Below are 144,179 nucleotides of genomic sequence, written 5' to 3'. Positions count from 1 at the left end.
CCATGACAGACAGGAGTGACAACCAGAGCAGATTTCTCCAGACAGTGCTGAGGCTTTTAGGGGCTCGTGACTGTAATTCCTCTCTCTTGTTGCCCCCCGAAGCACCAGACTAGACTCCCATGGGTGGTCTCCCCACTGTAAACTCACGGTTCGCCTCCAGCCTCTCCAGCCGCTGGCCCGGCAGGTGCTTTTTGTTCACAGTGAAACACACACAACATGTCTTTTTTTTTTTTTTTTTTTTTACTATGCTGCTTTATTTTACAAGCTGTTAAACAACCTGTTAACTTGATCCCCCCTATGCGCTCCTGTCAGGACAGCGGAAGTCGCAGTTAAAAAGGTAGGAAGTTTTAACGATGATAAACTTGTGCTGTCACTTCATCCTTGTCGGCGCTACATTTTCCTTATGAATTACCACTGAGCGTGCGCTTTATGTTTCTACTTCATGTTGCCTATCCCATCTGTGGTTTGTGCCTTTTTTTTGTGGTTTTAACTTGACAATAAATCTGTGATTACCTGAACCTGAAGAACTTTGATTTCCAGGTAAAAGTAATGTACATACAGGACTGTCTTGGTGTTGTTGTGGTGTTGAGACATACTTTGTTGCTTTCATACAAATTACCAGGAAAAGAAATTAACCTTTTTTTTTTTAGTTCTTTTCTCAGGGCAGTTTCATTAAACTGTGAAAACAAGTATCTTTTGTGCATATTAGTACATAAAAATACTCTTTTTTGGTGAGTATTTTGTGTTGGCTGCATGGTGACAACATTTATGCTGCAGGTGTACAAAGGTGGACAAAAAAACTCTTTGCATTTCCTTTCCTAGAGCACATTTTACAGAATCACCCAATCACTGTCTTACAAAACTGATCTATGAACATATAATACCTCATTAAATAAAACGTGAAATGGGTACTTTAACACATTTTCTGCCCCCTTATTAACAAAAAAAAAGAGACTAGGTTAACTTAATATAGTGTGAACTTCTGCACAAGGACATGGTGCAAGGACATCAAGCCCTCATACAACGCAAAGGGGACAGTATAGTCTACTGTGAACAGTAGACTATACAGTACATGTCACGCTTTGACCATTCAAGTGATAAAAACTCATCACGCAGAAGCTTTTTTTTTTGCGGTTTCAATGTAGCGGCCTTGCATTTGTCAAACATATTGTAAAATTTAAATAACTATTGCTTTAAGACCATCAACCTTTATTCCTAGTGGCCCAAATATAAATGTTGTTTTCATTCCAAAGTTATCAGAATTAGTAGATGAATTTAAGCATCAAGTATATCTGCAAACCACTGACCTAGTTTCATTCACTGTAGCAGTTAGCACACTGGTAGTACATCAAGCACTTCAGGCATTTAATTGGCATTCTTAGGCAGTAAAATATGCAACGAATGCAAAAATGATAAGATTAAATACCTTTGTTGCCACATTGAAAACAAACGAAGAGCTGAAAAGAGAGGGTGAAGTGATCAGTTTTACTTTGATACACAACCATAGAAAAGCAAATAGAGGCTAATGTGTTATTTTCCTGTCATCAACAATTGATTGTCGTCATTGTCTTCGTGATGCTTTTGCCATTTTGTCAAACTCAGGTATCACAGTGTTTTTCTTGCTGTTGTTACTTGTTCAACAGGTGACTACTGTTTGTATGCATGCGTTTGACCCGCTGACATCTAGTTTTTCTCTCTCTAGGACTTCGCCTTGCTGCCCGAGAAAGACAAGACGCTCCTTGTCGAAGGAGGAGTGACGCTCAGCGGCGGTCAAAGGGCACGCCTCGGCCTGGCCAGGTACTTCCTGTCACACCTGAGCGTCTTTCAACATGTCTTATTCACCATCTGTCAACACACACCACCTCTGCTGATTAATTCTAATTATAGTCTAATGTTGACAGTGTTTTTGTTTTTTTTTGCAGTGAACAAAAATAGAACGATTTAGAAAAAAGAGTAAAGATTTGAGTCTTATCTCCAATCGAGGAAGTGCTCTGAAGAACTAAATGTAGCTACTATGAGTTGTTTGGTGGTTTTTCAGAGATCAGCAATTTGTTTACTGGGATCTCTGGTATGTTACGGCTCAATGAGGAATGGGAATTGAATTCCTTTTGTAGTTTAAGAGGGAGTTCAAGGTTAAAAACATCAGCTTCTCTACAGTGGGTAGATCAAAGAGAGCTGAATAATACATCAAACAGAATTTTTTCTTCCATAAAAACCAACACATTCACTTCCGCAACCTTGATCAGGGTTAGAGGCCTGCAATCACAGCTGACAACAAATGCAATTGAAGAAATCTACTTCAGGGCCATAAACTAAGGATAGAGGCTCCATTCCCTGTTAGCCAATAAAAACGTCTACTAAACTTGATTTGGCAATGCTGAAAGTTACAGTACTGGTTCCTAACAATGTAAAAAACTGAGCTCTTACTGTACATAATGATAACCTACAAGAACTGATAACTATCACCTATCATAACTGATGTATTTTATGGTCTTGTTTTAATGACAAATGCTCTCTACAGCCTCAATACAGGTTTATTACTCCATTAAATCTCTGTTCAGATCACAACAGTCAGACACTCTCGTATTCCCATGCATTATTTATTCAGTTTAGTGTCCTGGCATCAATTTGCCTCCTCTCATTGGTGTTTGGCTTCAGCCATCATGGTTAATATTCACTGGAAGTGATATATGCCCTCAGGGACTTCCTCATTTATACCTCTGGCTATGTTCTGTTTTTCTCTTACCTTGTTGTTTTCTCAGTATACTGTATATAATGACTTCTCACACATTCTCTCTTGTGTGTTTTCTACCTCCAGGGCTGTGTATAAAGATGCAGACCTTTACCTGCTGGATGCACCTTTCACCCACTTGGACATAGTGACAGAGAAAGAGATCTTTGAGAAGTGAGTATTCCAACAGAGAGTCTTTCATGTGGAAGGGTGGGGGTGGTTCAGCTAAGGTTGAGTTTAAGGTCAAGGTTATCACTTGTTGTCTCAGACACACTCAGATTGACTGGGGTGAGTTACGGCTGCTTCATTACACTTTAACTTTCTCAGGAAATGTTTTTTTTTTTTTTTTTTTTGTAGTCGAGCGATAGGGAATTATCCTTTGATGACATGTGGACTTTGGAAGTCTTTCAGACTTGAGAAGCAGCCAAAATTACTCATTGTGATTATGTTGAATGACCCTTGTGGACACAGTAAACACATACAGTAGCTTGTTTTTTTTTAAATGAACAGCCATTGTTTGTGGGCTTGTTTTAAGAAAAACTAATGTGTTTAAGATAACTAGACTTCTAATATTTCTTTACAATCAAATTTTTTTGTGTCACTACTTAGATGTGTCTGTAAACTGATGGGCTCAAAGACTCGAATTGTGGTCACCAGCAAGTTGGATCATCTCAAACGAGCAGACAAAATCCTTCTGCTGCACAACGGAGACTGTTACTTCTACGGCACCTTCTCAGAGCTGCAGGCCCAGCGGCCCGACTTCAGCTCCCTCCTCCTCGGCATGGAAGCTTACGACAACATCAACGCAGAGCGGCGCAGCTCCATCCTCACGGAAACTCTCCGCAGAGTCTCCATTGATGAAACCGCCGGTTTCCGAGGTCCGGAGCCCATCCGCCAGTCTTTCCGCCAGCCGCCGCCTCCAATAATTGTCCCTGGATCCCAAGGTCATCCTGGAGGTGATGGCTACCCAGAAAAACGCAAGCAGTCACTCATACTCAGTCCCCTGGCAGCTGCCCGCAAGTTCTCCTTCATTGGGAACTCCCAACAGACTACAAATAATCCCCAGTCCACGACGATAGAGGACGGGGTTCGTGAACTTTCTGAGAGGAAATTCTCGGTGGTACCCGAGGACGATCAAGTAGAGGAGGTGCTCCCCAGAGGGAACCTGTACCACCATGGGTTGCAACATCTCAACGGGCAGCGGCGCCAATCCGTCCTGGCGTTCATCACCAACGCTCAGGGCCATGAGCGCAGAGAGCAGCAGATGCAGTCATCCTTCAGAAAAAAGCTGTCCATCACGCCACAGTGCGACCTGGCGTCCGAGCTGGACATTTACGCCCGTCGCCTGTCCAAGGACAGCGTTTATGACATTAGTGAGGAAATTGATGAAGAAGACATGGAGGTAGAGCTTTTCAGTGTAATGTTTTGTTAAATCCTTTTCACATTAGAGAACATGGATGGATACAAGTCTTACGTTTAGGCTTTTAGAAGAATCAGACCTCATTTTCAAGATCTTGTGAACACCTCAACATTTACTTGACTTTGTCTTAAATCAAACTTTAGCTAGACGTACTGTGGAATTGATTATAGGTGTAAAAGAGCAATTCTGTTTCTCCACAGCAATGCTTCGCAGATGAACGTGAGAACATCTTTGAAACTACCTCATGGAGCACTTACCTACGCTACATCACCACCAACAGGAGCTTAGTCTATGTCCTCATGTTCATCATCTTTGTCTTTGTCATTGAGGTAAAACCGCTACCGTTTATTTAAGTTTTGATTTATTTTTTATAGATTTAATTTATTTAATAAATATTTCTGTTCTTTTCCTTTCCACTAACAGGTTGCTGGTTCAGTCATCGGCATTTTCCTCATAACTGAGTAAGTGTCATGTTTCATTTTCCTTGAGATACTGTGATTAAAACAGCAGAAGACGTTAGTTGTGTTGATCCAGTTTGTCCTGAAATCAGTCACCAGAGCAGCATGAAAGACCCCGTATGCAGTCACTGCATTATCCCTGATTGAAACACTTAATATTGTCATGAAATAGATCATTAAGTATGTGGATAAAGTCGTTTTTAACATATTGAGGATGTTTAATAAGGATGATTTTTTAGAAGTAATTCTTATTACACAGTTCCAGAGTTATTTTTTCTCTTCTATAAGACTAAAGCTCTGTCTCAAATCACATACTTCTGTTAGTACACTTTCATGTAGTACACTATATATTACTGGCGTAGTGCACAAATTTTGACAGGGTAGTGTTGTCTCAAATCAAACACGGCCGTTGTGTACTTACCGGAAATGACGATCACAAATTAGCATTAGCTAGCGTTAGCATTCGCGTTATCGTTCGCACTACCAAATCATTACAGACTGCTAAATTAACCCAAAAAACATACTAGCTAAAAAAACACATGTATAACTTACATTTGTATAATGTGGCGATGTTCACCGTAGTTACAACATACTCGGCCGCCATTTCTAGTTTGAAAAGTGGTCCCTCCCCTTCCGCTACGTAGCCAAGATGGCGACCATTGAGGGCGAGAAGTGTCCATAGTTCCACACTCCGTTTTGAGTGCAACATCTGGGTACTCACAGTGCACTGCATTACCCATACTTCTCAGTGTGAACGCACTTATGCGCTCAAAATGTTAAGTGTATGTACAGAAGTATGCGATTTGAGACACAGCATAACTCCTGAACAATACAATATATTTTAGATGTACATATGTTATATAGTATGTTAAACATATGTTTAAATGGTTTCAAATGTCTAATTCTTTATTTTTCCTGAGGAATCAGTACTTTTAAACATTGGATTTATGCTTTTCTAAGTTTCAGATTATGTATTGGTGAGCAGTGTGATATATAAAACAGTCATACAGTCTGGGGAACTGTTATGTCAAAGATTCAAGAGTTTTAACGAGTGACATTTTGTGTCTGTTTTCACACTAAAATTGTCGTGTTTCATTCTAAATCCTCTCTCTGTTCTGTCAGTGAGATCTGGAGGGATGGCGCCAACCCCTCATCACCCAACTACATCGATGAGCAGCACCCCAACTCTTCGGCGCCCCCGGTCCACCTAGCCGTAATCGTCACACCGACCAGCGCTTACTACATCATCTACATCTATGTGGCCACATCAGAGAGCGTGCTGGCTTTAGGATTCTTCAGGGGTCTCCCACTAGTGCACACGTTACTCACGGTTTCCAAAAGACTGCACGAACAGATGTTGACTTCTGTACTTCGGGCCCCCATGGCTCTGCTCAACACTATGAAGACAGGTGCTTTGCTGTTTTTATTTTCTCAATATTTTTCAGGGCTTTCTGTTTGGCATGTTGTTGCACTTCTTCATCTCTTAAGCACATCATCTGTTAAGTCTCATTGAATGCCATATTAACTTAAGTCGTTCACAACAATGCTGCAGTTTTTCCTAATGTTTCTCTTGTTTGTTTTCTGTCAGGCCGGATCATGAACAGATTCACCAAGGATATGGCCACCATAGATGACATGCTGCCTCTGGTGCTGTTTGACCTCATACAGGTATTTAACCAACAAATGTGTCAATACAATATTGTGCTTATAACCCAAAATATTTCATTTTTGTTCACAATTTTTCCAGTATGTTTTAAAACAACAGTTGAGTGTCCCTATGAAGATTTAAAGAGGTTTTACGTGCTGTAATTATTCCACCTGTTTATAATGGCCATTAAAAGATCCCTTCCTAATATAAGTGATGGGGGACAAAATCCATAGTCATAATTTTGTGCACAAATGTATTCAAAAGTTTATCTGAAGCTAATATGAGGCTTCAGTCGTCCAAATTAGTCAAGTCAAGTGGATATCTTTCAGTATTAAAGTGCAAAATACCCTCTTGTGTTTCCCTGTTGAGCTGCAGTTGAAGGATAGTAACAAAAAGAGGGAAATTTGTCATAAAAAGGCTTTAACATTGGAAGATATCTACTTGATTTAACTAATTTGGACGACTGAAGCTTCATATTAGCTTCAGATAAACTTTGGAATATCTTTTTGCACAAAACAAGGACTGTGGATTTTGTCCCGCACCACTTACATTAGAGGGGCATTAGGAAGGGATCCCTTGAAGGCCAGTATGAACAGGAGTAATAGTTATAGCAAGCAAAACCTTTGTAAATGTTCATATGGGCACCTGACTATTGTTTTCAGACAGACGTGACACATTGTGAACCTTTAATAGTATAGCTGCCTTGTGCCTTACCTCTGAAAATACTGGTTTGGATGTTTAATGTCAACAATTTTTGACAAATGCCACCTATTTAGTGAGGATTGAATTTCAAAAGCAGGATACCAAGACACTTCATGGACAAGAGGTGTCGGCTATTTACACCCACACTCAGGATTATTTGCTGCTGTTTATCTCAGGTCTGATTTGTTTTTTTTCTTTCTTTCTTTTCCCTCAAACCAGTTGACATTGATTGTCACAGGTGCCATCTTCACTGTGTCCATCATACGGCCGTACATCTTCATCGCCGCCATCCCGTTGGCTGTCATCTTTGTTGTCCTCAGGAAGTACTTTCTACGAACTGGACAGCAACTCAAACTACTTGAGGCTGAAGGTGAGAGTGGAGGAGACACTGTGTATGTGTGCCAGTGTAGAGTTTTATGTATTTCTAGGGGGAATTGTGCAGTTAATATGGTCAGCATCCTAGACTTCTATGCAACCAGGAAGCTCCTGTGTTAAACTGTGTAAATATTCAACTGCACAGATTTATACTTTTGCTGAATGAACAGCTTCTATGTAGCCTAATGTCTCCTCTCTGTCCCTCTGAAGAGACGTAACCAAGTACCAGAAAGACCAAGCAAAGAAGAGGATGTGTTGCATCATAGCATTACATGGAAACTAGTGTATTGAGTAGGGAGACTGTCCTCATACAAAGGGAAAATATACATTTGCAGTCTGTAAATCCAAAGAAAATATATAAATATAAAAAAGAGCAATATATAATATTGCCTAAAAATGCATTATGTATACATTTTTATTATATGTGTTTACAATGTATTTAAAACAGCTTGAAATAGTATTTTAAATGTAATATATAGTAAAATCCATTTTATACAGATCAGATAAATTTTACATTCTTATTTCTCTTTAATTCGCAACATCATGAAGGATGAGAACAGACAGGGGCGAAAGCAGCAAGAGTACAATGACCAAACAGGTAAAGATTCAGGAGGAGTAAAAGTGAAAACATGAGAGGAAAACCAATAGAACGAACAGAGGAAGTGAAATTCGGGCGGCAGACGTGACAATCACCACAACTGCCCGTCTGCAGGCAGAGCTGGTGGATGGTCCGGGGCCAAGGGGTCAGCGCTCATGCTGAAGAACAAAAACATGACAGAGGAAGAGCTGAAGGGGAGGATGGATGGGCTGCCTCAAAGGGACGGGGACAGATGAAGGATGTGAGGCAGGGCGAATAAAATAACAGCTGTACACCAGTGCAAAAGCGTTTAGTATCTCTTTAGTATTTTTTTTAGACACTAGATTACTGTTTTTGCTTGTTTGAGCTCCTCTTGACATCGGTAAAGATTTGGGGCAGTATACTGTCAGTAAATATGTTATTAAGTGCTTTAGTAGAACCTGAACAGTGCAGTGATGTTCACAATCAGGAGAGAATAACATTTTATTAACTGCTGCATTATTGTGAGGGCTTTTAGTAGATATTTATTAGGCTGTGACTACATTTGCAGGACAGTTCTTTAACTACAGTATTAGACCTACTCCTCAAGTGAGAGTCTTGTAATAAGTGATGTTTTGCAGAAACCGTCTGCTGACATTGATGAGATGAAGGTGGTGCAGAAGCTGCTTTGACCAGTTGGTTCAAACCACCAAAATCAGTGCTAGTGTCTTTCATATGGCCACTAAAGTCTGTATCTCTACAATGTTTTTTAATGCTTGATTCCTTGCCTGGTCAGTTCACCTCAAAAAAGTGGAAAAAAAACATATTTTTAGTGGCATCTGGCAATGCAGATAGTTTGTTTTTATTTGCAAAGATGTTCATCTCTTAGATCCATGTACAGTGTATGCATGAATGGGATTTTGTTTGTGGTTGTAAATGTTGAAAAATTGCATCCAAAATGATTCAAAGGCAACATCTTTCCAGAAACATCTTTCCAGAAACGATGTCTTTGTTTCAATGGATAATCGACAGCTCACACTGTCAATAGTTTTCATAGGAACTATTTTTTCAGTAGAAAGTATTTCCAGTGAATACTGTTGACAGTGTGTGTGTATGCAGTCATCACCTTTGATGACATCTAGCTCTTGTTCCTGCAAAAAGTTCAATTAATTTAAGTTGCTTTGGACAAAAATATATACCAACTTTATGTGATATAATCAGGTAAATTGAAATTAAGATCTGTGGGACCTGATTATATACAAATATTTTGAGTCTGATGAAGAGCAGGTGTGCTTGAAACGTCGCCATGGTGCAGTAAATTCTAGTGCAGCGTGCGAGCTATCTGAAAATCATTCCTTTAATTTATATTTCAAAGCTATAATATGGTGGTCCACAGAGCAGTCAAAGGATGAGTAAACAGGTCACTGGACTGCTGACGAAGATGCTGCTCTGTGATTTTTGGACTTCCCTGCTCCGCTCTCAGTTGTACCACAGAATGTGTGTTTCAGTGAAGACAGGGAGGTCTTTCCGGAGCTGCCGAGAGCATGTCCGGGTCAGAGAGATGAGCTGAGCTGGGATTTCCTCCAGCCCCATCCTGGTGTTGCTCTCTCTCTCTCATGTCACAAGCAGCGTGTCAGACAAACTGCAGGGGAAATTAAGTACATTAGTCACTCAACAAATATTTTTAAGAATGCTTTTTGTTTGGTTTTTCCAGCTGAAGAGAATTATTATAAAGTGACTCTTTCTTGCCAAAAAGAACGTATTTAGAACAAAAAATACTTTCAAAAGAGTTAACCAAAGCGCTCAGATGACAAAATGATTTTTCAGTTTCATTCCTGTGTTGTTTGTGGGGTTTCCCTGCTGCCAGTTTCATCATGAACACACTGCAGACAACTGTCTCACCTGTTTGCTGCTGAGTCAAGTTTGACTTTATTGGTCATTTGTGCGGAATAACAAGTCATCTGTACAAGGAAATCCTTAAGATCCTCAAGGCTCAGGACGGTACATCTTAAGCATTTCATTGTGTTATTCTGCACAAATGACAAATAATGTTTCCTTCCTCACATTTAAATTCCTTCCTGGTCAGAGTTGCTTCAAATAGAAAGATGAATTTAAAAAAAACCCAACAATGACTCCATTTTTAAGCACTGATGCATGGGGGGGGGGAATGCAGTGGATGATTAATACAAGGAAGTGTTTATCAAAGGCAGATGTGTGTCACAAATTGTACTGTAACAGATGGGAGATAATTACCACTATAAACTAAATGCTCTTTAGTGTTTAATAAGTTGTCAGCTCGTATTATCAAGGACATTTTGAAGTCTAATGCACTAATGTCATTAGTTTAATTGCTGTATTCAAACCCTATTATCTTTTATGTGTCCCGTTTCCTCTCCTGCAGCTCGTAGTCCAATCTTCTCCCACCTCATCATCTCACTGAAGGGTTTGTGGACGATTCGGGCGTTCGGCCGTCAGACCTACTTCGAGACGCTCTTCCACAAGGCTCTAAACACTCACACGGCCACCTGGTTCCACTACCTGTCTGCTCTGCGATGGTTCCTGTTCCGCTGTGACATGATCTTCGTCTTGTTCTTCAGTGCCGCCGCCTTCATCGCTGTGGGAACCAACCGTGAGTGACGGGATGGTCGTGGGTTGACATATGAATGTTTGGATGTAGCGTAGATTACAGCGTTCTCAGGGTAAATGTAAGGATTTCAGGTGCTAAGAAAAGTACTTTTTAATAGCTTTTGCACCATGTAAGTAGTTTACTATGGAGGTGGTACAATTTCAACAACTGATGGTTTTTCACAACCCATAATGGATTGAGAATGGATTTAGTCACCTCACTAAAACTAAAAAAACTCTCTTACCTGTAGGGTGGTTTCTAGCCATGTTTGCCTCATATTAACATATTATCTTTCTTCCAAGTATCTGGGACACTGATTCTGGTAAAACAATACTTTTGAGTTTTTGTCAAATGTTATTTTTCAGTGCTTTTAGTGACACAAACTTATTTTTTTTCACCTTCATATTGAGATTTACGGAGAAGTTTCAGCAGTGGATATCTCAAAAGCTGAGCCCACGAAACCAAAACAATCTACAAATTAGCTTAAAGGTGCAGTGTGCAGAATTTAGTGGCATCTAGCGGAACGGACTTGGCAGAAATGGAATATAATATTCATCAGTATGTTTTGATTGGTGTATAATCCCATGAAAATAAGAATTGTGGTGTTTTTGTTACCTTAGAATGAGCCTTTTTTACAGAGCCTGCCATGTTCCTACAGTAGCCCAGAATGGACAAACAAAACTGGCTCTAGAGAGGACCTTTCACAGTTTTTATGAGTTTTTAGGCCACCATAGGTTCTCCTACACACTTGGAAGGTGAGGGGGAGGGGTATTCAGTTGGTTGCAATCTGCAGCCTCACTGCTAGATGCCACTAAATCTAACACACTGGTCCTTTAAGTTGAGAAAACTACATGAGCTGTGATTGTGGCGATCCTCAGTAAGCAAGAGCACTGTAAGGGAATGAGACCTACACATAAATCCCACCTCCTTCAGTAACACCGACAGACCAAAACTCCATCAGTAGTTTTAACCTTAACCATCAATAACTCAAAGTCATTCAGTTGGACGGATGCTTGGGAGGAAGTGCTTAAATACTCTGGAAACAAGAGGCTGTTGGGTTTAGAGAACATAACTTGTGATCAGATCCTTGCTGGTTACCACATTGGAGAAGACATATTTGATTAATATCTGGCTAAGCATAATTATAGCGATACAAACTTTTATCAGTGCCCTTTAGCAAGATAGGTAGCAATAAAATAAGACATGAAGATGTAATATAAGACTCATGCGTCGATCACGTGGGGATGGCCAATCAAAAAATAAATAAATAAATAAATAAACTGCATCTTTAAAAAAAAAAACTGCACCTTTTTTTTGCTTAGGTATTGCTATCAGTTGTACTATTACACACACGAGCGACATACTGTTATGTTGTGACCAGTGTGTATCTAAACGCTGCCCCCTCGAGGCCGTGTGCTGGTATGGTGTAGCCTGTTATCATTTGTAGCAGAGCAGTGTCGCATTTCGTTGCCGTTTGCGTCCACGTCCGACAGTCGACAGCAGCCTACATCACGGTCATTACTAAAGCAAACACAATAAAAGTGATTTTATGGTGGTATTCACTTCTTTTGGGCATCTATCAGTGCTAATACTAATTCTGCTTCATCATTTCTTTGCTTTGGCTCGAGGATGAAGTGTGTGTAGTAGCGCAGCTGAAGGACTGTTGAGGATTGTTGTTCCTAAACAGAGCAAAATGAGCAAAAAACAAAAAAAACAAGTGATCTAATCAGGTGGCAAAGTAATCGTGTGTCACCGGTATTGATCAAGAACCTTATCAACCCACTGCAGATAGACTGCTCATTTTGTCAGTAAACACTTTATTATTTCCGCTGGTCCTATCGAGTGAAGAAGCTTCAGTCTTATCTGTGTGTTACAGTGTGTAGAGTCAGATAACAAGATCATAACAGAACAGTTTGTCTGTGAAAACTGATCAACTGTTGGAATGCCACCGGATAAAATGTCATGTACAAAAGGAAGCGCGCGTGTGTGTTTTTAATTAAATGAATGGGAAACACACACACACACACACACACACACACACACAACACGTGTTGTTGCGTCATTGCCTGCGTGTTTATGATGAGAGCAGATTAAAGGGTCATTTCACAGCTCATTAGTTTCCAATGAAGCCAATGGCAGAGTTGCCGTACCTGAGTGCTGCTCTGACATCTGAGAGAGCATATTTGAATAGACAGTAATGATGATTGTGTGTGTGTGTGTGTGTGTGTGTGTGTGTGTGTGTGTGTGTGTGTATGTTTGTGTGTGTGTTCTGCAGAGGACAAACCAGGTGAGGTAGGCATCATCGTGGCCCTGGCCATGCTCATCCTGGGGACTTTCCAATGGGCTGTCATCACCAGCATCACAGTAGACGGACTGGTATGTGGTCCACACACACACACACACACACACACACGCACAGCTACCATCATACGCATCGCAGTAGTAAGATCTGACTTGCATTAAAATACCACATCGCCAGTGGCCGGTCAAGAGTGTCTCAAACACACGCACATTCGAGAAGGTTTTTTTGCGGAGCATGTATGTGTTTCTTTCTGATCTACACACCGAACCAAACCGGACACATCTCAGACCCTCCGCTGCTGGCCAGGGAGCCGCTCCTCTGCAACAGCTTTCTTGTAATTGCCAAATGCCTTGTAATTCAACCAGGAACTGCAACTAATTAATTTTTTATGAATTAATCCATCATTTTTTTTTTTTTGATTAATTTAGTCTGTAAAATGTTTGTGAAAAATGCAGATTACAAGTTCCCAGAGCTGAAAAATGATGCTCAGTTTACAACGATTAAAAAGAGCTCAGAGCTCAACACGCTGCAACTTCAGGAAAACACGTGCAAATAGACAAAACACGCAAAGCAAGTTAAGAAAAACATCTTCATCAATTGGACAACATATGTGCAGCATTTAGACAATGTGCTGCAAATTCAGACAACACAACTCATTACAGAAACACGCCGCAAACACAAACAACACAACTCGTTACAGACAACACAACGGAAGTGTTTCCAGAGGACACTCAGCAGCTACTGCTGCTCTGCTGACATCTTTGCTTTCACTACGCTGGCTGTGTAGATATCGGGTGAGATAATGTGAAACCTACGCTTTACTCAGTTCTTCCCCCTGTTGTGCCAAACACCCAATCAAACTAGATGTACCAGGAATCAGAACATTTGGGATTTAGACCTTTTTTGCAATGTAATATCTCATAACTCCCCCATATTTCATATGAGTTCAGAGTTTGCCCTCCATATATAGAGTTACAAAGTGTTTTGGTGACATTACTATGCTATTCTCTACTAGTTCACTACAGATCATCAGAAGACAACAGCTGATGTGAAACAACAGATGACAAGAAAATGCAGGGTCACAAACAGGTGTTACACCAGTGTAACACCTGTTGTTAGTCAGCTCTTGACGCCAAGTGCAGTAGTTGAAAATCAGTTTGATGGACCAGGGGGAGATCTGAACCGCTTTAGAGTCTTTAAATGGTATCTGACTATATTCCATGTGAGCACAATCAAAAGCTGACTCCCTCTGATTGTACAAGACAAGGAGTAAAATGGAGAACAGGGACGCAGCAGGTATGTTGCTGCAAGCTGTTATTTCTGTCGAAGACGTGTGTGAGGCTCTTATGAACCAGTGTTTGTCATGTCGGCGGCTGATTTCCGACACATTTTGGTTTGTTGAACTGACAGAGCTTATCACAGCGCAGGACATTTTGTTCAGTACGTTCACATACACACACACACACACACAAACACGTTCACCGCAGTGGTGCTGGTGTGTGTTTGGGGGAGTTGGCGCTGATCTTCACAGTGTGACTCATATTCTTATGAGCGAGAGAAAAGCTCATTAATGTGTTGTGACTCCCTGTGAATAATACTTACACTGGATGGGAAGTGTAGCTATTAAAATATTCTTCTCAAGTACAAGTACATTGCTTGAGCTTAACTAACACTATAGGTGTCTACATGTAGCTAGTTTGAAATGTTAACTTAGTGTTAACATAGGTTTCATGTTGTTTAGTACAACAATTCAGTCTGAAGATACTTACAAAAGAAATATAAATATACAAGTTTCAAGGTTCAGTTTTATTGTCATTATACAATACAGGATTGCACAATGAAATGCAGTTGTAGCCAGAAAATGTATTTATTTAGTATTAAAATACTAAAAATGTGAATAGAGTAACATAATAAAATTGGAAATAAAATGGAACAAAGTACATAAAAGCCACACTGAAGGAAGAAATAAAGGAAGGAAGACATAAAAAGGAAGAAATAAACAAGTAAAAACTATATTATATTTACAAGCAATACACAATTAGATACATAGCCGACTGCAGACTGTAAAAGATAATGGATGTAGCCACTGTGATGTCACTCATTGGTTTGTCAACTCCTGTTTTGACTGTTTTGAAGCCTCGAGTTTGCATTTTGACCGTCGCCATCTTGGATTTCTGGAGCCAGAAGTGACCATATATGGACGAGAGGGTGGAGCTGACCCTAATGCTAGCTGCTAGCTTTGTTAGCACAGTGCATTTACAATCTATGGTTAACTGTGATAATGCTAATGCTAATTTTTGCTAGCAAAAAACAAAATGTACTTACCAGAAAAACTGAACATCTGACTCCTCAGAGGGTCTTTTAGTAGAACCAAATGCTGAACAAGACTTTTTTAGGCAACCAAAATGTTACAATTAACTTTAATGAACTGAAAACACACTGAAACAGCAACAGCTATGGTTACGCCTACGCTGTGTGAGTCTGGGGTTATGCCATGATTACGTTATCTAACCAACGTCAATCACAATGTAGCCTCACCCTACAGCATCCCCTGCTTTATCGTCTGTTTTATTCTAAATGGGACCATAATTAACAAAATGAACATCATGATGTACTGGAGAAGACTTGAAACTAGCGATTGAGACCATAAATCTATTAGGAAACTGTTTACTGAGGTAATAAATCAAGTAGGAAGTAGGGTCGCGTCCGTACAATTGAACCCCCAGATGACCCACAACTCACCTCACCTTGTCTCTCTTCTTATTCCCGTCCCAGATGCGTTCAGTGGATCGAGTCTTCAAGTTCATCGACCTGCCATCTGAGGAGCTGCTGCCGGGGAAACACGGCGGTAAAGGAGGCCCTGACCTCGTCATCGACAACCCTCACGCCCGCGACTGCTGGCCGAACCGCGGCCAGATGGACGTCCAGGGTCTCACCGTCAAATACACCGAGGCCGGACGCGCCATCCTCAGCGACATCTCCTTCTCTGTGGACGGGGGACAGAGTGTGAGTCCTGGGTGATGGGTAAAGATTGTGTGAGATTATGAAACATGGCAAGGTGATGCTTGTTAGCACCGGCTAACTGGACCAAGAGGGGTGCTGCAGGAAAATGATCCTTGCAGTGTTATAGAGAGATTATAGCTGGGTGATGAACTCGTTAACAAGCGTGTGTGGTGACATGTTTACTATTGGCTCGTTATTATTTGTTTAAGTTGCTAATTAGAAGAATTTGGGTAGGGAATCAAGTATCAAGTATTTGTTATAGTTCATTACAGTTGAACAAAATGTTACTTCTCTCTGGGGCCAAGGTGCAAACGAAGGCAAAACACAGACAACACAGCAATATAGACAAAACAATCCACGACATTATACAATGAAAAAATAAAAGATAATATTAAAGTCAGAACAGTAAAATCAGTGACAACTGCTGAAAGACCTTTTTTTTTTTCAAACTCACACATACGCTCAGAGCTGTAATGTCTCCCTTTCATTTAAATGCCTCATGCTTTTAAATTAGGGCAGAGGAACTCAGTTAGTAGTGTCCAAATTGCTTTCAGTGAAAAGAGAGAACAAGTGTAATATTTGACCACTCTCTCTGTCTCTCTGTCTCTGCTTCTGGCAGTAATTGTACTTAGTATGAGCTCCTCGTAATGAATCGTGGAGGACAGCAGAGCTCAGTAAGTGTTAGTACTTTAGCCTCGTCCCATTAGCTGCTGTGTGGCCCGCTGATAACTGGGTTAATTGTTGCCACCAGCCTGCAGAAGAACTGACAGAGAGCTTTTAGACTCTTAAATACCTCAAGGCAGCAGTTCATTTCACAAAGTCATGAGTATACTCTACTTAACTAACTATACAGTATGTGCTGCATACTGTGCATTATGTGTATATACAGCATACACTGTATGTAATCATGATTATATAGATGCATATCTAGATACATACATGCAGAAAATGGTGAATGAATTAATTAAGCTTTCTTAAATGAACTGATAAGATAGAAATTAGTTCATATTTTTAGCTGAGTAAAATGTGTGTCTTCTGGTTGTGTGTGTGTGTGTGTGTGTGTGTGTGTGTGTGTGTGTGTGTAGATTGGTCTACTGGGCAGGACGGGTTCAGGGAAGAGCACCCTGTTGTCCGCTCTGCTGCGTCTCGCCTCCACTGATGGAGAAATCTCCATTGACGGTGTCTCATGGAGCTCCGTCTCCCTGCACACGTGGAGGAAGGCCTTCGGAGTGGTGCCGCAGGTACGTCTATGACTGCTGAGCTGCTTTATTTAGTAAAGCACTCTAAATAATGTCGGTTCAAATTTAATGACAGCTGTCAAAATATAGACAGGTGAAAGTATAGCTAGTCTAGTTAAATCCTACTCAGGTGATTCCCATATAATGGGATTTTCAAACATTGGAAATTGTGAAATTTAGATGGTTGTTTTAGCGCCATCAATACTACAATTTAGTCCTGCATCATTTTGGGTGTGACTGGACCGTTCTGCAGTTTGTATCATTTTCATTCATGAAAAGACTTTTGTCAAAAGAAAAAAGGATTTGAAAACGAATAAAACTGAAACAATGAATCCATAATCAAAATAGTTGCAGATAATTGTCTGTAAATCGACAAATCATTTAATCTCTTAACCACAAGAGGTCGCTTGTCAGGAAAACGGGGTCGTTAAAGTGCTTGAACAAACGACGAATGTTGTCACACTTTAGGTGAGAACAGTCTCCTCGTGGGGATTCGAAACAAGACTCTAACTGTAGATAATCTGATTGTGTTGCATCTAAAAGGAGCCTCAGTTACAACGAGCGGATACTTGGTTCGATCATGTGACTCCAGAACGACACATAATCAGGCGTCTCTATCAGCAGTAATCAGCAAGATGACATCATCTGTCTGTCACACATCACTGTTAAACAATAATGATGTTTAATGATGTGACTAGGGATGGGCATTTGAAGAAATTTCCTTAATCGATCATCGGGAAAATTAACGATCAATTATCATCAATCTTTTTTTTATTTGTATTAAAAATGCCTATGGCAGAAAATATTAAAGAAAGTGTGTTTTTCCTCAGTTAAATCTTTATTCCAAGAAGAAATTATAGACCAACACCAGTCCTCTTATACAAGGCAGTTAAGCTGTTAAACAGAAAACAAAACAAAAAGGAAAACAAAAAATTCTTAACGATCAATTATCGATCATCGATAAATCATGCCCATCCCTAGATGTGACAATGCTGTGGTAAAGATGATGGTTGGGTTAAAATGATCAAGTAAAACTAAAATAATTGTTATTTTAACAAAAAAAAGTTAAATTGTCTTTTACTTAATTCAAATTTGAAGATATTAATTTGTTTTGAATTTATTTACTTTAAACTTTACCTCTAAACTAGCCACAGATTGCTTGCAGTAGCTTGTTATTCTTTGAGACTGTGTCACTATTTGCAGATGACATCACCTCTTCTTTTATTATAAAGATCTTAAATTTATTAGATCCAAAACATATGAACATGAACATGTTCAACGACCAAACTGTGAGACTGACTGAGTTCAAAATATAAAAGCCTGAAAATATAAAAGCACCACTGCTGTAAACGATCCAAACGATTGTTATCATGTGGGCTAGACGTGTAATGTCAAGTTTATTGTGTCATTTAAATGTTTCCTCTGTTCCGTATTGAACAGAAAGTGTTTATTTTGACCGGCACTTTCCGGATGAACCTGGACCCACATGGACGTTACAGCGATGACGAGCTGTGGAGGGTAGCCGAGGAGGTGAGACTCAATTTCCCCTTTTTCCCTTCTGTGCTGCTGTAATTTTGGTCTTCATTGGTGAAGTACTCCATTCTACCAGACATGTTTCCCATGTTATTAGTTATATAGATGTAATGGCGTTCAATTTTGGGTGAATTAGCCAGTTTCCTGCCTTGGTTTGTCTCCTGGGATCAATACAGAGAGAAAACTGAGAAGTTTTTATCTTGTGTCATGTAGTTGAGGTAGAGACCACCCTGCTGCTATTTTAATGCATTTCAGTTGTTATGCGACCAAGGTGTCATTGAATTTGAACATTTAATATGCAGTTAAAAATAATACAAATAAACTTACAGAAAAAACAACATATAAAGATGTTTATTTCAGCACAGGAAGTGTATGAAAAATAAGATGTTTCTGAGTAACATGTCACTCTTGAGAACTAAAATGATATCAGCCATGTCCTGCTCATAGACTGTATAAAAATATGGACGTAGTTACCGTGACGTCACCCGTTGGTTTCTGAAGAGCGGTTCTGAAGCTCAAAGCGAGCCGCTCTGGCCGTCGCCATCTTGGCAGTACGTGACTCCGCCTAACTCCCAGCCAATCAAAAATGGGCAAAGAGGCGGGCCGAATGGCTGAAACTAGCCACCTAGCGGCTGGCGGACCTGTCACTCAAAGCAGCCAACTTTACGGCTTAATAAAATTTAAACTGGTGAGTTATAAAAAAATTCACCCCCGTACAGTTGTCATGAAAGAGGAAATTAGCTTTAGAGACCAAAACCTGTTTTTTGTACCAGGCTGTAAACATGTTTTGGCATTTTAACATGGAGGTCTATGGGGATTGACTTGCTTTTGGAGCCTCAAGTGGTCATTCAAGGAACTGCAGTTTTTGGCACTTCCGCATTGGCTTCATTTTACAGCCCCGGAGGTTGCCGCTTGGTCCTGCTGTGTCAGAATCAGCTTATAAGAAATAAGCAGCTGATAGATAAATTATCAATAGACTGAGGTTTGTTGAAGTCAAGCGGCGTCTCTTTAATTCAAACAGAACATATGTGACAGACACAGAGAGTCTGCAGAGTCTCCATGGAGAATTCTGCAGAAGAAAAGAAATTCACTGGTATATATCGATGGCCTTGATGCCCTTGGGAGGCACCTTTAGTTGTTTACAGATTCCTACCAGACCTAGACAAAGCTTTACAGAGCTCTCCCTTCCACATGATATCCATATGACTTTGTCCCACTTTTACCCTTGTGATCCTGCAATCTAATATATATATATATAACCATACATGGTACACAATGTACAGATTTTTCTATCAGCAGCATAGTCAGTAGAAGAGAAACTGTTCTCAGGTTTGATGCCCCTTTCATAGAAACTTATTTATGAATGACCTCTGAAATGATAATCCACAGCAAAAAATCAGCAGTCAGTGAGTAATATCCGTCCTTTGCGTCCTCAGGTGGGTCTGAAGTCGGTGATCGAGCAGTTCCCGGACAAGCTGGACTTCCAGCTGGAAGACGGAGGCAACGTGTTGAGCAACGGACACAAACAGCTGATGTGTCTCGCCCGCTCCATCCTCAGCAAGGCCCGCATCCTGCTGCTGGACGAACCCTCCGCCTACCTCGACCCCATGTCAGTAGGAACACTAACATATGTGTGTTATGAGTGTATGTGGCAACAAGAGGTTACTCTGTCTGACCTCTGTCCTAAAATATTATATAATTATGGTGCTTCAGAAATTAGTGTATTCCTAAATTGGGTTGAAAATGTACCTCTGCTGGTGACTTGTTTTGCTCACTGTATACATTCATTCAGGCTGTATAGACAGAGGAAGCCTCTGCGTAGCTAAATCCTGCTGACTGCTGTATGCATACGTCCTGTTTGAAGGGTCAGTTCACTCAAACTACAAAACAAATTTTCACTTACCTCTACCGTGGCATCTATGTAGATAGTTTTGGATTTATTTGTTCAGGTTATGAGATTTCTGCTAACAGGACAAGCTGGTAGTTTTCATATGGATAGGGGTTTTTCCAGTAGAAAGTAGTTCAAATTAAAACTTCAGAAATAAAAAAAAAAAGGTGCTTAAAATCTGATTCTTGAGAAAATAATCAAATATTTTTCAAATCTCATGTGTAGAGGTGGTTTGGCTTACAAGTATTGTGTGTGTGTGTATCCAAACCTCTGATATATCTTGTTCCTCTGTGCTGCAGAGCTCCGTCGTCGTCCAAAAACTATTAAAAACACGTCAGCGAGCCACACCGCTGCACCGGGTGACGTGTTCCTGCGCCACAAAGACTACAGTCACGGTAGTTTGTTTAGAAACCAATCCAAAGACTATTAACAGCGATTACATTCTGCAGTCTCCAGAGAGTAGTTCTGACTGAAAGGTTTTTAAGATGAGGTCTACGACACAGGAATAAGATATATCAGACACACACACAATACTTGCAAGTATCTTGTTTTCTCCTCACTTTTATGTGTATTTCCTTTGTGTGTGTGTGATGTCCTGCATTGTGAGGTCACAGCAGCAGCAGCAGCAGCAGCAGCAGCAGCAGCCACCCAAATCCAACATGTGCGGTGTTCCCGTCACTGCATATGGAGACAATCTAGAGTGCTTTCAGTAATTCTGACCTACTGTACGTGGGAGTGTGTTTGCATGTAAGCGTTTCTGCAGAAGGGGGGTCATGATGGTAAATGAAGCCTATAATGAGCAATCTAGTTTGACCCGAGGCCGAACGCCGCCCGCTCTTTCATGTCAGCCTCAACAACCTCCCTCGACAGGAATGGAACGCTAAGCTAATGTATTAGCAGTGGAGAGAGATGGCCTTTGATGATGATGATGATGATGATGATGATGATGATGGTATGTGTGTGTGTGTGTGCATTTGTTTGTTTGTGAACAGAACGTTGCAGGTCCTGAGGAAGACATTGAAGCAGGTTTTCTCCGGCTGCACCGTCATCCTATCAGAGCACAGAGTGGAGCCGCTGCTGGAGTGCCAATCATTCCTGGTGAGTTCTGGATGAAATTTACATTTTTTTACTGATTTTCATCCACATTTTAAAAGCTCAGGTGTTTTGGAGAAGCTCATGAAACTCAACTTGGCCTGAACATCATTCCCTTACGGTAGACTGTGTTGGGTGCACACGTGTGCTGGAGTGTGTGTTTGCATGTAGGTAATGGGGGTTTGTGTTGGAACAACAGATGGCGTGAGAGTAACATGAGGGAAGTGACCTCAGATTAGGAGCAGCTACTGTGACTTAAGACAGAAAGAAAGACAGAAAGACAGAAAGGGAAGCAACAGAAAGACTAAAAGAAAGGAAGAAAGATAGAAAAAAAGACTGAAAGACAGAAAGAACTGTCAGTTTATCAATTAAAACTGTCTGAAGTGACTGCAGTTATTCTTTACCAAAAGCCAACGTTTGTCTCCAACAGAAAATTTCAGATTTCATTTCATCTTACTGATGACAAATGCACACACACACACACACACACACACACACACATTCACACACACCAGCTGAGTGTTTGTTGTTGACTGTGGTTGGAGAGTGGATCTAATGTAGTTCAGTATTGACAAGAAAAGGTTTGCTTCTGTACAAAACAGGAGGTAACACACACACAGTGTTTACAAAACTGAAGCAAAAGTCTCCACACAGCTTTTTTTTTAAAATATATGAAACATCATAATTTGAAAGAAGCTCAGATAAACACATCAGACGTGATTTCTGCTCCCTCCTGCTTGTCCAGATGATCGAGGGCAGCTCCATGAAAAGCTACGACTCCATCCAGAAGCTTCTGAACGAGACGAGTCACCTGAAACAGGCCATGAGCCCCGCCGACAGGCTCCGCCTCTTCCCAACGCTTCACCGCCTCAACTCCAGCAAGAGGGCGGCGCCGCAGACCGCCAAGATCTCATCCCTGCCAGAAGAAGCTGAGGACGAAGTCCACGACACCCGACTCTAATAACCGGCCAGATACACACACACACACACACAGACACACACACACACACACACACACACACAACAACAGTTTGATTCAACACTGAAATCCCAACTTATTTTTGTAGGAAAACATTTTAAAAGCAAAGTGAACACATTTAAGTCAGGTTTTCCATCACTGGAACAATTTGGATCCATATAATCATCTAACACACACACACTTCTTCACATACACATACAGTATATTGTACTGTAAACATGCAATAAAGCACGACACACAATAAAAACACAGCAAAGAGCGTCTGGCTGCACACTCAGCTGAACATGTTACTGTCACAGAACGAGGCTGAGCTACGGAGCTAATTTACTGACAGAAATCCAGACTAATAAAGGTAATGACTCACTCATAACAGCAGCTCACTTATAACAGAAAGTATCTGTAATAATTTGGATTGTAACAGCCAACTGCGTATAAATCTTTAGTATTAAATTCTTCATGAATATAAATCAGGTATGTACAGTGCAAAATGTGAGGGCAATAAAACTTCAAATCATGTGTAAAACCTTCAACAGTACAGTACAAGATACTGTAGCTGTGGGTTTGGACGTTGCATAAAAAAAGCATTGGTATGTAGGTGAATTGAAATTTCATGGTAGCTGCACGAAAACTGTACAAATTGAAGCTGTGAGGTGAAAATCTGTCATTAAATTAGAAAAATATGAATATACCGATGCAGTATATATGTACGTGCAGCAGGAAGACCTCTGAAGCTCCATGAAGAAGGGACCACTTATAAAAAAAAAAACATGATGGCTATAAGTAAAACAACTCAAATGTTAGTGAAGCACATAACAGACTCCACCTGGCCTCAAACTGGACACTTATTGTTATTGAAAAGCATTTCGAGTGCCTTTTGGTGCTGGACAAACTGTATAAGGGCTTCTTCTTTTTTTCTCCTGAGGTCCAAAAAAAAATCTGTATTTGCTTTGAAAAAGCGTGAAATATATAAAACCTTTTTTTTGCATATTTTGTTGTTTTAAAATACAAGGGTTAACTTGCTGAGAAAACTGTTTTGTTGGAAGTGAAGTGGAAGCGTTCCCGTTCTTTAGATGGTTTGACTCAGACTGAGCTGCAGCCGCTGTAGAAATCTCATGTCTCATATTTGCTGCACAAACAGAAAGTGTAACTATGAGCATCAATTAGTAAACACAGATCAAATCTAATTAGTTAATGATAATGTTGCACAATAAAAACAGACAAGTAAGTTGATGACTTGCTCTATCTTTTGCTATCAGTTTTGGCCTTTTAATACTAATTAATACTAAGCCGATATTTCATGTAGATGAGGAAAACAAAGCGTATTTAATCCTTTACAAACATGTTCATGTTCTAAACCTTCACAGCATCGACTCATAATCAGTCTCTCTACTAAAACCTCTGAGCTACAAATCTATTTTTAGTTCATAAATACCTCACCTGTCATTAATAAACGGGCGATTAATCCTTCATTCAGATTTCAGAGAGCAGAGAGAGTTCAGGGTTTTACACAAAAAACATTCACAACCTGGACCAAGAATGTCTATCAGCTGGACAAAAATCTAAAAAAAAAAAGTCAAGTCAAAATAATTTAGCATATTCTAGGTCACTTTAGACAAAATCATAAAATTTCAGGCTTTCAGAATGATGTTCATGGTGTTTCTACTGCTGTCTAATGTAAAAATCAGTCAAATGTGACCTGAACAGGATGTAAAAATTAGGATTTGATTGTCTCAGTGCAGGAATCACTGTTTGTCTTTGAACAGGAAGAGAAGCATTAATGAGCTGCAGACAAACCATTATTATTATTATTATTAATCATTATTATATTCACCTCTCATTAACGACAGGAACAAAACATAATATTATCCACAAACTGATGCAACATGAGCCGCAGATCAAGCATCAAAACACCGCTAACATGCTGTAATATATAAAAAATCTGAAAAAAAAACGAAGTGGAAGTGGTGCTGGATACAAAAATCAATTAAATAGCAATACAAGGATCACCAGCACATCGAACCAAAGCTCCCTTTAATTTTATTAGTGACATTTCTACCAACTTACAGGTCTTCCTCAGGCAGAAATATCCTTCTTGTATTGCTGTTAGATTTATAATCCGTGTATAAATTACTCTTGAGAATTAAGGTAAAGTAGAGACTTCTACAGTGGCTTCACTTCTGTATCTGTGGTCTGACCCTGCAGTAACTTCAACACACACACACATAGAAACGGGAACGGTAACGTCATTGGCTGACGTCACTAACGAGCGATGACTCTGATACCCTTATTTTTCAATCTGTATGCACTTTAGAGACACCCTGAGGTACTCAAGAGCTTTCACAGCAAGGAAAACAGTCGAATGATTGAACGCTGTACAACAGTTTCTTCAATTCTTCCATAAAATTAAGTGTAGATGTAGAATTATGACCTCTGATAACAAATTACGCTTTTTACTTTTAATTTTTTTCAGCCTATAATACTTGACAAATTATAGGGAGAAGGCAGTAATTCATCAAAAAAAAAAGTACATTTTCTATTTGAAATGAATATATTTTCAGAGCTGCTGCTGTATAAAACGCAAAAACCAACCATTTTTTAACTCTTATCTGTACTTCCCTCTGAAACTGGAAACGATATTGACTCTCCTGATGTTTTTTCTTCTTTTGGTTTGAGGGAAGAGCACGTTGCTCCTTTCATACTGAATGATAGTTTTGTAAAGAAGCAATGCAGAAAAAATTAAGGTACCGTGGAGAAATGCCTTGATGTGTTAACTGTGACAACAGATTTTTTTTTTTACAGTGTAAATTAAGAAAAAGCTGTTTCTTACTCATAGGAAAAGGGACACAAATGTCCAAAAAATGTATAAATGTATTTGTTCAATCAACTATATTTCCAGTAAAACTTAAGATTTTGAGAATTTCTGCATGTTTGTGTCTTTTTTTTGTACACCTGTGTCTTGTTTGTGACTCAATCTCTTAGATACCGACTCTCACCCTTTTTCTTAATACCCTATGTGGCCAAAAATATGTGGACACCGGAACATTACACTCTTATGCAATTATTGGTCATCTCCTTCCAAAACCACAGGCATGAATCTGCAGCTGCAACAGCCTCCACTCTTCTGGTTTCAGGCTTTACGCCACATTTTTTTTTTTTTTTTTTGCACCTGGCTGCAGGGATTAGTGAGGTCAACACTGATGTTGGGTTTTAAGGTCTGGCTCATTCCAGTTCATCCCAAAGAAGAAGTTGGATGGGGTTGAGGTCAGGTCAGTCAGGTTCTTTCACACCAAACTGGGAGAACAATTTCTTTGTGGATGAAGGGCTTTGTCTGAAACATAATCATATACAGTTGCATTAATAGTTCCCTAAGGGGCCCTGCCAAAACCTTACCAGCAGTACACATAACTGAGCTGTCCAGAGACCTTCAGCCATGTACATCTTACTTTTCTGTATTCAACATATTTTTTGGTTGTAGAAAATGTTTCAGCCATCAGTCACAACACAGATCATCAGTTGTGTCCCAATTCCATACTACAAACTGTATTTACTATATGCTAATGTCAGAGTATGCAGAAATAATATAATACTTGCTGGTGTCTCTTTCTGTAGGTGTCTCACCACCATCTGTAATTTATTTAGATTTTTCCCGCTACAAGTAGATCCTTCATTTCATTGGTGAATTGCATTTTGGATCAATTGTGTGCAACAACAACAGTGTTTTTTTTTAAGTCAGTGCATCCTGACTGTTGAATCTACTTTATTTGGTCACTTTTCCAGTGTGAACAGGCTGTACTCAAACTGTCGCTGATGCTTTTTACTTTCTAATGTCACAGAAAACAGTATAAATATAAAAAAACTACTATAAAAAATCCACAATCCCTTCTCTGGGAGTCGATGCAAACAACTCTTTGGGAAATGTAGGAAATTCTAAACCAAATTAGACAAAATTAGATTAGATTTAGGGAAAGTGGAAATGCAGAAAAGACATTAAGTTGAACCACAAAAATAAACATCTGAGCATCAGCTTGATAATGTTTCAATGTAAGAAATCAAGAGGAATTTATCCTTCAACAGGGATCGATCCATATCTCGTGTGTGCAAGTTAAAGAAATGTCATTATTCAGGACTTGTGTTTCAGTAAAAAAAAAAAAAAAAAAGAAGAATCATTAATTAAAGAACAGAAAGGCTGATGGGGATTTTTAACAGTGCCATTTTTAATGTTTTGTGCTTGAAAGACAACCTCAAACAGCTATCATACAGATCAAAATCATAGGTTGACTAAAATCTCTCCTGTACATATGTATATATATATATTTATATATATATTTATGTATATATATAAACAATGTCCACTTTAAAATAAAACTTGTCCTTTTTTTTTTAAAAAATAAAAACATACGGAGAACACAGTGATTAATGGGAAGCATGAAAAAGAAAGACGTTTTGTAGTGAATTACACCATCGGGCTCAGCGGGGGGGGGGTTGAATTGAACCATGACTCGGGGGGGAAATGATGGGCATTTAAAATATTTATTATGGCTTACAGTTGACAGAGGACATCCTGTGTTTATACAGTTCTATTACTTATTGCCACATCCCCTTCACTTTGAAACAAGTGAAGGGTTCAGAACCAAACTTTTACAAACACTATGTACACATTTCCTTTTTTTTTTTTTTTTTTTTTTTCTCAGCAGTTTTAAGGTTTTTTCGTCACTGTACAAGCATCATTACCACATACACCAATCTATAGAGCATTTTAAACTTACTAATTCTTATTTACAAATATATTTGGTAAAACCCTGATTAATTTCAACAGTATTTAAACCAACCTTGCAACTATTTAAAGATAAACACTTGAATATCTCAAAATACTTAATAGCAAAAAACAACAAAAAAAAAAACAAAACAAAAAAAAAAGAAAATAAAAACCTGCTTGTTTCTTTCTTTGATCCAAAAACACTTTTCACTAAAAGGTAACACCTGTAAGAACTTTCAGTTACTCTTTAATGGCCTTATCCCAGCGGGAGAAGTACAGTATTTCACTTTAAGTACACAAAAATACTGTTTCCACCAGTCAAATATTTCAATAAAGTCTTGCGCTGCTTCTTGTCTCGCAGGTTAAAACACTGGAATAAGGCAACAGTAAAGTAACCTTTCTGTAAATTACCTTTCTGTAGTTTTTCCCCTCGTAAAGTCGTACCAAACCCTCGCTTTTTCTTTTTTTTTTTAAACCCCCAACGATCAAATACTTCAAATACTGTAATAGAATAAAACTATGGTCCCCAAGTACACAACTGTAGTACAGTGTAACAAGTACAGATAACAAGTACAAATACTAAAAGTCAAAGGTCATCAGGTACCTAGTCTTTACATCATGGAGGGAGGTTCACAGCGGAATTATGGGTAGGGAGGGGGGAGGAGGGGGAGAGGAAGAGGAGGAAGGGGGGAGGAAGATGTCTACTTGTTGTTGTTGTTTTCATGCAGGTCTCTGTGGAGGATCCAGATGTCCTCGTGTGATTGGTTGTTGATGTTGTTGCGGTAATAGTTGTTGTTGCTGCTGTTGGGTGGAGCCTGCTTTGATTTGCTGCTGCTGCTGCTGCTGTTGATGGTGCTTCTGCTGCGGCTGGAAGGCGTCTGGGTTCGGCTGGGGCTGCTGCTGCTGCTGTTATTGTTGCTGCTGCTGGCGGCGGCGGCGGCAGCAGCGGCAGCGATGGAAGCTCGTGTCTGCTGCCCCCTGCTGCTGGGGACCGGGAGCTGCGATTTGGCACGCGGCGGGCCTGAACGCCGGTCGCTGCTCTGGATGGCCGCCTGGTTGGAGCTGCGGCTGGACTGACGGATGACGGTCTGCGGGAGGAGACGGAGAGTTTGGTGAGTTTAACCTGCAGTTGGATGATTTTTTTGTCAACTTAAAAACAGCCCCACCTGCTGGATAAAGGTAGCAACAGCAGTTTTGGACCTACAGTTGCAGACATGTGCTACCCAGATTTATATTAGGTAGTTTATTTTAGGCTAATTTGGCATTATGGGATAGATTCAACTTCTAAACTTGTTTTAACTTTGTTGTGTTTTTCCTCAGTACGACAGAAAATACAAAATAAAATCTTTTTTAGCTCTGTAGGATGGTTAAAGTCTGTCTTTGGTACTAAATGTTTGTTTATTGTAGTATAATTGAAATAATCCACACATCTGTTCTTTATTGGTAGAATACTTTTTGTTCCTGCAGGCCACGTTCACCATTCTGATGGTGAAATGCCAGATTTTTTTTTTTTTTTTTATATCAAGGCCCAGTCATATTTGTTGCAAATGTAAAGTAATTGCAATGAAAACACCTTAAAACACGCTTAAAGACCTGCAGTAATAACAAACTGTACTAACTGCTAATAACACCACAGGTCAATTATGTGTGAGCTAACGCCAAACACACAAGAGACGCATGATTAAAAGTCATACAAACAATCACACACATGTTCATTTAAAGATTTGAGTCATCATACTGTGAGTGATAATAACAGGTCTAGTTGAGGGTGGTGTTTTCCACAGAGAACGTCATTTAAAGTCTCCCTCAGCTCAACATGTGTTTCGCTTCTTGTTCTTTCAGTTGAATGTTTGAGCTTCACTGTGCAGGATTTTTACATTCATCTGCTGAGTTTAACACACATGTACATACAAGCATCATTTGTGACATCACAACTAGTTTATATGTTGTATATTCATAGATTTGTGATTTTTTTTCAATGAGGGAGAAGGAGGAGATGTCATTTTGTGAATTTCTAACTTTGTAATTTAACTTTTTTTGTGTAAAAAAACATATCAAACACAATTTATTATTATATTCACTGAGGTGTCTAAAATACAACTTAAATTCTACTAATTAAATATTGATAGAAACGTTTAAGTTGTACATTTTTTGCACCTTGAAGCACCAATATTACAAAAATGTTTCACTTCTTTGTCTTTGATCCGTTGGTTTAGCATATTCTAATAACATTTTACTTTACCGGTAAATTGCTAAATACACTTCTAGCAAAACACCGCAGCTATGAGGAGGTGACAGTGCAACACAGGAGCAGAGACACTAATGTATGAGTGTTTGAGAGGAAAAAAACATAACATACAGATCAACGGCAGAGAAGTGGATTATACTGTGACTGTTGTTTGCCGCTGGAATCAATTCCAATCCCATATTTTACACTGAGATGATCGTATTCTTTCAATATATCCATATGTTTAAAAAGGCGTGCATGCATGCTTCAGTAGATAGATGCTTGTTTTTTCTCTGCTGTATTCTGCTACAACAATGTAAATGTCCCCTCATGGATCATCTAAATCTTATTTATCTAGTTTGATGCTGAGCTGCTTTGGATTCTTTCTTTCACCCTCACCGTCTGCGGTCGCTGCTGCACAGCGGTTTCCCGTTCTGCCTTCTGAGGTGGCGCGGCTCCGCTGGGAGAGCTGGAGAACAGGATCAAGTCGTCTTTGGCCTGAGATATCTGCGGGAGATGAATTAAGAGCGGGCTTTAAGCGGCGGGTGGTAAAACCTCGACTGTGGAGGTTGAGTAGCAACGCGGATCATAATCAACATCTGGCTGTACTGTGAGTATGGACAGGTGAACACTGTCATTACTTGGAATAAATTACTGGGTGGGATGTTGGTGATGAGGTGTCATCAGTGTCAGGGTCAAACTGGTTAAAGGTCTAAGATTAGAGGATTACTTCTTTTTTTTTTTAAACGTCAATTCTGATACCAGTAATTTAAACACAAGCTGCCAAGAGATAATATTTCTGAGATAGTCAGTAAAATATTTCTCTGAGGGATTTTTGCATTCCTCAAAAAATGCAGAGTCAGTGTCTTTCAACACAACATGGGTGGATGGACACACTGGACAGTTAGATTGGTGAAATGTTTTCAGATAAGGTTTCAGTGCAGATTTTAAAGACTCACGCCCATGAAGCTGTGAGTAACTGAACTAGAATCATCTTAAATCTCAACCAGATGAATAGCTCAAGCCCTCGTTAAGAGCAGATATAACGTATGAGGTGGTTTTTCAGGACACCGGGACTCCCTGCTGAGTCTCCTGGAGAAGTTCAACCAAATACCTGTTACAGTGTGTACAAATAAACCCTTAACGGCTTACCTGACCCTTATTTCCTCCGAAATCCAAGCCAAGTTTCTACATCATCATTTTAAAAACAGCACAGTTTAAAGCACTAGTTAAAAAGTTAATGTCATTCACATGCCAGTGAAATGCCCAAAAATCACATAACCCCCCGTCTATATATGGAAGGATGACAGCGATGAATTACTGAGTCAAAACATGTGACCTAAAAGCCGAGTGTTTGTGGAAATGTCAATGTGTAATTAAGAGCTGAGTGGCTTCAGCACAGCAGCACTGTTTTCTGAGGAGGTTTGGTTTGTATTTTCCTGGACGGAGGAGACACACAGTGGTAGTCAAACTTCATGTATTTCTCTTTCAGGATGAAGTTTATCCTCCAGTTACAGCAGCCATTCTCAACCAGGTGGGCCTCGAGCGCCATCTAGTGGGCTGCAGAGGCAATGGTGCTGCCAAATGGTTAGATTTTTTAAAAGTTTTGTTTTTTATGTGGGAGGAAGCCTGAGTATCTGGTGAGTTTAGGTTAACTAGTGACTTTTAATTGCCTGTAGGTGTCAATGTGAATGCTTGTCTTGTCTGTATACTATATGTTAGCCCTGTGATTGACTGACGAGGGTGTTCCCCGCCTCTCGCCCAGTGTCAATGGAGCTGAGATTGGCTCCCTCGCGACCCTCTAGAGGATAAGTGGTAAATGGACTGTACCTTTCTAGTCTTCCGACCACTCAAAGCGCTTTTTACACTACAAATCACATTCACACACATTCATACGCTGAGTGGGTACAGGGGCGACCATGCAAGGTCCCAACCCGCCCATCAGAGGAAGCTAACCATTCACATACATTCATACACTGATGGCACAGCCATCAGGAGCAATTCAGGGCTAAGTATCTTGCCCAAGGACACATCGGCATGTGGACTGGAGGAGCCTGGAATCGACCCGCCGATCTTCCGATTAGTGGACAACCCGCTCTACCTCCTGAGCCACAGCTGCAGAATTGGTAAATAAAATGGATGGATGGATGGACGTCGGATTAAAATGTATAATTTCAATGATCAGTTACGTTTGAATATCAGCGCCAATCACAACACATCATCAGGTGGAGACAAACGTGTGTTGCCACTGTTAGCTAGCTAACGTTCCCTCGGATGCAGTGACACAGAATAGATCCTTTTTTTTCTTTTAACAAAAAAGTGATGTGGGAGACAACCCCGCACCAGTAAAAGCTCCAAAGTGTGTGGTGAGGAAAATATGACCCTGAATACATTAAATTTAGATTCATAAAAGCAGGCGGTGATGCTGAGATGAAAGCACAGTGTGTTGAATGTGGTGAAATCCTGTCAAATGAGACACTAAATCCATCAAAGCTCCAGAGACACTTCAACACAAAGCATCCAGGATGTGTTGGGAAGCCAAAAATATTTCCTAAGGAAAAGGGATGGGCTTCAGGCACAACAGAAAGTCATCAAAACATTAATAACTCTGTCAAAAGCCACTTTGAAAGCTTCTGTAGCTCATAGCGAGAAACCCTTTACGACTGCAGAGGAGCTTATTTTGTCGTCCTGTAGCTGCTACGGTTCACTGCATCACGCTGTTGTTCTGCCATCACTGCAGACACACAGGTTCTAATTTGTTGGTGTCGTTTTAAAGCTGAAGAATGTAACATAACATCTACATCGCTGTAAATGAGATTTTACATTATCTTTTATTATCTTCTGATATGTTAGTCCTAAATAGTTTTAATAAGACTGCAGGTTGTTGCAGCAGCTCTCAGACGTGTGTGTGAGTGTGTGTGTGTGTGTGCTTGTGTATGTGTATGTGTATGTGTATGTGTGTGTGTGTGTGTGTGTGTCAGTACCTTGCTGATGTCTGGCTCTGACTTGCTGGAGCACATGGTCTGCAGCTCTCTGATCAAATCTGTCTCATCGTCAGAGAACACAGACAGACCAACAGGCTCCCTAAAAAAACAAAAAACATACACACTCTGAGAGGAAACGTTTTAGGGCTGCAAATAATTATTGATTCATCTGGCAATTATTTTCTTGATAAATTGATTAATCATTTGGTCAATATAATATCAGAAAATGGTGAAAAACATCCATCAGAGTCCAAAGCGATGTCTTATTTGTCCTTATTTTAAATCAACCAACAGTCCAAAACCATAAAATATTAAATTTACAGTAATTTAAGACCAAGAATAACAACAAATTCTCACATTTGAGAACTCTGAACCAGCAAATATTTGACGATTATTATTCGATTATCCAAACAGTTGCTGATTAATTTTCTGTCAATCAATCAATCAGCTGAATATTCTTATTATTGTGCTTATTGATGCTTATCAATAAATAATGTGCATCTGCTCTAATCCTGTTCACTTAACTGAACCAGAGACAATTCTGCTCTCCACCACTACATGACAGTAATAATCAACAGAAAAACACAAACCTCTGAATTTTTCCATTGGCAATGAAGCTGACATCAGTGCTGGACAGCGAGCCTGTAATCCCAAACATATATATGAACAGATGATGATGAATAAAACATTAAAGGGTCAGTTCATTTAAATAAAAAAAGAACATTTCTCACTGATCTTTTAAATATTTTTAGAGATAACTGCCTCTGAAACTGAAAAATACATTAAAAAAACCAACAACAACAACTCAGAGATGTGTCTTTGGAGATACAATGTCCCTGTTATTTGGGATAACGACAACCCCAGTCACTCAAAGCAGTTACCTGTTGTGTGTTATTGTTGTACTTCTATTTTGTGAGAACCAATTTAAGTTTTAGACCGAGACAGTTGGGAAATTATAACTGGCCCTCACTCATTATTTCAGGCTGTTTGGGAGTTAAAACCTGATTTTAAGGTAAAACTAAACTAAACTAAATTAGCAAACTTAATAAAATGAAACAGTTTTTCATGTAAACTACTTCCTACAAAAAAAGAATTGTGCAAAAAAAAGTGAGATAATCTTTCAAAAACCAGCACATTGTTAAAGTGACAGTTTACAACAAGTGCCGTCTGCTGAGCCTATTAAACAAAAGCCTCTTATAGATACAGCTGCCACAGAGATGCACTGTCCAGATCCAAGAGCTAAATCTTCCAAAGTCTACATTTCAAAGGATCCTTTAAATACAGCAGTTTGAGGAAAAACCTTCTGGTGATAAACTGAAATATTTTACTTCCTTTTACACCTGAACACACCGTTAGTTTTGCTCTCTGTGATTTGTCCGAACCCCTTGAATGGGAGCAGACATCTTACCATCTCTAAACGAACCACCGCAGCTCCAGTTGGTGGCGGGACTCCCCTTCTTCCGAGGGCTGGTGTTGGATCGTCTCAACTTGCCGCTGTCTCGACCTTTCCTGCCTCCTCCTCCGCCGCCACTGCTTCCTTTAAAGGAGCCGATGGCGGACAGAGGGAAGGTCCCGCCTCGAAACTCCAGCAGGTACCTGTCGATCTCTGAGGAGGATGGAGGGATAACTACACTTTAATATCTTTTCTTGTCGTACTAATTTATTTTAATGATGTGAAACACGTGAATGAACCCTCTTCGTCGTCTGTGTCGCCCACACGCACCGTGTCGAGGCAGAGGGCAGCCCAGGAGAACGGCCTTGTTGACCAGGATGCTGAGGGCGGCTTTCACCACAGCCTGCTGGCCGGCACTCAGCCCGCAGTTGCTAAGAGACGGTCGCTGTGACGACGGCGATGTGGAGGACGAGGTGGTGGTGGAGGACGAGGAGGAGGAGGAGGAGGAGGGAGAGCGCTTGGCTGTTACCCGGGAGATGATGGCTTCTTCCACACGGGGGACGACCACGGCGTTCCACAGCCGAGCCAGCCACCTGAACACACACACACACACACACACATATACGTCAGCCTCATAATCCTTCACTTTACTTGCTTTAGTTGTCAACATTCATTCATATTTCTGTTATACTAACATGCGGTTTAATAAAAACACACACCTGACGATGGCCTGTGTGTTGTGCGGAACCACCGGGCAGGACAGGAAGAGCTGCGGCCCCAGCAAAGCCTCATGGGTCCCCAGACGGGACAGACAGGCGTTGAGCTGCTGCCACACCTGGCTCACCCACAACACCGACCGCTCCATGACGCCGTCAGGTGACCAAACGCCAGTCCCCATCTAGAGGAGAGACGGAGGGAGGAAGAAGTTAATATTTCACTTTTTTGCTTTTATCCCGCTGATAAAAACACCACTGAGATCTGTACTGAGACAGAGAGGAAACTAAAAAAGGAGGAACATGATGGATTTGACCTGTTTAACAATATAAACTCCTGAACTCTTGTTATGGTATTCTAATGATATTACTGTCATATTGTTTATTGCATATTTCTGTCACAGCACAGTGTAAAAAAAACACAACATAGCAACAGTTTTGGAATTTAAAAACATCTATCCATCATCAAAACAGCCCTAAAAAAGAAAACCAACTTATAAATTCATATATTAAAGACCCTCTCCACTGAAAAATGTGTTTTACTTATTTTTACGTCATAGTAATGTTTGAGCTTCTCAGTGCAGAATGATGTCTGTGCAGAGTTTACGTTCATCTGCTGAAGGAGGAAAGTTTCTCTGAGCTCAACTTTAATCTAAGTCTACGTCGTGTACATATGAGCGTGATTTGTGATGTCATAACTAATTTGCAGCCAGTCATAGTCCAGTATGAAACTTACACAAGTGTGATGTGAAGCCTCCGGTGCACAAACACTGAGAATGATCTTGTGAAGTGAAGCGGTTAAACTTTTAAAATGTAAAATATTCTGATATTCATATTCATTTTAAGATCTTTTTAACAGGGTTTTTGTTGGAAAAACCCTGTTAAACACAAATTAATATTAAAAAGCTGAGTGTCGTTTTATGTCTGACGATATTAACCACTGAAACGAGTCCAGATGTGCTTTTGCAGATGAATGTTTGGTGTGAGGCAGCAGTGAACAGTCTCTTTTTGGCAGCGACTTCAAAAACCTCTGACCAACCTTGTGAAGCAGCTTCCTGCGGAGATGCCTTCCCAGCAGGCCGTGCAGCGGCTCCTGGTCCCAGCGAAGAGTCACCCAGCGGAAATGCTGCTGGAGGCGGAGCTCTGGGCCCTGGAGGCGGGGCTTTGACAATGTGGCAATCAGGAAGCTGCCCTCACGGAAATGGTGGGGTCCTGAGGGATGAATGAATCGGAAAGAAGGAAGGAAAGAGTTGATTCATTTGACAATATTTTACTAGTCAGCTGTTTATTTGGTGGGGGTTTTTTTTAAGATGATGCTCTTTTACCAGAATTTTTTACTCAAAGTCAGACTTCTTGCAAGAGGACCATCAATCTAACCACTAAGTTTCACGGCCATTTGCTCCTCAGCACAACAGCACTACATGCAATCAAGACATACCACCTAAATTGTATATTTATTGCCCTTACAGGACAGAGTGATTCTACCACAACATGAACGTGGTATTATTTAAAATTACACCCTGAGGCATCAATATCAGGTCCTGATCCTGGATAGAACCTCCCTCAACATGACAAACCATCTCTGAGAGGATCAGCAGCACATAATACTGAATTATATCTTCTGAAGAAGGTGGTGATGTAATCTAAATGATAATAAAGCAGGATATGAGATGTAATTGAATCTAGATTAAAACCTTGTGAGTAAGTTAAAGCTGCAATTGTAAACTTTAATGGCTTTATATTTGATGTGAAATCGGCAGTGGCTGCACTTTTCTTGTCCTCCATACATACAGTAGTTTTGTAATGTTGCTCATGAATTTAAAAAAAAAATGCTTTAACACACTATATTCAAAACAAAGACTCAAAACTCTATATTATACAATTTAAAGCCACTATATGTAGGATTTGAAAATGTCCTTCTCTGGCACCCTCTTGTGGTCGACACTGTAAATGAAAGGCAGAGAATAACACCTGCTCTGCAGCCAGATTGTCTAATTTTCAACAAATAAAATATATGGCATCAATTTAATTTAAAAGATGCTGTAAAAAAAAGAGAACTACTTCTACTTAGTGGCTTTCAGTGGTGTGTTCAGTTATGGTTCCAGTCTTTTAAGGCTCTGGATCTGGCTGCAGTCGTACCGGTGTTGAGGACCAGCGGGGCAGCAGAGCCTCTGTTGTCCAGGCTGTGGCAGAGGTCTCCCAGCAGGCCTGACAGGGACGAAGCCTTCTCCAGTCCGTCCAGCAGCACCACCACACGGCGACCGGTGTGACCAGCTGGCACCCCGACCCCCAACCTCACCGCCGGCACCAAGAAACCTGAGACAGGAAGAGGAGAGTGAGGGAGGGTGTTTTGAGATTCTAAAGTAAAACCTGAAACACAAACATATCTCATAAACATTACGTTACAGTCACTTTGTGGTTGTGATGTCAATGATGACAGAGAAGTGAACATGCAAGAGCTTCCTGATCCCCATTACTGTGATAAGAATCAATGTCCTAAAAAAGTTACCATGGCAACCAGAAGGTAGCCTGGCAATACAGTTGACTGACAGCTCACAACTACAAGATGTTTCTTCAGGTTTAAAACACAGATTAACCCCAGGAGTTACCTTGAGGAACCTTGATTTAATTCTGATTAATTAAGCCCATATTTAGTGTTTGCTGCAGCACCTTTTATAACTTAATTTACAACTTTAATCACATCATTTAAGTTAGCAGAAATTTCTTCCTTTGTATATAAAAAAAACCCTAATTAAACGGGTCTTTTTCAGAATCCTATCAACATGTAGGGATTCACTGAACAACTTTTATCGTTACTCAAAGGTTAGAATTGAGGAATAGCCAAGAGGGAAAGCTTAACGTGTAAACTGGCTCAGTTTTGATCGTTAACATGTGACGGACGTTGTTTAGAGCGTCTAAGTCAGGGAACATGTTCATCAAGAACTACTTTACTGTTATCTAGTCCCTAAAAATGATAAATAATAGATGATAAAAAGCAAAATGAAACAACAAAAACTCTTATTTACTGGCTATCCTGTAAGAATACAGAACTTTATATCAGCGATATATGAAATACAATGACATTATTGACATTTACTGTTAATTAAAGCTTCCTGTCGGATGCTAAAATACTTAATTCATCTCACACACAATGTTTACAGTATTTAGTATATTGTATATTTCACAGTGAATATTTCACCCCAACGGCTTGGCAGAAAAAGCAGTTATATCCCAAAACGGAAAAATCACACTGCTGCTGTGTAGACATGTGACGATTCATAGATCGACAGTAAATTAATCACCAACTGTTTTAATTAATGATTAATTGTTTCAGTCATTTTCTGCTTCCAGCTTCTGATGATGTGATGATTTGCTGTTTTTCTTTGTCATATATGACGGTGAGCTGTATATCATAAGGTTTTCCCTGTGGCCTCTGAGAAATTGTCAATGCAATTTTTTTCCACTATTTATTAAAATTTCATGAACTACCTGTATGTGAGTGTCAGTACATGTGTGTTGTGTGTTCACCACCTGTTGTGCGTCATTTATACATCAGTAAGGATCCCTCGGAGAGACAAAGACGAGGGTGTGCAAGTACCTGATTTAATGTATATATGTGTGTGTGTGTGTGTGTGTGTGTGTGATCTTACCACAGGTGATGAAAGTCTCCAGCAGCTGCTCTTTGGTCAGACTCTCCTCCACCTCCACGCGCACCACGTCACAGCCGAGCCCCCCCGCCTCCTGCTTGGACTGGAGGAGAGAGAGAGAGAGAGAGAGAGAGAGAGATCGAGGTGGTGGGGAATGAATGAAAGAGACAGACAGAGAGAGGTAAGGAGGGAGCGCGTTGTCATGGAAACAAAGAAAATCTACTACTACTATGCAAGAGTGAGGAGAAACGGAGCAAGAGGAGAATTTGAATGAGCGGGAAGGGGATTTTCCAGGCTCATCGCTGCGATCATTGAGAGCACAGCGTGGTCGAGATGCTGCCGAAGACATTTTCCTTTCTTACTTCCTGGATTCCTTCAGCTTACGTGCGATTGAACAAACACCATTTCACAAAACACTATCACGTGCGCTCCGATAGTTACAGGTGCGCTGGAAAAAAAAGATCAAAATGGAAGTTACATCACTCTGAGTGTGTATCCTGTCGTAGGAGTTTTCCTTCTTCCTCTTTCCCCCCAAATCCCTGACCTGATTCGTCATGTTGTAGCGAGACATTAGAGCAGTTTGCGTGTAACGTCTGTCTCGTTGCAACAGAGAGCCACGTGTTGCTTCTTCTTGTGCAGGTTTCCAAAAGGTTATAAACTCAGGAGCCTTGTCTTCTCTCATTCTGGTCTGGTCATGGATGAATTGGCTTTGAAAAGTACATGTCGCCCCCCCCTACCCTAAACCTGATGGATGACCTTGAGATGAATGCACCGCTCTCTGGACTGTTATTGCTCATTTCTCCACAAACTGGACACACAAGGCTGCCCTTTAGAGCACCGGTAGACGTACCTTGATGCAGCGAGCGATCAGATTGGCGATGTACTCCTGACAGCTGCCCTCCAGCCCGTGAAAGATGAGGTTCCCATATTGTTCCACCTGCACAGAGAGAGAGAAACATAAAAAAAACATGTCAGAAAAAAAGTGTTATGTTAAATGTTATAATGAAAAGTTTCATTTAAGCCTCATGTGTCGGATCAGTATCTGTGCTCAGGGTGTTTGTTGTGACTGTGATCTGTGGACGTTCGCAGCTGTGACACAACGTGATCTGCGAGTCAAAGAGTTATTTACTTGAAAATACAAGTGGCTGCACGCCAAGCGTATTTTTTTTACTTTAAAAGGAGAGTCAGTGAGTCAGACAGGCAGCTTTGATTTGCATCGTGTTTGATCCGCAAAAACTCCACATGTACGATTTAACCTCTTTAGAACTGGCTGCATGTAACGCAGGTGATATAGTTTTATATACTGCTGCGGTATTTGGAATATCTGCCTCTAGGCGGCTGGAATATATTTGTATTGTTGCATTTTTATCTGCCATGTTGCACATTACACAGCTTTCCACATTGGTTTATTGTACTATCTGGTAGTTGTTTTTTTATCTTTTGTATCAGAGAGGTTCAAGCTGGATTCAAACAGCCTCTCCAACATGATCAAAATATTAAAATCCAACATGAGTGGAGGCTCAGTGCCAGACAGCGTAGTCCTCTTGATGATAACGCTGTTTTCATGTTGTCATATGGCGCTGTCTGCTACTAGGACCCCGCACTGCATTTTATTTTGTTGTTGTTGGGGTTTTTTTTTTGCTATGGTGTATATGTAGCAATAAGGTTGTCTAATATTTTAATAGTGTGTTTTTGATCAAGGCGATGCTCTTTGAAACTACAGTAAATACCTCAAAGGCAAATGTTAAACAAGCAGCTGTGACTCTGAGTGAAAAGTGAACAAATAAACAAAAGAGCAGGTAAATTAGCCTTAATTAACTACACTAAACAGGACATTTAACAGGTTTCCTAACACACTCGCACATGATTTACCTCACACTTCTGATTAGATGATTAATTGATTAGTTGATCTGTAGAAATGATGATAAATGTTTTTATATTCTTGTGAATAAAATACTTCAGGTTTTGATCTCTGTGACCTTGAATCGAGGTGCATTTGTCAAAAAATTTGACATTTTAAAGATTAAATGATTAATTAAGATGAAAATAATAAATTGATTCATTAATATAACAACAGTTGCAGCCCAAACTTCCTTAACTCGTCACGTGTTGCAGCAGTGATCGAAGCTGTGAAACATGTTTCACTGTCAGGCTCTTATGTCGCTGTAGATTAAAGCATCAGTTTACTGGTGAAAATACGCGACATAAAACATTTAGAGCTGCAGCTGCTGGTGGAAATCTCTTAAGTGAACGTTTGTCATTGATTGGTTTTGATCAGCCTGCTCTGCCTTGTGTTTTATTGCTCTTTTAAAATGTAAATTCTCAATGTTAACTTGCAGGTCTTCAATACAGCCAGCAGGGGGCACTGTAGCTGTTAGAAAATAGTGAGCACTGATCCTCCCTCTCTCTCTCTCTCTCTCTCTCTCTCTCTCTCTCTCTCTCTCTCTCTCTCTCTCTCTCTCTCTCTCTCTCTCTCTCTCTCTGTTTCCTTTCATCTGTCCATCACTTCACTCCACATCTCTCTCTCTCTCTCTTTCCTCTGCCTTTCTTTGTCCTTCTCTCACTGCAGTCTTCCAGCTTCCTCCCTATTTTTCAACGTTTTACTCGTCTAATCCCTCAATCCCTCGCGGCCTTGCGTGTGTATGTGTGTGTGTGTGTGTGTGTGTGTGTGTGTGTGTGTTTTTTGCATGAATGTGTGTGTGTGTACCAGGCGGACGTAGTTGTGCAGCAGCGGCAGGGGGAAGAGAGAATCCAGAGCCAACTCATCGAGACACGACTCAGACAGACCTGTCAAGAAAAAACCACACACACACACACACACACAATTCACACACATAAATCCACAAATCTGCTCTGTCTACACGCTCGGTGTCAGCGACCATAAGACGCTTCGTCTCTTCGGTTACATCACACGGCTCTGAACCACAAGGTGACTGTCCTGACACTTCGACGCCGCAGGTTCGACATCCTTAATATTCAAAAGCCGTGTGTGTGTGTGTGTGTGTGTGTGTGTGTCCTCTGGTGCTCTTCAGCTGAACGCCTGTGATACACTATGTGGATATTGTCCATTAATGAGAGCAGAGTGAGCGGTCAGTGTAGTTTATTTACTCAGTAATAGCTCTTAATGCTTTAAATCAGTGAGTAGGAGGAATTACAGCTGCGAGAGGTTTTAATCTACTTCTCGAGGAAACCGACACTTACTCATCTTCCCCTCCAAGATGAATATTTAAACTACATTTTTCAGACTTCTCACAGAAACCATTTTTAACATTTATGATGAAAGCTTTTATCATTATGTTCCACACTCTGCTAAAACATCAGTTTGAGATGTCAATCAATCTACTGCTGCCTCTAATTTTTTATTTCAAATCGTTCATATGATCAAATGTCTTCAGATGCTTCGAGAAATGTTTGTTGCAAGAATATTGTTGTATCATTTTTTTCATACTAGAGGAGTATTTTTAGTAACTTTTATTCTATAGTCTTATTCCAGTTTGTCCTTTCATGTTTTTTTCTATTCCCTCTTTCCAGATAGTGAGAAATGTTTCCAAATGGTTTCTGAAAATGAGTAAAACACCCCATCAGTTTGACTTCTTAAGGGGAAAAAACACAGAGGATAATTGGGAACATTCACCAGTTGTGTCTGATGCATATTAAAAATACTCAAATCTGTTGTTTTCTATGTAAGCCCACACACCAGCAGCATCTTGACACGTCATTACAGCTCGCCTGTCCTATTTTACAGCGCTGACGCCTGACAACTCTCCACATAAGCAAGTATTTCAGGATCAAGTGACACATTTGGCCAAAAAGACTTTTTCCCCAAACCCAATCATTCCAAAAGGAACAGCTGTAAAACAGTGAAAACAAAGACTACAGGATGCAACCAACGTTTGTTTTCTTAAGATGGACACTGTTTACAGCACATTAGTATCTCTGGTTGCTACACTTTATTTTAAGGGGTCAGTAATTTCCTGGGAAATTTCCCTAAAAGAAGAATTTGGTATCAATTTATCAAGAAAAAAAAAAAAAAACATGGTCTGAAACAGTGTAGAGCTGTGATGATTAGTCAGAACAGAAAATGAATCTGCAACTATTTTGATAATCAAATAGTTTTAGTCATTTTTAGAGTAAAATATTCCAAACATTTGCTGGTTTTAGCTTCTAAATTAGCTTCACTTCATGTCAATCTAAAGTTAACATGAAGACGTCACCTTTGACTCTTAAACGGTCATTCGTCACTATTTTCTGACATTTTACACACAAAACAAACTGATTATTCAAGAAAATTATCTGTTAATTAACCAATAATGAAAATAATCATCAGTTGTAGCCCTGAAACAGCTATTTGAGTTTATTAGTTGGAGTTGTTGGTTTCTAGGAGTAATTTTCCTTGAAAGACTTGCTCCAATTAAACCCAATTAAATCTTCATGCATTATTCATTTTATTACTGGAGACCTTGTGCTCCGTATATGTTGAATTGTATGCTTACCTGTAAACAAATGTCCTATTTTTTGCGTGTTCAGCGACCTGTTATTAAAGACTCTCTACGTTACTCTGGCAATTAACTGGAGTTAATGAACTGGATGTGAACCAAATAAACACTCACTCAATTTTCTCTATAATTAGTGCCAATTACACAAACCTGCATATTTTACAGTTAGTTATCAGCTATATTCTAGTAAATTATAGGAAAATAAAGTGTTGCTTATTTGAACTGTGATGTATTATGGGGTTTTTTTTTCCTATTTTGTCAGGTTTTAGTTGTGTTGGAACTGCAGATTGTTGATGATGATTAATGTGCATCGTCACCAGTGAAACAAATATGGCAGCATCTGATATCTAACAACAAAAACACTAAGAAGAAGAAGATTCAAACTTCGAGGGTGCAGTATGTTTGGAATTTATGGCTGTGAGTAATAACCATCAACTATTATTTACACACTGTCTCTTAATCAAGTTCCTTCTGAGACAATAAACATGTGCCGGACGTTTCCTGGCTCGACGCCAACACAGTGACGGAGGGCAGACGGACGGGAAGGTCGATACGGACCACTGAGTCATTGCATCGTGTACACAAACACGCAGACTCAGACACACACACAAGGCTACAGACGCATCTCCCCTGCTCGCACCGTGAGACGTCTTCTTCAGGAGAAATAGAAAGACAACGAGAGAGACGGAGAGAGAGAACACAGGAGACGCAGGAAGGAGATAAAATGGATTGATGAAAGGAGGGGGGGTGGGTGGAGAGAGAGGAGGTGGAGCGAGATGGAGAGCCTGGCTGCTGCTCACCCTGATTTTCATGGTGCCAGACTATTGTTCAGGCTTTTCTTTTTTTTTTTTTTCCCTGACTCACTGAGACGAGAAATACTGTAGATAAAGCAATTCAGGGAACAGAGGCAGCAACAGAAGCAGCAGCAGACAGAGAGAGAAAGATTATTCTAATATCTGCAGGACTGTCTGCTGCTGTGACTCATCTATAATCATTAACAGCAGAGTCGGAGGAATCGGTTTTTTTTTGGTCTGATCCCACTTTTCAAAAATGATTATTTTCATCTTGGATATTTTTTTCCATCAAAAAAAAAAAAAAAAAAAAGGCACCTATTCAACATTTTGTGCCAATTTTACAATCTACAACATTACATCATCACACAGATAATACAGACATCTTCATAGTGGATCAGTATCATGTACAGAGGCTCGTGAGATACCAATGTTGTTTTCTTATGATAGATTCTGCCTTGTTGATGTGCAGCCAAAACTGGAAGGAAAATATCTGTATAAACACTAAAAGGTTGTATAAGCTCCTGTAAGGAGTCTGTGGATGGATTATTATTACGTTTATTTAGTTTTGAAAGTGCAAAGAGAAAGGAAGCATGGGTAGAGAGACAGGTATGACATGCAACAAAGGTCTAAAAATCAGTTATTTAGGTTATGCAGTAGGCCTCATTGCAGGTGTTATTTAATTTTTCTTCCACTTATGATTCTGTCCCTAAACAGACACGATTCTGTTCTTTCACATCAATCGTTGACAGGCAGCTACACGGACAATCCCGACGGCGTCGAGATCGACCGAGCTCACAGGACCGTCGCCAGACGTCGACCGAACGGCGGTCCAGGTTTCCCCGGTTCTAGGACAGAGAGCAGATTGCTACAGCGGCGCGTAGTAAAGCGGGGAGAGTGACATGGAACGGCCACCACATCATGGTCTTCCCAGATTACTCCAGACCGGTCGTTGAGACGCGCTGAGTTTGATTGATAGGCAGCTACACGTCTACCTGTAGCAATTTAAAACGTGAGGGTTCAGGTGCTGCTGCTGCGTTAGAACAACGCGAGGGGATGTGATGGTGACTGAGTGTTGTTTCGGGTATCGGTGAGACATAAAAATACAATCCAGGAAGGTCGGTTTCAGTAATAGATCCATGAGTTCGTAACACTCTGAGACAAGATCTGACAACATCTGGAAAGCTTTCATGGTGGATATTATTTCATCTTTTGTTAGCGATGGTGATGGTGACGATTATAAAACAGTAGTGAAAAACCCAGTCAATTCTCTCTCCAGTCCTACCTTGTGTCCTCGTGCACCCTGACAGCCCCACACATTAGTGAAACTGCAGAATATGTGCTGCAAGATGCATATTTCACTATTTTTTTTTTTTTTTGCAAGTACTAGAGAAGCAAACAACGTGCTATGTTATGTGATTCCTCTGGACTATAAATCTGTTCTGAGTGGGGTTTTGTGGGTCCAAGTGCATTTTGTTTATTTTTGTTTTAATGTTTTTAAATAAAAACAAATGTCTCTCCAGTCGGGCTACATGTGGATTTTGACTTAAGAAATATGGACCTCGAGGACAGATCTGCTCAAATGACCGGTGCTGCTGTAATTTAATCAGTGATCATTTATTATTTCTGATTTAGTTTAGATTCAGACTGGTTATTAATCAGTCAAAGTATCTATTCTGGAAAAACAATTTGGCTTGAATTTCCCTTCATGCAGTGCAGCTCAGCGGGTAGAGTCTGGTACAAAAATGCCCGCACTGCGAATGAATCCAAAAACATTTGTAAGGCACTTTCATCCACCAAATGCCATTTGCTATCACTGATGGCAGCTCTGATTCTGGGTTTTGGCTCGGTGCTGTTGAGTGAAGACAGATTCTGGTTGCCAGGTTTTGTACCTTTGAGGCGGATGGTGACGTACTGGCTCAGAGGCTTTCTGACCAGATCCCAGGGGGACAAAGGCAGCTCCTGACCGGGAAACCACTCAGTGTCTCCTGGAAGAAAACAGACACACAGAGACGCGTTAGGATAATAAAATCAAAATCACATAAACAGACTTGTACAAACAAAACACGCATGCTAACAGATACTATGAAATAGAAAAGGATGTAGAATAGTTTAATGCGCAGTATATTCATAAATTATATGCAGCTTAATGTATAATTTATCTGCAGGTCCTGTATACTGTAGCATAAAGAATAAATACATAACCAGTTTATTTAACTGTTTCAGTGACCAGCTGCTGCAGGAGCTTGAAACGAACGACTGTTTTGCTTCTTTTTTTTTTTGCAGTTTATGTTCATGTGACTAGAATAGAAGAGGACATAATAAAACTTATCTTTGGCTCATCCAGCAGGCAGTTCGGTAGCTTTATTTCTGTCGAGCTCACATCCATAAATAAATAAATAACAGAATGTACTTTTCTAAATGAAATGCTATAGAGATAAAACATTAATGCACCGAATATTCTCATTCTCCCCCCTCTCTCTGTAGAGCAGCGTGAAGCCATAACCTTCTCTATGGGACTGATTCTCTCACAGGATCTAATCAGAGCAAATACACATCAGATTAGGACAAGATGATGCATTATAAGTAGTGTTGTAGGAATTAAACATTTAAATATATTTTCTGGGGAGTGAAGAAGGTCTGATGCCGACACTCCTGTGAATACTGAACCAGTATCAACAAGGTTTGAGAAAAACCATGAGATGTTTGCAAGTTATTCACTTTAATAGTACAGCTGCACCTGAAATCAAATTAAGATTCTGTATTATCATATAACAACTAAACTCATTTTGTTAAACAATTCATGTAAATTGAAATTACATATAAGTTATTGAATAAGTTAATTAATAGTGATTTATTAAAGTTCAGCTAATAATTATTTGATTTAATTGATGTTGATGATATTTTGTAAAGGCAACATTATTTAAGCTTTCTGTTAAAACAGTGAAGTAGGTTACTGTCACTTTAAGAGATATAGGTCCCTTTTGTTTTACCAGGGTAAATAAGGACCGAACCACGCGGTTTTCTTACCGTACTACAGTTTTCTGATTAGGAGAACTTTGCTTTGAATACTCCTGTAAGAAGATACGACAAACTGTGGAATAAATACTTGTTTTATCATTTTTTAACATCGGAGTCCTGTGGAAGTTTTTCCTCCTCAAGCTAACTTACACGAGTTAGGCCGAGGCCCTCGTTGAGCTTCAACCAGCCGAACTCACCACGAGCACTTGAATGCACCATCTACAGCTTTCAAAGCGATCTCTGCTTTTAACCGCACTGCCAATGCAACATCAGCAGGGTTAAAATCTCTGTGAGTTGTGTTTAATATCACACTGATATCAATGGAAACAAGAGGCTGATGAAGGGAAATGCATTGATCACAGGTTGACACTTGTACAACTTTGTCGAATCCTTTGCAGCTTAGTTGAGTGACATCACTCCCAGCACAGGAAAAAACAACGGCTGAGCCAGTTCGCAGAAGTCTTACAACAGCACTGTATGTGATAAAGCTGTATGTTCGTCTTCTGATGATGTTATATGATCATGTTATGTGCTGCCTGCTGCTAGATCGACTATAGATAGAGAAGAAAGAATAAAACAACAACAGCAACAAAAAAACACATCACTTCCTTCCTTTATCTCTTATTTTGTAGTGACCTGCTCCCCAGTACAGCTCAGATCAGAACAGGCAGCTCTATCAGGGTCTAAACTTACAGCTATGAAGGACGTAGGGATGCAACCAATGATTATTTTCATTATCAATGAATCTGATGATCAGTAGTAGAAGTATCAGAAAACTGTGAAACATGCCCCGTTACAGTTTCCTACAGTCCAGATGTCTCGTTTTGCCAAACAAACGGTCTAAAACCCCAAATATCCAATTTACTATGATGTTCAGACAAGGAAAAACAGCAAATTCTCAAATCCGAGAAGCTAAAACCCTCAAATGTTTCATCATTTAAGTAAAAAAAACGCCAATCAATGATCCAAATAGTTCATTTTCTGTCGATTGTTTAGCAGCTCTAGAAGGATGTCACAGTCACAACACAAGTAAAATTTAAAATGTGATATTTTACAGTAAGAAAAAGTCACCATGTACTGTAGAACTTCAAGCTTTTCCAACATCGTTCCTCGTGTGGCGGCTTTGTGGAAATAAAAAGGTAATTTGACGGTTGAACTAAGGGGGCAGATGATTCAGCTGGAAGCTCTGTGACAGATGACTCCAACTATCGGGTTTATTGGGGGGCAGCTCTTCACTTCAGAGTACAGAACAACTTTCAGAAGTCGGGCTTTCATTCCCCTGTGCTGACATGAAGCTTTTATAGAAGTTCTCCATTATCTACTGCAAACTCACCAAACTGCTGCTGCGCTTTTGTTTTATCCCCGAGAGAAACTGTTAAGGAAAAAGTTTGAGGGTTTTTCTTACTGATGGGACATCTAACTTTATGAAAAAATGAACTTTTAACTTCACATTGAAGTTCAATATTTAGGCTTCTTACTGGTTTTAACAAACAAAAACATCACATCACCATGATTCTGGCTCCTCTCCGTTGGTTCCCTGTTGGTTTTAGAATTGATTTTAAGATTTTACTGATCACTTTTAAAACACGTCTGGGTCTGAAGCTCCAAGCTACATAACAGATATGCTGACCCCCATACGAGCCTTAGACCCTCAGGTGGGGCCCTTCTAGATGTTCCAAAGTTGAGGCTTAAATCTAAAGGTGCTTTTTCAATCAGGACCCCTCGACTTTAGAACAACCCGCCTGAGGAGATATGCAGAGCTGCAACTAACAAATATATTCATTATACATTTATCTGCCGATGATCTTCTCGATTAATCTACTAATCGTTTTGTCCTTTGGTGACGTCTTCAAATGTCTTGTTTTGTTTGATCAACAGTCAAAAATATTCAGTTCACTATCATGTTTGACACAGAACAGCCTCAAATCTCACATTTGAAAAGCTGCAACCAGCTAATATTTAGCATTTTTGCTTGAAAAATGACTAAAATAATTATTAGATTATCAAAATTGTTGTAGTTAATTTTCTGTCAATCTGTCCAATCATTTTAGCTCTATCTGCATGTACTGTATAATCAATATGCTGTTGCTATCTTGGCCGGGACACTCCTATAAATAATAATAATATAATCTCAGTGAGGCACTTTCTATCAAAATTAATTTCCTGCTGGTCGGCTAATCGATTAACTGACTCATGGTTGCAGAACTAGTTGAAACGTGTGTGTAGGAGTAGTGTTAGCAAGACACACACACACACACACACACACACACACACACACACACACACACACACAGCCTGAGAGAAATGAGAAATATATGCAGACACGCTGAGAGGCAAATGAGACCCGCATGCAGACACAAAGCCAGACACCAAAGAGTGTCTGAACGTCTGCTGTCGGATCCCCGGTTGACACACAAGACGGACATTTTCTCTTAAATTGGCATCTTCCTCCCCTCCCTCCATCCTCCTCCCCATCTCATCCATTATGCATCCCTCCCTCCTCTGCTGGTGCTTTCTTTCATCCCCCCCCCCCAACACTCATATACACACACACACACACACACACACACCTGCCTTATTCCTTGTGTGACAGTTAACGTGTGATACAGAGTCGTAGCGACAGACCAACAGGAGGCACCGAGGCAGAGAGAAGGAGGGAATTATAATTCTCGTTGTTTGAGGTAGAGGACATCGATTTCCTTTTCTATCAGTCTCACACACACACACACACACACACACACACACACACACACACACACACACACACACACGTAACTCTAACCCTAAACCAGCGTCCATCTGAAGAAAACACACACTGATGACATTTGATCAGCAGAAGAACAGAAACATAGAAGCAACATACACACACACCACATGTTCCAACTGATTAGTTATTTAACAGTTTAGAAGAGTATCATATGTGTGTCTGTGTGTGTGTGTGTGTGTGTGTGTGTGTGTGTGGCTCAGTCTGACCATCAGCCAAACAAATATCTTCTCATCTGACGCTGCGTCTCGTGCCAGTGAAATCACAAATACGTTACAACCGCTCTGTGATAATAACAGTAAAGACTCCGAGGTGCAGTTTGATGATCTGCATGTAGAGAAAAGTCTCAAAAACTGAGGAATTTAGTTCCCTCAGAGAAAAAAAAGGTCTTATATGGGATTTTAAAAAGTCTTAGACTTAATTTACAATGGTAAACCTGTAGCAAACACTGTTGTTGCTGCTCATTGCTTTAATTAACTCAAATTAATTCATTATTTTGTAGTTGTTTAATCCATTCCATCAATTTTCTGCCATTTATCTTTGTCTCTATTATCATCAGTATTACTGTTCTACTTCTCTGTCATTCTTTAACCAGTATGACTGTGAAAAAGTATTAAAAAGTCTTAAATTTAATTTTCTGGGCATTTGATGAAGGTTATAATGTTCAGTTGTTTTTTTGTTGAAACTGTATTAGAGACGCTTTGATTCAGCTTTATTGTCAATTCGGAGGCTGTAGTTTAGTTTATGGTGCTTTTGATTTGTACTGTGTTGTACTGAGAGGTTTTTCTAATGTTTTCCACAGTGCTTGAAGTGGAAAAAAATAAGCATCAGAGCTCCCTCTTATTCACATGTTGGCGCGTGTATCAGCCAGTATCAGCAAATCATTAAGTGTTACATTCTGAACTTCTACAGTGAAGAGAAGATACTCGGAGATATTACTGATGTCTTATTGTGCTTTTGCTTTTATTGTGTCAGATTAATTGATGTATTTTACATACTGCTTTTTGTATCTGTGCTTCTGCTTCTGCATGTTCTAGTTAGTGTCTTAACAACGCAGCTCAACGTGGTTTTATTCAATCTACTTTTCTATTAACATTCATATCTTCATGTATTTATTGTCTTGCATATCTTGTATCATGAGTCTCTGTGTTGCATGTTTTAAGGATGTCCTGAATCATGTTTTTTTATTAATATTATATATGTTCTTCTCATAAAAGACCTCAGTAACTTTGTCATTTCAATCTCATTTTCATATTCTGTTTTCAGGGTGACTCTGTAACATCTGTCCAGGGACTACAGATGAAAATTTACAGCAATGTTTATTAATGTGCACTGTCCCTGTCCTTGTTAAATAAACAAACAAACAAATACATGTTCACAACATACATTTATTTAACGAAGGGGACAACCATTTCAACTGACTTCCTAGTGAAATCAAACGAAGCACCTCTGCATCACCATGCTCTATGTCCAGTTGACCCTCAGGCTGTCTACACTAGCTTTAGTGTGTGGTGCAATGAAGGGGGGATGAAAACATTATTATAAAGGTTAATGTAACGTTACTTAGACTAGCCGCTGACAGAGAAAAGCAGGCAGGGCGAGAACAGGTGAGCGTCACGTAGTGCCCCCTGGGTAACGCGGTTTATTTAGGGCCATTATGAATCACCTAGAGAACCTGATATTGGAGAGGGCAGAAAAGAGTACCAGTAGCTTGTGAGAAGTGCCAGAAAAAGTCACCAAAAATGTAGAAATGTAGACTTCGAGCACTGATTGTCCACCCCATCGATATCAATGAGAGTAGAATAAATATTAGAAATATTTCTCAGTATAAAGCAAACTAACACCCTCTAAATTGAGGATAAAGTTAAAGTAACACCTGTCTAAAACAGTTTTTACATTAACATAATGTTATCTGATATTATATATCAACCAAATAAATCCTTTTCCCGTCAACATCAGCGCAGAAGTTAGCGTCATTCCTACATGACAGCCAAGATACACATTTATCACAACCAGCTGTGCACAAACACAGCTGGCCGAGAGCCGAGAACCTCCGATACGGCTACGACAGCAAAAAAAAAACAAAGCTTCTATAAACTGTAACTTCAGTCCATTAATTTTTCGGTTTACACTACAAGGACAGACGCTGTCAACGTAAAGCTGTAGTTAAACAGAAAGACAGATACAACGAGAGAGAGTGGACTCCTGCCAACGAGCTAAACCTCATCCTGCTCTTTATCACATTTAGGTGCGCTGGGGCCGCTGTAATTGAATAGGTACATGAAAAGGCTCAGAGTTAACTAGGAGCAGCAGCTTAAATATCAACTGATGGAAGACGTGGACTGTTAGAAAGCTACAGCTCTACTGCACAAGGAAGTAAGGCAGGAAGGAACGCATGAAGAAGAAAGCGGAGGCAAAAGTGAGAGAAATAATTATCAGGAAGGCAGGAAAGTGTGTGAGGAAGGGAGGAAAAAGATGTAAGGAAAAGGAGAAGGAGGAAAAAAGTCATCCGGAGGAAAGGAGTTTAGGATGAAGGAGATGTGCAAGAGAGGGAAACATGTGAGTGATTGAAAGAAAGGACAAATGGGAAAATAAAATAAGGAGGCAGAGGGATTAAATCTCCTCACCGATGAGGATGGAGGCGATGCTGGCGGGGCCGAGGCCTAGCGGAGGACGCTGCGTCTCCTCTCTGGCCGTCTGAGCGTCTCCGCAGAGGACCTGGAGGTGGGAGGTGAGGGCGCGGCCGAGAGCGGCGCTCAGCTGAGACCAACACATCGACCGGTCGACCGACACTCGGCCGAGAACCAACTGGCTGCTGGTGACCCCCTTCCCCTCCTCCTCCAGGGCCTCCACGGGACACATGGACCCCGCTCCTCCTCCTCCGGCTGGACACTGGAGACGAACCAGGACCCGGTACAAGTCTGGAGGAAAGAGCAGACAGAGAGGGGAGGGAGGAAGAACGATTAAAGGAGGGGGGAGATACAGGAAAAGATTAAATATAAAAAATTGTTGGTACAGTCATTTCTTGATGTTACATTTGGCAAATATTGTTATAGATTGGATCAAATTAATGCATTTTTTTCATTGATCAGTAAAGGTTAAGCATGTGAAAATCATTTATCGCCAGAATAAAGAGCACATCTTAAATGTAATCAGTATGTAACATATTATATTCTGTTAAAATACTCAAAAATCTTCAAAAACTAAGCTCTCATTTTAAATAGTTGCTCATAATCTAATATTATCACACATCAACTTCCAATGAAAAGTCATATCATGTTGTTTTACAGAATTGTTTCAATTGTTTTACAGAAAAAACTTCTAATTAAGGATTCCATGCAAATAAATGATATATGCATCCTATATATACACCTACTAAAAAGCCCCTCCATAATGTTTTACTCATGTTAAGTTCTTAAAATGCATTCATGTATGTATGAATACGTGCATGCATGCAGTATTTTTGCACTTGTTATATATTATTATATTCAGTTGTATGAGAGTGTGCATGTTATCTTGTACTGGGAGGAAGTGAGTGTTGTCGAATAACTTCAAAAAGGTCGTCTCCATGTCCAGTAACCACCCTTCTTGCTTATTTCTTACTACTTGTCAACTGCCTTTAATGAATGTGAATGAATATAAAGTTGTAGATTGGCTGGTTAATCACTATGACCACTGAAAATGTGTAAACCATCTCTATATTGTCTCAAAGTATCTCAAATCAATTTAGCCAAAATCAGATCAGACAATAACTGTAGGAAAAGTAGTAAATAGTAAATATCTAAACATCTTATAGTGGATGTGTTCAAAAGGCTTGTCCAGTGCTTCACTAAACATCTCCTAAAGTTCAGAGTAGAAATAAAACAGTATGGATGATTGACACTGTCGGCTGAGTTACAACCTCACAGTAAAATATTCCAGCTGATTTATGTCGGGACCCAAAATGTGATCTGAGTGAGTGGACATCAATCTTTACAACCTGTCTAATCGCCTCAGCGCTGAGTTCACATGATGTCATCTGGTTCTCAATCTTACCGCCGATGTGTAAAATTATAATCAGAACCAATCAGAATGATAGAAAGTATAGAGCGAGACCTAATTAGTTAAAAGAAAACACGTAATTCCTCTGTAAGGCACTCAGACAGACACACTCACACAGGAGGCCACTCACGGAGGTTTTCAAGTAGATCTTTGCAGTCATCGGTCGCCACGTCATGAATGGTGCGATTACACTTATCCCTCCTCTCGATGTCCTGTTCACTGTGGCTGCACAGCACCTCCAGACACTCCTACACACACACACACACACACACACACAGATCACAATCATAAAAACAAAATGAGGACAACACTAAAGAGATTATTTTGTTCATAAAGTCAGATTAGTCGCCCGGTATGACTGAGAAGCGTCTGTATATACTTAAAGGTTGTGCACTGCAACCGCAGACGACATTATTTCTGAAACAGAAGCTCTTGTGTGTTGTGAACGCACGCATCAATGAGTGATCTTCATTTATATTCAAGTCAGACACTCCAGTCTAGTCTAGTCTACTGTCTCCTGCTTTCGTTTACGCTGAGCTGCAACGATCCCAGCCAGCAAGGTCAGTCGTCCCATTAGCCGGCGACTGTGGAGAGCGATGGCGGGGCTGGACATTAGTGGGAGATGTAGTGGATAAAGTATGAGTGTGTGAGTGTAGGTAGAGACAGTCTGGTGTACAAAAACACACAGAATAGTCTAAACATTTAAACATTGTGGAATAAACTGCAGAATAGCAGCAGATGAAACAGAAGGTTGATTTAATGTGGAATTATTGAGATTAAAGCTGCTTAACTGTTGCTTGGTGACTAAAAACAAGCTGACAGACACTCAGCCTTGATAAATGATCAACTTATGAAGGTGTTATCAATAACATGTTAGCTAATAAATTACCTAATTATATATCCAGCAGCTAGAGAGTGACATTAGCATTCATTTGGAGTCGTGTTTGTGTCCATCTGATGAATAAAAGTCCAGTATTCACTCTCCTTTTAGTTCTGGTTATTAAAAAATACTGACTAATAGGATGGGAAGACATACGACTCCATACACACCTTGAGGCCGAGGGCAGCAGCCATGTGTGCAGCCGTCCAGCCGTCACTGTTGCCCTGGTTCAGCAGGGCAGCAGGCAGCGCCAGGGTGCCGGGAGGGTCAAGGGTCACAGTGAGGTCACCCTGAGTTGGGTGGCAAAGTAGGAGACGCAGCGTGTCCACGTGTCCTGAGCGCACCGCCGCGTGGAGAGCCGTGCAGCCGTCCTGCAGACAGATAAAAATGTGAGTGAACACAGCGTCACTAACGACACCAGTCTCTGATTCAAATGACAGAATCCATTAGTGGTGTTTTACATTCTAACGAAGGTGTTACCAGTTTAATTCTTGAATCTTTTGCATTCATCATGTTTGTGCAAAGTAGAATTAATGTGATTTTGCTTTGAGAATGTAATGTAATAACCAGGCTGCAACTAATCTATGTTTTCATTATCTCTTAGTCAGTTATTTTCTTGACTTATCATTTGTTCTTTTAAATGTCTATAATGGTGAAAAATATCCATCACAATTTACCAGAGCAAATACTGACATATTTAAACGTCTTGTTTTATTCAACCAACAGTCCAAAACCCCCAAAGATTCAATTTATAATCATAAAAGACAAAGAAAACCAGCAAATATTCACATTTTAGAAGCTAGAACCAGTGAACTTCTGCCTAATGTGTCACCAAAAGATTAATCAATTATTAAAGTAGTTGATTAATCTTCTGCTGATCGACTAATTGATGAATTGACTAACTGTTAAGTTAACATAGTAGTATATATAGTACATGTTTTCAGTTTCTACAGATTTTCACTGAAAATGACCCAAAATAATTAAATGGAGCAAACCATTTTAAATTGATTTTCCACCATATTTAATGTTAAAAAGAAAAACTGGAATGTAATTAATGTCATTTTTTAAAAAATGGGTTAATTTTCATCCAGATTTTTATATTTCTACCTAATTTTTTTTCAACAGTTTGCAACACAACAAAAAAACAACAACTCTGAAATGAATGCGTCCTGACTGTACTGCACTCTCTTAACCTGGTTTAAAAGTCCTTCTCCGTATTAAATCATTACATTTGACCCGACTCGCAGGCCAACATTTGCTAAAAATACGCCTGAGCTGAAGAGGTCGGATATGCTATAGAGACTCTGGCAGCTCTCTGGCTCAGCAGGGAAGCCAAGCTAAATGTAGAACAAAGCAGGTAACTAAATATAGGCTCTCATCGCATGCTGCCACGGCAACTAACAAACCCCTATGGTTTCCATGGAGACCCAGGAAGCCCATTCATCAATGAGCTTGCACCAATCAAGACGACCAGACCCCCTGAGAATAGTTAAATTCTTTCCATGCAGCGGGCTGAGTGTGAAACTATGAGACGTGTTAGTAATGAGTAACAAAACGTGTCACATGAGGAGGAACATCAGAGCGAACAAGACGACGATTCTGTTCGTTTTTATGGTTGTTGCTTAAAAAAGGAAGTAAATTCCAAAAAGAAAAATGTGTGTTTCAGAGTAAAAGAACCAAAAACAGAGAATTTTTAGAGCAAGTAGCGGTGATGTCATCTGAGGACAGATGACATCACAAGCTGCTGTGTCCCAAATTCAAAGAGTCAATCTGTGATTTACACTGAATGTATTACTGATTATTAATTGGTATAGTTTTTAATTAGTGTGTAAATTCAAAATCTACTGGAAGTGTATGTATCAGCAGTCTGTCCTGCCTTTGTGACCATCTGAAAATTATCTTAAATGTGAGCGAGCACAACGAAAATTCAAGTTCAAACTTCTGAAAGGCGAGTCCTGTTGTGTTATTTCTGGTGTTTAAAAAGCAGAACATGTACGGTACGGTGAATCAGACGTACCGTCGTGGTGCGGGAGCGATCAGCTCCGGTGCTCAGCAGGACCTGAACACAGTCCAGTCTTCCTGCTTCGCTGGCCAGAAAGAGGGAGGTCTGTCCCCCCGCCGCCGCCGCGTCCACGGCAGCTCCCGCAGCCAGCAACACCTCCACGCAGCTAAAGGAAGGAGGGCGACGGCGTTAGCGACACAGGGGTACAAATACACATATACAAACACATACACAAAATCATATACACATGAGACTGAAATTTGGATATATTTTTGAATATATATTTGTTTTTTAATTGTCATTACTCATTAGAATTTCCAGTGGAGCTTACTTTCTATATTTACAGTCACACACATTGGATAAAACATTTTAATGACCAAAAAATTGCAAAAAAATGCCAATTTTCTTATGTAAAAAACACAAATAAGAGCCGACATTTACATTATTCTCAAATATTGATATTGATTTTGGCCACATATATCCATTACAGCCACTTGATATGACACATAATATGTTTCATACATAACATACACCTGTGCCCAACATGCAGAGAAATAAGGTGCACACACGCACACACTGAAGTTGTGAGTGTGAACGCCACCTGTTCAGAGACAGAGGAAGACATCGATCAGCTCTCTGCTAGTAGTGAGAGAGCAGATCATCTGAGGAAATCTGATCCAGTCTGCTACCAAGACCACTGAAAAACCAGTTAACCCCATAGAATCAGCTCTCAGTGTGTGTGTGTGTGTGTGTGTGTTTATATATATATATATCAGCGTGCCTTTTGGATATCCCCATACTATTTATAACACTGTGATCAGATATTACAACACTGCACATTCCCCAGCTGGTCCAGGGCATCGTGTTATTGGCAGGCGCAGACACACACTGTAGATGACAGAGCCTCTCTGGCTGTAGGCTTCAGATTCATCCCGCCTATACATCAGGATCAATACGAGCGATCAGAACTGACAGCGCTCTATACGTAGAGTAGGGGCAGATGTTTCCCTTAATAATTAATACTCTGAGCTCTGGTGATGTTTCAGGAGGCGAAACAATCGATCAGCAGAAATGGAAGTCGAGCTGCAGACATGAACGGCAGCTGCCCAGTTTAAGTCCTGATCTGGGGTTTATTTTAACCGTGGGAAATCACCTCATACAGCTTCCCGAGTGATGCAGAGCGAGTCTCGACCTGACAGCCTACGCTGTACACCACAAAGCCACCACAGTTGAAACTGGTGTGGTGACGGTAGCGAGCAGACACGCTGGCAGCGCCGTTGGCATCTAAACCTGGAGCGGTTACTGGCATGGGTCTTGTGGTCGCATTTCACACGTGGGACATTCCAGCTGTGCTCGTCTCACAGCGGAATATGTGTGATGAGTCATCAATTTACAAAAAAACACACAAAATACTGCAGTGATTATGGACCACAATGACACACAAAAGAGGGTCAAGGCAAGTATTTGACTTTGACTCAGCAGGGTTTTTACGCAACATGTGGAATGAATTGAAGTCATCACTGTGGCCTTGAGAGGACTTAAAACCTCAGCGACAAAACAAAGTCCCCACAAGGTTAACCATTTGTTTCAGGGTTAAGACTTTGTTTTGGTCAAGGCTAGGGCTGCAAATAATGATTATTTTCATTATTAATTCATCATAATTCATAATTTTCTGGAGCTCAAAGTCATCAGATGTCTGGATTTTTGACTGTTGGTCAGTCAAAACAAAACAGAGTCAATTTATTATGATGTAAGACAAAGAGAAGCAGTAAAATCTCACATTTAAGAACCTGGAGCCATTAAATATTTGGCATTTTTTGCTTAAAAAATAACTTATTAACGATTTATAGATAGATAAGAATAGTTGCTGATCATTTTTTTGTCGTTCGACTAATCGTTGCAGCTCTAGTCAAGGCTGGAATTTGTTTCGAAATCAGTTGTTTCGATTAATCTCTGGAGTCAGTTACCGAAGAAAAACTCTTAGTTTCAGCCTCTCAAAATAGGAGGAAGCGCTGCGGAGTTACAGTACAGGAGGAGGATCCGTGCGAGCTCACCTGCAGTGGCCGCGGCCGGCAGCAAAGTGTAAAGGTGTGAATCCATTTTCATCCGAAACATCAACAGGCGAACCGGAAGACAGCAGCAGCTTCACACACTCTGATAGAGAGAATAACAGAGAACAAAAGAAAGAGACATTATAATGTATTCTATCGTTGTTCACTATGAAACATACAGTGTAAAACAGTAGATATAGGGGGACAGATTTAACAACACAGTAAGTATAGTCTACAACATCATAAAAACGACCAAAAAATCTAAAAGTAAATGACACTGGCAATGACACTGTTCTTGTTGCCATGGATACTGCAGTGTACAGCGTATACTGGTGTAGGAAGAAAAATCCTCCAGAATCTATGTTAGCAATTTTATGGAGGAGCTTTTTTATGAATGACTGCATATACTGCCAGTAACAAATCCTATTTTGAGTTGTTTCAGTGTTATAGAGCCTCCGTTCCACAAGCTGCAGCCAGACAATCTATTTTCTCATGTCTTTCATCACTTCTCCTGAAAATATTAAACATGGTACTGCCTTCTTCTGTCCATAATCTGAATATCTACTTCTGAACTGGATGGCATAAACTCAGCACATCAGCAAGGCAAAGGACAGTCACTTTGTTAGCTTTCAAAGGCTGCGTATCCCACGAGTCTGAGCCGGAGAGGCTTGATCAAAGCCCCATTAGAGCTGAAGTTATGAATCCTAACCAAGTGGCCTTTTATCTTTGTTAAAATGACAAGTCGTTGAGATTATAAACCCCGGTATAATTGTACAGTACGCATTTATTTAATAACATGGACAGACACCCAGGAAATGTTCCAGCTTTTTTTTTTTAGAAAAACCCTTTCTGAGAAAATGACAGCTAATTAAACCGAAACTGGAGGAGGACGTCAGCTCTCTATAGCGCATCAGAAGAAGCACTTGTACAAATATAGGCGACACGAGGTACTACAATATACGGGTTGACCAAAAAAACAAAACACTACAGTCAGTCTCAGTAATAATAGCCTGGCATTCTCTTTACTGAGGTAAATGTGTTAGTCTGTCATTATGGGAAGGTTTGTGGTATTTCATGTTTTCACATTGTAGACTCAACCATCTGTGTGTGTGTGTGGTTTAAACGTATAAACATACCGTATGTCTGTTGGCTTTAAAATGTTTCACTTGTATACAGAGAAAGTGAAGGAAGGGCTGTGAAACGAGGCAGGGAAAACTCTTGGGGAAAAGCAAAGCACAACAAATCTGTGTGTGTGTTTTTGTGCGCATGTGTGTCCTCTCTGTGTGTTGGCCCACCTATAAGGCGACAGTACAGCTGTCCTTCAGCTGCATTAGACGTGTTCACGGATCAATGCTCCTCGACTGACCGAGTGTTACTAAACATCTTAGCAGGGAGGCACAACTTGATAGACCTGCAGTGTATGTGTGTGTGTGTGAGAGAGAGACAGGGGTCTGCATGCATTAATTATTATGTGTGTGATTGTATGCACGGCACTGTCAGTGTGTGTAATTTTCCGTGCGTGTCGGTTAAATGAGCACGTAGACGACGTCCGTGCTGAGGTTAGAGCCCCGACATGACAGTCCATCTCCGTCTAATGGCAGCAAACATAATGGGATCAGCCGCAGCTCTCGCAATTACGAGCTTTACAGCGGCACATGTGTAAGTGTTTATCATCACTGGGTCTTTTGTCTTCTCGCTGCATCTTCATTTAGTGTCATGTCAGCCCGGGAACGCTATCGAATTGTTGACATCGCAACACAGATTAATACAATCTTCCAGCAGATTTTCTGACATCGCTGTAAACAAGTTAATCTTATGCTGCGTGTTGAACTCTTTTAGCTTTATTAAAAATACAAACTTAACTTACATTACTCTATTTCTGTCACCACAAAAATATAAATTATCAAAACAACACATAACATTTTCAGTCAAGTATGAAAGACAGCTGAGACTTTCCTGTCTGTGCCTATCAATGTCAATGTTTCTAAATGATCATGGCTACTTGTATGTGAAAAGGGGGTCGCTCTTAGTGATGAACCCACAGTTTCCTTCAATTTTTGGGAGCGTCATGGCGTCTATCAGCTTATTGTTTTGGTTTTCCCGCCTACAACTTTGTTCCGGTTCACTCTCAGCGCTCTCATCAGTGTCATTATCAGTCACATCAGGCAGCCGATTTCAGCTAAATAGATGTCTAATATAGTCTGTCTTTCATTGTGTATGACAGCACCACATGAGCACAGGTGTTGTTTAGGTGGCATAAATAAAAATCAAATGTATTCTACAATGATCCCTCATATAGAGTCGACTGTCCTTATCCAGCAGATGGAAGATAATTCAAGCTTTAATCAGTGTTGGTAGTTACTTTGTTCCTTTGCTTGTAACATCTCAGTCGTCAGTCAGTGCTGATATAATCTCCATCACTTGAAGCAGATGTGAGTTGTGTGTTTAATCTGTTTCCTTTTTTTTTTTCCTGTCAATCAAACCAGATAAACCAACCACTTCTCATGCATATGAGTTAGATGCTTAGAGGAAGTTGGCCTGATTTTGTTCTTAACTAAATCATATGCAGCGAGTTAAAGCTGCGTGATGGAGCAAATCTTTTATTCAACAAAATGACCACAAAATGAGCATTAGCGTTTCCTGTTTCTCTTCGCTGCAGGCCAACAAAAGCACACAATAAATATTTCATTTAGTTCAAGTGACAATCCCAGACCATGTCTCTGCAGAGATTATTAAAAAAAAAAGCAGGTGGCAGAAGAATTTGTGGTTAGAAACTGTCTTCAAACTGAAATATACATGCGTCTTCTGAAGATTTCTACTGCAAGGCATCAAACCCCGGATTGAGTTTCTATAGAAAAGGGCAGCAAATAAACGACTTAAACAGAAAAGTCTCCTTTGTAGTGATGTATAGCGTCGTCCAGTCCATTGAGTGCAGTCTTATCTGCATTCAAACCTGGATCAAAACATTCTTTCTGCTCTATATCTAATACAAAATCAACTGAGCAGGCTCTTCTTGACTATGCTCTGCTATATATTAATGCACTAGTCACACCTGAGAGAAAGACCGTCCTTTAGGGTCTTATTCAAAGACACACCGATGATGGTTGACAGAAGAAAAAAACATTAAAGCAGGTATGTCTGCAGCAGTTCATTCAAACTCTAGTTTGTTTTGTGCAAGTGAGAGAAATAAAACTGAATCTCATGTGGCACAAGACTTCTAAGACTGTAGGGTTGTGAGAATACAATCAACCAACCAGGAAAGACACCGGAAGGTTAAATGCATGAAGGAGACGGATGTTGATATAAGTTTTTAACTCTTGACTATTTAAGGAAACAGATCACGTGGAAGTTATTTGGATCAGCGATGCAGAAAAACAGAACTTGTTATTTGATAACTAAGAAGCTCAAGCTTGGCAAAAGCAAACAGGCGTAAACTACAGTTTATGTTCTGTCTCATTGAATGCAGATTAAACGTGTTTGCGTTTTCTATTTACATTATAAAAGGGAACATACTGGAAGTGTCCTTGGGAAAGACACTGGTGGGCGTTGGTGTGTTTATGTGTGTATGTATACATAGATCTTATTCATGTATTTATAGATTAACTCTATCATGGTGTCTCATGACCTCATAAGGAATGCGTCATAAATTTCATTCAGCCATACTCACAGAACAATCAATCCTCTTTGAAACCTTTGTTTGTATTTTAGTGTATCACCTTCGGTTTATTAATCAATGATAATCAATACAAGCCTCTGGGGGTTCCTTGAACAATACTCTTTTACATCAATCAACCAATCAACTACTGACTAATACCACAGATAGGATTCCCATTCCCATTCATCTATGAAATAAAATGAATGGATACACATGGTCATAAAATTACAGACGTTATTTAACCATTTTGAGAAATATGGTCACAAAGATATTAATATTAAATTATGCTTTTTAATTTCTGATTTTGCTGGCAGGTGACGGTTAAAATCTGAACCAGGACACCTCAAAGATTAGTTTAATCACTGCTCTATATCAGTGCACAAACGATCTTAAATTGTGAGTAACCATAGCCCAATATTGTCCCTTGATGCTGCATTACCAGATAAAAACTCTACTAAAAATAACCATAAACAAAATGTATGATGGTTTGAACACAACCTACCTAGTGGCCACTCTGTAGTGTCCTGATATAGAGAATAGGAAGTCGGTGAAGGACATGCCACTTGGCTTTGCATCGTGGCATTTTTTGTCCCCGCCTTGTCCGTTATTTTCATGTATCAGGACACCTACGAGTATATTATCACTGCTGAGTCTGTAGCCAGGAGTCATAAGGAGCTCATGAGTCCAGCAAGTACAACCAAGGCTGAGAGTGTCGGTATATTGTTTTAATTATCTGTTACCAACATGAACATCTAAAGCCACTACTGTATGTCGGATCTAAGTTTACTATGTTTTAATCTATTTTTTGCTGGCCTGAAGGAAGTCAAATTTATTTATACCGAGTCTAAAAAATACTGGAACCAAACTATGAATGTCAAGCCAAAAATCCCAGAGAAAACACGACATGACCTCTATGGTAGCGACCTTCTGTCCTTATTAAGGCAATGAGATGGCAGTAATGGCTTTTCCTTTATAACTTTATCATGACAAATACCAGCAGTAACTTTAATGTTACAACTTAGATTAACTTAAATGTTACCAGCCAGCCAGTATAGATAAAAAAAATGTCAATTACCTGAGTGTCCGTTCTGAGCAGCAGCAAACAAGGCAGAGGTTTGGTTGTGGTTGTGGTAGAGGTGGTGGTCTTGGTCAAGATGGTTGGGCTTGTTCTCCATGGCGGTGGTAGAGGTGATGTTGGTGGTAGAGGTGGTGTTGGTGGACATGGAGGTGGTGGTGGTGGTGGTAGTGGTGGTGATGGTGGTGGTGGTCGGGTCTGGTTGGTTAAGCAGCATTGACAATAAAGTGACATTTCCCTGGGAAGCAGCTTGGAGGAGCAGGGGGCGCCCGCCGTCCAGGGCAGCAGGCCCACCGCCGCTTAGAGAGGAGACTACGGAGGGACACCAGCCTGCAGGGGGGGAAGGAGGAGCAGGAGCGGCACAGGTTAAACTAGGAGGAGGAAGATCAGGAGGAAAGGAATGCTACTAGAAATGCTGAGCAAGGGAAAGCAAGGATGTGAGGAAGCAGGCCAGTTGGAAGGGAAGAAGAGTATACCTGAGTTCCACATATACAATAAATTAGCACAGTTTCTCGGTGTGAGCAGCAATCTGGAGTAAGGTAAGTAAACATTTCCAAGGTAGAAATAGTAGCACCACAGCTTGGAATAAACACTCATGTTGTGCAGCCAATCAATGTTCAAACCCACAAAACATTAATTGTAGTACAGATCCCAAAGTTTCTAAAGATGTCAGATATCAGGCACAATTTTGGGGGAATGTGTATAAAATGATGCACAAGACCTCATTGTAAAGAATACTGTGTAAACATCATATATATAATATACAAGTCAAAAGTTTGGACACAGCTACTCATTCAAGGGTTTTTCTTTGTTTTGACTATTTTCTACATTGTAGAACAATACTGTAGACATCACAACTATGAAATAACACATAACCAATGGAATCATGTAGTAAACAAAAAAGTGTTGAACATTAATAAAAAAAATAAGCGCCTGATTGACTTCAGTGTTGTTCTACAATGTAGAAAATAGTAAAAAAAAAAAAAAAAACTTGTGTCCAAACTTTTGACTGCTACTGTAGCTTTAATGAAAAGTTGGAACAAGATGATACAAGACAGTGTGGATTATCATTTTTAACAAGCTTAAAGCTGCTTGAGATGAAACAAAAGGGGGAAAACTTGGAACATTGTCTGGCTAATCTCACAAGCGAAAGTTAAACTAACTGTAAAGTCCGGATACCTGTCACCGAACCCACACTTTGATGTAAAATTGACACAGTTGCTTCTTATATATATGTATGAGTTAATATTATACGCCTTTAAACAGGAAACTCAGCGAACTGAACATCAAAGAAAGCGTGCCTGGAATCGCTAACTGCTCTGTAGGTGCATTTTTTTTCAGTTAGTCACCAAAGCACCAAAGAAATTAAATATTAAACCTCTAAAAAAAAAAAAGGAGCAACTCAGGTAGTTCTTATTGCTCTTCCCTGAAGCTATTCTTGGCTAAAGCCCATGTGGTGGTTAATTATTTATTTAAAAAAAATCAGTAGGCTTATAGGAGGCTTATGGGAAAAACAGGTAAACAGGTTAAGTGACATACCGAGGCTTTGTTTCAGGCTACGTTGGAACTCAGCCATGAAATCTGTGGTTTTAAGGCTTCACTCCTGTTTAACCTTCTTATTTAACCTCTTAAAACTCCTGATTGCCTCCTTAAGTGTCCTTTAAATTGTTTAGTTTCCTTCCATGTAGAAAAAATAACCTTTTCCCACTGTATCATAGTATCATATATATTCTGTATATGCTTTTTTTATTGTAGATAAATGCTTTGAACTAAAAATGCAAACCAATAATGCTTCGTTTTTATGGTTGACTATTAAACACAAATATTCCGGGTTTCTTGTTCATCATTTTGTACACATTTTCTTGAAATTTAGCCTGGCATGTTTGGTATCTTTGGGCTCACCACTTGAATTTTAAATAAATCTATGTTTGAGCAACGCTTCGCCGCAGGAACACAAGCTTGAAACACCACCCGGGGGGGTTTGAGTTTAAGAGGTTAATGGAAATTTTCTCACACAGAACTCACAGGAGGGTTCAGAAATTCAAGTGGCATCTATGAAATGTTCCACAGAAAATTAGCTTTCTATCACACTGGGAAGTTTGCTTTCAGTGAATCAGAACAAGGACTGAATTTAAAGAGAGAGAGCATCCCAAACATTAGCAAGATGCTCACTGTCTTACTGTGTTTCATATTAACAGTATTTTTGATATTTTAGATCAGAAATTGTAAATGTCCATCATTGACATAACAACATGCAGACTTTTTTTCCCTGCCCTGGAAAAATACACCTTAAATTCAAAGCTTTTCCAGGGTTTTCCCAGACTGCAGGAACGCTGTAATAAAATATACTGTAATTTAATCAACATGTGAGGCGTTCTGCAGCCTCGACAAGAGAGTCCGTCATCTAATCAGATTAATGGCTAGATGACAGATAGCGTTCATGTTTCAGCAGCATCGATCACCCGCAATATTCACACAAGAGTCTAACATAAACATTACAACATTACATACACACATTATTATTTTATATGCAATTAGAAAGCAAAATGTTGAATGAGCACAACAAACAAACAGATGAAGCAGGGAAAAAAAGACCTAAATACTAAAACCTGAACAAGCCTGAGTCATGCTAAACACTATAGATGCTACTTTTAAACATGTGGCTGTTTCTGGACTGAGCGAGTTAAAAAAAAAAAATTAGTTTGAAAAAAGGCAGAATGAAGGACTTCAGTGCAGAAACGTGTCTCGCAGACTGAGGAGAGATTTACAAAAGAGAGAACAAAAACAGTGCAGTGGAAAAATCTCAAGGACGTAGATAAGAGTAGCTGTTATGGCTGCACCTTCTGTCTGAGTGGGTGGAGGTAGAGAATAGGTAACAAAAAAATATATATATAAAAAGGCGACAAAAACATATCTGGCAGCTGACAGGTGAGTTTTTGTGGCTTGAAATTGTGATGAGGAGGAGCAGAATTTTCCCTAAACTACTGCGCAGCTTTATCAGATTCTTAAGGGGAGATGCTGCAATTAAATGCAATCTCTAAAAGGTTGGCAACATCGACAGACACCATTTTTTAACTTAAGATCAGTGTGTTGTGGAAAAGATATTATTTTAATCATACAGAGACTTGCGAGTGACCTTTAAAATGCCAAAATAACACTTGGAAAGCAGCATTCCTCGCAGATGTCTGTTTTTATTGATGGCCATATCAGCAGATGTGAGGCTTCTTCTTCTTTCTTTAAAAAAAACGTGGTATAACTGTCAAGTACTTTTTGTTTTGTTTTGTTTTTATGCCACATTCTTATCAACTTGTTTTCTCAGTCATTTTAAATCTAAAAAAAAAAACAAAGATGCAAACGTGTTTGGTCAGATTTCACAGCAAAGGTATAATAAAGGATAATTATGGCTTATTACAAATTGGGTTTTGCTTTTTTATAGCTTTGGTCATCATTTCTATCAGATAAGATAACTTGGAACATGCTAGTATTGCTAAAAATAAGTATGACGATCAAGTTTTGCCATATTATTTAATCTGCTTTATTTGACGGTACTGTAAATCTGAAATTGTCAGTAGTAATCCCTTATTGCACAGGAAAACTGAGGGATGTAAAGTCAAAACTGAACCTGAGAGTTGGCATTTAAACTGTGACAGATGTTTCCAACGGACAATTTAGGTGATCATGTCTTCATTTGCCTTCATTTTCTCATCCAAATAAGTTTGGCTGACCTGAAGGTTTGTTTAAAACCTGTCAGATTGTCTGACTGCCATTTTTTTGTCCCATTTAACTTCCTTTTAGCGATATCACTACATTCCAGGATCTCAGCACTTAACATGGTGAGTACAATGTAATTATCACCACCTATGAAAATAACACCCATATTGTAATAAAATAGAATTATTCTTTAATCATACCTCACAGTATAGCCAAACATAGCACCGCAAGCACATCAAACTGAAAAAGTAGCATTTATATCAAAAGCACATACAGAGTGCTGCTGATGATGAGGGAAGCAGGACAGACAGGTGGACAGTGGGAGGGGTTAATGAAAGCCGGCACACAAGAAGAATGCAGGAAGTGGAGAGTGGTCGTGGCATGCTACTGGAGGATGGAAAAGGGAAGGGGAGGAGAGAGCAGCCTCTGGCATCAGCTTCAGAGAGGATAGGGGTTACTAGTAGGAAGGCCTACAAACCAAACCGAAAACACGAGAGGGGGGGAAACGTCTGCTTTGCCTCAATTCACCCTGACATTGCTCCTTCATCTGTGGGATAGCTAAACTCTGGTCTCAGAGCAGGCACACGTTAGCGACATGTTGTCAATGTCCACTGTTGATACTGATACCGACAAAGCTAACCTGACAACATGGGAGACGAAAGGCGCCCAGAGGGAGGACATATTAAAAGGGCGGAGAAAGAGAGATGAGTAAGAGAGAGAGAGAGAGTGCAGTGAGCGACATTGGATCTTGCAAAGTAACTTAGATTCAGGGATAGAGTCAGACACATAAACTGGACTGACCCATGTGCTATTCTGTGTTGCATGTCTGTGGTTAGACTAGTTTCCCTGTGACCTGATGCTATGCTAGGCTAGGCTAACTCCATGGAAAGACAGTCAAAGAAAAGAGGCAGTGGGGAGAACCAGAGGGAGATGGAGCACTGAGGAGCCCCTTTACCTGATGCTGTTGCCAGGGGGCTGCCTGCTGAGGCGCGGGGGCTACGGGAGGATGGAGCACTAACGGAGGAGGAGGTGGAAGGGGGGTTTATGGAGGAGGGGCTACTGACAGTGGTGGCAGGGCTGATGACGGGGGGGCACTCTGCACATGCTGCTGCCGGCTGCCGCTGAGGGCCCCGGCTGGGCCCCGGGGAGCGAGAGGGCGAGCAGGCACCCACCTGAGAGGCCGTCAGGGCCGGGACCAGGTCCAGGGCAGGTTTGGGCGGCAGCTGGGGCGTGGCTGGTTTTAGCCCCGCCCCAGGAGAGCGGCTGCTGTCTCCCACCACTTTGATGGGTGGATGAGGAGGAGAGGGGGTCTGGGAAAGCCCAGGCTTTTTTGGAGGGATAGGAGGAGGGTTTCCCCGGTCGATCCTGGCCACCGTGGGCGACTTGAGGCCGATGGGGTGGCTCAGGCGACCGGGGAAAGGGCCTCCCTCTGAGGCGGAGTGGGACAGGCCAGGACGCAGGGGTCCAGCACCTGCTGCTGGAGGGCTGGTGAAGCGCGAAAGAACCTGCGTGACGGTGTGGCGTGCTTGCTGCTTGGCGGCAAAGTTGTCACGATTAGTAGGGGAGAGGTCACGGGCTGGAGGACTCTGGGAGGCCGTGCCGTTTTGGTCCTGTTCCTGGAACTTGTAGCGGGCTGCCTGGACACGGGGGCTGACCCCGCTGGGTAAGCCATGGGGGGCTTGGCCCTCTGAGCCATTCTCTGTCTGTGCCAGTCCTCCTGAGCTGCTGTGGACAATTCCCCGGGCAGACGTCTTTGGCAGACTCAGGCCCACATAGTTGGCAGGGGTTGGTTTAACGGGTATAGTGAGGGGAGTCTTCTTGGGACCCTCCACCTCAGTGTGGGGCAGGTCCGTTTGGCAAGATGCCGTTCGAGAGCTGATCGGCTCTGTGGCTACGGAAACAGAATTTAGAGCTTTAGGTTTGGGTGGTGGGCTGGTGGCAGCAGGTTCTGCTCCAGCAGCAGCAGCAGGCTGGGCGACAGTAGCGGCATCCTTCTCATCGCCCTGTTCAGTCCTGAGCTGCTCCACCTGCTGCCGCAGACTCTGGCTCTCGGCCTCCTCACGACCTAGCCTGGCACGCAGCTGTTCCCGCTCTGTGTCAAACTCTGACAGCTGCTTTTCCATCTTGGCCTCCATCTGTTGGCTACGTTGCCGCTCAGTGCTCAGTTCCCCTTGCAGCCGGCCAGAGGTGCGACTCTCCTCGTCCAGGCGAGCCTGGAGCTCGTCAAATCGTTGCGACTCCTCCACCACCCGCGTGGCGAGCTGCTTGCACTCCCGCACCAGCATCATGACGATGTGCTTGTTCTTCTCGCGCTCGTCCTTCAGCTGCGCTGTCAGCTTACGGTGCTCCTGTTCCAGACTCTGGAGCTGCAGTTTCTCCATCTCCAGCTGTGAGAAAAAATACAGAGTCAGTGGAAAAGAGAACACATCCATAAAGAGTGCAGAAATAGTGGACACAGATCACTATATGGTGTATAGATATCTGAGTTGGGCTATGCAGACACACAGCCTCATCTAGTACTGAAATGATTAGTGAATTAAATGATGTAGTGATTTACAGAAAGTTAATTCAACAATTTCAATTTCAATCAATTGATTATTTAAGTCATTTATTAGGTAAAAATGTTAAACATTAGCAGTTTCCAGCTTGTTAAATGTGAGGATTCTGTCATTTTTCAGTTTTAAATAATTGCAAATTTAATATAATTTATTTTCTGCATTTTCTGAAAATTATAGAATAAATAATTAATTGAAGAAAGACATACTATATGACCACGAAAACTTGCAGCCGCAGCCTCAGCACTACATGAGTGAGCAAATACGAGGACACATACATCAGTTATCGGGTGTCAAGTTGTCTTCAGTTACGGAATGACTAAATAACTTATGATATGCATGTGACACACTGACATCATCCATAACTTGCCCTCCCCTTTTTCAAATCACCACCCATACAGACTGTACATACTGTACATGCTCCTGAAGCTCAAATGTATGCGAAACATCCAATATCACTCACAGACATGGTTCCTCATGCCACCTGTCTCGTCGTCACTCTCAATCTTAGCACGCTGGGCATCACATGCATGCTGAAAATATCTATCACCTGAACACCCACAGAAAAACTTTGGGTACAAACACAGTATTTCAGTTTAGTCTGTCATTTAGTGGTAGATAGAAGCTGCAGCTGTTTGCACCGTGGGGTAAAGCAACCAGCCGAATGTGAATACTGAGTCATTTGTTAGTCACAAAGCTAAAACAAGCCGCAGCGATTTTTTTTCAAGAAGAGCATAGACAAGTAAGATTATTCAAATAAGCCAGACGAGATAGCTCGATTGAACAGACGGGCGAGATAGATGGATAAGTGGATATTTATACAAATAGGCACTTTATTAATCCGTGGGGTGGTTTGGGTCTAATTAATCTATTCAGAGAGACACTGTCTCCGCATATGGTTGAATTTCAATGACTTGTCAAAGCTCTGGACTCTATATCTAGAGCGTCACAGCTATTGTTAGTTCAGTGCTGGCTTCACAGAGGGTAACAAGGCTTAACCGGGCTCTCCACCCAATTGCCAGGACCCCATCACTCTAACAAGCCTCAAACAAAGGGTACGTCACCCCTCCACCCCCTGTCCCAAATGAGACTCCCTCCCTGCCACCCTCCCCGATGTCCTCCTCCACTTTCTCTCTTCCAAACCATCAGGGAGTGCATATCACCAGCCAGCTGATACTGAGGAGGTTTAGAAGCGAAGGGGGATGGCCAGTTGTTACTCAAAAGGAGGTGCTACGACTAGCTGCTAATTGGGTGTGGATTATATCTGTTGTAAGTCAGCCTAATGCCTCTGAAGAGCACATGCGGCATTGCTGTCAAGGTGGTGACACACTGGGCAGCGGAGATAGAAACCAGGCAGGATTATTCATTATATTCATGCGTTCAATTCAATTTAGTATAAGGAATGACAATTAAGTGCAGCGAACGCCACTTTCCATGACACTATGGACTAAATGCCTTGCTGGAAAAGCTTTTGAATCATCTTTTTTTTTTACAGCTGACAGTAAATGAGGGGAGAGATGGGAAGTGACAAAGGTCAAAAACTGGGGATGCCGCCTTAATCTTAAATGACCAGGTTGCCCCAAAAATCAAGTTGAATGAGCATGAAGACTCTTTTTCAGCATCACAACCATACAGTTCTACACATGATGCCTACATACAGTAGTAGTGAGATACCTTCCTCTAAGGTGTAACTGCCACAGGGACGTTTCTGGGATCTGAATTAGCTAATTTTCAAGATTTAGACTCCATTAGGCCGCGTCCAGACTGACAATAGCTCACCAACAAAACACTGCAAAGGTCTATACTGGTGTGGACATGTTGCTGCAAGGGCCGAACCAGGACGTCCAGTTTGAAGGCTTATCAACCACAAAGACACCGCACGGCATTTTATTTCTTTTGAGGCTGGATTTTACAACTCGTTCATGGCAGATTTTCTCAACACTTAACAAGCTATAAGCTACAAGCAGCAAGATATTCGTATACGTGGTTGGAGCCTTGCCGGATGACACGACGTGGGTGACCCTGCATTTTTGGGGTGTTTCTTTGAAGATGTCTGGTGTCTCGTTAAAACTAATAAGGAACCTTCATTTTCTTGATGCAAACAAACACCCTCTGAGACAATTTTCTTACTAAAATACAATTTAATCCAGAAGCAGTTACATCAGTGCAACTACCACCACAGTACAGAGTAAAATCTTAAAACTTGTCATCCATATGCATAAGCACATTCTGCTGCATCATCTACAGAGTGAAATAATAATGACATTAAAGTGGAGCTCCTTTTTGCGGAGATACCTCGGAGGCACCTCAGTTAGCAGCGACGCTCCCTGGACCCCGAGATCCCCCGCTGCTCCATGAAATATTTAAAATGGAGCTTACAAGTAGAATCTCTCTCCTAAAAGGTCTGTCCTTACAGCTGCAAACCTGCAGCGCCGAGGTATCAGCTAGCAGAATAAAGCGGCCTGCTCAGCTGCTGTGGAGAATTGGAGATGACAGAAAGGAGGAAGTAGAAGGAGGAGGCCTGAAGACTATTTTAAGAAAAAAGGAATTTCAGCACCGGCGGTCGTGACCTTGCTTCCAAATTCAGCCTCACGACAAAACATCAACAAAACACTCGGGCAACCACAAAAACTAACAAATACAGCGTTTCTTCATCGCTGTCAGGAGGGTTGGTGCTGTAGCGGAGGGATGGGGCTGGTTGGGGGCCTTTCCTCCAACTTCATGACTGATTCATAGAGGAGTAGAGGAGGGAGCGGGGGTGTCTTCATTATTCCCATAAACCGATTCAGAGTGTGTTACGTACAACTGCCTGCTTTCCTTCAGCTTGTCTGAGACCTCATGGATAATTCAACAGCTTACTCACAGGAGGATGACAAGAGTGGAAACGGATGGAGGGGATAAAGATAGCACGGACAATCCGGGTGAAATTCACTCTACCCAGCAACCAGAAGATCCCTCTGAGCACACTGAGGCTGTGTATCTTTTAACAGTTTTGGTTTGTTGTTGTGTCATTAGTCATTTTACAAGGTTCCAGCGAAACAATTTGTCCCCCGCCTGACGGGATCCCGCCCCCGCTGTTGACAGCTTACGTACAACCAAGCAATCAGCGGTGACATGGTGATTTATTCTGCTCTTAAGAAGGTTAACCGTTGTTTTGCGGTGGCTGCCTCTCCCTTTTTACGCATGTTTTCCGGGGTCGAATGAACCAAAAACCTCTCAGGGTCGAAGTCAACTTGCGGAGCTATGTTTCTGATCAGTGCTGACAGTGGTTACAGAGGACTGGTGGTCACACAGATGGGTTTCCTTTTGAGGTTTTATAGGTCAAATCTGGGTCTTTCTCAACCAAACATCTGGGATTTGTGCTATGAAAACATACATCCCAGTGAGGTTTTCCACATCATCCTTGGGTATTTCCACATTAATACAGATAAATGTAAAAATGCTCTCATTTTTAACCTTTGATCCACAGTAGCTTATTGTTTTCAATTCCAAAATCCCAAAATGGCACTCTGTACTGTGAATTCTAACCAAATAAAAAGGTGTTGTATTGTGAAATAAATGTCAACTTCTCCAGTGATTTACTCTCTGCAGTTACTCAATTTTGTTTTTCTGTCAAAAACAGAAAATAGATTTTCCTATTTTGTTGTCATTATAGCATGTACTTGTAAAACTGGAGAGATCCCATTTGACAAGAAAATAGATGGTGAAAATGATTTAAAATTGTTCCTAAAATTATCATAGCCACAAATTTCATACTTAAAAGAGAACTGTTAAATCAGATGCCATGGTTTGGTAAATGTCTCGGTGCAGCTGGAAAAAAAAAAAAGGCAAACATAAAAGATATGATGCACGGCTTTGTTTTCCTGTTTTATTTTATTTTTAAATCTGATTTCTTTGCCTTGTGTAAAGCACTTTGAGCATACAAATGAACTTTCCTTGCCTGTAACCTCATTACACGCACAAAAGCAAGTGTGAAACCTGTGACTGATACAGATACTCCTCAGATCCTGCCATGTTCATAAAAATATGACCTATGATGTAGCAGTTAGATTATTTCCATATCTCAGAATCTGTTATAGTGCCTGTATCGGACTTCTCGGTTGTGTTTAAACACCTGTCCAAACTGCACCGTTCCTCCGAGTAACACTGATAATAGTACTGACTGAAATGTGTTAATAGCAGCGAGTATTGTTTACTCATATCAGGATATCATATATGAATGACCTTGGTTTGTTGGTGAACTTGTTGGTTCACACAGGAAAAAAAAAAATCCCAACGAATCAAAAAAACATCACTCAAAAGCCACATGAGAACATTCACTCCTCTCATTGGTTAGTTGTGTCTGAGGCGGGAGTGGAAACATAAACACAGAAAGTCCTGAAGAAGCTCCAAATATCAAAGTAGGCAACAAACTCTGTCGCGCTAGTCCGGGTTAGATCTCGATTCGTTCTCCCGCTAGCTGCTAGCAACTGTTGATTTCACTCATCCGCATCCCAGCATGCAAAGCGCACCTGGCTCCAACCGGACCGAGACCACTTCCTCCAAAGAGTCTCTGTGTAGTCGGTTTTGAGTACGATTGCTGTGTTCGGATCTGCCTGAACAAATCGTACCAATTCAACCAGTCTAAAGAAGGCAGCTTTGAAAACGCCCTTAAGCTATATTTTGGATTTTAAATGAAATTAAAAACATGTCTACACTCCTCATACTGAGTTAACAAAAAGATTTTGGCACTGGTAGCGTAACACAGATGCCATATTGTCTGCAGCACTGAAAACCTTCAAATGAGCGCTACTAAAAGTACCACGATAAAAGGTAATCAGGCCAGAACACACTGAAATTAAAACTGATATATTGTACATTCACATTTCATGAACGGAGACACACACACACACACACACACGCACGTACACTAACCACAGCTCCAAAATCTATTTAACCAGCTTTCCTGTCAAAACAGCCAACTCCTACCTCTCCCTTCCTTCCTTCTTCCATCCCTCCTCCTCATCTGTGTGTGTGTGTGTGGTTAAAAGGTTCCATTTGGCTCAAAACTATATCATCTCTGTTATTATTACAGAGTTCAGGGACAGGACACACACACACACACAGTATTTTCACTATTATTCACCCATAGCCATTCTACCAGCCTCTCATCCAAACACTTCCACATCACTTTCACACATCCATATTTCCTGACACAGAGACGACGGAGAGAGAAAATGGGACAGGGCCATGGCTAACATCTGGCTGCCCGGTTAATCAGAGCCACATAATCCTAAAGAGACCTAGGACAAACACACACTCGTAAACACACACAGTCAACCATCAAAAATAGAAATGACGAACCAGAAAATAAGAATTAAGCTCACACACACACAACATACACACACACACACACACTGGCATTCCTACCTCCCACATTCATACAGTATCAAACCCTTGCATACACCAAAAACATTAATACACACAGACAAGCGTACAATTTTCCCTTTCCCACATCCTCCTGCGGAGAATTCCAGCCACAGAGATTTGAGTCGTGTGTACATGAACAGAATCTGTGGTCAAACAGAAGAAACCTCTTCCACATCTGCTGATGTAAACACTGCACGTCTTACTCTTATTTACCTTCATTTAATCCGACTACTGACTCACAGCAATTAAACTGAAGCTCTATAAACACGAGGTCATAAATGATGCATTTTGTTAAATGTAATTGATTAGTTTGGTGATTCCTTGATTTTTAATGCAGCAATCAGGCTAAAATTAAACTAATAACTATATTAATTCCTGCCAACCTCAGCTGGACTTCCATATTAATGCTAACGGTAACATGCTAACCAGTATGGAATTAATGTTAATAGGCAAAGTATGTCAGAGGTCATAATGATCGGCACCTTTGGCCTTTTGTTTTTCCCAACTGGACTGTTTTTGAGTGCTATGCAAGAATATAAATGACCTTAACTTTCAGTGTATTGACTGATCAGAGAGACTTATTCTCTGACATGAAGGGTAGAAGATTATGACAGAATTATCATTTTTGGGTTGAAGCGATCCAGTGAAGTAGAGCTGCGATGACTAGTCGATTGTCTGATGACAGAATGATGAATCTGCAACTATTTTGATAATCAAATAATCGTTTTAGTCATTGTTTAAGACGTCAAAATGCAACACATTTATTGGTTTCAGCTTCTCATATGTGATGATTTAATGCTTTCTTTGTCATACATGACAGCAAACCCATTATCTTTGGGCTTGGACTGTTAGTTGAACAAAAAAAACGATATATGAGGATGCTACCTTTGACTTTGGGAAATTTTTTTGCCATTATCTGATAATTTATAGATAACAACTAATTGAGAAAATAATCAGCAGATTAATTGGTAGTGAAAATAATCACTAGTCGTAGCCCTACAATAGCTTACTTAACAATAGTTTAGTTTAAATTCAGTGTGTAAGGACAACTGTAGGAACTCCCCCTCCTCCCCCTCCTCTCCCTCCTGCCCCCCCCCCCGGGGTCTTACCCTCTTCTGGCGGCTCTCGGCGGCAGCCAGCTGGGCTGACATGCGTTCCTGCATCTTCCTGCAGTGGGCCATGACGGCCTCCAGGACAGAGATGGGGCTGGAGCCCAGGGGCCGCCGTTCCTTGTCTCCTCCGGGGACCCCGCACTCAAAGTCCCTCTGAAGCGCCAGGAAGGGGTCAGTCAGGGTGTAGTGGCCATAACGCTCCTGAAGAAACACTTCCTTCCTCTGAGCCTGAAGAGAGAAGAGGAGAGGAGAAAACGTTATTTAACTTGTTCACATTTCAGATCAAAAGCGGTGATTTCGACTCCGTTCTGACCCCATTTGGATCATGAATAGTAAAATGCGTATCACCACATTGAACTGGCGTGTTGTAGGCTTTATACACTTTATACAATCTGAAAATGGGATCAACTCTTTATCACAATCGCTGATATTTCCTAGATATGTTTCAGAATGTGCTCATCAGTAATCTGGAAGCTTCTGTATGTAGTTGTGCATCAACAACCAATACTGAATATGTGATAGGACAGCTGCAGTCATTTAGGACACGCTGCCATCAAACAACAGATAATGAAAGAGGGGATGATTCATATTCATGATGATGATTAAGCGCCCCAGCATCAGCATCCAGCCACTGCCTCACCCTCAGGCCTCAACTTCCTCCCCAGTTCTGTGGCTCAGGAAGAAGTCCAGTCCATCAGGCCATGTTGTTGGCCCCTAACCTCACCACTACCACCACCGCCGCCGCCGCCACCACCACTCGCCCCTGACCACTGTGAGCCCGCCTGCCTGACTCCACAACCACTCAACACTGCAGCAGGCACGGCTGCTCTCAGGTTACACAGACAGATGGACACGGGAGATGGAGTCCTCTGAGCCGGTCAGAGGTGAGAGCAGGAGGATAACGTTGATCTGGTATTACAGCCAGCCCAGGTATCACAGTATCACACTAGGCTTAAACCGAACACCTGCCCAACGCCGAACCGTAGAATAAATGAAACTAGCTGAGCCTGGATTGACTGCAAAGCTCCACCAGAAGAGACGCATTCTTCAGCAGAACAGCTGCAGCCTCTAATGTTTATCATTCATCTTCCAGCTTTGACTTCCACAAGAATGTAAATAGAGTATGTTGTCTGTTTAACAGATGAATCGGAAGCCCGAGATGGCAGAATTTTTCAAACAGCATACGGCTCAACAAACAAAAACAAAGAAAACTGTACTTGTCAATTAATGTTTTCACAGCCAAATCTGCCAGTAACTTTTTGAAATATCCTGCTGATCACAGGGGCCAAAACTCTGAACCTTACGTCCTCGTCTATTTTCACACAATGTCAAGATGAACCAGTCAAAGACAACTCCGTGTCAAACTGGTTGTTGACCTGGCTGTACACAAAGTCACAACACTACACTTTAACTCATGTTTCTGGGCTGACTGGATGTTTACTATTGAGTGAAAGTTTACATCATTGTCATGTGACACACAGCAGGTGTGACACCACCGCCGAAAAAAAAAAACATGACACAGATAGAAAGACAGAAAAAGATCCACTGTGTGGGTCAAATCAGCAAGTTGAGCATTAAAACACTGTATCAAGGTTTAGAGTATGTTTGTTCAATATTGCAATTATTCTGCTTTTTAAATTATGCACTATTATGTAGGGCTGTAGTCTGCTGGTCGACTGGTCGATTAGTTGGTCGATATGCTCTCGTCCGACTAAATTCTCATTGGTCGAATAATCTCCGTGTTATTTTCATAAAAAGAAACGTGCTACATCAACAGCTTTCCAGGATTAATCCATTATTTCCTGCGGCGGGGGGGGGGCAGACTAACAAATTACCTGTGAAAACAACGGGGGTGTATTCAAAACACCCCCGTTGTTTTCACAACTTTGAACTCTCCCAACCTAACGGAGACTGCTGGGTTTAACTGTACTCAACGTTTACTCAACGTTTACTGAATCTGTGTTTTTTTCATTATGACACAACGAGAACCCCCGCCAGGCCAAAAAAATATTTTTTAATATTTGATATCGACAGCGTTTGGGAATCTCTGAGCAGCGCTGTTCCGGTACGTGAGTCAACCTCTGTCGTTGCCTGGGAAACCACTGGTCGCGTGGCTCCGTTAAGGAGTATGTTTACGTAGCGAGTGGGGAAAGAGCGAGAACAAGGGAAGTGACGGTGGATGTGAGCGGGGCAGAGGAAAAGGTTAGTAGTAAGTTGTCAGTCTGGTAGTAAATGTACAGTACAGACTACAGTGTGTCAGTTAATAAATGCTAAAAAGTCACGTCGGTTGTTTCCCCAAATGCTGGAAAAGTAAAGGGGGTTAGCTCCAAAGTTAGCAACAATGGGTTAGCATAACCCCCCACCCGGTTGACTACAGTCCTACTATTATGATGTACTATTTATTAGACACCTCTCTTAATAGACGAGTTATAATGTCAATCCTGCCCTGAATATGCCTTATTTTTATTGTTTATTAGCATCTCCACTGGTTGTTACTATGGTGATAACTCTCTTCATTTGATCCATGTTAAGAAAAATTGTGTATTATCGACACCTTCATACTCTACATACAGTGCAGTTACAGAAATTATTTTCAGGTCCATATCACTGCTTCTTAAAATCTTCTTTACTTGATAAAATAATAATTGATGGCAAAAGTTGCATGTTAATTATTTTGCCCTTCCTATGAAGGCATCACATGTTATTTTGATACCACAATTACACTCCCTGCCTGCATGCCACTTCTGGATAGGTGCTCACCTTCTATAGCTGAAGGGATTGTTACATCAGGATTAGTAAGTGGGGATAAAGCTGCTGTAAAGTCCAGTGTTATCCCAACAGCTGCCCTAAGCAGAAGCTGGCATTGTTTATTCCTGAATATAGTTCAACAACATTAGCCTTGTCAAACCTGCTCTTAATCATTCTGACCACAGCCAGATGACCATTCACAGTAATCCACCGGTCAAATAATACCTGACCAAAACCCACTTGGCTGCAGTACAGCTGCTGCACAGGATGAAACCCTGCTGACCATAAGTGGTGGTGAGAGAGCTTAATGACTCCGAAAAACCTCCAGATACGAATTACACACAAAATGGAAGAGCAGATCCTGAGAAGATGATACTTTTGTGCTTTTTGTTTTGCTTTTCTACGGCAGATTTGCACAAGAAAAAGAAAAACTGCAACGGTCGATTAACAGCTGATGAAGTAAATCTAACATATGTGGATTTAATTCATGTCGACGCTGCTGCTCTTTGTCCTTTATGTAAGTTTGTTGTCAAACTCTTAACATGTGCTAGAGAGCAGAAATGTTCATCATTAACTGAACTGTACAGACTGACTACATCAATATAAGATAACACCATAAAACAATTTGGCCTTAAAGGTTTGCTCCACTGAATCAACAAGATCAAGATCAATTTACCCGTCATGGTTAGTACCACTCAGCCTGTGAAACTGTTGTAATATCTTCTGCTGGAGGAGTTTTGTCAAGTCTGAGAAAATTACTGAGAAAATGGCATCATCAGGGTCATCTCAGTTTGGACTTGAAGGCTACGAGTTTATACAAGAAAACCTTGGTTACAAATCGGAGGTGTGCAGTTTGAAAGACGTGGATTCATCAGGCAGGGAGGGTCCAGCTGTTTGAAGGATTCTCTGAGCTGCAGAGGTGAAACGACGACCATCTGCGCTAAAATCCTAAGACAATAATGAACTTTTATAAAGTAAAACATTAGCCTCCAGGAAAAAAAAGAGCAGAGTCGCTATTTCAAACAACAAATGCCATAATTAATGTTTAATATTGTATTGATATTTAAAGAATGTGGATCATTGGATTATGAATTATTGAAACGATGGAGACCTCTTTTAATTGCTAGTTGACAACCAGATTTTAACCTTATAGGATTAGCATTTATATTTGTTATCCCTTACAATGTTTTGCATTGAACAGTTTTGTCCTCTGGAATAAAGTCTGGATGTGTCCTGTAAGAACAGAGTGAAACAGAAACCTTAACGCTCATGAGAGTCAAAAGCAGTGACAACAAAATAAGGATAGGGACAAGAAATGACAAAATATTATTTGCATTTTACCAAAATCAAGTGTTATTTGCTAATATGTGCTAAAGCTGCACAGTACACTGCATAGAGTATGTAATCTGCATTTTTTTATATAAAATTCAATCTATTATAAAGGTAAATTAATCCATCGGAACAGGTTGATGTTCTGTTGATGAAGGTTGGTGAGGGAGGAATGTTCAAGAACGGGGCGAGAGACATTTAGATTAAACGTGGAGGCGAGAGAGAGAGAGAGAGAGACGAAGAGCCGGAGTGCGAGAGACAGAAGAACAGACAGCAGAGACGCCGAGGATCAAACGGCAGGAAGGTGTTGCAAGATGCTTTGCCAAAGAAGGAGATGGAGTTTGGAGTTAAACAGCACACACACACACACACACACACACACACACACACACACACACACACACACAGACACACACACACACACACACACACACACACTCAGAGTGCAGAGCGTGAAGATTGATGGTGAATCCTGAGAGGACTGAGGCAGCTCTTCATGGTGATGGCTGACTGTGAGCAGGCCAATATAAACACACCACAGAGGAAAGGTGTGCATGTGTGTGTGTGTGTGTGTGAAAGAGAGACAAACAGAAACAATATAAAAAAAGAGAGAAAACTATTCAGAAGATGTGGATGAAAAAAGTGAAGGTCTGTAGAGAAGAGGGGGGGATTAAACTGAGGTGAATCCCCAAATATCTCTCTCGCTTCCTCTACAAAACACACACACACACACTTTTCTCTCTGTAGTGTGTTTACATTGGCCTGTTCTCCATCTCTGCTCACAGTCAAGCATGAAACATTACAAACGTCACTGAACCAGCGCTCGAATTACACTGCAGGTTTCAGGGTAGGGTCTGTTGTCATATATGTATGATAGCTTACATTCATATGGCTGAAATACAGCATTTAATATAAAGTTCAAAGTTTATTCCACGGTCAGACCTGTGTTTTGAAGGTGATAAACTAAAGTCAGTCTGAACCACAGATGGCTTCAGGAGGAAGAGGGAGGGAAAGAGAGACTTCACTTTGTAATACTTACAAAGTTAAAGATTTAAACAACGCTAGGTCAAAACCCCGTGTATGAAACACTAGAGGGCTTTTAATTTGCACGTCGCCTGGTTACCATCAGACATGGACATCGCAGCATTGTTAAGATGTTTGTTTTTATGTAAGTTTATTTATTTGTATAGCACCGTAACACTGCACTGAACTATACCAGTAGTTGTTGCCTGCTCTGATTTGTCATTTAATTTTACCACTAACTCAACATCAGCAACTAAATCATCCCTTAAATTAACATTTTAAATCAACAACATGACTATTGTTGTGGTCTGATTCGCTTTGATTCACTCTCACCGCTCTCATCGTGTCGTTTTTGGGCTGTTTTCAGTTAAAAAAATTCCTAAAAAGAGCATCTGATGGCAGGATGACAGTTAGCGAGTAGCATGTGAAGCAGCTACAGAGCCAGATATTTCCCTCAGGATCTGGTGGACAGCAAAACCCCTGAGCTAAAAAGGAGAGTGAAAATATTAGATTTACATTCATGAGATGACCATAAACAAAACTCCAAATGAATAATAATGTTTCTGTATCTGCTGAAAGTGTAAACAGGCAAGTGTTTACTGCCAAAAAAAAGGAGTTATTACAGATTAAACACTGAGTTTAATAGAGAGATTAGTCAGATCTGAACCTGAGATATGCTGCAGCAGTGAAGTCACGGCCTGAACCGTGCTGGGGGATGGTGGGGGGGGGGGGGATAGGAGGGGGGATCCTCTGAAAGGCTCCAGAGTAAATAATTGGGAGCGATGCAATGCCATCTTTAAACTGCCTTTCACCTCCCGGGATCATCCAGTAAATATTTACACAGAAACAGTGACCATTACAGCTCTCAGTCAGCCAGCTGCTGCTCTTCACCTCCACGTTAGGACCATTACTTATTACAGGTTTTTGGTTGTTGGATTGTTTTCCAGGGTAAGAAAGAGAAAAAAAAACACTTACAATGCCAGTACCCATCATTCAGATTCAGTTTTCTAAATCCTACTGTCCTAACTTGTCACCCTCGTTCTTCTTTCTGACATAAAGTCATGTATTTTATTGTTTATTTATCATTCAGTGTTTCACCGTGTCAAATAAACTCATCTGCCTCCTCAGATATGCTTCTATCTCTCCTGAGAACATTTATTTTTCTTGCTCCTCCTTCTTATGTCATGCTTTCAGTGGAAAACACTGAAAAAATGTAAACGCACTGAGCCGTTAAAGTCATTGTAGCATCCAGAAAAACCAGAGCACAAGTGAACTTTTCCCCTCGTTCGGCTCTGCATGTTTCTCTTCCTGTTCGGAGCTGTTGTGGAAAGGTTCATCAATATTTCCTGGTTGGGAGGCTCAGGGTCATGGGTCACCCTATTACACGCCTCTCTAGCGTCCGGGTTTGTGCCGCTGGAGCTAAATCCTTTGAGACCTCATCAGCTGTCAAACACTGAGCTCCCCTGAGGCTCTATTGATCCCATAGATCCACTGGTTGTCATTAGGGGAAGCCACAGTATACACTGTAGGGTTTGACCAGTATAGGTTTTGTAGGGTGATACTATTGTTAGTTTTGTTAATGAAAACTATGACTGAATATGTTTGTGAATGACCTTTTTTTTCCACGACTAAGACGAAACGATGATGAGACGGCACTTATATTGCCGAAACTCAGTTGTTGAATCGTGTTGGTTCAAACTAAACGTGCAAATCTGAACATGTTCCATGTCTGGATGTATTTCCTTGAGCTGATACTATCAGACCAAACACTTTCTACAAAGCTGCATTCTTAATCATTCAACCTGTGTTTTTCCATCAGATGATCAGATAAAATCTTATGTGAAATAAGTTTGACTAAAATAACAAAAATTATTAGTTTCCGCTTGACTAGACTGACTGAAATGACAATTTTTTTTTTAAATGGAAGCTTCCACAGAAAAACATATTACTTTTAATTGGTTTCTTTATACTTAAATGTTCTTATTGTGCTCATTTTTCAACACAGGAGACAGTTTTCTCAGTGACCTCTGAGCGTATTCCATCTGCTTCTGACGACTGTGAAAGTCAGGAAAATAAAAAAATACTAAAAAGGACCTTGAGATTTTTTTGTCAAACTATTGCTCCTCAAAAATCCATTAAGTAAAATATATGACTTTAAAAATGTGTAAATTCATCATAAAACTCATGAATTCCCTGAAATATTAGTAATAAATTGAGCACAAACAATCCAGATTCCAGATTTTGCTTCTGAAACAGCTTTTTTAAAAAGGGGGAAAAACAAAAACGGCAGCATGACGTGACTTAAGCTTGTTATTTATTTGCCACTATTGCTGTTACTGTCCTTTGTCACTCCAGTGTTAACGTTCCAGATGAGCAGCAACTCCATCACGTTTGTTCCTGGCTGGAAAATCCAAGCTAGCCTCTTGAGTCCTTCCTTCGTCTGTACAGCACATCCTGTATGTACTATAGGCGTTAAATGATACAATGCTAGGCAGCAATTTACACCATTTCAAGGCATGACAACACAATCACTATTAAATCGAAGAAAACTCTGAGGACACATTTCATCGGCTGAGATATTTCTAATGTCTCAGTTACATGGCTTAAAGCCAACTGGCACCTCCTGAATTCACTGTTTAATAAGGTTTAAACAAGATGTTTACCTGTCCTGTTTGGAGGAGGTAATGTCAGTGTATTTACAAAAAGAGCAACAGTAACTCTATAGTATTTACAAGTGCAGCAGTGGTGGAGGGCTCTGAGTGAGACCTCAGTATTATTAGCATCAACCTTTACAGGCATGCTGCACTCAGTGGGTGAGAGGGTTCAGGGAGCACAGCCAAAAACAGAGAGGCATCGCTGGAAGAGGAGATGGAGCAAAAGTGGAAGACAGATGAGAGAAGAGGAGAAATGACAATTGCTGCGAGGAAGGACGGGCGACAACGAGTAAAATCAGACAGAAGAGAGCGATAAAGAGGAGAAAAGAGAGAGAGCGGTGAAGCAGAAGAAAGCCTGACAATTAAGGCAAAAGAAAGGAGTAAGAGGTAGAGGGGGTACTCTAAACTTTACATGGTAGAGAAAATTGGAGAAAAGAGCAGCATGTATTCAAGTGTCTCATTTAACTCTATTCATGGCCGTGTGAATGTCATGTCTGTGGCCAGCAGCCAAAAATCATCCGAAAAAACAGGAGCTGTTCATGTGCGTAGAAATGCACAAGCAAACATCGGATCCTAAGAGCCTGAGGGTGCTTGATTCAAGTGTCTGATGCTTGAGATGCTGCTGGGTTCACTGACCAGCAGCAGAACAAGAGGACAAAAGAGACCAGCAGAGGCAGCTACCTGCTACTCGCTCACTGACTAAAAGGTGTTCACAGTCTTGGATGTCTTCGCTTACGTGACTGAAAGTTAAAATAATTAAGAAATAGGGTGAGAAAAATAAGCTCCCTCCTAGTGTAGTGTTCAAAAACGTTGTAATGTGATCTGCACTCAGTCTAATAGAGGTCCTGATCCTGACAGACACTCTTGGATGGATGGATGGATGGATGGATGGATGAATAACACCTTGACATCAGTCCCCAGCTTCTGTCTGCCAGCTGCAGTGGTTCAAGGATCAGACACATTTCTATCCAGTAGTGTAAGAAAAGTACAGCAGCTTAACTTTGTGACACTGGTACAACACTGTCTATAAGTGCAAAGTCAAAAGCAACTAATCAATCTAATATGAATCTAAAGCAAGCCGACTTACAAGCACTTGTAGATACTGTATGTATAGAGAGATACTGGCACTGGGTGTTTACATGGTTCAAAAAGTAAATTTAACAAACTTTAAGGTTTAAACTAGTGCTGATGTGAATAATAGTTTAGTAGTTTGGCATAAAATTAACAAAACAGCCAACATTATCTGGTGTCAGCCTCTAAAAGTGACGATCTGCTGTTTTTCTCTGTTTTATATCATTGTAAATGAAATGTTTTGGGGTTTTGGATAAAAAAAAAGCAATCTTGAGAGGTCACCTTGTACTCTAGGAACCTGAAGATGATGATGATGATGATGATGGTGGTGGGGCTATTTGACATTTTATAAACAATTCAGTATTTCAGAGAATAAACAATAGATTAATAATAATAGAAATAATCATTGTTTATAGCCACTGCAGCCTTAGTTTAAGGTCAAAATAACAACAGAAATCAATAGATATGTAGCTGGATGCTGATTAATGTAACAATAATGGACGCACACTCTACTAATGACCCAATTCTGTTTTAATGTAAGAGCGAACAAATGTTACAGCAAGTTGAGAGAGATAACCTCAAGAAACTGTACTGAAAACATTTTTAGAGCTGAAACGATTAACCGATTAGTCGATTGACAAAAAATTAATCTGCAGTTATTTTAATAACATTTGTTCGCTGTAGCTTCTCAAACGTGAGGATTTGAAGCTTTCTGTGTCATACGTGGTAGTAAACTGAATTTCTTTGTATTTTCAACTGTTGATCGGACAAAACAAGATATTTCAAGACGTCGCCATGGTATCCTAGAAATTATAACCTGTATTTTTCACTATTTTCTGCTCTTAAATTGAGAAAATAATGAGCAGATTAATCGTTAGTTGCCGCCCTAAACATTTTAATACATTTAAGGGGATACATTTTGCATATAGACCTTATTTTTATTCTGTTAAACAACCCGTGAATGTCTTGTTACATTAAACGTTTTGTCACTTTGAGCACAGGCAGCAGCACCATAAAGCAACATACTGTGCAGACAGCATCACTGAATATGATGGAAATGTATTGAATAAACAAAGAGCTCAGTGAGGTATAGTCACAGCTGCGGAAACCTAAAGTGGTTTATCGTGCAAATAGACGTAAGTGGTGCCGGTTTCCTACTGGGGGGGGCATTTAATCAACGTTTCCTGTCAGCCGTGCGGTGCTGCTGCTGGTTACGCGTGTGCCGTGGCTCGCCGGGATGATGATGCTCACGTCAATATATCGACCTCTCTCCCTCTCTCCTGGTTCTTGTTTCAGTCACACAGGGTCGGGTCAGTGTGGCGCAGTTGTCAGCTGCATCATCCTCTTCAGTCCATCCCCTCTCTCTCTCTCTGGCTTCAAGCTTCAAGCAGATCTTATCTTTGTCATTTTTTTTGTGATTTGTTGTGACTGATGTGGTGTGAGACAGCAGGGCTCAGCGTCTCGCTCAAGGACACTTTGCACTTGAACATTCACTCAAGTGTTATCGTTCCATTTAATCTGTGTGTTTTGTTTTGTTTGAGAGTCTGTACTTGTTCTATAAAAGGTAATTTTAGGTTGATGGGTGTTATTTTCTTAATTCTTGTAGAACATGGCTGTTGTGACATCCTTTGACTCTGTTACTGTGATTACAGACTGTAAGAATACACTTGATTGACCATTTTAAGAATAAAGGCACAGTATAATGTGCTCTAAAAAAAAAAAACTGAATCCCCATGACGACGCGCTAACAACAACAGTCACTTCCTGGTAGACGACTGGCAGTTGATTTGAATTGCAGATATATGTGAAATCGGCAAACTTGTTTATTTCTGTTGTCATTTTCAGCTGTAACTGTAACATTTAAATATATGTCGTTAAACACCGCAGTCCGACCTATCTGATGTTTCCGCTGTGCTTATTTTATGTACTGTGTTGCTTTGCTGGCGTCTTTGATAAACCAAATCTACCCAACAGCAACATCTCACCACCAGTAAGACTAACTGGTGGGAAGCCACTTTACCACTGCTTTACTCATTTATGCTTTCTCTTTAATTACTTTTACTACTTACTGCTTATACTTCTTTACATACACTTCTTTGTTTACTTCTTTACTTACTTAAACTGACATTTATTTTTGTACGTGACACATGGGGTTTTCCACCCAGAAGTTATTTTAAACAAACATTGTGATTAGTTCTATATATACATATATTGAGACAGACATTTTTGCTTGTGCTTTGGTGTATTTCTTCCAGACTCATACTGTGGGTTGAATAAGAGATAAGATTCATGAAGATTCATCTGAATGACTCTTTTAGTCAGTACGGCCAAACATGGCAGAGCCAGTGATGTGATGTAAATGATTGATTGATTAATAATGAGTCAAGTTTTAAATATGCACTGGATTATTTTACAATTCCATGCTAAGATTATATATTGTGTCTGTATTTCATAATGTCTTAATGTCTTATTTATTTTATTTATATATAAACCGAGAACTACAACCCCCAAGAACTAAAAGTTCAGCATGTTTGTGTATTTCTACAACATCTCAAGAGCTCTTAAAGGAAGGGATCTAGATTAAAAACTGAGAGCTTGGTTTTGGAGCTATTGCATCAGGATAAGGGACTTTTTTAAGGTTAGGAACTACAGCCTCGACTTAAACGACAAAGACAAAGATTCATCTGTTCATAACGCAGGGAAAGTTCCTGAGCTCCTAAAAAGGTTCCTGGAAAAGGTCCTGTGGTGGAAGATACCTAGTGTACTCTCTTTTTTCTTGTGCTGAATTTATAGACTTTCACTGTGCCTTGAGACTCCTCTCATACACTCGCAAGCACAAATCTGAGCCATCATGACCAGACTAAGAAGAAATTTCAGGGTACAAATGTGAGAAATTACACCTCAGACTCTGCGGCTCCTTTCCATGACAACCTGAATTATATTCCACCCTTGAGCTTTCTCATTTACTCCAATCTTGATTTGGTTTTCTAGGTCAAAGCCGTGATGAGCTAACAAACAGCAAGGAGCCGAGTTTGGCTGAGGATGTGGGAGGGTGGGGGGGTGATCTTGTTGGATCCATTTCTGGTCTCTGGAGATGAAGAAGCCTCCAAAATATTGGAGGACTCTCTGAGTGTGTCTCTGGTTGTCAGCAGGGGGTGAATAGTCCCTCAGGATGCACTGACCCTGGGGAAGATGGCAGAAATCCTGAGGCCCATCTGTCATTCATACACATGCACACAAACCAATTAATCTGTCTTCGCTTCAACGCGCATCTCCCCAAATTATCAGCCAATGAGCTGTGATTTGGCGGTGACATTTAAATCCAATAAACTGCGGAACATTAAACAAACCTCGGCCATTTAGGATAGAAAAGGTCTCGTAAAAGCTGAAGCTAAAGGTCATGTGTGGTCATGTACTTGTATGATTACAATTTACGACTTATCTGTCAATTATTTTTTGGTTATTTGATCAATTGTTCGGTCTATAACACACCGGAAAATAGCGAAAAATGTCCATCACAATTTCCCAGATCCCAAGGTAACAGCTTCTAGGACCTTGTTTTGTCCACCCAACATTTCAAGTTGTCTAAACCCTTTTAATTTCCTTGTTGCTGAAAGGTGCTATACAAATAAACTTGCTTTGCCTTGAAAACCCAAAGATATTCAAGACGATGGACATTTTGGCTGCATAAACGACGAACGACTAATCAAATATCAAAATATTGTCCATTCATTTTCTTTCATCTCTCTTTACTAAATACCAACGGCACAGAGGAATAAAATATATTAGACCTTGGATACACACAAAATACTTTTAAATAGGATCACTTCATTGTTGGTTTGGCTCTGCAGATTTGTTGCCAATAAGAAAAATATAAAAAATTGTCAGCCGTATCATTAAGGCCCTGTCATGAAAAGGAGCCCTGATTCTAAGTCCAGTTTAAAATATGTGTTTAATCAGATTACCGTAGCAAACTATGCAATATTCCAGCATAGGACTATTGTACACTTGCACAGAATGTGGTTGGGGAGGCGGCACAATACATTATCATAATATATTTCCTCTAAAACCAGCATATTATAGTATAATAACAGTGAATTATTGCCCAATTCTACTTTGCTTATACTAAAATACTGTAATATTTCAGTATTTTAGTGTGTGAATATAGTAAAATACATATTTTGTTTGTTTACAGATATTATTCCTAGAGTTTTTAACATTCTGTATATATATGATAACGGTGGTGGATAATATGTAGGTGCAAAGAGCTTTGAGAGGCATCCTTTACATTCAAAATCACACCACATCAATCAGTATGCAGGGCGATGGCGGTCGGCGGTTACTGTAACACTGAAGCAGATATCTATCCCTGCAGTAAGAGAGAGAGAGAGAAAGACCATCTGACACCCGATGACCTGCAATCACAAGGGATTTCACTTTGCTGGAGGGATCAATATGTGCAAAAAAAAATGAGATTTGACAGAGAAACAGATGACACGGTGTGAGTGTGAGCTACGGAAAGGGGGCGGTGGAGTAGTAGACTATAAATTAGATGGGAGATAAAAGGGAAGTATAGAGGTTTAGAGGGAGAAAGAGCAGGAAAGGAGGAATAAGCCTGAGAGACTCTGACAGAGAGATGGATGGAGGGAAAGAAAGAGTAAAGGAGGATGAAAGGGAAAGATGAGAAAGAGCAAGAACCAGCAGAACAGGCGATTACTGCCTCCTCTGCCTGTCCACACATACAGCTATGATGACCCCTCAGAGTTATGTAATGTGTTGACGGTTTAAAGTGTCACTGAGCCTGAACTGCATCATCTTTTTATCACCAAAAACTCATCCAAAACAAAGATCATGTTTCATTTTACCTTCTCGAGTAGGCAACGGTCTAACGGTTAAAGCTAGGAATCTCTGGCTGGAGAGCAACAACTGCACTTCTTTCCCTTAAAGGGAACATATCATCCTTCCTGTGATTTTCTGTTATTTTTATACAGTTATGATGTCAGATGTCTATGTTAAACATGGTCAAAAGTCTAAAATTTTAGGTGAACGTATATAAAAAATGCTCCCTGCAAGTCAAAAGCCAGGGTTTCAACCTGCTCTGAACGCTTCGTTTGCAATACCACCTCTACTTCCTCCTCAAGATTGACATCAGATCGTTCTCACATGCCCACAAACAGCAGTCTGCTCTATAGCCTTTGTTGCTAAGGTAGTTCCATTCGTTGTTTGTGTTATCCACTCGCATATTTCAGATCAGATTCACCAGCTCCAACATGTACAAACATGTTTCATTAGTTGAGTAATCCATTTCGAGTAAAGAATGAGGAAAAAGAAGTGAAATCCTACTGCTTTTGTTTGGAAGTCTGACAGAGGAAGTTTGTGGGAGCTAACCAATCAGAACAGAGCGGGCTCATCGGTCGGCGGTCCTTAAAGAGACAGGAGCTAAAACGGCCTGTTTCAGACAGAGGCTGAACTGAAGGGCTGCATAAGATAAACTGTAGAAGTGTAAATCATGCAAAGATATTCCAGTAGAGCCCCAGAATATAAACATAGAGCTGGAAATTGGTGTAATACTACCATGGAAGTGACCGTGAGCTGGGGATTGAAGAACAGAACAAAAGGCAACATGTGACATAAATTAAATTGTTCTCAAGTTTTTAAATTAGATCAGAGGTGTAGCAGTGATGAACGTTCTGTCCTGTTATTGTAGGTGTCTCTGAAATCACTTCCTGTTTGCTATGTGGCTGCTATAAATACAGCCTAAGTTTAGAGATACATAAGAAAACTAAAAAAATAATTAAGGTGTGTATCGCTGCAACAAATATGGAGGTGTGAGGTTCCTCAAGAGCACAATTGGCACCTGCAGCTATGCTTGTGTTTCATAACTAAAATCACTGGAGCTGCCACATTGTCTCTCTGATCTGCTAAAAAAAAAAAAAAAAAAAAAAACAACAAAATGACTAAAAGCACATTTAGATTAACTTAACATTCAGATAAGTTATGTACTCAAAATAATCCCCTTGATTAATATATTAACTGTATAGTCTATGAATTTGCCAGAAAATAATGACAAATTGCCTGTTATAATTTCCCCACAGCTCAGGGAGATGTGTTCAGATGTCTTATTTTGTTCCACCAACAGTCCAAAACACAAAGATATTCAGTTTAATATCATATATGACAAAGAAAAGACTTAAATCTTCACATTTGAGAAACTGGAACCAGAAAACATTGGGAGTTTTTTTAATTGATGGACTCCCAAAGAAAAAAAAGAGTGCATCATTTTTGGGGAAACAGATTAGTGTATAAATGGTACTTGGGTGTAACACTTTAGTTTTAAAACTGCTGGCAGGAATTCAGCCTCAAGACGCCTCAAGAGAAAGACTTTGGATGATCCCTGCTAAGTTAAGTATACGTACATCTGGGAATCATAGAAATGTAGCCAAAGATTTGAATAAACACGGCAGCATAATAATGATTGATTTCCCCCTCATACCGGTGGTCGTACTGTACCTACTGAATGGTTGGTTGCTTGTGACATCAAACTATTTATCTTGATCGGCCTCAGTGGGAGTAATTCCAAAATCCATCGTTCATTTATCGCTCTCGCTGTCTCTCTGTGGCTGGTTCATGCAGGGGGGGAGAGCAGGGAGGGGGTTGGTCGACATGTTGCCCGGGGCGTCGGTGCTGTCAGCAGAGGCAGACACCGCCATTACGCTCAGTGAGGAACCAGGCCGTTCTTATATAACCAACCCAGCAGTGGTTAGCTCCTGGTGCTTCTCTGTTGTAATTTAGCTTTGGAGGTCAACAGCACTCATGACACCCAAAAAAAAATGAAGTGATGTTCTCACAATAGATTCATTTTGCAGGTGCAAAGACTTTATTACTGTCTGTTGCTTACAGTTTGTGCAGAACTAATTTTGTTCATTAATTATCCTACTAACATGAACTTTCCCCTTTTTCCTCCTTGAGAACTTGCACATCTGTTGAGTCACGTAGCATCACTTGACATGTGTCAATAGCTTCCCTTAACACACACACCATACTGTGTGTATCATGCAGATAGAAGTAATCAGGGTACGGTAGTCAGGATGTGCTAATCAGGAGAGCGTTTCTGCTTTTGATGTTTTTGAGTTGATGCATTCCGATGCTGGGAAACTGATTAGACACGATTTGATGCACGTCAATCAGCAGCATGTTGCCCTTTAAGGTTGGATAAAATAGTCCACACTGTCCCAGAGTATCATAATATGTATCAATTTTACAGCTGAAACAATTAGTCAACTAATCAATTTGTCAAATTAATAAACTTTTTTGATGATCGATTATTCGTTTCAGTAATTTTTCAAGTTAAAATGCAAAATATTCTCAAATGTGATGGTTTGCTGCTCACTGTTTGACAGTGAACTGAATATATTTGGGTTATGAGCTGCTGGTTGGATAAAACAAGAAATGTGAAGATGTCATTTTGGACAATGGGAAATTATACTGGGCATTTTTCACTATTTTCTGACATTTTACAGACAAAATGATTCATTGAGAAAATAATCGGCAGATTCATTGATAATGAAAATAATCGCTAGCTGCAGCCCTTGTTTCAGCTTTTCATAGAAGCAACATGAACACAAGACAAGATTGTTTTGTTTTGTTCTGTTGCACCATTCCATCAAATATCAATTATTCCAGATGCCTTATGCATTATTTTGCACATTTCCACAAAATGAAACCCAACATTTTTGGTATCTTTTGGTATCTATCTAACATTCAGTGAGTTTGAACAATGTTTGGCTACACAGCTTCAGTTTATATGGACTGATCCACTGGTAGGTCAGCAGGGTTTTAAGGGTTAATCGTGAACGGGATCATCTAAAAAAATGTGACCTTAAAACTGAAGACACATCACCTCACCTTGGGGGGATTTAACACTCACATACACTCTTCTGTTGACGTGTTACTATACAGAGCAGAGACTGAGGGGGACCTAAAGTGATGATATTTCTACCCAGAATCCCGCTCGGTGGCAGCTTTCTCCACTCATGTTTAATGAGCTCAGCTGACAGCCTCAATGAAAATTTGATGAAGCCCCAGATACTGTATGCCAACACACACACACATGCACACGCACACATGAAAACACAACAAAATACAAATACACACACACACACAGGAGACAGAAAACACACATTCATGAAAAACCCATATTCTCAGTTTGCAGCTGAGTTATCTGCTATGTGAAAACATAACATACAATCTAATGATAAGTAATCCTCATGTGAATGAGCACAGAGACCCACTTTATACTGTCATGTGATGTTTCATCACTGCACACTTCATCTCTCTCTCTCTCTCTCTCTCCTACACAAAGTAACCGATGGAAATCACGATACAACATTCCCAGGACTTCCTAACCCTCCGATCCTAAATCTCTCCATGTCTGTCTGTCTCACACACACACACACAATGCAACACACACACACACAACATAGCAACCACAATTAATCGGGACAATTTTGGGCTCCTGTGAGACGCTGGATATCAGCCAATCAGCCGCTGACTATGATAGAGGATCCCTCTTCACCACGGCTCCAGAAGGATTTAAAACCTGCAGTGAAAATGAAATGACATTTTCCAAAGGGATTCTTTTTCATGGACTTTCAAAGAGCCCAGCCTTGAATTTAAACTGTGTGTGTGTTTCCAGAAAGCTAAAGCATCCTGTGATGGTCTGAATGCTGCTACATTAGCATACGTGGTGGCATATTTAGCTTGATTAACAAATTAGCTCAACTTTGGCACCTACGCTCTTTAGTTTATGTTTTATATGCAATTTGTCTGAAACAAATGACCAACAGTGGTATTCAAAAACAAAAAGATCACAGTCAACATCGACTAACTAGAGTCTGAGTGGCTGATATTCTATCATTACTGATATTTTAATCAAAATCAGGAGACTTTGCTTGCATTATTTTTGCATTACCTGCATTAACCTGCTGATTTTTTGCCACTTTGGAGCAGTGCTGTGTTCACAGAGTAGTGAACACAGCACTGACATATCATCAACTTTTAAATTGATATGTTGAACTTTTTAGGCAGTTCAGCAGTTATGGAGCAACATTATCATCCAATTTAGAGTCGTGTTTCTGTCCACCTGCTGAATTTAAGTCCAATATTCACTCTCTTCTAGTTCTGTTTTTGCTCTCTACCAACTCTGCACATTGCATATTGTCATTTCATATGTTCTTATTATAAAAAATATTGATTACAGACACTTCAAAGAATGTTTACTAGATAAAATATAGTCTTATTTAACACTAATGCCCTGAACAGTTTGCATGTTTTGTTAAATGATAATAAAAACATAATATTCAGTTGTAATTATAGTGGAAATACTGGATATTGAATTTTAGACACGTACAACAAAAATACACTAATGTTGACCTGCAATTGTAGAAAATAATACTCAAATAAAGCCTGTGAATGTCTACATGCATATAAACAACTAACCCACCCGCCCACCCACCCACACACACACACACACACGCACACACACACACATTTAGAGCCAATAAGCTTCTCAAACCCTTAGCTACAATATGCAAATGTTGTCTTTAAGTGAAAACATAATGCAGAAATGAAAACTTCAGACACAAACATACTGACGCTTCAGAGCCAGAACACACTTGTAAATCAGTTAAAGCCAACACACACACACACACACACACACACATACACACACACACACATACACATACACACACACAAACAGAGCATGACTTGCAGCTGTGTGGAGGGGCTCTGCTGCCCAGTAGAGTCAGCTCCTTGCAGCCTATTTTTATCCTTAATGCCACAGTAAACCAACACAGGCCTGCTGCTTGATTAAACTTCATACTCCCTGCGGGCAAAAGCACAAAAAGCCCCCCCAACATCTGATAGGGCCGCCGGTGTGTTTATTACTTTGTGTATATGTGTGTGTGTGTGTGTGTGTGTGTGTGTGTGTGTGTGTGTGTGTGGTGCAGTCATGCGCATGCATATCAATTTTTCTGATTAAATGTGTGTCAGCACTTTATATCCAGCTGATTTAACCCCCATGCTGAAAAAAATCCTGCAAGTGCACAGACACACACACACACACACACGAACATACAACTATAAGCTGCAAAAACCCCTGCTGTCATGCACACACACACACACACACACACACACACACACACACACACACACACACACACACACACACACACAGAAACATGCATACTATATGCAATTCAAACAATAATAAGAGAAAACCTAACTCTGAGAGAGTGTTATACTAAATACTGAATTTGACATTGTTGTCAGGAGCTAGATGCAGACACACACACACACACACACACACACACACACACACACACGTTGGTACATGTAAACACTTGTGCGCTAAACCTCAATGTGTGTATTACCACTGGCCTGGCAACAGAGGCGAGATAAAAAAGGCCGGAGGTACAAGCCAAAGGGCTCGTATTCAACAGCTCCTCTGATATCACACATCAGTTAAAAATCACAGAGCTCAGCAACCCTGGACACATGACCACACACACACACACACACACACACACACACACATAGAGTGCCCTATCACAAACAAAGACAAATATAGACAGAAACACAACACCATGACATTCCAGGCAGGAAATCAAATTGTTTGTCAAAAGGCCACAGCAACCAGTAAATACTGAAGTTTCACTCTTTTACCAGAAATGACACTTTTAGAAAAAAAACAAACACACACAAAAAAAAACGGGGGGTCTGAACGATGGGTTACCTGCCAAAGTGGCTGGGTGAGGAGACGAAATGCCACAACCCCAACCAAACTCTTTTTATAGAGGATTTTGGTACGACTGGTGGTCAGTTGTCACACTGGGAAAAGCTGCTTGAAGTTCAAAACAGCGCTGACGACTGAGTGTCTTCTTCGTTTTCCCGCCTGTTACATTCCTGGTTTTGTCTCTTAACCTCTGATTGTTATTACCAACCATAGTAAATACAAGTGAAAAGCTGCATGTTTTGTCAAAACATGACATGAAAAGAAGCAAATCTTTAGATTGGAGAAATATTTTGCATTATTGTTTGAAAAATTGATGTCTCGATTATCAAAATTAAAGACTAATTCTGTCTCCTTTGCCTGTTCTTTGCTCATATATTTATTGATTTCCATCACAACAGGAACGGACAACAACACCACCCTCAAGGACCTGCCACAGAACAAGACAGACAAAAGAGAAATTCTTTTGACTTCTGTTTATTAACTTACTGTTTTCTATTTACTTCCGCCGAACATATTTAAATCAGGACACAACGTCTCTGACCTTCGATGTTCTCGCATCTCATTACAGTATGTTTGTGATACAAGACCTTATTCAATCATTGCGAGCCACGGCGCGGCAAGTCGCTCCGGGTGAAAACGTCTGAGAAATATATTAAACGCAAATGTGATGTAAATACAGGAGGGTTGTGCAGGAAATGTGTCAGAAAACAAAGAGGCAAAGAGAAAAGAAAAAAGGTGCAGAAAGAAGGTTATTAATGGCAAATGGGCTGCATTTATATAGAACCTTTCTAGTCTTCCCACCACTCAAAGAGCTTTACATTACACACATTCACCCTTTCATACACATTCATTCATATGCTGATGGAAGAGGCAAGTTGCCTGCTCATCAGAAGGAGTTTCTCATCATTCACACACACACACACACACACACACACACACACACTCTCATTCTTTTATGGCACAGCCTTCAGTGTATGATGTAATTCGGGGTTCAGTATCTTGCCCAAGGACACTTCAACATGCAGACTGGAGGAGCCGGAGATCAAACCACTGATCTTCCAGTTAGCTCTACTTCCTGAGACACAGCCGCCCCCATTTTTTTTATTTTTTTTTTTATAATACATATAAAAGAAAAGAAGACAACTGCTGCTGCCAGATGAGGAGAACCAAAATGTAGGAGAGGAAATCATTAAAAAAAAAAGGAAGCTCGTCGAGGAACTGTGGCGGTATCTTTAGTGAGAGAGAGAGACAGAAAGAGAGATGAAGTGGATAAGAGACGGAGTCTGGATCGGCCCTCACAGCTTTAAGCCATGATACGTCTGGAGCGACAGGTGTGGGCTCCTGCTCAAGTGCCCAATGACAAACGGCCCTAAGCAGACATCAACACCACATATATGTAAGGACACTGCCTGCACACCTGCTCTCATGTGCACTGACTTTCTACCAGCCTTTTCCATTTCACTGCTTTTATCCAAAGTGACTTCCAAAGGAAGAGGAAGAAATTTCGGAGTCTGGGTTCAGAAGTTTATAGCTGAGTTGTGAGACCAAATCAGTCCTTCTGATCATTAGGCTGCCTGTTAAACATAGCTAACGAGTTACGAACCAGAGAAAAGAGCAGAGACGGCGTATCGTGGGCTGAAGACGGAGATAATGAGTGAAATGTGTGTCAGTTATCCAACGACACTTTGAATTGGATTTCCCCGTAGCCGTCTGCCCACTCAGACAAATCAAGCGGGTTGCAAGCGTGGGCACTTATGCAACATATATCACTTTGGTAGAACATTTTCATTTTCTCAGTGCAAACACAATCACAGACACACATTTGCAGGAGTTCAGGAAACATCAGCTTCACGTTAGCGCCGGATATCGGCACTGATCTCCCAAATTGATCCGAATTCCAAATCCAGAATCAAAGAATTTCAATTGAATTTGATTTGCTTCTTTTCAAACTGAAGGCACATGTCCATTCTAGATCAATACCAATACTACACTATGCACATCTCAATTTATTGAGTCATTTTGGAAGCTTTAGTTTGTGGAGCTGCTGAATTGTGTTTGTGTGTGTGGTGATTCACATTAATACATGCTGTATGAATGTGTTTTGTGTCACCACACACATATTATTCACCTCAACCTAATCCAAATTCCAACCGTAACCCTGAACCAAAGGTCTATCTTGGCCCTGGCAGAGGTAAAGACCGACTAAAACATCCTCACTTTGTAAAAATGTCCTCACTCTGCAGATTGAAACCCTAATTGGTTCTCATAAAGATAGAAACACATCAACACACACACACACATGTAGGAAACAACCGTTAGTGACTCAACACCAGCTCAACATAAGCTCCAAACTCCCTCCATCCCTTCCTAACTGGAGCAGTAATGGGCCGATTCATTGGCCTCCAGTAGCTACTTCAACACCATGAGTATGTACACCAACAACATGAAAGAACTAACATTGTATTATACACAAATATAATGAATAATAGGTACTCTAATAGTCAAAAATGTCTCATTTCAAGTAAAATAAGGGCTGCATTTAAAAATGAAATACAGAACAGAGCTTTTGATAAAATGTGCATCTTAAAATCAAGTGGATCGATCATATTGGGCTCTTAAGATTGTTTTTTGTTTGTGCCTTCAGTTCGAAATCGAGTGGGTATGTTTGTTCAAAAGATTTGTACTTTGTCTCGTAGTGGTGCTTCACAATCGCCACAGTCTCGGAACATATGAGTCATACTGGTTTTGAACTGCCCGTGGGAAGAATGAACATGTCCATTCTTGATTAAAAGCTGTTTTGCCATCTACTTTTCTCTTTTTAGAGCAAGCCATGTGAAATTACTTTTCTCTGACTCGCTTATTTCTCCGACTGTAGTCTCTCATAAGCTCGCGCTCGACACCACACTTCCTTGGATCCTCAGCAATACACCCGCCAAGTCTGAAGTCGATCGGATGAACTGTTGTCGAGAAAATCGAATATTGGCTGCCGGCTGAGGTAGAGATGTAGACAATGCAGAGAGAGAGAGAGAGAGAGCATAGCCGAAGCCATAATCTTTTTAACAGTGATGAAACTAACAGTATTATAACATGTAAAACATTATTATGTTGCTGAAACAACACCTAATTGGTTGCTTTATGTTGCAGATATGCGTCATGTGCGGACGCCATATTGGAGAGGTCAAGATCCGCTTAATGTTTTCTTTTAACGATATCTTTAACATCTCTCATCCAAACAACTTCACACTCGACACTGCACTTCCTTGGGTCCTCAGCGATACACCCGCCAAGTTTAAGGTCGATCGGATGAATGTTTGTCGAGAAAAGCGAAGGACATACAAACAGAGACTCTTTCCTTTATAGTTAGCTGCCTCCTCCCTTTTACGAAAACCTCTAATGTTCATTCCAGGGCTTCCCATAAACAGACCACGCTGTAATGACGCGGTACCTCCTGGCACTGTTAAAAACAACATCTCACAGAGCTGAATTAAAACAGCCTGGGAAGAGCAGAATAAAACCAATGCCAGCGCTTAAGGTTTGTGGTGCAAACGGAGCAGTAAAAAGGCGTTGGCTTGGCCATAAACTTGTTTTAATGTCTTCTCCAGTAATCAGCTAAATGGAAAACAATAAACTTGGAAAACATGTTAATTAAATCTGGGTTTGTGGAATCACAAGTATTTGATATCAAAACTGCTTGGAATGAGTATTAAACATAAGGAATTTGGTTTATGATTTATTTTTCTTCTCAGCTGTTTTTCAATTAAGCAATATGTGTTTAAAATGTCAAAAAATACTAAGAAATAGGGCTGAAAATAATTATTTTCATTATCAATTAATCTGCCAAATTATTTTTTTGATTAATCAATTAATTCTTTTGTCTAAATATTGTCAGAAAATTGTGAAAAATGTCTGTTATTAGAGCTAATGGTCAAGTCTTCAGATGTCTTGTTTTGTCAGATCAACAGTCCAAAATCATCAGTTCACCACCATGTATGACAGAGAAGAGCCTCAAATCTTTACACTGGAGATGCTACAACTAGCAAATATTTTGCATTTTTGCTAAAAAAAAAATGACTAAAATGATTATTCAATTATCAAAATAGTTGCTGATAAATTTTCTGTCAATCGTCTATTATGTCTTCAAATCGCCCTGTCTGACAAACAGTACAACAAGATTCAGTTAACAGAGCAAAGCAGCAAATCCTTGCATTTGAGACATGAATGTTTGGCATTTTTGCTCAATAAAGTACTCAAAAGATTAATTGATTATCACATTTTTTGTCAATTACTTTTGCTGTTGATCATCTAAACAAATTCATATTAATTGGTTTATTATTTCAGCCCTAATTTGATGTTTTTTTAATTGAATCTTTAATTTCCAGTAATGTACAAAACATATTTCAGAGACGTCTGTCTGTATTTCTAGTTGATCACTGGTGCCAGCATCTAAAACACAAACTGTTACATCTCTAAAATGTAATCAAAAAGCGACTTCTGATTTCTAACATTAACCAATAATGTGCACTTTCTGCCCCTTTTTGTGCCAACGAGTATTTTATGGTGTATTTATACATTCTTCAATTTGTTTATCTCATTTTGGGATCAGATGTTTCGAAGCATAGCCCTGGATTTACAGCTGAATGGATGTTATTTGCTTCATTTTCCAGTTTGGCCTAATACCAAAAGTGTTTATGTGGAGAGGTACCCAATTCATAATTATGCATTCAAATCATAGTTTCTGCACATGGGGTTTGCCAGGACCTGAGCGTCCAAAACAACACTGGCACAGTCTGGACCTGCCATGCGGCCGGTTGGCGAGTCGAGAACCAGCTCTGGTGTGAAACAGAGGGTCACTGGCACACTGGCGGGGCAGAAGCAGCAGGTACGCCCTCTAATCTGTGTCTGTCGAACAGAGAAGAGCTGGCACTCTCTGAAACAGTTATTCTCAGCCCTGTGCCATTAAGCCCCCAGAGTCTGCAGGTTTTCATTCCAACAAACCACCACAGTGGCTGATTCTGCTGATTATTACAAGTCTTCATCCAGGGAGGAGGAACTAATTAGTGAAATGAGCTGGATGGAATAAAAGCCTGCATACAATCGAGTTTCAATGGCACCAGGATGAGAACTACTGACTTTAAAAAAACAGAGCACCACGCTGTAAAAGTGTCCTCATGGTCATTTTTGGCTTAAAAAACTGTAGCTAAAGAGGGATTTTTATTTGTAGTATCAAAATGCAGAATGTGGCCTTAAATCTGCCTTTGGTTGCTACATTTTCTTTGTCATCCAACACAAAATTACAAACAAAGATTATGGTTTTTAACGATTTTGTGTTTCAATCAGTAATCAAAAAAATGCCACATATTTGCTGATTCCTGCAGCTTCTTCTCTGTTTTTATATCACTGTAAATTGATTTTTTTTGTATGTTTTACATAAACATAAATAAACATGTCTGTTGATCAGACAAAACAAGCAATTTTTTGACATTTTATTGATTAAACAATTAAAATCATGAATTGTGGCACCATTTAATATTGACAGTATCCCTCTTCAGCAGCAGCAACTTCTCAAAGCCAAACACTGACTCTCACCTTTCATCAGTGGCAACTTTTCACTTTATTAGTGAAATTTGGCAATATGATTAACTACAGTACTAAGGTTGAAAACAAGCAGTATTCTGACATGCTCAAAAGCCAGATGTACATGTGTGTGAAGGCAAGCCCGACTAGATTCCCTAAACTCATTGTCACACTTAAGGCAATCTTAATTTCATTAACTTTGAATGAAACAAAGGCTGGAGTCCTGTATAGATTACTGGATAAATTCATTTTTGGGCCACACATGCTGACAACATCTGTACATACAGAACAGTCAAAGTACTTTATCCAATTATATAACATAATTTGTTTGAGGTACACTTGAAATGAAACAAAGAAACTGAGAAACTAAACCTTGGCTTATATCGTTCACCAGGTGCGACCCACTGTTCCCCGTCTCTAATGTCAGATACAAAATGTCAGGGGATGTGAAGCAACAGACATGTAAGACTCCATCGTTTCACACAGAAACCTTGTTTTGTGCCGATTTGACCAGAAATTGCTGTCAAGGGCAAGAACAGGGCAGCCAGTGTTACTCAGGAACTCGACGTCTAGACAAAGCCGTAGCTGTGTCGAAGCAGAACTCACAGCCCCCTCGACAGCACTTTCTTCACCCACATCAGTCACGACCTCCAACCCCCACCCCAGCGCAGAGCACTTTGATTCATCCCGAACAGAGCAGAGTGAGGATCACACCACCAAGAGCATGAAAGTGGAGATGGAGGGTGTTTGTTAGGGCCGTTGCCTTGGAGAGGAATGGCAAATATGGGAGCAAAAGACCCAGATGGAGTGCTGTAGTAGCTGCTGAATGCTTGTAAATTTAATTGCTTTTGCTACAATGCATTACTGTGAAGCCAAGAGGGAGACAGTAAGTAGTGCTGGAGGGAGGCGTAATCGATTAATGGCCGAAACGGAAAAGGAGGTAGAGGCCCTTATTCCCACACTGACTCAACTAAAACCTCCAGCACTCAGGAACATCAGGATTGAATAATGGTTAAAACAACTGCATTTGCACGCTATAAACTTCACATTTTTCCAACACCTCATCAACACAGTGCTCTTTTTTTTTTTTTTTTTAACCAAATCCCATTTCACATTTTTATATATTAACTCCAGGTTTAGATTTCATGCTTTGCTCAAGTCATTTGTTATTTGCCAGTGCTATAACACATTTTTGGACTGTGACAAAATTGTGGTTTTTGTGGGACATTGTAACACATTTTGGGATTATATTAAATATAAGGGGCGACCCAAAACTTCCTGGATAGCATTGGAGATTTGCCACTGGAAGACATCCATAGGAAACATAGGAGGCTCTGGACATGGTGACCAAAACTGGAAACGTACTACTGAAAGATTTATGATAACAGTTTTTTTATAACAATTCTGGGAATATTTGGGTCCTCCCTCATACATCTTTGAGGTGGTATGACAAATTTGGGGATATAAATAACAGATTTTAGGAGAACCATATCCAATTTGATTTGGGCCTGCTACAACAAATTTGGGAAGGATTGCAATGAACCAACAAATAACATATTTTGGAGGTGTTACACCAAATTTGGAGTTAAATTTGGGGGTTCTATATCAAAATTTAGGGCCTTATAACAAATATTAATACTGTACAAAATAACTTTTGGGATTGCTATAACAAATGTTGGGATCACAACAAAAACCCATTAAAAAAATGACAAATTTTGGGGTTGAGATACCAGATTTGGGAATTTGAGGTTACACATTTTGGAATTGCAACAAATAGATTTTGGAGGTTGTATGAGAAATTATATACCCCGTGTATTAAATGACAGATTTTAGGTGTATTGTACCAAACATGTGGAATTTGGGGCTGCTATATCAAATTTACCATGGCAAATTACACATTTTGGAGACGCCAAATTTTTTATTCTAACACAAATATTGGCATTATTAAAAAAACAGCAAATTTTTTAATTGTCACAAATAACAAATTTTGGGGGTGATAAACCAAATTTGGGGATTTTGCCTTAATACAACAAAAAATTGACATTTTGAGGGCACAAATTTTACTATTTGGGTTATCAAATCCTGCTTTGGGCCTCAAATAGAGCAGCACAGCTGCACATTAGAGGCGAGCAGCTTACTTTAGTAATAATGCACTAAAATATCTCTTAGCCCTGCACCAGAACACCTTTTAGCTTAAATGTGTTCATGTCCGTCTGGCATGTTGAAGCCACAGGGCTTCCTTCCAGCACGGAGCCCAGCCAGGAGAATTTATCAGCACTTAAACACAGATTTATCCTGTTCCATCCACTCCCATCTCCTGTTCTGTCCTGTGTTCTGCATCTTCACTGCTTATCTTCCATACAGAGATTGTGGCAGAGCATCCCCAAGGCAGCAGTACCTGGCAGGTGCAGCAAACACCTGGCAGAGGGTTAATGTCCTGTGCTCAGATGTAGCGCTCTTGAGAAAGCATGGTTTAAAATTTATGCGAAAAGACGTGTGGATGACACCATTTCGATGCCTGTAGCAAGTCTAAGCATGAATTTTTAATGCGGAGTCACTAACCACCATCTGACCTATTTTACTAATTTGATCACCAGAGAAAAAAAACATGATATACTGTAGTAATTAAAGGAATTCACATATCATTATGTAATATATTCGCAGATATATGAAGAGTTGAAGTTATAGATATAGGAATTTCAACCAGTTTTATGTTCTTTATAATTGCTCTGAAATTCTTCTTGAATTTTAGTGTCATAAAGCTTCTTCTATACTGGAGTTGGATGGAAGCATCGAGCTGATAATGGGTTTTTATTAAATACTAAATATCAATATGTCAATACCACATTTTCTGCTTTTCTTGTTTTTAATAATGTTGTCTGGCAATCATTTTTCATAAAAACATATCCTAGAGGTGTTGTGATTGAGGCTGCATTATAGAGCTACCATCCCTAAAGTAAATTCATTAGTCTGTGTTTTTTTGGGGGAGAGTTTTAGTGTCCTGTGATGACCTAAAAGCTGTTTCAATGGCTTGTCCACTCATACGTCTGAACCAAGACTGAATATCTGTCATATGGAAGCATAAAAGTTTCAAATTTGCATATGAGAAATCTTTCAAATTGCCAAACATCAGCTATGCCTGAAATCACTTTTTTGTTCATTTATTAATTTTACTACATATATAAAAGAAACCCAGTGGTGACACATTTTAATAAGAAGTAAGTTGAGATTTGTGACACTTATGAATCATCGTCATCGCTGTCAGGTGGTAGAGTTGAACAAGGGTAATTTTCTATACAAGCACTGGGGCTGTAGTAGAAAGTAGTATAGGGTACATGCCATGGACACTAATTATTTCATTCCAATCTTTTAGGGCACTATAGTGGATATAAATTTCACATGCACAATTCAACATTCAAATAAAATGGCAGAGAGTAAATACAGTGCACTACTTAAAAAACAAGGAGTGACTGCAGACAGTCAAGAGCCTGCAGCTACGCTAGCAGCTCTGTGAGGCTGTACTTGGCCAAAGTGGTGCTTTGAACCGAATGTGAATGTCAACATGCTACCTTGCTCACAGTGACAACGCCAATGTGTGCTGCTGTTTGCATGCTGACGAGGTAGAACTGTTTACCACTGTTACCATCTTAGTGTAGAGTGATAGGATGCTACCATTAGCTAATTAGCACTAAACACAAAGTAAGGATGCTGGCAATAGTCATTAATTATGCAAGTATTTGGTCCCAAACCAATTTATTGGACATGATGATGGTAGAGGAAAGGTTAAAGGATAATTAAAGTTATTAATTTGTCCTGACTTTGTACCATCAGTACCAAATTTATTGGCAATCCGCCCAATAGTTGTTGATGGTGCAAGAAGTCTGCAAGATTCTCTCTGGGAATTTTGTGCTAATCAATCTAGTAAATGTTGGGATATTTCACAGGATAAGTGAAAACATTGACTTGGTGCTAGATGAAAAGTCAAGGGATCACCAAAGTCATTAGGGTTCATCCTCTGGGTACCATGAATGTATGTATGTAATTTCATGGCAATCCATCTCATAGTTGCTGAGATATTTTAGTCTGGACCAACACCTACACACCTAAAAATCCGTTAAAACTTCATATCGTTGGTGCTGTCTCTCTAACACCTTGCGTTCGCTTGGCATCAGCCCACAATCCCACACCGTTGACATCTCGGCCCAAACAGCCCTCCATTTTGTAATGACTCAGAGCCGTTCTTTGACATTTAGATTAGAGCGTCTCTTCCACTCGCAGCCTCTCGAACACCTCCTCCATTCATTTAACACATGTTGAGACTCAGCCGCCATCTTTTTGTCACCATCTCACACGGTAGCTCGGGGAATCTGGTTCTTGGCTAACCCCTCTGTGACACACATACAGTACATTCACCTGGGGTATAAAGACTGCGCCGAGAGCAGCTGGTAGTGGGCAGTATGCAGCAGGTGGGTGGTTCACTGTTTTGCTCAAGGGCACTTCAACAGGGACAAGCCTGAATATCTGAAATAGCACAACAACTGCTGCAGGCTGAAAGATCTGACCTCACAAGAGAGTCTTGCTTCCTTTTTCTGTCTATTTTTACAGCTCCTACAATAGAAATCTCAAAACATTACTGAATCATTAAAAGATGAATACTTCTGAGCACAAAGGAGTGAAATGTGGATGGAAGATTGAGGTTACAAAAATAAAAAGGCTACTATTAGAAGGGCTGAGGTGTAAAAAGCAGTTATACTTGTTGGGAAATTGCTTTCTTCATAAGAAAATCATTTTCAAATTAACTGTGATACGTTGGCATATATGTAAATGACACTGTGATCAAGCAAATTTATACCTTCCAAGAGTTGCATTGCTGGTATTAGTGCATCTCAAAATTAAGACCACATTTACTATAAACCCTGTTCATTCCCGTCAAAAGGGGATGTTGCAGCCTCAACTGTTTTGCTGAAAAAGGTAAAGACCTTTTGAGTTTTTGTTTTTTGTTATACACAACCTGAAACATCTTTAGCTAAGCATTGGAAGAACAGCATCCTTCTTCCTGTTCAAAGATTCATCTTCCTATCAAAAATGTCAATTTACAGCGTAAATTGCTGAGTAGAGGCAGAATAACCTTTGTTTTTCAGTAATTAGAGTCCAACCAACACTGAATTTTTGCGACAAACACCAAAAACAGCATTTGGCATATTGGCTGATTTTCTTTTTTTTGACATAAACAAACAAACATTTTTAAGGATCCTTTAAATTCCATTATTAAAGAATTGTGACAAAGACACAAATATATCGGTGATAAGCTAACATCATATAATTATCAACCAGGTCAACTGATCCATCTAGCGTCTATGGTAATTATTCTAAATCATAATGTAATTAGTATTTAGATTAAGTAGGATTTGCCCTTCAAATTAATCCAGGAAGGTTGCAAATAACAATATTTATAAAACATTTATTTGTGAAGCATGTGAAGGGTTTAGTTGGACACCCACACCTGCAATTCATTTCACTTTTAGCTTCACATGTGCGAACAAGCACAGTCATGAAGCATTTTAGGTGCATTAAACCTCCACTGTAGTGACACCACTACAAATACGGTTACATAATACCTGCTATTTTTTGATCATGTATTAATTTCATCTTTTCTCGGTTCTACCACAGCTGATAAGGCGAATGTCCAACTGTGCAGACGGTTAAGTTTTATCGGCTCTGTTCTTGTTGAGCTGGAAAACTCCCACGCTCCTCTCTGCTGCCTGTGGCTACGTCAGCAGCAGCAGCAGCAGCAGCAGCAGCAGCAGGAGAGAAGCAGGTTAACGGGCCAAACAAATAACAACAAACACTTTTTCATGTAGAACGATAAAGACAGAGAAAGGAGAAGGAACTGGAAAGATGAAAAAATTAAAACAACAGGGTTTCATTCCCCCACCACACCACCACCACCATCACCACCACCACCCCCCTATGGCAACCTGAAGTCGGCCACTCACAGCTGCTGCTCTCATTCTGCTCCAGCTGAACACCCACACACTATTAAACGCTGTATAAGAGACACACACACACACACATAAAAAGGCACCGTGTGTGTGTGTGTTTGTGTGTGAGAGAGAAAATATGCATTTACAGTACATGTGTGTTCAGTAAATATGAGATATCATCACGTATGACATTAATTATATTCCTGTTCCACATAGTAGATGTCCTGTTGCTAGTCAGTTACATCACTGCCTGTCGCTGGTATGAAGTGGACATACAGTATATCTGAACAAAATGGCAGTAGAGCCGCAACGATTAGTCAATTAATCGTTTAGTCGATCAACAGAAAATGAATCACCAACTTTTTAAAGAAAAAATGCTGAAATTCTCTGGTTCCAGCTTCTTAAATGTGAGTATTTCTGGTTTCTTGAGTCCTATATGACAGTAAACTGAAACACCAAAGACATATTGTGAGACAACAGAGATCTACCAGCAGAGCACCTGCTATTAGGGCTACTGTCAATCAATTAATGTGCCAAACTGCTCTGAGAAAAGTCAGGGAATTGTAAAAAAAAATGCTCATTGCAATTTCCAAGAGGCCGAGGTGAAGTCTACATGTTCTTTGTTTTCTTCCCAAAAGCATTTTATTTTCAATGATATACGAGGAAATGCCAACATTTCTCACATATGGGATGCTGGAACCAGAAAATGTTTTGTGATTTTGCTTCATAAATGACTTAAATTATTACAAGAATAGTTTTCTGTTTTACTAATTGATTAAATGCACAACACAAATGATTTAAATATCGTTGGTATTAAAACATTGTTGACAGTGCTGCAACTCAACCAGCAGGTTTGCTTTATGGATTTTTGTCCCTTGACTGGATTCACCAAAAACAGACGTCCAGATCATAATTTTATCCAACAACTCAACTGAATGTCAGTTTAGTCTCATTACGTTGTGATAAATGTCAATATTTTAGTATAAATTACATTATGATAGAAGATTTTTATTCATATCATTAACCCCTTTCAGATCCTTCGCTAGTTCATCAGAACTTACAACAGCAGGAGTCATCAGATATTAAATGTTCTTTTTACATGTAGCTTCTCTTTCTGTGCGAATGTTACAATAACCAGCTCTGCTTCCTCTCCTCTGCTTCAACAAGTGACAAACCACCGGAGTGACCGAATCACTCTTGACAGAAAAATGACAAACCAGGTCAGGTCTTCACAGATCAGTTTCACACCTCTCACAGGAGTGTGAATAGTTTCAAAGCACAGACACACACACACACAGATGTTACACATACAAACTGTACTGTAAACGTGTTGAGAGCTTTTGCTGCTATAAATTCTGAATACTAGGTCAGGTGAGGCAAGCAGAGTTGACTGTTTCTGTCTTTGTATCGCCATCATTTCATTCCCCACCTTGTCACATGAAGCAGCCATGCATGTGCGTGTGTGTGTGTGTGCATGTGTGTGTTAGAGTGTTCATGACGCTTTCAGCCCACATGACGCAGCAGCCATGTCATCAAATCAACTAACCGAGAGACCCTGAGAGTGACAGAAAGACAGAAAGAGAGAGAGCGATCAGGAAACAGTAAAATAAAGCTGATATCTGAAAATACAAACAGGAACACAGGAGAGAGATTTTAGGCACACTCCTGTCGGTAAACTAGGAGGGATTTTCCAAAAGGCTAAAAAGAAATTTTATCAATATTTATTTGAATTCACAGCACAATCCGCTCAAGGTACCGAAATCTGGCACCAATTGATCGTGAATCAGTACTCAGTAGCACTGACGTAATTCGGTCGATACTCTTAAAAGTACAGAGTTCAGTATCCAACCCCTTAGAGCCCAAGGGGACATTTTTGAATGTCATGTTCTTTCAGATCAATAGTCCAAAATCCAAAGATATTTGGTTTATTATCCTGTATGATATAAAAAAGCTTTAAAAATCTCACATTTGAGAAGCTACAACCAGCAATCTTTTGGCATTTTTTCTTTAAAAAATGACTGAATAAAACAATTATTCAATTATCAAAATAGCGGCCTTGCATATAAAAGAAAAAAAACATGTATTCAAAGGATGAACAAACAGGTCAAAGAAAGAAGGAAAGAAAAGAAAGAAAGAAGAGCATCATCCAATCAGAAAGCTAAGACAGAGTGCTACAAAATAAGAGCTGAGCAGAATGACAAATAAAGCCATAGCATGATATTTAATATACAATAAATACAAACATTTAGTCCTTTTTTTTAAATGAATGGGGTTATTTCTCCCAGAATCACATAAGAAAAAAGAGGAATTTTTGAGGTCCTAGTTTGTGGTGGTGTTATTTTGGCCTTCAATATGTTTTATGTCACTACTGAGAGACAGACATGAGCTCTAACACAAAGTAAAGTGGTGATAAGTAGCAACTAAATAACAAACTGCTGACTTCCAGCTGTTTCTGATATTTAAGTAAAAATGCATCCTGTCCAATGAGCCAGACTGAACAAACTGGGGCTGAAACAGAGACCAGCATCTCATCCCCACTAATTCAGACACCATAGATCTGGAAATCTAACCGTCCAGAAGACACTAGACTTGCCAACATGAAGTATTTTCCTAGTAAGTCCTTTAAGCATCACAAATCAGCAGGTGTCTTCCAAATAGAGCCGCCAGAAAAGGAAGTTGCCAAGACCAGCTTTTAAACCGGATTATTAATCAAGTAGAAATTACAGTATTTATCAGTTATCTTTTTTTTTTTTGTTCTTGTTGATGTTGATTTTATTCAAGCATCTTTGCTGTTTTATCTCTTTGACAACTGAATATCATCAGATATTTAAGCAATTTTAACTTCTAGGAACATTTTTCATCATTTTCTGATGCTTATACACTAAAAAAAGGACTCAACAGATTCATTGACAGTGAACATAATCCTAAATTTGATATATATTGCAATATTGCCTCCCCCCACCCTCTGGATTCTCATATGCAGTAACTCTGACAGCACTATGGGGGTTTTTCTGGAAGGGAATGAGCAGCCAGAATAATCTGACACTTAAGTCCTTCCATGTTTGACTTTATTTTTGACCCAGAAACACAGAAAATATAGTTAGATGTCCAATTTCACATGAAAAAAAAGGCCTCTCATGTTCCCTGTGTAGTGAAACAAGCAGAGCAAATCGGTGATCACTGCCAGGGTTTGGGGTTTGATTCCCAGTCTGACTACCTTGTTATAGACACATGCATCCGCCGCACTGTGAGCCACTTAAGATAAAAGCCTCCACCGAACAGCAAGTTATACACTTATGTAAAGAATGAAGGGAGAGAAGGGAGGCTGGAGAGTGAAATATAGGCCTATATGAAGGGGGGGGGGGGAGGAGGGGGTTACAGGCAGAGAAAGAGGATTAAGAGAGAAAGAGAGTGAGAGGGACGGATGCTATGACCTACTTCTTTGAGCCCTTCACCAATTGTTCCTTTTCACAGTGAAGATTTTTTTTGCGCGCACAAGACACACAGTGTGAACACACACACACACACACAACATGGACGTATATGTACAAGTACATAAAAATAGAACTACTAGGTGACACAGAAAAATGCTTAAATACACACAATCAGTGATCCACAGAACACAAGCAGAAAGTCTGTTAGAAACATAAGGTGCCTTTAAAAGAGAAAAAAATGATTAACAGAAAAGAAAACGTTCTTCAGGCAGAGCAAGATAAATTATGTAAAAGCCTTTATTCATATTAATGGTTTAAAATGCCGACCAGTTTCAAACATACTGGGTCCTCATCAGGCTGGAGATTATTAAAAAAAAACCTGATTTCTTATACGCTACACAGACATATTGTGTTACGCAATTCAATCACATAATGAAATGACCAACAGATAGCACACTGATATTCAGGGCTGTGCAATATGACAAAAATCTCATATCCCAATATAGTTTATTTCATATGATATATATTATGATATAGCACATTTTCTTCAATTCAATGAATACATAGTTTCTGGTCTGTGTTTATTAATGTAATCTGTGCAAAAGATGGACTCCAAATGATGAAAAATATTGCCATAAAGTCTGATTTGCGACACAATGAAATAAACAATAGAGCATAATATTATCTTCATACAATATATATCTTCATATCGCACAGCCCTACTGATATTGAGATATTAATACTATGAACATAATAAAATAGACTCACAAGTCACATTATGCAGCATGATGCAGTCCCATAATCAGATGCAATAAAGACTTTTCTCTAATATTTTCTCTGCCAAAGAATGCCTGAAGAACGATTTGTTTTCAGTGCAAACATACATTTACTGGCCATTCATACAAACATAGCATTACGTTAGCAAAAACGAAAGGCGCTGCACTGATAAAAGCATCTTATAAGACGATTATACAAGATCCAAGAAGTGTGGTTTGAGAAACAGATCCAGATTCAGGAGTTTTTAGGTTTATCAGACAAACGCTGCAAAGATACTATCAGTCAACAACTCTGCGAAGTTATCACAACACAACTGTTTCATTTTTTGTCACATTGATGAAAGATAAACTGAATTTGGATGAAACCTAGCTACTGTAGGAATGCAGAGGTCCCATTCAATGAATGCACTTTTACACATTGTGCTGTCAATTTATCAATTATATTATCAATCAATAGAAACTCATATTGAAAATTAAAGAAAACATAGTTTTGCTGATAACAGGTTAATCATTTCGACCATTACTGGAGCTAAAATGCCAAATAATATAACCTCTTTGGGATTTGCATTGTGTTACCTGAAGCTCTGGGAACCTGTGTTGGGCATATTCAAGTATCAAAGAAATAGCTGACAGATTAATGATAATGAAAACAACCCTTAGTCTACATACATAATACATGCATACACACACTCAGACATGCTCTTTCAACTCTGAGACAGTTCAGCCCCATGGGAGTGCACCCGTCTTCTACACAGATTGACAGCACTTCACACCCCCCCCCCCCCCCCCCCAAAAAAAAGAAAGAAAGAAAAAAAGAAGGAGCTCTCCAAAGACAGCCACTAACGGGTCGTACCATTTTCTCAAAAATGGAGGAATGGGATGCGGGGGGGAGTGGCTGGAGAGTAAGATTGACTCACTGAGTCTTTTTTGCCTCATTCCTGAGTGGCATGTCAGTGGGTGGCAGTGAAACATGAGCTTGGAAGCCTGTGAAGGAGGGTCCGGGTTGGGGGGGTCTGGTTGCTAGGCAGCTGACCAATCAGAGCAAGATGCTGATTGGCTTGTGTGAGTATCTGGAGAGAGGGGGTTAACCCAAGAAGTGTAAACCTGGTTTTAGACCATAGAAAAGAGGGAAAAGAAGGAGGAGAAAGAAGAAGATACAGACAAACAAACATGCACACAGGTTGTCATTAATGTCCTAATTGTGTTTTTATTATTATAAATTAAATTTGCATATATTCTGGCTGTAACTGTTGACAGATATTGATAATTATGTTCTCTTTGTATAGGCTTTTCAACCAAAATGTTTAAAAGGTAAATATTTCCTGTGCTTTCCTGTGTTTGAAGGGGTTTCTCTACCCAATTTAATTTCCTATATCTAGAAAACCAACCTAAAAGGAGATGGGTCAGGTGGTGAAGATGATAATATTGCTCAGTATTTTGTTTGGTTTGAATAAAATGATTTGTAGGGTCATACATTTTGCACAACACACAATTGAACTCGTTGGGGAAGCTTTCTATCAGGGGGAGAAAAAAAAAAAGAAGTTGCAGCTTTTTGTGGTTCAGGGAGTGCACTGTGATTTTTTAATATATTTCGGATTAGCTGTGCAGCCCGGAGAGTGAGGGAGAGAGATACAGCGAGAGAAAAGACACAAATTCAAAGATTTATGTGCAAGGAGAGAGACTACAAGAAAGACAGTAACGATGAGTAATGCCACACTGTCTGTCCAAAGAGATAAAAACAGAGATAGAAACAAAGAAGCAGTAAGGGACGGGCAGCAACGCATAAAGAAAGCAGGATGTGCAAAATAAAAAGATTTTACAGGAACAAAAAGAGATGAACAGCGATATAGAGGAAGACAAACATTGCTGAGTGTATGTGTAGGGAGTGGGGGGAAGAGCTGGAAAAGCCCAGCAACAGGGCATGCCTTAAATAGCTAGATGGTCGGAGATAACGTGACGCTGGAGAAAGCCTGATGGCTCGGGGCATGTGTTGTGTTGTGCTAAGCATGTATGAGCCCAGTGCTGACAGCAGCTCCATGGGCTCTCTTAGTCATATGGCAGATCACATGACCTCCCGAGGAGGCCTGTCCGCATACGGCCAGATGCTGGTGGGCAGAAAAAGCAGACCGCCCATCTGGATTCCCAAACACCACTGTCTGTAGGGATGGTTACCCCAATCCACCTCAAGAACAGCACTCATTCGGTTGGAAATGGTTATTTTATAGAGTGGAAGCACTTGATAAGCATGGGAGCTGCTTTGGGAATGGTATTACCAACCCTTGCATTGCTAGTTTCTTACTCAAATGCCACCTCATGTTACAACAAAAGCAAATGGATTTATATATAGTCATAATTTATTCACAAGGCAGTGCTTTACAGACATTTAAACTTTAAGAGGAATTGGAAAGAAACTTTAGAAAAGGCTGAGTTTTAAAAGGTTCCATACAAATTTGGAGGTAAATAAAGTGCTACAATTACTAAGGCACTACTCATCAAGCTGATCTAGTGCTTATCCACTGCTAGTTTTATTGCCTGGTCACTAAAATGGGTTTCCATTTTCCATCCAGTGATCATTTCTTGCCAGTGAAATCATCCCATCAAGTCATTTTCACAAAAGCACAGACATCCAATCTGGACACCTCCTTCTGTACGATCCCTCTCTCTCCCACTGAGACCAAAGCTCACAGCACATAACTGCCCAACAGTTAGAAACAGTTTGACAAAATGTCCAAACAGTTATCATGGTTGGTTTAGAGTACAATTAATGAGTGTATGTGAAGTTTTATTCAATTATTTATAAAAGGAATTACTGATCTGGCAATGTTTGTGCCTTGTTGTATCCACATCATTAAATTTGGAAGCAGCTACTTGCAATGTTTCGGTATTATTAAGAGACCATTAGTTAATCCTGTATTAAAGGACCAGTGTGTTAGATTTAGAGGCATCTAGCAGTGAGGTTGCAGATTGCAACCAAATGAATACACCTCCCCTCACCCTCCCCTTCCAAGCGTTTAAGAGAACCTACGGTGGCTGCCAAACATGAAAGGTCCTCTCTAGAACCAGTACTTGGTTTGGCCAGTCTGGGCTACTGTAGAAACATGGCGGTGCAACATGGCAGCCTCCGCGGAAGAGGACCCGCTCTCTATGTAGATATAAAGGGCTCATTTTTAAGGTAACGAAAACACAACAATTCTTATTTTCATGGGATTATACATTAATTAAAACATTTATGAATATTATATTCCATTTCTTCCAATTCTGTTCCGCTAGATGTTACTAAATCTTACATATTGGTCCTTTAAATTATATTTTTTATGTTAACATTGAATAAAATGGCTATACGCAGCTTTTTGCATCTCTTAGTAGGGCTGCCCCCCAAATGTGATGGCCAGAGGTCCTCAAGTCCATTCTCATTTTGTCAGTCAAATCATTGCATATTTCAAAACTGCAAATACAAACCAAGTTTTGACCAAAAACTAACTGTGATGAAAACAGAGAAGGACGACGGAAACAAAGAGTAGTCTGGCTCCTTTCTGCTCCGACGCTCTCAGCTCTGATACTGAAGGTTAGCAAAGTCAGCTAAACTACTTTTGAGCCAGACGTTGGCAAAACGTCCTCTACTGCCGTCCTGTGTGACTCATCGGCTAACAGCTCTGTCAGCAGCCACATAGGAGAAGCGCTATGTGGAGCACTAGTATGTTACCACTGACCTATGACCAATATGGATTGTAATGCAACTGGGTGGAGAAGTGAAATAACTACTCCCTTCCTAAAGGCGAATTTTCAGCCTAGACTGCTGACACAACATCAACTTGAAAAGTTCTCATTTGGGTACAGCCTCATCTCGTTTACAGCCTGAGCTTTCTGTTAGCTTATTGTGACGGTTCTCTAGCTGCACACAGACTACATGGTTGAATTCAAGCATGCCAGATCAGGCAATGAAACCGCTAACTGCTCAGCATTGAAAAAACAGAAAATGAAAATAAATGACTATCTGGTAAAGAAATTTAAACATCTGGCAGCTAAAGATCCAAATATAATTTAAATTAGGAGTTGGTGGAGACCAAACCAGAGCTAACAGGAGAGTGAATATTACTTTGTCAGGTTTTGTTCTCTCTGGCAATTAACAGTCATCTAGTCAAACATTCACTTTTTACCAGTGTGGAAATGGCAGAAAGTCTTTGAAATATCAAGGACATTAAAAATAGTTTTAATGACCTTCAGATTTTCTGTGTCCCATTCTCTCTACAACATCACCAACACTGAAGAGTCTTTACACGCAGTGTTTTTGTAAAACTATTCTTTGTATTAGCAGGAAATTGCCAATGGCCATTGGCCAATCACTTAATTTTACTTTTGGCTGGTGAGCTTATCCACTTTGACTCAGGCAGCTACTCAGCCAAAATGTACTCAGTTGATAAAACAGTGAAAGCAGCTACATCATTTTGGAAATGAGCTTTGCGGCTCTGGCCTGTCAATACAAATAAAACAGTTTGTTTCCTGCTCTGAGAAATGGGTAAAGATGGAGTCTCCAAATGCCCTTTGAAAAGCTCTTGGCGCAAAATAATGGGTGACTTGTGTAGCCGTCAACCACGGTAATCATGTGATATCGCTGTTGTTTGGCTAATCTGCTTACGGCCTCCTTTCTTTTCTCCAGGATGAAACCTGATACGGCAGCTCAGCCAGCTTTAGCCACACGCTAATTAATCTGCAGGACCAAAGCTTCTTAATAACACCCAAACGCCACAAACAATCGTTGTAGATGTGCCAAGCAATGGAAATTTGGTCCAAGCTTTTGGGGTTGGGGCAGTTAAGTGGTCCGGCGGGGGAATTGTTGGTCCTACAGAGCTAAAAGGACTTGAACTAAAACTGCAAGGACAGAGTGCTCAGTTCTGCGTGTACCTTTGTGTAACTGTGCCAGTGTAAGGTGCTTTGGAAATGCTGACTAATGAGGCTGGTTAGCTTGATTTGTGGTATGATTTTAAAAAAGGGACATCACTGCGCGGTGACATTGATAGCCCTTCAGCTGGTTGCCAGATGATGCTTTTCTTCTAGCTATTTAGGGGGGTTCGAGAGAGAACTGGAAAGCGAGTGGATGGGGGCAGTTGGCTTAATCCTCTCTGTCACACTGTCCTGCTTTGTCAGAGACGATATCAGGCCTCAATTTTTCACCCTCGCTTTTGCATCTCATCCATCCTCTATCACCTTCACTCAGATCCAAACTGACGATCTGGGCCTCTCATTGTAGACACATCTTTCTTAACTCCTTCCACTGATTTTTTTTTTCTTTCCCCGCTTCTTCAATCTCTGTTCCTCTCTGTCTCTCCCTCTGTCTGCCTCTGTCTGTCTCTCGGATGAGGCTTATCTGCGACAGAACAAACAGGCTCATTGTGTTTTGTGAGAGCCGTCAGGGCAGCAGAGAGGAGGCTTATTTCATTGAAACCTGGATACGATATCCACCCACAGGGGAGAGGGGGCCTGCAGGGACTCTTAATGCCAGCAGAAAATATGGGTGAAGTGGCGGTGGAAACAGCCAATAACAGAAACACAAAGGGACAGAGAAAAGGTGACACTGGGGCACAGACTGTCCTAAATTCAAAGAAAAGGAGACCGTAGAAATGTAAGACGATGCACGAAATATGGACCTGAATGAAAAATGAAGAGGGAGGTGATGCAAACAAGTGAGAGGGAAAGTAAAAAGATTCAAATTACTGTCTGAAGCCGATGCTGTGGTGTCGAGCGAGGTAAGGAGTCATTGAGCGCTGTTCAATATCAGCAAGGTCAGTGACCGTAAAGCCATACAATAGGCTCAATATCACGGAAACTGAACAAAATGTCTGTCAGCTGAACAGCTGGCCAACAGTGAAAAAACACAATAGCAACAGGGACGGCTATGAAAAGCTGCAGCACAGCCAAAAGGTCACTGGTTCGATCCCCGCAACATGTGCATGGTGTTTGGAGCAAAGCAACAGAGCAAAGCATTGAAGCTCTATGTATTGTTTCAGAGCATCACCTACAAGCCTTGAAGCTTAAAGTGTAGTGAATGAGTTGCACATTAAGAGCCTATTAAAAAAAGCCTTAAAGTAGGGCGTGGACAAACTGAGGCGCAGATTCTGACCTAAATACAAAGCTGCAAAGCCAAAGAGGGACATGCAAGGGTTTGTTCAGAAATAACTCGGTATTCCTGCCCCAGCGGAGAACGAGGTGACCTGCAATGTCAGGGCGAGACAGGTTGTTTCCTCGGCTGCTGGGACATCACACAGAGTCATCATCTGCGCAACATCAGTATTCAGTAACCACAGATCAATGTCATCCATTTAAACTCATCCCTGCCTTCATCGTACAGCTATTACACGGGCTGTATAAAACACACACACACACACATATATCAACTTCACTTCAATCACCAAGGACAGTAAATGTTCAGGCCTTGGAAACACTGAACCTCACAACCTCTCAACCTTATCCCTTATTTCATACCATTCAAATGAAGTGCAGAACATACTGCAGAGAGCAGACTACAGTATAATAGCAGGTAGACCAACTGCTGACAGTAAGCTGCTTAGCTCAACACTCATTACAGGTTTTATAGTTTGGTTCAAACACCACATGTTCTGGTTTGCTTGTCCACCAGCTGTGGAGATGTGTGACCACTGCTTCAATTATTTTTATTGATTTTACAAGTTTGCTGCAAGATTGCTGATTGAAAACATCTAGTGGTTTTGGTGTAGGACACAAAATGTGCTGCAAATTGCCTTCAAATCTCTGAAACAGATCCAAATTGTCAAAACATTTAGAAACAAAAATCAAGGTGTAATCTGAAAAGGCAACAAAGAGTGAACTTGTATATCTTTTTTGTGTGTGTGCACTGGATAGTGTGGCTGGGAATTCCCCCAAATAACCATTTTACCATCCAATTATATTTTAAAACAGAGCAGGGTGAGAAATTAGCACCAACCACCAGCCAAATGCTGGTAAAATATGAAAGTGGCTGGTAGATTTCAGAGACAAAATAATGATTTACTATTGAATGGTGGTGAAACTGAACATTTATCTGTCAGTAGCTGGTAGGTGTTCACATTTTAAAAAGTTCATTTCTCACCCTGGGCAGGTAGGCTACCTACTGAAGTGGCTAACTGAAAAGACTAACTTGGCATCCTCAAAGTTCACTAAATAAATAATTTATGAGATGTCCCTTGTTTTCCAGGTTCAGATTTCCACTGGCAAATAAAATCGATTACACCCTTAACTCAAGCAGCATCCACCTAATTGGTTATCAATGGTTACTGAGGAACAACAGGAGCCAGAACCAGCAACTTCAATCATCTGTTTAATCGCTGCTAGTTGAGTGGATGGTGCTGGGTGGACACACGGATTTGAGCACACTGGCCTTTCAGGAAAACAAGAAAACAAAGTGCTAACCAGTCGCTCAGCCAGTTCCTTTTCAACGAAGGCAATTAGAGAGGCTGCTTATCTGTGGGTAATTACAAAGGAAAGAAAGAAACAGTGGGACAGAGTCTGTCATCACGGTCACACAAGTGTTCTGCATATTTCTGGGATAACGCCACCAATTCAGATTTTGTGATATCGCATTCATTTGGAAGAATTCATCACATTTATTGGTCATTAAACCAAGTGACACAAACTCAATTCTGGGTCATAATTACAGCTAATCGTCTCATCTCAAGACTGTGCACAAAGTCAATCTGCTCTGAATAGACTGTGTTCAATTTAACCCGACAACAGCAGTGTTTTAGCTAAGAAGTACAGAGCGTGTCGTCTGGACTCACCCTCAGGGCCTCTATGACCAGGTCTCGGGCCTCCAGCTCTCCCTCCATGATACTCAGCAAGGTGAGCAGCTCTGGCTTGCTCAGGTTATCCATGTTGAACTCACATTTCTGTAACACAGGACAAAAACATGTCACAATCATGCAATCAACACAAACACAAATATTAAACCTTAATACTTCTTCAATACCCACCAAGTTGTTTTCACAATCATGCTAGCGTTAGCATGTATATATACATATGCTCACAGTTCCTTGAATTATCATCAACAATGTTTTTTTGAGCCAAATCCCAAGTAACATGTACAGCTTTCAGCATTACACAAATCATTCGGACTTTGGACTCCTACCTACCTACAATGTTACCGATGGTGGAAAAGGTTATGCTGTATTATGCAGCTGCAACTGGTAAAAAGATCAAAACCAAAAAAATTATATTGTATGACACTCATCTAAGATGGCGCCAACTTCATGTGAACTCCACCAGAATTTAAAAAAAAGTTGCTTACATGACAAAGGCACCACTAACTCCCAGTGTCCAACTGGTCTCATTAAGTGCAGCCCTCAAATTAGGCTAGATGTCTCGTTCTGCCTCAAAGCTATTAAGTTCTAATTACATCTAGCTAGGTCATTAAACACCAACATGGTCAGTGGTGACCGCAGGGCTTACGGGTGGAGATGACTATAATTGGGAGTGACCAGACCACTTCATGCTTCCCCTCATGTCAATTAAAAGCTTTTTCTGGTCCACTTTTAAAAAGCAAAAACGGCCATGTGTTGCCTCGGTCTAGTGGGTTCATAGGAAGAAGGCAGGACTTGTTTTAGGTCAAGTCAATGTCATCTCAAACTTTCTTATTATTCCTGACTGTGAATCACTTCGTCTGTGATACACAAACAGTTAGTGTTCATTAAAACCACAAAATTACTGTTTATTTGGGGGGTTTGCTCAAATCCAAAAGAGGTGTGAACTTAAGAAATATAACCATTTCCTTTCAGGATTTTGCTCATTTAAAAACAACATTTGTTTTTCAGTATTACCTGGCGCACTACTTCCAAACTTGATTTAATTCTATTTAAATCATTAATTTCTGGGTAGACCCATTCCATTACAAGGGCTTGTTCCATTTAACACTTATGTATTTTTTAAACTAGCTTCTATAGCTGGCAGGGTTGTGTAAAGCTTTTATATAGAAACTTAAGATCAGAGAATAAAAAGGTTGCATTATTACAGTTTTAATGCCCCAAAAGTAGGTTTTCAGTGAGAATTCACTCAATCAGGATAAGCTATAGCATCAACATGCTTTTTGCATGTTAATTCATCAGTAGTCATAATAATAAATAATATACTATATATACACAGTAGAGATTAAATGATTTGTTGATTAATGATAACTGATGGATAATTTAAGTCATTTTTCAAGAAAACATACCAAACAATCTCTGGTTCCAGCTTCTCAATGTGAGAATTAGTTTTATATCTTTGTAAATTGAAGATTTGGGTTTGGGACTGTTATTCAGACAAATAATGCATTTTGAAGATGTCACCTTGGGCAATGGAAATGGCGAAGGGAATCAATAATGAAAATATTTGTTAGTTGCAGCCCTGATATATATTATGATAATGTAATACTCAGGAAGAGGCCATTCTGTCAAGTGAATTTACTTTTGTGACAGAAGCATGGCCTTTCTAGAGTTAAGATGTAAAATTCAACAATAAATCAAGAGGATTTTTCATCAAGTCATAATTTTTGGGGGATAATCAAATAATTATCTAAAATGTCTTAAGAGAAGGAGACAAAAGGAGAAGAAGAGGGAGACAGCAATTTCCCTGTGTTTTCCAGATCACATCCCTAAACATTACAACAGCACAGTGTCAAATTGTTGTGTTAAGGGCCCTTGAATGGCATTGTACTCATTCAAAGCAAAACCTCAGTGAGAAAAATTAGTGACATTCTTGGCTGGACAACTACAGAAATGAAGTAACTTCACATAGAGAGGCCAAAAGATAACACTGGATCTCAGTGACAGAAGAATTTCCAATTACTGTGTTGGCGACTTACTGCAGCCATCTGCTGAGAAAGCCTTCTGGAGGCACAGCTGCATTCCCAATATCTGGAAGCTTTACATCAGGCTATTTGTTCAATAAAACCTTTATAACCAAAGAGGCAAATGGAGGAAGTGAAGAGCTTCTTAGGCACTGAAGCACATCAGGCTGATTGCTACCTACTCATTCTGGTGACGTCTAGTTGTCAACCAGCCATTTGGGCCTGATTTACAAAACTACATCTCAACCTCAGCCAAGATTATTCCATTTCATCAAGGATCTACACACGTCTCCAGAGGTCTCTCTCAACCAACAAGCACAAAATATGACTCCGAACAGGCCAGTCTGAGCTTTCAACAAGCTGCTGCCTTCTCTGTGTCCTTTACACGCTCCTGTGACATTGTTTATTTCACCATAAGGGGGAAAAGTTCATGCTCAAACAACTGGAACAGAGGTAATAAATCTAAATGAATGAACAGGCCAGTGCTTTCACTTAAAATGTGATGTTTTAGCCAGAAAAGCTTTCTCGAGACAGGTGCTGAAACATCACGTTTTATCAAGAAATCAGTTTTTAGGTCTGGTGCCTGCTCACTCTTATGGACCTTTTTTTATTTTCAGAACAAGGAGCTGGAAAGTGTTGCATCAATCACATGTTTCAGTTTAGTCAAACCACGTTTTTATACTGATGTGATCACGGCAAGCTTGGAAATAAAAGCCAAAGAGATTCCAAGGGATTGATTCATTCGCATCGAGCCTTCCAATCGATCCCTGAGCCCCCTTTTTTCCCGGCAGCATTTTCATCGCTCAGAGAATTGGACGACTCAGGGAGCCTTGATGGACGGCAACCCTGAGCCATGCTGTCCTGTCACGGGGCCTCGGGTGGTTGTGAAGTGAGGGTGGAGGGCAGAGGGCTCCTTCTCTCTGGCATTTCTGCACAGTGAGCAGGTGAGGGAAGCGAACACTAATTTGTTCCATGAGCCATGTGCTGTGCGCCAAGGGCACGAGCAGCCTGGCTGGCATTCAGAGGCTCACTGTTAGCCCCGGTCCACTTAATAAGGCCTGTGTCATTTTACTCTGAGCCACAAGGGAGAGGAACCGCTTACTCTGTGCAAGTTCCTCCACTGTGTTCTGCTGGCAAAAGCCTGTTTAGGCCTGTAAGTTTCTCACAATCTTGTGTCCTGTTACTTGAAGCACAAAACTGTGTGATATGACAGCCTGTAAATAGACGCCTTTGAGGGGTTACCAATGGTTACGACGAAAATGCCACCAAGATGAGGAAATCAATATGAACTGAAGGGTCAGATGAGCTTAAAATGACCATAAAAAATGCATTTTCATTTAATAGAATCTCATAGAATCTAGCTACACAGATAGATTTTATTGTCCAGGTTTTGAGATATCTGTCTCACACTATCACCAGTTTTTCGATTGAAAAAATCAAAAACAGTTTACTGCAAGGTCTGTGGACAGGACACTGTTTCTGGACAGACATGCTGCTGTGAATTTTTGAACATGATTTTTTTCAAGTAAGCTCCACAAACAAAATTCTGTTCACCTCCGCTGTACTGTGGTGTAGGTGGAAGTCTCAAAACCTGGACAAATAAAACAAAAACTATCTACTCACATACCCCTAAAGGTAAGTGACAGGTGACAACTTTTTCTCAGATACCTAAACTCAGGGTGTCTGTCGAGACAGAGAACCAATCAGATACCAGCGCTCTCTTTTCCCAAAATTTAAAATATGCATACCTCACTATGTAATTGAAATCATTTTAATGTAAGGTAACATTAGGCCAGGGATTGCTGTGGCACTACAAATTGAGTCCACTGTGACTGAATGAAACATTGATGATGAAACTGTATTGAACTTCTTTCACTCCCAACCCCCCCATCATAGATCCATTTTGGGGGGAACATGGGATGCTTAGGAAGAGATAGCAGTTCAACAATATATGTCACATAGAAGTGATATACATCATCTGAAAGCTGGGGGCCTGAAGATTAATTTAAGATGCAGTTCAGCACTGTGAGTCAAGTTTTTCTAGAAATAAATCTGTAATGAACATTGTGTTTTGGTTAGGCACCTATTCAAATTTTGAAAGTTTAGAGTGTATAAGGGCTTAGAACATTATGATGGAAGTATATGATGGCCATTGCCATGCTCAATTATGTTTCATAAGTTGTTGCAGCAATTTTTGGGTTGATAGCATTTGGTGCACATTCAACCATTTTTGACCACTCGAGAATTGATAGAAAAATGGTCAAAAATCCCTCCAAAAAACCACATTAAAATACCAAGACCCTGAGGATCACCAAAGAAAAATTCATGCTGTGATTTGATATCAAAAACTTTTGACATTTGGAGATTTCTGTAAGAATTGCATTTTTCAGCGATTACACAGCGAGCACTTCTGTTCTGGAAATTGCTCAGAAACTCCCTTATTGTCAATAAACCTAGGAAAGCCAAACATCTTCTTAATGCTGAGGTCTCTAGTTTGTGGTTTTAAAGTTTTGTGAGGCTGTGATTATCCTAGAGGTCACAATAGGTCATTTTTTACAGCTAGGTCAAATTTCAAAAAGTGGTCTCTCTACAATGAAATGGCTACTATGGAGACTAACATCATCACACATGAATACAATTGGTCTCACTGAATCCACAAGAGTCTCAGCTTTCCAGTCATACCGACTTTATGCAATTCCAAGACTGTTTAGGGACCCCAGTATGCAGAAATATTCAAATACACCATTTTTAGAATAGGCGAAAATAACATGTTTATACTGCATGCAAAAAACTGTGTGGTTTTTGCCCAAAACTGCATGGGATTAGCATAAAGTGGGCATGTCTGTAAAGGGAAGACTTGTGGGTAACCATAGAACCCATTTTCATTCAGATATCTTGAGGTTAGAGGTCGATGGACCCCTTTGAAAATGGCCATGCCAGTTTTTCCCTCGCCAAAATTTAGCCTAATATTGCCGCATTATTTAGCCCCCTTCCCGACAAGCTAGCATGACATGGATGGTACCAATGGATGCCGTAGGTTGGATAGTTTCACATTATATAAGTAGCTTTAAAACTGAGCCCACTACAGCCTCTGAAAGACAATAATGTCACCCGCGTCCTCAGGGAGTAAAAGAGGTTAATGTGGATCAGCCACAGCATGGGCAATACCTGATTAACAAAATCACATTTAGCTCCGTTGTATTGGGTTAGAGACAGAAATCTCAGAGATAAACATCTCAAAACCTGGAAAAGCCCAAAATATCTGCATGGTTAGATACCACTAGAGGTATTTGGGTGAACTAGCCCTTTAACCAACTTGTTTACAAGGTAATTTGAACCCCTGTATCACAGCACAGAAATGTTGTTGTCAGGAGGAAGAAGCCATGACATTACAGCCACTCATGTTAATGGCACTCTTCCAATATGGCAGCATATCCCACATAACAACTGGTGACCGTTCAAAGGCCTCCATTACACAATAGATGATAGGTTTGAAGATGGGGTTGAATCGGTCACATTTTGAGGGAAATTAAGTTTTTTCTACAATCTAGGCTTTATTTTGTAGTTTTGGTATCATTCCTGTCTGTTAAGGTAACATTTTTACTTATCAACTGAATTTCTAATTGAGTCTAACAGGACAAAGAACTCAAGTGGTCATATGAGACCAGTTTTACCAAACTTATTTGGAGGTGAAAAGACGGCAGACATGAAAACTGCTATCCAATTGCACCATCTTTTATTTTATTTTGCAGATCGACTTTCTGCTTCAACTTTGACCTACTGTAGTTGCCATAGTTGTGCGCGTAAAGTTTTTCTGTGCAGAGATTAAAAATAAACATTTAGCAGGTGCTCACTTTAAGTTTCACCTCCAAATAAATGGTTCAGAAAGTCATTTTTATCTTTATGCTCCTTGTTGCTGTTTTCTTTGCTTTTAACATACATCCTTGTCTGAACTGCATGTATAGAACCAACACTTTAATTGACGTCTTATCTTGGTTTGTTTTTATTGTGTATATGTTTTTATGTTCCCTTGCTGCAAAAAGAATTTCCTCTTGTAGGACAATAAAGATCTGAAGTGAACTGAAGGGTTTTTTTCTTACACCTTGACTGCTTGTCTTGTCTTGTTGGACTCTTTTAGTAATGTTGCCGCATTATCAGATCTCATCACTTGGTAAAAATAAAACCCAAGTTGCTTTCCTTTAACTTCAGAACAAGTTGTAGACACATTGTCTGCCACACTAACATTTATTATGGTAAATGAGTGGGAGGTGACTGACAGAGTGCCTCTCATTGACCTCTGACCCCTCTCTGGACCATGTGGGCCGGTCCTCCAGAGTCCTCACAAACAAGAAGCTTCCCCCACCTCTGGCCAACAACAGAGAGTCTGACAGGGGTAAGCAAAGAGCAAAGTGCTTTATTTAACCACAGCAGGCATGATGGTGGTGGGGGGAGAGGAGGGGGGGGCCCGGCTTGGAGGCGGAAGCCCCTTTTCGTTGGCTGGAGCATGGAGAAGGAGGAGTGTGCTGGCAGAGAGATGGGTGAGACAGAGCTGAGGAGGCTGCCCAGCTCCCATGTCTCTGGAGCACCTGTTCGCCTCGACGCTAAATGTAAAGTAGCCTCGAGGCAGTTCTGAGCGCGCTCCCAGTACTCCCAGCTATGCCAGCTGAGTCACTGAAATTAAGACCAATTTAGAAAGGTGTCTGGTGAACCAGGCCTCCACCCACCCCCCCACCATGCTGCCTCTGCCCTCCATCCACCCCCGCAGCTCTTCTCCCACCATCTCTTCACCACTCAAACCCACCCCCACCTCAACACCCACACTACCACCCACCCACCCACCTCAGGGACTGTGGCTGCTTTCTATTCCGGCAACATTTCCACCGGCCTACCTCTTCAATCTCACATCTGAAGACGTGCTTTTGTGATTTAATGGGATGTGGAGCCGCATTAATCAAAGGTTAAGTTCATTATAACAGGACAAGGACGAAAACTAAGCCTGTTCGTAGTTAAGCAGCAAAGGCATCACTGCCCATTCTGCATTAGGTGTCAGGTCGATAACAGCAATCTGACGGGTTGCATCATGGAGCCAGCGAAAGGGAAGCAAAAGGCTTCATGACCTCCCTCCAGCCAGGGCCAACAGATTGATCAATTTGCACAGAGGGGTGGAGAGCCGCTGCCCTGCCACATATGCTTCAACCTGCGAAAGGGCAAGCGAGAGAAATCACAACTAGGTGTGTGTAAACAGGTGAAGCTCAACAAAGGTTAGGGACAACAATCACATACTTCTTAAAAAAAAAACACTCTGACTTGACTTGCTGGTCTTGTCTGACAGTCAGAATAACCCGTGGAAAGACTCACAGCTTTGTAAGGTGAGCTGTGGGAGCCTGTGAGGATTCATACTGGACTGACTGGTGCAGGGCCACTTCAGAAAAGAACCATTTTCATGCCACAATCAGCTCCACAGACCAACCTCAAGAACCTCTGAGTCATAACAGAAAATCATTTGCAAACAAATTTTAAAAAGGTGGACTGAAATATTTTTCACCCTTGGCAGGGAACACATCTGTCACCGGCCTTGATAGATCTTCTATTTTAGGATTTAACTCTCATGCAGCCAGCCAAACAGGTTGCTTTAAGTCTCTGCGTATTAACTCATTTACTGTTATATATATCAACCTGTGTAGCAAGCGACGGTTTCTCTTCGATCAGGCGCAGGATAACATTTCAACTGCGGGATGAATGTTTAAAGCAGCCAAGGGGCGAACAAAAGAATTCACTATCATGTCTGAAATTAAAAAGAAAACGTGTTGTCCGCCTATTTGAGAGCCTGTTAGAGCCTTTCTGGGTGATTTATCACCCCAAACCGACACGAACCCCTTGTTTTTCTCCAGACATTGTCGCGAGGATCCCGCTGGCCACCGCTGTTGCTTCACGAGCCTGTGAGAAATAGATGCGCACTGCATTCCGCCCCCTTTACACTGTGACTACTTCAATGCCACACCGATAAAAACACCCGTGTAGCTTTCATATCTTCCTATAGCCTCATGTCTTACCGTGTCGACACTTCCCAGCACGGCGGTTGCCAGTGTTTGTACCGGAGGAGGCTGCTCTCCGCTGGCTCCCTCCGACGCCATCTTCGTACTGTAGCGGTCTGCTGGAGTGAGGGCGCATCCGGCACTCATTAACTATTGCGCTGCTGAATGCAAATCACGCCACGGACGGCCATTGAAGGAAAGAGAGCCGAGATCTGACAAACTGGAAAAGCTGTAAAGGGGGAGAGGACGACAGGTCTCCGCCGTGAAAAGCCCACAGCCGAGTGTGCGGGTTGCAGCGGGGGAGGCGGGCAGTCTTGTAGGCGTGGACCGACCGACGCGTAAAATCCAGATGCGAAGCCCCGGTGCGCTCCCAACTGGAAAGGAGGTGCGTCTCGTCGGACTGATTGACAACAGCATTTGTTGGCCTCTGTATGAAAAATGAGCCAGAGGGTGTGCCGGGTGATTAACAGCTCAGTTATATTCTATGTACATTAGATTTCCCGACATGAAGATCTTTCTCTTTTAAAGCCTTCTCCACTTCTGTCTGTGTGTGTGTGTGTGTGTGTGTGTGTGTGTGTGTGTGTGTGTGTGTGTGTGTGCGTGCGTGCGTGTGTGTGTGTGTGTGTGTGTGTTTGTGTGTGTCTAAAAGTGGTCAAATATAAATATGTTGAGTCTAAAAATACTGGATGAAATCATGGATAGTATAGTATAGTGTAGTGTAGCATGGTCTAGTATAGTATAGTAAATTATAGTATAGTATAGTAAATTACAGTATAATATAGTATAGTATAGTATAGTATAGTATGGTATAGTATAGTATAGTAAAGTATAGTATAGTATAGTATAGTATAGTACAGTATAGTATAGTATAGTATTGTATACCAGAAATGCATTTCCTGCGGAAAATGCGTGTGAATGCTGACAGCTGAAATAACATTGCTACATAAACATTGCTACAAATACAACACACTTGTTCAGCATCCACATCTGTACAACTTTGCAGAATTTGGTTACCATGGTACATTACATTTAAGAGATATGTATTTAAAAAGTCACTTACACATTGTAAAGTGTAACACGAACTAGAAAATGCACATGCCCTGTGAATTGGGGCATTGTGATCCTGGAAGAGAGACCACTCCCATCAGGATAGAAATGTTTCATCATACCTGACCCTTCCCTCTAAGGGGACAGGTGGACCCAAACCATGCCAGCAAAATTCCCCCCGAAGCATAACAGAGCCACCAGATCCCCTCAAGGGGTCAAGCATTCAGGCCTGTACCAGTTTTTCCTTTAATTTGTCATGTATGTATATATGTATGTATGTAAGTATAATGTACAGTATGTATGTATGTATGTATGTATGTATGTATGTATGTATGTATGTATGTATGTATGTAAGTATGATGTACAGTATGTATGTATGTATGTATGTATGTATGTATGTATGTATGTATGTATGTATGTATGTATGTATGATGTACAGTATGTATGTATGTATGTATGTATGTATGTATGTATGTATGTATGTATGTATGTAAGTATGATGTACAGTATGTATGTATGTATGTATGTATGTATGTATGTATGTATGTAAGTATGTATGTATGTATGTATGTATGTATGTATGATGTACAGTATGTATGTATGTATGTATGTATGTATGTATGTATGTATGTATGTATGTATGTATGTATGTATGTATGTATGTATGTATGTAAGTATGATGTACAGTATGTATGTATGTATGTATGTATGTATGTATGTATGTATGTATGTATGTATGATGTACAGTATGTATGTATGTATGTATGTACAGTATGTATGTATGTATGTATGTATGTATGTATGTATGTATGTATGTATGTATGTATGTATGTATGATGTACAGTATGTATGTATGTATGTATGTATGTATGTATGTATGTATGTATGATGTACAGTATGTATGTATGTATGTATGTATGTATGTATGTATGATGTACAGTATGTATGTATGTATGTATGTATGTATGTATGTATGTATGTATGTATGATGTACAGTATGTATGTATGTATGTATGTATGTATGTATGTATGTATGTATGATGTACAGTATGTATACATGTGTAAGTCTGTATGTGTGTCATTTTCTCACATTTACTTACATTGTAAAAAAAAATGTTGCATAAAGCTTAAAATCTTTAAAAGTAAGAAAGTTGTAAAAAATAAAAACTAATAGCATAAATGTCCTTAAAGAGCTGAACGTATTGATATATGAATAGATTCTGTAAATTAAAGTATGCGAGGTATTTAGCCAGCGAAAAACATACAGAAGAAAAAGAACAATAAAGCTTTGGATAACAATAGTGTGCTTTCAGCAATCACACAAATATAGTGTGTAGTGCAGTATTGTATAGTATTGAACAGTAGTATTGTATAATGTACTGTAATATAGTCAAGTATAGTACTGTGTAGTGTAGCATGGACAATGTAGTGTTGTGTAGTGTAGTATTGTATAGTATAATACAGTAGTGTATAGTGTTTCTGTTTGAGTAAGCTAACACAATTATGTGTTTGGGTGATTCCGCTGTGACTGTGGAAGTGATCAGGTTGAGCAGTTTCACCTGCCAGGGGAGGAAAAGTGCTTTCATTTTTGTTCTTTTACTTATTACATTTGAATACACTTAGGGTCATTTAGTTTGAACAATGACATGTGCCAAATGAATGTAATGTAATATATTTTTAGGGTCTTTCAAATGAAAAAAATGAGGCACCTTCTGTCAGCCCCCCACTACATTTGAGCATAAAATGAATTTATACAAGCAGATTAATCTAATAATGCCACGATCAATCCAACATCTCTTGGTAATATCCACTCACATCGCCGACCATTTTGCTTGACGGCCTATAAATGAAACCAAAAAGCAAAGAACTCGAACCAAAAGCCAAATGTTAATCTTACACGAGTCGATGCTCAGAGTTCAAATCTCTCAGCTCTGGATCTGTTTATCCTAGAAAAGCAGAGAGAGGATAGGGGCCCTCTCAGCTCCCAGATGTGGCATTTAGGATTAGCGGACGCTGATCCAGTCTGGTCATCCAGAATGAGGTTATTAAGTCTCTATTTAGGTCAAATGTTGCACGATCGACATTCCCTGGTTGCAATGAGAGCGTAGCTGTGTGACGACTTCAGAGGTGTTTCATTTTCCCCACACGTGAGAGGCAATACATGGTTAACTGGTGTCATTTTTTAGGAAAACATACTGTAACAGTTGTTTCATGTTTTAGCTAAAAATTAATTACATGCTTCTCTGTAGGTTGAAAAAACAACAACTTTCCCAACCTTTATGCTCAGGAAAATGTTTCAAACCCTTATGGACAGCCTTAGAAATCTACAGTTAAGATAAGAACAAAGCTGTTTCTTATTTCTCTGACGTGCAAGGTTTCCACCAAACAGCAGCTCTATTGTAGTAGCAACGGGAAAAATAGAAAATTAGAAACCGAGGTGCATTGAAATATATCTGTTTTGAGTGTAAACAGCCCACTAATGACTTGGTGATTGTGAAATCTTTACAGGAACTCACCTCATGACATTCATAAATGAAAACTATTCATCTCTCAGTGCTTTCCCACAGAGATCTTTTTTTTTTCTTACCATCATGTCATGTGTCAAATCCCAAACTCGTGTCTAAATCTGAGGCAGATCAGCGGAGATGGAGCTGTCATGTGGAGATAATCCTTCCACCCTATGAAAGGAAGCTCGCCATTAGCCAGCGATTATGGGGGACTCCGGAGATGTGGCGCTGGCTTGGAAATGACGACCCCCTTCCTCCTTTCCCTCGGTTGGCAGTGAGCTTATAACAAAAAGTTCTCCCTCTAATATCCTCTCATTCAGTGAATTTCCAAAAGTTTTGGTGAACAAACGCTCCTGAGGAATTCCCAGAAAAAGAGATTCTCTGTGCAGGTATAGTAATAGCATAGAAGAAGTGAAAGCTGAGAAAAAGTATTCTGTTTTATTCTGCTGTTGTAATGTTGCAAAATTGCAGCTCTAAAAAGAAACTGTTTGCTCCTCAACACTGAGAGACTGATATCAAAACATGAAATGAATGTCCTTATTACACCCAATGGTAGATATGCCTCAAATATCTCCCCATGAATTCATCGTCTGATTGTTGCAACCCTATTTGGAGGAAATATATGGATCATGATCACTGACAACACTTTTTCAGGTTCTACAATTCCATGTACACTTGTACTGGAGCAAAGAAGTTGTCGAGAGGTGGTTGAGTTGAATAGTGAGCGTTTTATGTGTTTCAAGACATTTCAAGTTTTTGAGCTTTTTTTATGTTCTGGTCTTTTTGGTGGAGACGTCTCCAGCAAACAAAAACTGTAATTAAATCTGTGTTAACTGACTTTTTGGCCACTTAGGGGGAAGCAGAGACAAGTAGTGAACACAACACTGACATATCATCATCTTTTAAGTTGATATGTTGCTTATTTCCACATCCAACAGTTACAGAGCAACATTATCATTCATTTGGAGTCGTGTTTCTGTCCACCTGGTGAATGTAAGTCCAATATTCACTCTCTTTTAGCTCTGTTTTTGTTCTCCACCAACTCCTGAGGGAAATATCTGTCTCTTTAGCTGCTAAATGCTCCACTATATTCATCAGCTAGTCTACAGCTAACTGTGTCTGTTTATCATTTGGTGCTGTTCAGCCGAACAGCTAAACAATGAGCTGAAACTCTCTATAAAGCTCCATGAAGCCGAGGGGAGCTGCAGAGTATGAGCAACGCCTCTGACATTAAACACTGACATTTCATATATTGTTATTAATAAATATTGATTAAAGTGATTTAAAAAGTGCTGAATGGGCAATGAGTTGAATCTTTGTTTAAAGGATATTACTGATATCACCAGATTTGTATGTTTTAACCTATTAAGTTAGGTTTCAGCTGACCAGTTTCCAAACCATGAGTCTCAGATTGATTTCCTCCTTGACTTCTGTGCAGCCATGTGTGGAAATGTATTTCTATTCACTATGTCGAAGGAAACACCAGAAAAATTGTGTCGAAGAGGCAGAGCTACTTAAAGCAGGTCAGAAATGTGTTAATATGTTGATACCCGTACCTTGGAAGCATGCAATGAAAGGACATTGTTTATCATTCACATCTGAATACTGAAAAACATACAGAAGATTACATTTGTCAAGGTTACATCAGTGTTGTTGTTGTGTGTGTTGTTGATGCTTGCAGTTCTTGGCAGCCACTGACGTCAATCCTACACAGAGCATGAAACATAAATTAGCAGTTGGCCCAGAAACACACGCAGGCATACCAGCAGCCTATTGTTCGATGGCACGCTAAACCTTGCACATAGACTTGAAACATAATGGAGTAATGTCAAGATCTTACCTGTGTTACTTTCCTACATTCTGGCCATCAGATAAAAGAGTCTGCTGAGGCTGTTAGCTGTATTCAAAGTCCCTGTTTTTTCTTCCCTGAAACATGTATTTGTAAAGATGTGTAACTCGGTAATCGCTTATATGCTTGTGAAGTTTTAAAGTTTTGTTTTAAGTCATGAACACCGACCTGTAAAAATACCCATTTGGTTGTCAGAATATGTATGTACAGTATGTTAGGCGAGGCTGAAAAGATCCTCACCCCTGATCTGTTCTCCAGGAGGCTGAGATGACACTTGATTGACAACCAACTGTGCCAACTGTGACAATCATGACATGTTGCTCATAAACACAGATAAAAGGAAATGTTTCTTTCATATGGAAAATTAGATACTTTTTTTTTTATTACTATTATTAATATCTTGCTTAAAGGATGAGTTTGGCGATAATCTATTTTGTTCTTATTTACAATTAACAAGACAAAAAACTAACAATGATATGTCTTCAAATACCTTATTCCTCTGTGCCATAGAGCTCTTGATGACATGTTCCTTCATCATCATGTGGTGAGAAAAGGGCAGGCAATCCTCAGTGATGCATCACATCATCTCTATGGTGACGAGGCTACACGATACCACCTTTGCAGACTACACAGATGCTCAGAGATCCTTAAAACCGGTGCACTATGCTGTTTGATATCTGTCTGTAACTGTTAACTGTAATGTCCTTTTGTTGTAGTTTTATCTGTCTGACAATTGCTATAAATCTCTGAAAGGTTAATAAACTGAATTCACTAATGAACTAAATGTGTATTAATCCACCACTGAAATAGTCCCTGACAAATGCACTATTTACTCCTGTTTGAGTTATGATGCTAAAAACTGCAGTGCCTAGGTGTTTTGGAAATTACATAGCCTTTTTAAAAAATTAAACTGTATATTTATGAACTATTCTTTACAGATTTACGTCCACAGTAGGAACCAATGGGCTTGGGGCTGAGTGCCTCAGACAGGGTAGGGTAGTCAGTAAGTATGTAGAGAGAAATTAACTTTTTTTAAAGTAAGATTTATTGATAAAAAAAAAAAATAGAACAACACCAGCCTTTTCCTTTAATGCTGAGCCTCATAGCTTTCTGTCAAACTTTCCACCATACTCACATATTTTCAGTATTAGACAAAGTGCTCACATCTTGACATCTTCCACCTTTCCAATGTCAAAGTCAGTATTACTCTCTCAATGACCTTTTGATAGGCTTGTATCCACTATAAACCCAAAACCCTGCCAATTCTGACATTACTGTTTACAAGCAGCTGAAGGGAACTACTGTTCATGCTCACTAGCTCTAACCAAACACTGACTCAGTGCCAAATGTGGCTAATCATGTTTGCTGTAATTGCCTTGACTTGTGGGGTTGAAGGGCTGCATCACAGGGGAACTATTGATACAGGGCAGGGTTTTATGGATAACCCTGTCTCCAAAATCTGTATCTCAAATGATGTTAGGACCTGGTGAATATCTCTGACATATGAAAGCATGTGAATGCTAATATGAGGAAGCCTCATGCACATGATGAACATGCAATTCAGTGCAGCACAAATTATAATGGTGATGGGAATTTTTTTATCTAGAGGGGGTTCCACATTTAGTCTTCTTTCTAAGCACATGGGCAGAAGTTAATTTTATTAGATGGTCTGAGGCATAACACTTGTTTACAGTTGAAAACAGCCACAGTAAAGACAACAGCAGTGCTTTTGAGCAAAATGCTAACAGCAGCACGCTAATATGCTCACACTGACAATGCTTACATGTTTAGTGGTTTGATGGTTAGTAGGTATAATGTTTACCATGTTCACCATCTTAGTTTAGTGTTTAAGGCTGGTGGAAATGTCCTTAGTTTTGCAGGTGTTTTGTCATAAACCAAAGTATCAGACGAAATTAAATTTTGACCTATTTTGACCAAATTTCATGGGAATCATGAGACATTTTCTTCAAACAACAAATACCAAGCTGATAGTAAAAGATTTAGAGGCTCATCAAAGCCAATAAAATTTATTCTCTGAGGATCATGAATATCTTTTGTGACAGTCCACTTGATTGATGTTGAGAAATTTCACTAGATAAGTGCATAAATTATGACCTGCCGGTGGCACTATGAAAAGTCAGGGGATCACCAAAGTTATTTGAATTCATCCTCTAGGCCATGTGTCAAACTCAAGGCCCGAGGGCCAAATCCAGCTCCTCACAAATAATTTTGATCAGGCCTGCATATCCGTTTCGGTTCTCAATAAATTTTGCCATCCAGTTGTAGCTGTGGTCTGCGCCCCATGCACGTCAAACCAATCAAACCACAGGAAAGTTGATGCTGAATGCAAACAATTTCAAGAGAGGTGGGAGATTAAATACTTCTTAAGTGTAAAGAGAAGCCTGTGTGTCTTATTTACCATGAGACCATCTCCATTTTCAAGGAATATAATTTGCATCATCATTTTGAAACCACACACACGCAGAGATATGGAGCCATTGACAGCGAACAGAGGCTTCAGAAAATCGCCGAACTGAAAAGAGCGATGCACCTACAGCAAATTATGTGTCCTCAAGCCAAATCTCAAAGTGATGGAGCTTTAAAGGCAAGTTTCATCATAGCAGAGGAAAAAGCCAAATCAGGGAGGCCACTCACAGCGGGGGATTTCCTGAAAAACTGTATGCTAAAAGTTTGCGACATTGCATGCCCCAATAAACGACAAGCATTTGCAAATGTCAATCTTGCTAGAAATACCACGGTCAGTCGAGTGGATCAGCTAGCTGCCGATTTGCAATCACAGCTCAAAGATAAAGCAAAGTGATTCATCATGTCATATTCAGGCCTGTGAAACAGATTGTTATGAGTTGGCTTTATTAGGGCTTTATGTAGACCAAATTGTATGTGAGACGGCTATGCAACAATACAATCAAAGATATTTTTTAGATTAAATAAAAACATGTCAATAAATTATGTATGTCTGACTCTTGATGTGATTCTCATTTCAGTGTGGCCCTTAGTGAAATTGAGTGTGACACCCCTGCTCTAGGCACCATGAATGTCTGTCCTCAATTTCACAGCAATTCATCTGATAGTTGTTGAGATATTTCAGTCTGGAGCAAAGTTGTGGACCAAGCATGGCTAATAAGAGATCTCTTTTCAGATAAAAACCCTGTAATATTTCTCTTGTTATATAATTTATCATCCTTTTGAATGTGATACAAAATCAACAGACATATCTGGACTTTAATCATGTTGATCATTTGCTTTTATGCTGATGTGAAGCACCTTGAAATGCCATTGTGTATGAAAACTGCTGCACAACTAAAATTGACTTGACTTGGAATAGATCACTGTAGTTGTAATTTGTGGTGACCCATAAACCATGTCCACAGGGTCCCCTGCAGGAAGGGTGAGCAGCGATGTGAGGACAGGACAGCAGCCTGCAGCTGAAATGAAGATCATCAGAGGAGAACAGCAAGAAAGTGATGCAACCGAAGACGACGGGATGGACAGTAATTGACGGGGGCCGGAGTTTGGGAGCAGCAGGGTCCCTCAGCCGGATCGCCCACCACCCTCCTGAATCCTGTGGGAATACTTGGCTCATATTAACTCGCTCATTGTTGGGACACACAGCATGCACAATGACTCCCTTTTTGTCGATGAGGGCATGGTGGACTGAGGGGCAGCCGGGCAGCCAGTCGGACATCACTGGGTCCTGTGTGCTGTGATGGTGAGGCCGGGTCGGCCCGGCAGACAGACAGGAAAGAAAACAAAAAGAGTCAGACAGTGAGCCCCGGATCCCATATCCTGGCGAGAGCTTCAAATGGGAGGACAGGGAAGGTCTAGATAGTGACTCTACTGACAGAGAGAGAGGAAATGGAGGGAAGGAGGAGGAGGAGGAGGAGGAGGAGAGACGGGAACTGGGCCACATCTCCGTCTGATTGTCCCTTAGGGACTTGCCAGTATCTGAACCAGACCTCTGTTCAGTCACCATCCCTGCTGATCTGAAGTCAACGCTGCTCTGTCTTTCTCTTTTTCCCCTTCTGAGCTCCAATCTTGCTCACTCTCAATTTATTTTGATGTCTTCCCTTTACTTTCTCCCTCACACTGTCTCTCTCTGTCTAACCAGTACCATGACTGTGAAGTGGAGGGAGCAGGTGCTTCTACTAAATGCTGAAAGCCCGCAGTCACTTTTTTTTTTTTTTTTTTGCCACATTTCAAGGATTAGACTAGACCAACTAGAGAGGGAAAGTATAAACGCTGTCATTTTAGCAAACAGCTGCTTATATCCACATCCAGCAGTTATGGAGCAACACTACCATTCATTTGGAGTCGTGTTTGTGTCCACCTGGTGAATATAAGTGAATGTAAATCTATCATACAACACACTAACAGGGGCCATTCTTGCACCTAATGAGTACTTTAAAACCTGTAATAGAGTATTTTTACAATACTGCACTCTTGCTTGTGTATGTTTCACTTTGCACTTTCAATTTCTTGTATTATAATCATTGCTGCCCTTGTAAATGATTTTGTCTCTACATAAATAAAGTCCAGCTGAATGTGACTGAAACGGTCAAACTGCACTGAACTCTCAGCCGATACCGTGCCTGTCTTGACATCTTCATGTTTATCTTTTCATTGTGCACCAAACTTTCTTGTTCTAAGGGATTTCAGGAATTAGAAGCACATACCCACCACAATGCACAGTGTGCTGAGGAATCTGTTTCTTGTGTCCTTCCTTGAGACACACATTGTGTGCACATTTCAGAAGAATGGTCAGAATGCACACCGACGTGACCAGTTCCTCAAACACTCACCTTGACAGTTTATTCACTTGAAAAAGCAAAAAAAAAAAGAGTCTTAAACATCAGAGGAATGTAATTCATGCATTACAGGGTTAAGGGGAAAATGAAATATAGAGAGAGAATAGGAGGCCAAGGTCTGTCTTAAGACAGGTGCAGAAAATCCAACGTTTGCACTTTGGGTACATGACAGAGTCCCTCATGACTCCCTGCTTCACTGTCCCGTTCAGTGCGACCAGCACGAGGCCGAGGTCACAACCCGACGACAGGAAGAATGACACTCTTGTTCAGAACTTGCTCCGACTTCAGATGCCAAGATGAGTCATCCGGAAACTTGACGACTTCAGCGCTGCATGGAGCTGTCGTCCCCTCTAGCACATTTTCCCTCCCAAACGTTACAGTCTACGTGTTCTGCCAAAGTGTCGCCCTGATTAAACATCAGTGACGTTTTGGATGAAGTGCCAAAAGCTATTTTGTATTGAAAACCTTTTCCTCCATGTAGAGACTTTTTGGTGGAAAGTTTTGTAACAGCCAGTGGCAAATCTTTCAACACTACTTCTACAACAACTTACAACTTCAGCTTATTTTAACATTACTGCCACTGGATTATCACCAGGATAAAGCAGGCAACTGTCCTGGAGCCACAGACCATCAAGAGGGCCAACAGCTGCAGGTTCACCATGTGACAATAAGTTTCTGGTAATTTAATTAATTGCAGATGTGTCTGTTAAGACTGTACTGAATGTGCCACTTAAGTATATTATAAACTGAAGAAAGAGGGACCCTAAGGCAACATCTGCATTACCTAATCTTTAGGCCCCTTCTTGTACAGGGGTCCTGAGTTATAAGGCCTTCATTGTACTTACATGATGGACCCTCCTACATAAATGTGTGTTAAAACATATATGCAATATACAAAGAGAGTGGGGAATTTTACTACCAGAATTACATTTGCTATTTCTACTAAGACTACAATTTTCCATTATTTTACATTTTTCTTTTACAATTTCACTACAACTACTACTGCATGTTGGGTTGCTTCTTCCACAACTGACACAATTATGACTGTTATGACTAAGTGAGTCCAATTTTCCTCTGTATTGTATATACTATGATGTGAACAGTTGTACAACTTTGATGCATTTATATTTGCTAATTGTGTTTTAAAAGTGTGGGAAAGAATTTAAGATGGACTTCTTACTTAGTCTTCTTTTTTGATTATTCCAACACGTTATTATTATAAAGTAAACGTTTTAAAATCAGATAAGGAAAAACATATGAACCTAGTTTAAAAATGTATGCACTGCATTGTGGATCTGGTTTGTATTAATTTGTGGTGTATTGTAAGCCCATATATGCTGGGAATATGTGCATTTATGAAATAATAAAATAATTTCAACTATTGTTATTATGAGTGAAGATTAAGCCGTTATATATAATTATGACTAGAACTCCTTTACAATTGCAATTACTACCTTTATCTTTTATTTAGATGGCAAGTTTTCCTGTATTCCATGTAAAATAAGTAGTCTTAATACTATAATATTAATATTTATAATATTCTTTATGTTATGTGTTGTATGTTATTAAAACTGTAGCACTTTGAGCTTCACTATGAATGAAAAGTGCAGTACAAATTAGATGTATTATTATTATTATTATTATTATTAATAACAATGCATTATAAACTGCCTCCCAGTAGCACTTTATTTTCTTATCTTTATTCTTTTTGTTGTTGTTTCTTGCTTTTAACATACATCCTTTATTTTGAATTGAGCGTATTGTACCAACATTTCTGATGTATTTTTGTGTTTCATTGTGTTTTTATTGTGTTTGTTTTCATGTGTTTTTATGCTGCCTTGGTGAGAAAAGAATTTCTTCTTGTGGGACAATAAAAATCTGAACTGAACTGACCTGACCTGAATTGAACTGAACTGAACTACTGCGAGGGTGGCTCTGGCTGAGCAGGTTGGGCCCGTCATCCATTAATCTCAGTGTTGATAGTTTGATTCCCAGGCTGCTCCTTTCCACATGTCAAAGTGTTCTTAAATAAGACACTGAAACCCACATCGTTCTTTCTGGTGAGGCCAGCGTCTTGCATGGTAGCTTGCTGACAATGTGCGAATGGATAAATGAGAGAAAATTGTAAAGTGTTACATAAATACACACCATTATTGTTACTTCTGCCACCTCTACTATTGTCCATTCTACCACTAATACAAAAGAATACACAGTACATAATAATAATAATAACTTTATTTTTAACAATAGACACAAGAGACAGTAATACAATTATACAAAACATAAAAATTACAAACAAAATATTGAGGAAAACATATAAAACAATATAATATTCACCAAATTAGTTAAAACCTGTTTAAACAGATGTGTTTTTAGATGACATTTAAGTGAAAATAGTTCAGATACTGTCAGTCCGTGTAGCTTGGAGCTAATCCATTTAACACTTTATATGTGATTAATAAAACTTTGAACTGTAGTCTTGAAGCAGTGAAGGGAAGCTAAGATTGGGGTAACATGCTATATCACATACAGTACCACACCATACATGCATCATATACAATACCTTCTAATGTTTAATGACAGATACACATCTCTTAGATCTCTCTATATAGATAAGGCAAGATATTGCTATCAATATGCAAAAAAAAATGTAAAATGTACATTGTGCATTGCAAATTAAATGTAAAATCTGCTCTGCTCTACAATCTGCTCTTCCTCTCAGAGTAAAACTCCTCACATGACACTTCATGCCTCAGGGCAATGTCAACACTGCCTGGATGAAAGTCTGCCATTGATTTCGCACAGCTTGTCAATCAAAGCTTTAATCATGGAAGAATGTCGAGGATCCAGTTTTGGTTGGTTGACTTCTGCCCTGACTCGAGACTGATCTATGATCTGCCGCAGGCACCAAATGCCGAGCATCTATATGGCACCACACAGTCCCCTCTAGCGGTGGCCCTGGTGCTGGTGCTATTGCCACTGTCAGCCCTCTGTTTAATAAATTAATTTAAAGGAGGTGGGGTAGCCCATGCAAAGCCTTATACATAAAACAAGCATATTTAAAATTTTCAAAGCTCTCAAAACTCGATTGAAATGATATTTTTCCAAGATGTTACAATGATGGAAAGAACTTTTATGGCTTTCTTGAAGAGTAATTCTATTGGTTTAAGTGTCGTTACTTTTGCTGAATATCCATACCCATAGATCAATTTTTTGTGGGAACAGGGGATCATTAGGGGGAGATAGCAGGTCAACATTATATGCCACATGCAGTAGAAGTGGTATATATCATCTGAAAGCCTGAAGATTAATTTGAGATGCAGTTCAGCACAGCGTGTCAAATTTTTCTAGTAATAAATCTGTAATAAACATTGTGTTTTGGTAAGGCCCCAATTTAAATTTTGAAAGTTTAGAGTGTATAAGGGCTTGGAACATTAACATGGAAGTATATGATGGCCATTCCCATGCTCAGTTATGTCTCATAAGTTAGTGCAGCAATTTTTGGGTTGATACCATTTGTTACACAGATTTGGTGCAAAATTTAACCATTTTTGACCACTTGAGTCGAGAATGGAAAAAAAATGGCCAAAAAACCCTCCAAAATACCACATTAAGACACCAAGACCTTTAGGAACACCATAGAAAAATTCATGCTGTGATTTGGTGTCAAAAACGTTTGACATTTGGAGATTTCTGTAAGAACTGATTTTCTGGATACAACTCATTTGCATTCAGATATCTTGAGATGAGAGGTGAAGGAAGCCCTTTGTAAATTTGCCTGTGTGATGCAGGTGTCCTCGGTGAGTGGAAGAGGTTAATGAAACTGAGGCTTCCCCTCAAATTCAGTGTGTGTCAGTGAATGCAATTCCTCCTCCAAGCATCATGTGTGCAGCTCTTCACTTCACTGCAGCTCTATGATGCCATCTAGTGGACTGATAGTAGAAGTACAGCAGCTGATGGCAGCTTTCTCTGCCTCACACTGCTGTCTGCCTGCATTCACAATGATATATAACAGAAAATAATAGCCAATCACAGGAGGAGCAGCTGGTATTAAGGATTTCACAGGAGAAATGATGTTATGATGTGTGTTTCGTCTCCAGACGCAGGTAGAAAGTGTGTGTGACCAATGTGGATGTGACCTCGGCAGCATGGATCAGTGTGAGGAGAGAGAGGAGGGAGTCCCTCCCTCTAAAAGCTCTCTGTGAGGGGAACATGACAGCCAGACCAAAGCTCAGAGGTGAGATGAGGATCTCTGATTGTCCATGCCTGTTCTCCACTCGCATCACTACACCATCATTATTCACACTCAAAGCTCTGTGTGTGTTGTGTTGAAGCCCAGAGCAGCAGCACAGACCAGACTCTGCTGGACCTGGACCCAGCTGTGTGTCCTTCAAGAGTAACCAGTCAATAAAAAGTAAGCTGTTCTCAGTGTTATCAAATCGGGTTATCAGACAATATGAGCTAAAATTGAAATCAGGATAAATAGTTCTCAATTGAATTATTTGAAAGTCAGACAATTAAGTGTAAGTTAAGAGTAAGTGCAAGAGTAAGTTGACCCATAATGTCTGTGATTAGTTCATTTCAGTTTGTTGTTGTTCATATTAAAACAGCTAAAATTACATATTTTGAAAATGTTTTTATCCAGGGAGAATTCTAGTGGATATGTGAGCTTTGATAAAACTTGTGTGTTTCTATTCTATCAGGATCCATAAGAGACCAGACTCTACTGCATCTGAACCTGGACCTGGACCTGAACCCAGCTGTGTGTCCTTGAAGAGCAACTGGTCAAATGATCTTTTCATTAATTTTAAAGGACAACCTCCTGCTACAAAGAGGTAAGCTGTAACTAAAACTTTAAATGTAACTGACTCAGTTTTAAATGTTTTTATCAGAAGTTTCATCAAACAGTTGCACACCTCTTTTCAACATAAATGTCAACATTTCAACATTTATATTCTCATGTCTGAAGAGGTAAAAAAAAAAACTTAAGAGTGAAAGTGTAAGGAATGGATGTGTTTGTCTGTTGTAATGTAAGCTTCTAACATTTAGCATGCCAGAGTAATTAGTTGACTCCCTAAAATAGTAACCTGGTATTATTTCCAAGGTCAAGAGTTAGCATAACTCAGTAACTACATTATTATTATTGTATTGCGTTGCATGTTACCATCCACTGTGTGGGAGATGGTCCTTTATGCTTCTACATTAGAGATTAGGGTAATTTAAACAGCTCTGATCTGTATTGGATTTGGGGCAGTTTACTAGAGGTGGGAATATAGTGCTTCTTGCTGTTCCGTAAGTTCTTCGATTAGATTTTAAATATATTGGAGCTCAGTCTTTTGTTGGAACAGCTCAGTTATTGAGGCCATGCTTATTGACAGTTGATCATGTGTGGAGAGGAATTTATTTCAAGTCTGTGGAGTAGAGCAACAGTGGAAACAAACAGTGCTGTTTTTAAGCTAAAAACTAAGCAACGGTAGTGGTTTTTAAGGCAATTTCTTGTGCCCCATACACCACACGACCCCAGGAAATGCATGCTATCTGAGAGAGCCTAATTTGTAGATTAAGATTTTGTAGAAAACTAATTGTTAAAAAGGCAAGATTCTGTGTTACATACACCGCACTTCCCCAGAATTTGCCATTCTAGACCTATGTAAAGAACTATAAAATGAAAAAGATACTGTTTTTTACTGTTTTTAAGAGCAATTTCCTGTGCCCCGTACACCGCACAACCTCAGGATATGCCATTATACTCACCATTATACTGCAGGAACAGAATTCTGTGTCATGCTGAAATTCAGTTTGTAGGTGCCTTTATAAATAGAGCATAAAACTGTTATTTTCTACTTTTACAGCAAAACACTGTTACAAGCAGTGTAAATTAACAGTAACTTGTGTATTACTGTTAATTTGAACTTTTCACAAGGGGCATACTTAGATTTTTACCGTAAACAGCAAAATATACGACATACTACTCGACACACTATTGTGTAACTGACTACTAACAGTGAGGACTACAGTGAGTTTCAATTAACAACAACAACAACTGAATACTCAACAACTAGTCAAATCACTTGCATGTAAGTGCACAGTCTATTGGCAGAAACAAACACATTACTGTTCTCGGTTTCATTACATAATGTTTGTGTGGTACCTGTGTTAGTGAGGAGCTTGGTGGCCTCCAGTAGCTTCTCTGTGTAGACTCCAGGTTCATAATTATCCATTTCAGAAGTGACCGAGTGGAAAACTCTGGCAGCATGGCCTCGAATAGCCCCAGCAGTGCGATCCAAACCGTCAACATCTTTCTCCTGCAGAGCAATGACACTTATTCATGTCCTCTAGCATGTGGTTCTCTGGGACATAAAACAATGATGCATTTAGTTGTACATATGTTTTTAGTCAACCACCTTGTTGCAGACATGCCACGTGCCTGCCTGGATACAAAGGTTAGAAGGTAGTGCAGGAATATTCATTTTTTTAACCTGAGACATGCTTTAACCAAAGATGGAACATGTCACTGTTGAGTAGATTTGGTTTGTCAAAGACACTAGTAGCACAATAAAATAAGCGCGGTAGAAACGTCAGTTCGGACCACTGTGTTAAACTAACTGACTGCTAGCAGTGAGGACTACGGTGAGTTTAAATTTTAAATTTTTTTCCACAAACCTTGTTACTTGACATAATTACTCAGACAGTATTTACAACAGTGAATAAACAGCCATTTGAATTGTGACTTCAAATGTTAAGACAAATTATACAACTTCAAAGTGTTTCTTTCAAACCATGTCTCCCTTTATTAATATTATACATGAATGATGCTAAACATTTGTACACAATTGTAAAGTAATAGAACAAAGCATGGAG

At 40.1% G+C, this 144,179-nt stretch overlaps 2 protein-coding genes and 1 long non-coding RNA gene across 11 annotated transcripts in view; 2 read left to right on the top strand and 1 right to left on the bottom strand.

Moving 5' to 3' along the window:
* Positions 1-25,468, top strand: part of cftr (CF transmembrane conductance regulator) — a 50,321-nt gene extending 24,853 nt beyond the window's left edge. For all 7 annotated transcript variants that reach the window (XM_042411116.1, XM_042411114.1, XM_042411113.1 and 4 more), the window contains 16 exons: positions 1,703-1,797; positions 2,819-2,905; positions 3,341-4,133; positions 4,352-4,480; positions 4,575-4,612; positions 5,732-6,018; positions 6,198-6,277; positions 7,179-7,329; positions 10,292-10,519; positions 12,792-12,892; positions 15,594-15,824; positions 16,907-17,062; positions 18,500-18,589; positions 20,029-20,201; positions 21,473-21,578; positions 22,318-25,468. In XM_042411116.1, the coding sequence (XP_042267050.1) occupies positions 1,703-1,797; positions 2,819-2,905; positions 3,341-4,133; positions 4,352-4,480; positions 4,575-4,612; positions 5,732-6,018; positions 6,198-6,277; positions 7,179-7,329; positions 10,292-10,519; positions 12,792-12,892; positions 15,594-15,824; positions 16,907-17,062; positions 18,500-18,589; positions 20,029-20,201; positions 21,473-21,578; positions 22,318-22,533 (2,961 nt within the window). In that variant the 3' untranslated portion in view covers positions 22,534-25,468. The remainder of the gene's footprint in view (positions 1-1,702; positions 1,798-2,818; positions 2,906-3,340; positions 4,134-4,351; positions 4,481-4,574; positions 4,613-5,731; positions 6,019-6,197; positions 6,278-7,178; positions 7,330-10,291; positions 10,520-12,791; positions 12,893-15,593; positions 15,825-16,906; positions 17,063-18,499; positions 18,590-20,028; positions 20,202-21,472; positions 21,579-22,317) is intronic.
* Positions 25,469-26,745: 1,277 nt separating this feature from the next.
* cttnbp2 (cortactin binding protein 2) lies at positions 26,746-127,636 on the bottom strand. Of its 2 annotated transcripts, none has more exons than XM_042411309.1 (23): positions 127,108-127,636; positions 119,013-119,120; positions 75,832-76,062; positions 67,714-69,145; positions 63,048-63,377; positions 58,321-58,420; positions 56,282-56,432; positions 54,435-54,635; positions 53,515-53,632; positions 51,971-52,264; positions 45,451-45,546; positions 40,979-41,058; positions 39,122-39,208; positions 38,275-38,374; positions 36,764-36,940; positions 35,664-35,836; positions 34,631-34,809; positions 34,242-34,504; positions 33,927-34,124; positions 33,109-33,160; positions 32,519-32,618; positions 29,934-30,041; positions 26,746-28,395 (listed from the first exon to the last, which is right to left on the bottom strand). In XM_042411309.1, the coding sequence occupies exons 1-23, from the start codon at positions 127,234-127,236 to the stop codon at positions 28,009-28,011; spliced, it is 5,094 nt and encodes a 1,697-aa protein (XP_042267243.1). In that variant the 5' UTR covers positions 127,237-127,636; the 3' UTR covers positions 26,746-28,008. The 2 variants fall into 2 exon arrangements, with proteins under 2 accessions (XP_042267243.1, XP_042267244.1); XM_042411310.1 differs by lacking the exon at positions 127,108-127,636 and adding an exon at positions 119,364-119,398.
* LOC121897051 lies at positions 77,901-79,064 on the top strand. Of its 2 annotated transcripts, XR_006096175.1 has the most exons (3): positions 77,901-78,036; positions 78,768-78,876; positions 78,992-79,064. It is a non-coding gene; the product is annotated as an uncharacterized LOC121897051 (long non-coding RNA). The 2 variants fall into 2 exon arrangements; XR_006096174.1 differs by lacking the exon at positions 77,901-78,036 and having other exon boundaries at positions 78,124-78,876.
* Positions 127,637-144,179: the final 16,543 nt, after the last annotated feature.

The sequence above is a fragment of the Thunnus maccoyii genome, chromosome 5 (genome assembly GCF_910596095.1).
Source record: "Thunnus maccoyii chromosome 5, fThuMac1.1, whole genome shotgun sequence".
NCBI lineage: Eukaryota > Metazoa > Chordata > Actinopteri > Scombriformes > Scombridae > Thunnus > Thunnus maccoyii.
The sequence above is the reverse complement of the archived record's forward strand: the minus strand, read 5'-3'. Positions and strand labels throughout refer to the sequence as shown.

Excerpts from the sequence above, each read along its gene's own strand:
- cttnbp2 (XM_042411309.1), bottom strand. The coding sequence starts at position 127,236 with ATGAGTGCCGGATGCGCCCTCACTCCAGCAGACCGCTACAGTACGAAG. Across the intron at positions 38,375-39,121 it reads TGATCGCTCGCTGCATCAAG|TCCAAGCAGGAGGCGGGGGG; the intron begins GTACGTCTACCG and ends TCTCTCCTCCAG. Across the intron at positions 35,837-36,763 it reads CCCGCTGGTCCTCAACACCG|GACCCCACCATTTCCGTGAG; the intron begins GTACGACTGCAG and ends TTCATCCCTCAG.